The 135,698-nt window shown below is 58.4% G+C and overlaps 7 protein-coding genes and 1 pseudogene across 16 annotated transcripts in view; 2 read left to right on the forward strand and 6 right to left on the reverse strand.

Moving 5' to 3' along the window:
* TEX33 (testis expressed 33) overlaps positions 1 to 3,945 on the reverse strand; it is an 8,222-nt gene extending 4,277 nt beyond the window's left edge. The window contains exons 1-3 of the mRNA XM_036297046.1: positions 3,924 to 3,945; positions 2,022 to 2,467; positions 129 to 273 (exon numbers count right to left, since the gene is read on the reverse strand). Coding sequence (XP_036152939.1) covers positions 129 to 273; positions 2,022 to 2,467; positions 3,924 to 3,945 — 613 coding nt within the window. The remainder of the gene's footprint in view (positions 1 to 128; positions 274 to 2,021; positions 2,468 to 3,923) is intronic.
* Positions 3,946 to 11,192: 7,247 nt separating this feature from the next.
* On the reverse strand, positions 11,193 to 18,592 carry TST (thiosulfate sulfurtransferase). Of its 4 annotated transcripts, none has more exons than XM_036299776.1 (3): positions 18,498 to 18,592; positions 16,354 to 16,969; positions 11,193 to 11,636 (listed from the first exon to the last, which is right to left on the reverse strand). In XM_036299776.1, exons 2-3 carry the CDS (start codon positions 16,946 to 16,948, stop codon positions 11,338 to 11,340), a joined length of 894 nt encoding a protein of 297 aa, XP_036155669.1. In that variant the 5' UTR covers positions 16,949 to 16,969; positions 18,498 to 18,592; the 3' UTR covers positions 11,193 to 11,337. The 4 variants fall into 4 exon arrangements, with proteins under 4 accessions (XP_036155669.1, XP_036155665.1, XP_036155668.1 ...); XM_036299772.1 differs by lacking the exon at positions 18,498 to 18,592 and adding an exon at positions 17,621 to 17,733; XM_036299775.1 differs by lacking the exon at positions 18,498 to 18,592 and adding an exon at positions 17,608 to 17,636.
* Positions 17,865 to 27,352, forward strand: MPST (mercaptopyruvate sulfurtransferase). 2 transcript variants are annotated; one of them, XM_036299778.1, is made up of 3 exons: positions 17,865 to 17,989; positions 22,352 to 22,994; positions 26,755 to 27,352. In XM_036299778.1, exons 2-3 carry the CDS (start codon positions 22,385 to 22,387, stop codon positions 27,051 to 27,053), a joined length of 909 nt encoding a protein of 302 aa, XP_036155671.1. In that variant the 5' UTR covers positions 17,865 to 17,989; positions 22,352 to 22,384; the 3' UTR covers positions 27,054 to 27,352. The 2 variants fall into 2 exon arrangements, with proteins under 2 accessions (XP_036155671.1, XP_036155670.1); XM_036299777.1 differs by lacking the exon at positions 17,865 to 17,989 and adding an exon at positions 17,992 to 18,087.
* On the reverse strand, positions 25,818 to 26,260 carry LOC118651047 (annotated as a pseudogene).
* An 8,259-nt stretch (positions 27,353 to 35,611) lies between the features above and the next one.
* KCTD17 (potassium channel tetramerization domain containing 17) lies at positions 35,612 to 46,343 on the forward strand. 3 transcript variants are annotated; one of them, XM_036299976.1, is made up of 7 exons: positions 35,612 to 35,845; positions 36,979 to 37,087; positions 39,146 to 39,237; positions 40,397 to 40,492; positions 42,621 to 42,746; positions 43,964 to 44,057; positions 44,243 to 45,723. In XM_036299976.1, exons 1-7 carry the CDS (start codon positions 35,636 to 35,638, stop codon positions 44,602 to 44,604), a joined length of 1,089 nt encoding a protein of 362 aa, XP_036155869.1. In that variant the 5' UTR covers positions 35,612 to 35,635; the 3' UTR covers positions 44,605 to 45,723. The 3 variants fall into 3 exon arrangements, with proteins under 3 accessions (XP_036155869.1, XP_036155870.1, XP_036155871.1); XM_036299977.1 differs by having other exon boundaries at positions 35,614 to 35,845; positions 45,580 to 46,343; XM_036299978.1 differs by lacking the exon at positions 43,964 to 44,057 and having other exon boundaries at positions 35,616 to 35,845; positions 45,580 to 45,747.
* Positions 46,344 to 46,533: 190 nt separating this feature from the next.
* On the reverse strand, positions 46,534 to 81,248 carry TMPRSS6 (transmembrane serine protease 6). Of its 3 annotated transcripts, none has more exons than XM_036299973.1 (18): positions 81,034 to 81,248; positions 77,388 to 77,584; positions 73,178 to 73,311; positions 71,993 to 72,060; positions 71,250 to 71,434; positions 70,994 to 71,035; positions 66,714 to 66,918; positions 63,869 to 64,005; positions 62,976 to 63,088; positions 62,553 to 62,662; positions 55,301 to 55,446; positions 54,833 to 54,931; positions 53,820 to 53,933; positions 52,494 to 52,610; positions 52,034 to 52,202; positions 50,037 to 50,308; positions 48,244 to 48,380; positions 46,534 to 47,735 (listed from the first exon to the last, which is right to left on the reverse strand). In XM_036299973.1, the coding sequence occupies exons 2-18, from the start codon at positions 77,581 to 77,583 to the stop codon at positions 47,574 to 47,576; spliced, it is 2,406 nt and encodes an 801-aa protein (XP_036155866.1). In that variant the 5' UTR covers position 77,584; positions 81,034 to 81,248; the 3' UTR covers positions 46,534 to 47,573. The 3 variants fall into 3 exon arrangements, with proteins under 3 accessions (XP_036155866.1, XP_036155867.1, XP_036155868.1); XM_036299974.1 differs by lacking the exon at positions 81,034 to 81,248 and adding an exon at positions 80,881 to 81,019; XM_036299975.1 differs by lacking the exon at positions 70,994 to 71,035.
* Positions 81,249 to 92,991: 11,743 nt separating this feature from the next.
* IL2RB (interleukin 2 receptor subunit beta) lies at positions 92,992 to 110,328 on the reverse strand. 2 transcript variants are annotated; one of them, XM_036301517.1, is made up of 10 exons: positions 110,171 to 110,328; positions 107,402 to 107,522; positions 106,865 to 106,979; positions 106,043 to 106,121; positions 103,270 to 103,375; positions 101,793 to 101,941; positions 100,655 to 100,850; positions 100,018 to 100,114; positions 98,586 to 98,670; positions 92,992 to 95,327 (listed from the first exon to the last, which is right to left on the reverse strand). In XM_036301517.1, the coding sequence occupies exons 2-10, from the start codon at positions 107,487 to 107,489 to the stop codon at positions 94,566 to 94,568; spliced, it is 1,677 nt and encodes a 558-aa protein (XP_036157410.1). In that variant the 5' UTR covers positions 107,490 to 107,522; positions 110,171 to 110,328; the 3' UTR covers positions 92,992 to 94,565. The 2 variants fall into 2 exon arrangements, with proteins under 2 accessions (XP_036157410.1, XP_036157409.1); XM_036301516.1 differs by having other exon boundaries at positions 100,018 to 100,117.
* Positions 110,329 to 134,040: 23,712 nt separating this feature from the next.
* C1QTNF6 (C1q and TNF related 6) overlaps positions 134,041 to 135,698 on the reverse strand; it is a 6,103-nt gene continuing 4,445 nt past the window's right edge. Inside the window, exon 3 of the mRNA XM_036301678.1 lies at positions 134,041 to 135,698. This exon is cut by the window's right edge and continues 435 nt beyond it. Coding sequence (XP_036157571.1) covers positions 135,586 to 135,698 — 113 coding nt within the window. The 3' untranslated portion in view covers positions 134,041 to 135,585.

The raw sequence follows: 135,698 nt of genomic DNA on the forward strand, positions 1-135,698 counted from the left end.
TTCCCCCCGGGATGTATCCTAGGGTCGGGTCCATGGAGGCCCAGGAAGGGGTAGACATCCCAGAGGCCTTCCCTGCCCCTTGGGGACCGTGGGTGTTCACGGCCCCCACCCTTGCCCTTTGACCTGACCTTGAAACAAGTTTGACCGCATGTTATAGCCCAGATCGTAGTAGTCGGAGAAGATGGAGGCGATTTCCGCGGGACTCTGGCGCCTGCTGGGCCATGAGCTTGCCCTCTTCTGGCCCTCGACGGCCTCACCAATGGCATTTCGAGCCTGAGCAGGGAGGGACGGAGAGGAGACACGGGATGGAGAAGCAGGTCCAGCTTCTCTATTTCCCCTTTAACTCCCCTGACCCTGCCCTCACCACGCCTGCTCCCCCCTTAGCCTGCAGCCCTCAACCAACCCGCAGGGCTGGGGAGCTGATGCCGAAGGCCCCTCCTCCCTCTCATCCACCCCACCTCCCACCCGGGGGGGGCGGGGGGGACATCAGAGATGACGGTGGCCATAAACCTCTTCCTGCGCTGAGCACCGACTGTGTACCTCGTCGGGAGAGGTCCCTATAAGGTGACATTTCTCCTGCCGTTTTAGAAATGAGGAAACGGGGGCTCAGGATGGGGACTCGCCGCCCACACTGCTGGGGACAGAGCCTGGCTGGCCTCCTGGGACCGAGGCATCACCGTAGGCAGCTCTAGGAGGCTCCTCTGATTGCATGGAAACCAACCCTGCCTTGTACCAAAGTGGAAACTGAGGCCCAGAATGGTCGAGCCCGGGCCTAGGAGCCAGGAAGCCTGGATTTGAGTCCCAATTCAGCCACAGGGTAGGCCCCCTGCTCCGTAAGATGACAAATGGAAGGGGCCCGGCCCACAGCCTGGTGAGGCTGGATCTTCCATTAGCTCAGTACGGCCCTGGGCAGATCATAGCACTTTTTGAGCCTTGGTTTTACCATCTGTTAAAAAGGAAGCAATCGCCAGGCCGGTATGGCTTAATGCTTGAGTGTCAACCCATCAACCAGGAGGTCATGGTTCGAATCCTGACCAGGGCACTTGCCCAGGTTGTGAGCTTGATCCCCAGTAGGGGGCGTGCAGGAGGCAGCCGATCAAGGATTCTCTCTCATCATTAATGTTTCTCTCTCCCTCTTCCTTCCTCTCTTAGAAATCAATAAAAATTTATTAAATTTAAAACAAGCAGCAACAGCTCCTGCTCAGCCTACCGCACGATGTAGTTGCTAGGAGTGTTGAGAAGGTGGCTTTGAAAATGTCTCAGAATGCCAAAGCAGGAAAAGCCCTTAGTGTCTGGCTGGAAAATGGCAGATGAATTTTATCTCAACTTTCAATGGGTCAGTAATAACTCCCCAAAACGGTGTGTGTGTGTGGGGGGGGGGGGGCGCGGAGAGAAGAGGTGCCAGCATTGATTAATGATGTCTGCCATGCACCAGACCAGCAGTGCTGTGGGATGCACGCCAGGTATTTGCCAGCGGGATCCAGTCCAACTGCTTCACTTTACAGATGTAGCGACTAAAGCCCAGAGAGGGGAAGGAACTTATTCAAAGCCACCCAGCACTCCTGGCAGAGCCGGGACTCAAACCCAAGTCTCCTGATTCCCCATCAGAGCTGTCTAGTCAATGCTGTCCCCTTTGGATCCATATGAGTTAAAAGTCTCTAATTCAAACCTAAGACTTATTACTGCAGCGTCTTTGAGGACTTGGGCTCCAGAATCTGCTGGCCCATTTCGGGTGCTCATCCTACACAGCTGGGTACGTTTGATGGTCTTTCCTAGCCCTGCCCGAGCCTGGGGCCCCTTCCCCTTAAGATGGGGATAATGGGAGCTTTCTGAGTTGTTATATGTGAAGCGTTTACACAGTGCACAGGGCCTGGCACATAGTAAGTGCTCAGTAAACACTGCTTCCTGGTGACATCATTACAGGAACTCTGTTCTCAAAGTAGGCTCCTTTGGGGTTTCGTTATAAGTCTCCCTGAACCACCCTCCTGCCGCCCTGGGCCTCCTGGGCCCCGTGCTGGCACCTGCTCCTCGGAGACCAGCTGGTCCACCACGTCACTCCCAAACTTGTGGCGAATGTTGTCAGGGATGACGCTGCTCGTCTGGCCCTCGGCCCCGGAGTTGGGGCCTTCCTTCAGCCCCTCGCATGGCTGAGCCCCCTCTTGGAAAGTGACCCTGCTCTCCCTTGGGGAGACTCTGTTGTCCCCCTTCTTCATGGACCCAGGCCGTGAGTCCATCCCAGGGGAGTCCTTGCTGACGGCTGAGCATGGAGACCGTTTCCCCTCCGGGTAGGCCTGCCCCTGGGGGCTGTCTCGGGGGCTCCCTTCTTGGTTCAGGGAGGCCTGCGGGGAGACTGGGGTCTGGCCCTTGAACTTGGAGGTCTCCACGGGGCTGTGGGAAGTTCTCCTGGGGTCCGTGTCCTGCTGGCCTTCCTTGCTATTCAGATGGGCCCTGGTCAAAGTGGTTGTACCTGAAAAGAGGGAAGAGGGAGGGAGGGTGGGGGAGAGAGAAGGAGACAGCAGACAAATGCAGAGTGGGAGGCAGGACGGGAGACAGCAGTGGGGCCGGGGAGGGGGCATGGACAGCCCCAGAGGCCCCAGAGCCGCAGAGCAGAAAAAGGGGCGGGAACAGAGAGGTCAGGGAGCCAGGAGCATGGGTGAGAAACGTGGAAAGAGACAAAGAGAGAAGGTCGTTCAGCTGCCAGCCTCCCGCGGGACAGGGTCGTCCCACGTGGATTTTGACCATGGGAGCCGCAGCCCTGGCAGCTGGCACAGGGCATTACTTGGCTTGGCCAAGTCCCACGGCTGGCGGCTGGCATGGACCAGAGCTGGGTCTGGGCCCCGGTCTTTTTCCCCATTCTGAGCTGCTCCCCAACCCGCACTTCCCTCCTCTGTTCTCTGGGCTAATTTGGTGCTCTCAGCCCTACCTACTCTCACCCCCGCTCACACTGCACCTCTCACCTCCCTCCTCTCCTCCCCATTCCTGCTCTGACTCCCAGTCCCAGGGGTCTCCTGCTCCCAGCCTGTGATGTCTCCTCTTCATCCTCTTCTCCCATCTCCACGACAACCTGGGATGTCCCACCTCCCAGCATTTGCCCAGCCCGGTTCTGCCACCTAGAAGCCCCCCTCCTCCTCCCTCAGAATTCTGCCATTCCTTTCGCTGCAGCCGCAGCCACCCCAAGCTGCCAACCTGCGGGACCAGCTCCCTCCTCTCAACTTCACAACTCTGTCCCCAGCATGCTCCGCCAATCTCCACCCCCCACTCCGCCCCCCATTTCTCATCCCTGGGTTTCCCTTTCTTCATCCCTGTGAGCTCCAAACCCTCTTGTTTCTCCTCCTGGTGGGCGGGGGGAGGGGGCAGTCTGAAGGTGGGGTCCACAGTGAGTCAGTCCTGGATGCCCCCCAGCACCCACCAGAGAGCCCTGTGCGTCAGAAGTAGGTGGAGTCCCTCGTGAGTGAGGGGATGAGTAGGTGGCTGTGGGGGCCTCAGACCCTGAGTAATACTGCACTCAAGTCTAAGAGGAGGCCAGGCGCCTCCCCTCCCTTTGTCCTGGGTCTGTCCCAAGGAGCAGGCAGCTCAGCCAGGGGCACCTCCGGGGAAACCAAGGCTTCCAGGATGGGGATGGGGACCCTTCTGGAAAGGAGTGGAGGCAGAAAGCACTCAGCATCCACCCGTCAACCGTGGCCCCTCCTCCTGCTCACGGGGAGATTGAGGCCTGGTGCAGGGGTATCCCTTCCCTTCTTTTTTCCTTCTGTCTTCAAGGAATGCCCAAGGAGGCCGGGCCCCACAGAGGGTCTGGAGGCCAGAGCAAGACCGAGGGAGAGAAGGGGTGGTCCCTGCTGCCCCTGGGGAGTTCCTCTCAAAGCCCTGGCTTTGCACTGAGTGTCTCCGGTCCGGTCCGTGCGTCCCTGCTCGGCCCGTCCTACCTGCTCGATGGCTCAGCTCCATGGTGTCTTATTCCAAACTTAATCCTGTAGACAAAGAAACAACCTGTCAGTCGTCTCAGATCTCACAGAGGCTTCGTGAGAGCGGAACAGGGAGACCGTGACCATGTGCCCAGCCCCCAACCAGAGGCTCCTCCAGGCCGCTGCTTCCAGTGCTCCCTGGCACTCGGGGGGTCCCCTGCCCCATCCACCCACCGCCCCTGGCACTGGGCCTGCCCTCTGGACCCCTGCGGGCTCTGCTCTTTCTAGAAGCCCTGATGCCCCCCTACCAGCGAGTGCCCAAGGCCTTCCTCGGGCAGCCTGAGACCTAGGCTCCTCCTCCTCCTCCTCCCCCATCTGCACCACCAGCACTCCCCTGGCTGTGGGTGCTGCCTCAGGTTCCCCATGCTGGCGACTATTTGCCTCCCTGCAAATAGGATTTTGTCCATTTGCCCTGGCTGGTTTGGCTCAGTGGATAGTGTGTCAGCCTGCAGACTGAAGGGTCCTGGGTTCGATTCCAGTCAAGGGCACATGCCTGGGTTGTGGGCTTAGTCCCCAGCAGGGGGCATGCAGGAGGCAGCCTATTAATGATTCTCTCTCATCATTGATGTTTCTCCCTCTATCCTTCTCCCTTCCTCTCTGAAATCAATAAAAATATCTTTAAAAAAAGATGTTGTCCATTTTTCCAGCTGGTCATTCAAGCTCACACGAAGGGAACCAACTTGGCCGACATGGAGGGGAGCCGAGAGCAGGACCCCACTCCAGTATCTTTCCTCCCAAGACAGGCCTCCGGGCTGAATTGGGGGGTCAGCTCTGGCATCTTCAAACGCTTCTGCACCTTTTAGGTTTGTGTTCCGTTTTCCAAGGTGACCATTTTCTAATTCACATTCTCTTATATATTTTTTAAATATATTTTATTGATTTTTTACAGAGAGGAAAGGAGAGAGAGAGAGTTAGAAACATCGATGAGAGAGAAACATCCATCAGCTGCCTCCTGCACACCCCCCACTGGGGACGAGCCCGCAACCAAGGTACATGCCCTTGACTGGAATCGAACCTGGGACCCTTCAGTCCGCAGGCCGACGCTCTATCCACTGAGCCAAACTGGTCCCGGCAATATTCTCTTATTTTATCACAGGTTTTTTTTTTAGAGGTTTTCATGAATTTTTAAATAAAGCAATTTATTATATAACAGATGTTTAGTCCAGCTGGAAGGGATCTTTGAGATACGCTAATTTAGCTGCTTCATTTTATCAATAAAGACACTGCAGCCCAGAGGAGGAGAGAGACTTGTCTTAGGTCACCCAGCAAGTTGTTCTGCTGGCAAGCTCAGAGCAGTTTAAGAACTGGATTAATTTTATCATCTTGAAAAACCACTAAGCAAAATGCCTTATTAATTTTTTACTTAATTGCTTGGTGATTGTGCAGGTTCTGAGGTAACTGCCAATGATCCCAACACCCCCCTTCTCTCCCCCCGCCCCGTATTCACACACTGTGCAAAATGCCCCCCTTAAATGTGGACTGGACCCAGCAACTCGCTTCAGATCAAAAGAATATGACGGAAGTGAGGGAATGTCGCTTCCAAATTGGACCAGCGGCTTTTGTCTTGTTCGCACTCTTTCTTCGGCTCTTCTTGGCTTGCCCGCTCTGATGGAAGCAGCTGCCGTGTTTTGAGCTGCCCTATGGAGAGGCTCAGGTGTAAGGAACAGAGGGAGGAAGGAATGGAGACCTGTAGTCCAGCAGGATTCAATAAGTAACTCATCGAATCCTGCCACCTGAACGTCCTTCCCCAGTTGAGCCTTGATATGAGGACACAGCCCAGCTGACACATTAATTACAGCCTGTGGGAGACGCTGAGCCAGGGGACCCAGCCACGCCACACCCAGAATCCTGCCCCTGAGAAACTGTGAGGTTAATAATCTGTCTGTCTGGGGTTTTTTTTTAAACACATGGTTTTATGCTGCTGAGCTTTGTGGTGATTTATTATGCAACAACAGCTAACTAATATTTTGGTACCAGGGATGGGGTGCTGCTGTTACAAATACCTAAAAATGTGGGAGTGGCTTTGGAACCAAGCAGTAGGTAGAGCCTGGGAGACTTCTGAGGAACATGAGAGACAAGGCCGAGATCGTGTTAAACGGGCTAGTCGTAGAAACCTGGATGTGAGGGTGCTGCCGCTGAAGGCACAAAAGGGAGTGAGGGGCATGTTACTAGAACCTTGTTGTGTAGTGACAGAAACTCAGGGGTACCCCTCAGCAGTCCTGTGGGAGGCAGGGCCTGTGACTGATGAGCGGGGTGATCTAACAAAGGAGATTGCCAAACAAAGTGCGGGCGGGGCCTCCTGGTTTCTCCTTGCTGCGCAGAGTGGAAGGTGAGAGGAAAGAGGAGGATTGAAGAAAGAACTGTTAAGGGAAAATGAGGCCGGACTTAATAGTTTGAAAATTCTCATCCTCTCCAAATGCCCAAAGATGCTAAAATTAAGAAAGGCCTTGCGGGGGAGGGGGGGTGCCGGGGGGGGGGGGCGGGGAGGATGGGAGACATCTGTAATACTGTCAACAATAAAATAGAATTTTTTAAAAAAGAGAAAGGAAAGGCTTCAGAGTGCTGCCAGGAAAATTTAACCAAGAGGGTGACTGTACAACCTTTAGTTAAAACCTTCGAAAGATGAAAGAATCAGAGTATTATTCAGTCACACAATGGGCCCTTCACAGAGATAAAAATATGCCTCACAGACGCTCTTCATGAAAGAATAGGTCCTCTAGGAAGCGTAAGGGTGCTCTCTCTCAGCTGGAGTGCCAATGTCATAGTTTTTGGGAAAACGATATAGGCGAAAATACTGTCAGCGTGGGGTGAAAGGGACAGAGACAGGACAAAATAAGAGAAACCAGTGGACTTCCTAATTCTACTGACAGAAATGGTCTGAAAAAGCCACTCAGCGGCAAACACGCACTACCTCTTTTTTTTTTTTTTTTTTTTTTAAGGGTAACTTAGAGAGTGGAAGCAAAGGTCCATAGGGCAGAGCTGAGAGCCATGGAGAATTATTTCCATGCCTTGAAACCTAGTAAAGAGAGTCCAACATTTGCCTGACTCGATTTCAGAACTGCTATGGACCAGTGACTCCGTGTTTCCATTTTCCTCCTATTTGAAGAGGAATGTCTGCAGCTCTTATCCTCTGCCTGTCACACCATTGTATGCCAGGTGTGTTCAGGGCAGATAACTTAGTTCCACAGACCTACTGATGGAGGACTGAACTCAAGAAACAGCACCTGTCTGACTGGTGTGGCTCAGTGGTTGAGCAACGGACCCATGAACCAAGATGTCATAGTTCAATTTCCAGTCAGGGCACATGCCAGGGTTGTGGGCTTGATCCCAGGTTGGAGGGCGTGCAGGAGGCAGCTGATTGATGATTCTCTCTCATCATTGATGTTTCTATTTCTCTCCCCCTCTCCCTTCCTCTCTCTGAATAAAAGTAAAACACATGCCCCATCAAACGCATCTGTGACCTGCAGGTAGAGAGTTCGAGACCCTGAAGACTACTGTATTAGCATGTCTTGTTTTAGAAAAAGAAAAGAAACAGCACCTGAAGAGCCTCATCCACACCTGGGCCTGATTTATAGAAACAGATTCTAGACATTAAGGCGATGCTGCAATGAGATGAGATGTTTTTTGATCTTGGGAGGGGATGAACGTATATGGCATGAGGAAGGGACGTATATCATGGAGGGTGAGACGGGGCAGTTGACATGGCTCCAGTATGCCCTAGTCCTTGGTATTAATTCCACTGACCGCTCCATCTGTGGGCTGGACTTACTGACGTACTCCTACCAAATAGAATATGACAAAAGTGATGGGATGCCAGTTCCGAGATGAGATGATAAAAGACTGTGACTGTCTTGTTCACACTCTCTCTGGCTCTTCTTGGCTCTCTCATTCTGACGAAAGCAGCTTCTGTGTGATGAGCTGCCTTCTGGAGAGGCCCGCAGGGCAGGAAACGGAGGGTGGCCAACAGCGCATGAGGAACTGAGGCTCTCAGTTCAACCTCCTATCATGAGAGGGGCTTTGGAAAGGGGTCCTTCTTTAGTTGAGCCTTGCGATGAGCCTGAAGCCCCAGCCAACAGCTTAATCACAGCCTCTGAGAGACCCTGAGACCGAGGACCCATTGAAGCTGCACCTGTACTCCTGGCCCACAGACACTGGGAGAATATTGTGGTCTTAAGCCACTAAGTGTTGGACGATTTGTTATGCAGTCTAGTAGGTTGAACTCGGTGAGGTGTTCAGAGGAAGTATTAACTCACCTTCTGTCACAGATGGAGAAACTGGGGCCCAGGAAAGAAATAGGACCTCACCCAGTGGTGTTGAAAACAAGCCCACATCTTCTATGTCCTTCAAGGGAGTTTTCTGCCCTTGTCCTCACTCCCCATCCCCAGCCACCCAGCGGAGTGCCCACAGCAGCGTCCCATCTGCCCCAGTGGCACCCCCAGTCCACAGATGTGTGGACTCACTGCAGGTTCTGACCTGAAGAGAAGGTCCCAAGAGATGTTGGTGAAGAAGGGAGGGAGAGAAGGTCCAGTTGCAGGCTGGGCAGTCTTCACTCACAAGCAACTCTGAATGGGAGAAGGGAGATGAAATCTGGGTCATGACAGACCCCCAGCCCCCCTGGCAGGTGCCTGTCTGACCTTTCCACTCTCTGTTATAACGTCAGAAAACACGTGAACCGCTCTGGTGTGTGCTGAAGCCCAGGAGTGAAGATCTGCACTGGGCAGCTGCTGAAGACCAATGGGTGGTTGCTAGGGAGCGGCCCTGCCCTGCTGTTCATTGGAGTCTCCATGGCGACCACTATACACAGGGCTCTGTTACCTCAGAGGGCAGATAGGCCAGCCCTAGGGGACAGAGGCCATGGAAAGCCAGCACTGAGGGATGAAATATCCCCTGAGCACCCACCATGTGCCAGGTTGGGTACCATGGAGTGGGAAGGAAGTTTGGGGATCACACAGGATTAAGCAGAGTGATTAGTTCTCTCCAGGGAAAGAAGGCTGGGCTCACAGAAGGGCCGTGTGAGCTTGATTTTGAAAGATGCAGAGGAGTTCAACAGTTTAGAAGGGACTCAAATATGAAAGGCATGGATGTGTTTATGAGCATACATGTAGGTCCAGGGGAGAGGAGAGGGGAGGGAAAGATACACTGAACTGTCTGAGCTGGATGTGAAGGGATCAGGAACCAAGGAGTAAAATTAGGGCAGGGCTGGGACAGTGGGAGTCTACTCTCTTCCTCTTGAAACATAAGGGCTTCAGAGGATTCCATGAGGCTGGGACTTGCATAGTTGGTGCCAGAGGCTCCATCCTGTCTCGCTGCTACTCAGCAGGGGTGGGGGTATAAGGGACATATCCCGCATGCCCAGCCTTTCAGGGTCTCCCCAGGAGGCAGAGAGCACTGTGGTTAAACTTGGGGTCCCAGAGTCTGGGCTTGCCACTTTTTAGAAAGAGTGGCTTTGTCCATGTTCTTTTTAAAAATATATAAATATTGATTTCAGAGAGGAAGGGAGAGGAAGAGATAGATAGAAACATCAATGATGAGAGAGAATCATTGATTGGCTGCCTCCTGCACGCCCCACACTGGGGATCATAGGTTGACACTCAACCACTGAGCCACGCCAGCCTGGCTGTCCATGTTCTTTAGATGGACTTTCCTCACATGTGAAACATATAACCCACCTCCAAGGGTAAGAGTGAGCACTGGACGTTTTGTGAAATGCTTAGAACATTGCCTGGCAGAGAGGGATGTCACCTATAACCCTAAGCTAACCCCGTAAGCGACCCATCAGCAAGTCCTTCAGAGTGCACCAGACTCAGACCCTTTATCCACCTCCGCAGCTGCCCTGACCCTGGTCCAAACCACCACCACCTCTTGCCTGGGTTAGCACGCTTGCCTCCTCACGGGATTCCTGTTTTTGCTCTTGTCCCCTGAATTAACTGCCTATAGGTGTGTAAATGCACAGGCAAACCTCAGAGGTATTGTGGGGCTGGTTACAGACCACCATAATAAAGCGAGTATCACGATAAAGCAAGTCACACACAATTTTTGGGCTTCCCAGTGCATATAAAAGTTATGTTTATGCTACAGTCTATTACGTGTGCAATAGCGTTATGCCTAAAAAACACAATACATTATTGCTAAAAATTGCTAACCATCACCTGAGCCTTTAGCAAGTCATAATCCTTTTGCTGTGGAGGGTCTTGCCTGGATGTGGGTGGCTGACTGGGCAGGGGGGTGGCTACCGCAGGCTGGGGTGGCGGTGGCAAGTTCTCAATAGAAAACAATGGAGTCTGCCACATGGATTCACTCTTCCTTTCATGGACAATTTCTCTGCAGCATGTGATGCTGTGGGGGTAGCATTTTGCCCGCAGTAGAACTTCTTTCCAAGCTGGACAGGGGGCAGCAGGGAACCCCCAGGTGGTGGGGCCTGGAGTCACCTTATATCCCCAAAGGAGGGTTTACAGGCCTGTTGCTAGGAAACTGGAGATGCAGCCACCTGGGCCGTCTGCTTGGTGGCTTTCTTCCACCGCAGCTCCTGGTTCACCTGCCTGAGCTCCCGGCCCAGGGACAGAGGGTCTTACTCTGAGCCGGAAGGTCACCCAAGGTGAAGGCCACCTTCCCGTGGCCTGCTGCTGGGCATCACCTCTTCTGAGGCCCCAGGGCCCGTGTTGTGTGACTCCTCTTTCAACAGTCATTTGAAACAGCCCCTCCCCCGCCCCCTACCCAACACACACCCAGAGGGCTGGGCCTAGAGCAGGGGCTGGTGCCTGGCCAGCTGTGGCCTCACTTCTCTCTGGCTTCCTGGTGCCCCTTCCAGGTAGGGCCCAGCATGCCCCACCTGACGTGGGACAACAGGCGGCCTCCTTTGCCAAAACTAAGTAATAAAGTGGCTTCCCCAGCTGGCAGGTGCTACAGAGTCTTTCCTCAGTGGTTCTAAGGCAGTGATGGCGAACTTATGACACGCGAACTCATTTTTTTGGTTGATTTTTCTTTGTTAAATGGCATTTAAATATATAAAATAAATATCAAAAATATAAGTCTTTGTTTTACTATGGTTGCAATTATCAAGAAATTTCTATATGTGACACGGCACCAGAGTTAAGTTAGGGTTTTTCAAAATGCTGACACGCCGAGCTCAAAAGGTTCACCATCACTGTTCTAAGGCATCAGCCGGAGATGGAAATATGGGGCAAGGATGGAAGCCAGGCAGACATGGCACGCAGAAAAAGCCACGTTTATTCCAGTGTTGTGGGGGGCGGGGGGTGGGAGGGTGGGGGAGCTTTACCCGGGACTCTAAGATCTCCCAGGCGGGAGCTATGAACCAGCTGCAGGTCATGCCAGTCACCAACCAACTGAGCTCTGGGCGAGCGGAGAAGCTCCCTGCTCAGGCCTTCCCGTCCTTCGCCTGGGACACGCGGGTCTCGGGTGGGGCCCGGTGGAACCACTCGAACCAGGAGCCGTCGTAGATGGCCACGTCGGGCTTGCCGCAGAGGTAGGCGGCCAGGGCGATGTGGCAGGCGGTGACACCCTTGCGGCAGGTGGCGATGAGGGGCTTGGCGAGGTCCACCTGCTTGGCTTCGAACATGGCTCGGAGCATCTCTGGGCTCTTCTCGAAGCCATCCTCCGTCAGGAAGTCCATGAACGGCATGTTGGCCGAACCTCGGATGTGGCCCGAACCCAGTCCTGGGCAGGGGCAGAGGACAAAGGGCAGGGCAGGGTTAGGAAGGCGTGGGGGTGGGGGCAAGTGGGGCCTGGAGGCCAAAATCATTGAGGCTATAAGGATAGGGTGTTTCGCAAATAAACAAAGTCTTTGCCCTTCTCTGAGCTCACCTAGATTCTTCTCTGAGCATTGAATGTAGGCCCTACCTACACCCAATGCTCCTGACTTAAGGCAAAGTGCCCTTTCTCCGAAAAGCTGCCTTGAGGTAGGAATTTCCAAAATCAGACCGGCCTGAGAGGACAGGGAATGAGTCTCAGCCCTGCCACTTGTTAACCTTTACTTTGGGTAAGTCGTATCACTTTTCTGAACCTCAGTTTTCTCATCTGTAAAATGGGCTCAGCCCCGTCTCATAGGGTTGTTGAGAAGAGCAAATGAAATAATGTGAGTGCTGTGTGCTGTGTCAACTGCTGAGAACACAGAGGTGAAAGGGACTCAGCTCCGCTCTCTGGGAGTATGGACTAGCAAGGACGACAGATGTTGAACAGACACCCTCAGAATTCATTCATCTTCACATGACTCCATTTTACAGGTGATTGTACTGAGGTTGGCTAATAAAACGGCTTCCTCAGGGCACACAGAGAGGTAAAGGCAGACCCAGGATCGAAGTCACCGGGTTTTCCTGTTAAGCACACGGCTGTGGAAGGAGCATATGACCTGGTTTTCAACAAGTTCAAATCCCAGCTCTGACACCAGCAAGGTGACCTTAAGCAAGTGACCTCACTTCTCTGAGCCTCAGTTTGCCCATGGGTAAATGGGAATGAGTGGAGTCAGGTGTGTCAGGGCTGTTGTAAGGACAGCAGCACTGACTGCTGAGGCTGCCACCCACGCTCAGATGCTGTCGCTCCCACCACTTCACCACCCACCCTAATGTCCCCGGGCACACAGTAGGTGTGCTCATGCCAGCAGCGTCCCATTCCTCTCACCCAAAGACAAAGAGGATTCCGAAATTTGCTGGCACAACTCAAGAGTTCCTTTGATTAAATAGAGGCCCAACTTATAAAATTAGAGCAATTCTTCCTGTGCGGATTTCACCTTTTAAAAAAAAATATTTCATCTATTTGTCTGGCAACTTTAATCTGAGATTGGGTGGTGCTGACCCTACCTATGAGAAATATTTCATCTGTTGGCTGGGAGGGTGCTCTTTGCCAAGAAACCAACTTTAAAATGTCCAGCATCCACGCAGTGGGCTGGATTTAGTGCATTTGAAAGCACAAGCATCTGCTGAGCTCTGAATGCTGATTTTCCCTCTGAAACAGCTTCATTGTTTTCCTCCGATTACATAAGAGGCACCCCTTGGGAGTGAAGAAGTCAGAGGAGGGGGGGGGGGGCCCTTTTCATCTCTGCCAGCAGGGGCTCGGGGTGTGTCTGAGGAACTTAAATGAGCAGGAATGGCCTGTCCTGCCCTGCCCACGCGTGCATACGTGCGTGCAGAGGGGGGAGGAGTGAACACAGCCCAGAGCCCCTTGGAGAACAGTGAACTGTGATGGCCCAGAAGCTCCTGCTGCTCTCATCCAGGTCCAACTCCAGCTGCAGGCTTGGCTTTCCCAACCTCCATGCTCACAACCTCTGGCCTCAAGCCCCCAAACAAGGGGCTACCTCAAGAACCTTATCCTCTTGGCCCTAATGGGGAGCCCAGGCTCAGAGAGGTGAGGGAACTTACCCCAGGACACACAGCACAGGTGTGTGAAATCAGGTCCGTGTTCTTTGACCACCTGAGCCTTCCTGGAAGAGGGGGCTGAGGTGGGGGAATGGATGAGATGGCCCCTCCTTATCCTCAACTGCTCAGAGGTCTGGGACCTCGTGTTCCAGCTTTGGCCAAGAAGATGCCAGTCAAGCTGGCGAGGCTACTGGTAGGTGTGGGTTTTCAAGGCAAGGAAAACCTGTTTGCCTCTTTCTTGCTTTCTTCCTAAAGGCACTAAGGAATTCAGTGCAAGGAGCGCCAGTGGGGAGCCTCCAACCCAGGCCACTGGGAGGCATCTTAGCACCCCCTGGCCTGCCCGCCCGCCCCCCACCCCCCCTGCCCTAGACTTTCAAGGGAGAAAGAGAGAGGGGGGGGGGCAGAGGGACCACAGGATCCTGTAGCCACAGCGCAGAGCTGGGCTTTGCCTCCCCTCCCGTCTGTGTTTGCTGACACGCAGTGGTCCGGGAAACAGCCCCACTGCGATGCCTGCAGACTGGGGTCATTCCGCCTCCTTAGGGAGGTCTCTGCTCCCACCTGCAAAGTGGGACCAATTCCACCCCCCACCCGCCTCCCTGTGCAGGCTCTGCAAATACAGTGCTCACTAGGTCAATATCCTCCCTCTTCAGCCTTACCCCACCCCGGGAGGAGGGGAAGGAAAGAGAATGGGTTTATAAAGACAGAGCTGGCTCAGTTCCCACCTGATTCCCCCTCCCCCTATAAGGTGAGCAGTGTCCCTTTCATTAGGGTTCAAAGGCGAAGGGACTGGCTCAGGGCCACATGCAAGGGCCACACCCCACAGGAACTTGGGTGTCTGCCTCTCACTTTTCTCCCCTTACAAACAGAACCAAAGGTATTGGGGCACAAAACCTAGGCCAGAGGGCGCGTTGCTTGCCTAGGTTTTGCAAGAGGTGGCTGTCGGGTTTCTGAGGCCTGGGGACACGCCTTCCAGGGGTGCCCAGGGCCCACCACCCACATCCCCCTGGGTGTTACATCCGGACTGCCGAGCCCACGTGCTGCCTCCCTGACCCACCCCAAGTTGGCGACCACGAATTCAGCAGAGCCTCATGTGCCTTTGTGTCCCCAAAATGCCTTGTCCGGGAGGAAGGCCAACATCCTCCATGCCTCTCTAAACGGCCTTGGCCTGCAGTTCCTCACCCTTCTCAAAACACCCTCCCAGCCACTGCTGCTTTCCAACGAATACACCCCCAGGTGGGCAGGGCTGGCATTACTCTTCTTGTTTTATAATAAAGGAACCCAGAGAAGCTGCGCGATTAGATTGAGGCTCCTCCACATTCCTGACCTCAACTAAGACCCACGCTCCCCAGGGTCCAGTTGGGAACTCTAGGAGGTGGGAGTAGGGCCACAGGGCAGGGGGCAGGGCTTGAAAAGTCCAGACTTCCAAGAGGCGTCACATGCAGCAGGCGGTTTCCGCTCTCTGTGCCTCAGTCTCCTCCTCTCTAAAATGGGAGTGAGGACACTGGGTCTGGCATCTCTAAACTCTCCCTTCGCTTATTCTCACAGTGCTTCGGGGCAAGCTGGGAAGCAGCTGGGGAACAACTCCACAAGCTACCCCACCCCCAACCCACCCCTGGGGCAGCTTAAGTCCAAAGGAGAGAAGGCATCTTGAACCAAAGCCATGAGGGGGCTGCAGAAGCTCTCTGTGCCAGGAGTTTCTAGAAGGTGCCAAATGAACTTGAATCTTCAACTCCGGACCTTCAGAGAGCAAGCTGGGCAAGGAAAACACAGGTCTGGAAAAAACCCACGATAGGGACGCGGAACACTGCGTTCTCCTGGCTCATCCACTAACCAGCCTTGTGGCCTTGACCCCTCCCCTCCCTCCGGGTACCTCAGTCTCCCTTCTGCCTGATGTGACCTTTCAGGCCCTCCAGCTCAGAGAGTGTTGGAAACAGCTTTCCAGTTCTCTCCCTCCAGGCACAGAAAGGAAGAGACACTTTTCAACAAGTTGGGCAACATGTTGCGCAGGAGTTAGATTTTGCAGAGGCACCCTGACCAAGGGCAGAGCCACTGCCCCAGGAGCTGCCAGCCACCCTGAAGGCTCAGGCCACCTGGGCCATGAGAGGCCCAAGACCACTGAGGTCCAGGACGCCAGCGGGGGTGATGGCAAGACCTCTGAGGTCTGTTAGGGGGATCTAGAACTCTGCATTTCCTCTCCTGAGACTCCCCTCACCCCCTGCAGTATAGAACCTCCCACAGCAGAGGGAGCACGCATGTGCCATCTCCCTGCTGATGCCTAGGGAGGGGGCGCCCTCCTGACCCTGCAAGGTGGGGGTGGGCAAAACAGCCATGCATGCTGGTTTTGATGGCTGGTTTGAAGTGAGGCAGCACTGGATTCAGATCTTGACTCTGCCACGTAACTGAGCGAGTAACTTCATATCCTGGCATCTCCGTTTTCTCCCCTCTCAGATGGGGACATGACGCCTTGTGGGATGAGATAATGCGATGTCGAGTGCTCAGCGTGAAATGCAGATGCTGCTGTAGCTCTGCGGACAGGCTGCAGCTGTCTGGAAAGGTCAGGGGGCCTGGGAGAGCTGGAGGGGGTAGTGCGGGGGAAGGACATTGCTGATGTCTACAAGGGTTTCTGAGGAACAGAGAGGCCCTGAGACCTAGGTGTCCTTGTGAGGCCTCTGTACAGTGATTCATGTGTTGGCTCACGGACACGCCTTCGGGCATGTGGGGAGCTAGTGCCTGGTGCGGACGTGGGTGGATATGTCACCTGTCACCTCTGCTGATGCCACCCTATGCAGATGCTAGGTGCCTGTCAGCACAGGACTATGGGACCACCTCTGGAGGTCCTCATGCATCGGAGCGGAAAAAGCCTTTAGGTTTGGCTCCGTCCTCTCATTTTACAGATGGAAAAACTGAGGCCTACACAGGAGGTCCCGAGGGCGAAACCTGCAGAGGGTCCCAGACATCCTTATTCCCCACCCTTCCATCCGGCACTGTTCTCCAGGGACCATCCCACCCACTGGGACACCTACCTACGGCATCTGGCTCTGGCTCGGTGCCCAGGTACCGCCCTTGGGCCCGTGAATCCACCAGCTGGAACCTCTTAGATTCAAGGTTCTCCAGCACCTGCTCGTAGGTCTTGAGCAGGGAGCGGTCAAGTGTGGCTTTGAAGACTGCGGGCTCTGGGCGGGAGGGCTCGGATGTCACCGGGTGGCCCTCCTTCAGCCAGTTCCGGAAGCCACCATTGAGCACCGACACCGTGCGGTGGCCAAACACACGGAACATCCACCAAACCCGAGGCGCATAGTAGCTGCCCAGGTGGTCACCGTCGTAGACCACCACGTGTGTGTCATTGCTGATGCCCAGGTGGCCCACGTAGTCGGCGAAGCCCGCCTCGCTGGGCAGCATCATCTCGTAGGGTGACGACTTGTCCTTGCACTCCTCTATGTCAAAGAAGGAGGCGCCGGGCACATGGCACTCCAGGTACTCCTTGCGGGCGTCCCGGGTGCCAGGCGAGTACCAGGACCCGTCCAGCACCCTCAGGCTAGGCCCCAGCTTTCCAGCCCGGATGGACTCTGCCAGCCACCTGGTGGAGACCAGCGCCCGGTAGAGCACCTGCTGAACCATGGTTTCCGCTCTGCGCTTCACCTGGCGCGGGTGGGAACCGGGAAAGAGACGGGCGTGAGGACCCTGTGTTCAGCGCGGTGGGGCCTGGGAGGAGCTTTTTCCCCTCCGAACCCTCCAGGGTGGGGTGTTTACAGCCACCCGGGGGCTGGGGCGTGCAGTGGGACCGGTCGGCAGATTCCCCAAGGAGAGCCTCCCCGCCCCGGGGTCCCCTTTACGAAAGGGGGTAGGGCAAGAGCTTCGGAGGGCTGGGGGTTGCGGGGGTGGGGTGGGGGGAGCTGGCCCTAGAAGCTACAATACTTGCCCTCAGGACGCTGCCGAGAAGAAGGGTGAGAAGATGCCCAGGATGGGGGAAGATGGCATCGTGGGCTGAGAGCCCCCTTTCCAGTGAGGGCAGGGGCGTGCGCTCGTGGGGGAGGGTTCGCCGGAGCCCCGCACTCTCCCCGCCCCCCTAACCCGCCGCGCCTCGGGTCTCAAAACCCTTCCTGCGGTTTCTGGGCAGCCGGGGCTAGCCCGCCCCCAGGATGCCCGAGTCCAGCCCCGGTCCGGTGCCCTCTGCCCCGTTGGGTTAGGGGTTCCGGGGGCATCGCGCCCGCCCCCGCCACGAGGACCTAACCGGCGGCTCGATCCCGAGCGGCCCGAGCGCAGGTCGCCGCCCTCACCCGCCGCACTTACGCGCCCTCGCCGCCGCCCTGGCTCCCGCCCCAGCCCGGGGAGAAGTTCGCGGCTCAAACCCCGGGCCGGCACCTCCCAGCCGGCCTGCGCCATCGCGCCGCCGCGCACGGGGGGGACGCGCGCCACTCGCTCCGGCCCCGCGAGGCCTGCCGCCCAGCGGCGCCCGCCCTGCCCGCCACCCCGCGCGCAGCGGCTCTCAGATCCCCCCGAAACCCGCTGGGCACGCCGGGTGGCATCGGGGTGACGCGGGGTGAGACTCGGCGGCGCGGGCGTCCCCCGGGCCCAGGCGATGGAAGGCGCGGGCATAGGCGGCTCCGAGTGGCCAGGGCGGTGGGCAGTGCCCAGTCTCCTCCCTCTGGCTGGCTGCAGGTTGGTGTCGGGAGGAGGGGACAGCTGCGGGCGCGGGGAGGGGGCACCCTGCGGCGGGGGCTATGGCCGAGCCGGGAACCCAAGAGCCCGAAACCCGGGTAACTTCTGCGATGTCGCGTCTGATTTCTAGGGGGAGGCCGATCTTTGGGGTGCACCCGGCGGGGGTCCCTGCGGGGCCTGAGCGGAGGAGGGGCTGCAGTCTGGGAGGGAAGGCGCGCTCGTGGGTTTGCCCTAATAATGGTTGGCTGTCCGCAGCAGCTTGGGGCGCCCTGCAGGGTGGGGACGGAGTGAGTGGCCCTGGGGGCGGGGGACACCTGGTGCCACGAAGCGACCGGAGGGAGGGAGGAGGGACTAATAAAGCCTGACAGATAAGCTAGGGAGAGGCCAACCGACCCGGAGGCGGCAGGAGGAGAAACTAGCCAGGAACTTGAGGGCGTGAAATGAAAGTAACTTCCATCAGGGCCCGTGTAGTGAGGAACTTTGGGGAGGGGGGGGAGGGGTTACTTACTTAGTTCCCACAACAGCCCTGCTGCGAAGGCCAGAACTTATTTAAAGAGCCCGGAGAGAAGCTGGGCTGGCTGCCCCGGGGCACAGCGTTGAGGCCAGGCTGTGTCAGATCCGGAGCCCACGTGGCACCGGCTGCCTTTGCTTACCTGGCCAATCCCCAGGCCTTATACTTTCAAATGTACCAGTAATTGCCTTCGTTTTTCCATTTAATTGTAAGCTTATATACTTTAATTTTTAACAACCAGTTGGCATAATTTCTGAAAACCTAACACTGGTGGGGCCTCGCTGCCCTACTCAGCTTTTGCATATGCGGTTACATATACCTGGAATGCTTTTCTCATCCCATTTAAAAAGTTGGTTTTATTCTGAAATAACTATACTCTCTCAGGAAGTTGCAAAAGCCGTACTTTCATGAGCATTTGCCCAGTGGATCCTCTGAACTTTGTGCTTTGAGTTGGGGTCCCAGGAAGGACAAGGCTGGAGAAGTCCTTGAATGCCAGTCTGATGGGAGCCCTGCTCTTCCAGGGCCCACCCAATGGCGGCCTGGGGCTCACACTCCCCCTAGTGCGGTTGTTTATGCTCCTGCGATGGGCCTGGGGCTGAACTGTACGTCCTGGAGCCCTGCACTCCCAGAGCACCCCCAACTACAAGCTCGAAGGAACCTGATCCCGCCCTTCAGTGACACAGGCAGCCTGCTCTCCCAGACCTACCTCCCAGTTTGTTTTTTAAGAACTGCCAAGCCAGCAAGCAGGGTGGGGCGGGCCTGAAGTCCCACCCAATCCTGAAATTCTGATTCTAGATTTGTGGCTGTCTGTTCAAAGGCCACCTATGAGCCCAGCCTGCACGGCTCCGTGGTTGAGCATCGCCCTATGAACCAGGACGTCAGGATTCGATTCCCCGTCAGGGCACATTTTCAGGTTTCGGGCTCAATCCCCAGTCGGAGGCATGCAGAAGGCAGTTAATCAGTGATTCTCTGTCATCATTGATGTTTCCATCTCTCTCTCCTCTCCCTTCCTCTCTGAAATTAATAAAAATATATATTCTTAAAAAGGCCACCTATGAGAGTAACTTTGAAAAAAGAAATGGTATTTTTATTAAGCTGTTTTGAATAATTATTAATGCCAGCCATATACAGTGCATTGACACTGCCTTCTACGTTCATTATTTATTCTTTGCTAAAAGAGGTGAGGTTTGGAAAGCCCTTATAGGACATGGCAACAGGCCAGGGAGCCTAACAAGCCCACCTTCACATCCAGCCATGGGCAAACTACGGCCCGCAGGCCGGATCCGGCCCCTTTGAAATGAATAAAACTAAAAAAAAAAAAAAAAAGACCGTACCCTTTTATGTAATGATGTGTACTTTGAATTTATTAGTTCACACAAACACTCCATCCATGCTTTTGTTCCGGCCCTCCGGTCCAGTTTAAGAACCCATTGTGGCCCTCGAGTCAAAAAGTTTGCCCACCCCTGAATAACCTGTTAAGCTGCAGAGTGAACTTTACACTGGCTTTCAGGTGAGAGTGGGGGATCTGACTCCCAACCCATGGTTCTTTTCTTTCTAAATGTGTCCTTGAAGCAAAGAGCCCCAAGAATGGTGGGGGCAGGGGCTGTTGTGGTTCAAGAAGAAGGGGCCCAAAGCAAACCTCAACATCATCTAGCTGTGTAAACCCCCGATTCTGGGATGACCCCTTAACCAAAGCCCTCTGAAAAGGTCAAATCAGTTTGGATTTCCCCCTCCTCCAGGAAGCCTTCCCACCCCTTCTACTCCAACTGCAGGCGGAGCCAGTGGCCCCTCTGTGCTCCCACTGAACTTCATTCAGCCTTTCCTTAATTATACTGCATCTCAAGCAGGCCTATGGCCTGCCTTCACCTCCAGGCTCTGGCAAAGTCAAGAGTTTCTTTGTATCCAGCTCAGGGCCTGTGGGCAAAGTGGTGCCTAAAAGTCAGCCTGCAGCGAGGCTGTGGGTGGGGGGGCTGGGTATATGGTAGCACACTGTATGCTCATTAGGCCTGGGCGTCATTGGCCTACGACTGGGGAAGAAGTCCAGCCGCAGGAGTTAAAATCTGGCTTCACCTCCTGAGGCTGCCCCTGACCTGCTGCAGTGCTTAGGCTGTAGCCTGGCCCAAAGCGCCCTCCTGCGAACTCTTTTTCTCTACCCGTCCTCTTCCCTGTGGTGGCAGGGCTGCCTGGTGTGGGTGTAAAGCTTGCGCCCTGCACAGGGAGTGCATGGCTGAGGGGCTTGACCTGGAGGCCTTGCAGAAGGGCCGCCTTTCTCTGAGCTGCACAAAGGCCTCTGGTGAGCTAGGGGCTGCGTGCACAGGGGCTGCACACAGTGGGGGCATCTCGGCTTTGGAAGACTGTGGGCTGCTATGACAGTGGGCCGCTGCTGGCTCCCAGGGAAGTGGAGGGGAGAGGGAGGGAGGTGCTAAGTCGCTGTTGCTGCTACAAGAAGACCCAGAGAGAAAGCTCAGGCTCACGGGGCAAAATCTGACTGTGCTGGACTCGGGGAGCCTGCTCCGTACGTGTCAGTGAGGCCTGGATTCCGGGGTCAGACTGCCCAGTGCACAGCCTGGTCACTGCTTCTCAAGTTAGTGCCCTTCTCGGACCTGAGTGGCCCCCGCTGTGATACAGTGAGAATAATACCAAGCCTCTTGCGGGCGCTCACAGCCAATCATCTAGAGCAGGGTGGGGAACACCGCCCTGCGGGCCCTTATAAGGCCCGATTTCGGTCTGGCCCTGCCAAGGCGTTAGGGGCGAGTTACTTAAATGTTTGGCCACTATAGTAGGCTGATCTTTAAGGTGATAACTTTGTATGGCCCTCGAATGATGTTATAAATATCCAAATGGGTCTTGGCAGAAAAAAAGGTTCCCCACCCCTGATCTAGAGAGCCTACCGGTGACCTGCCTTGTTCTAAGGCAGTGGTTCTCAACCTCCTGGCCCTTTAAATACAGTTCCTCATGTTGTGATCAACCATAAAATTATTTTCGTTGCTACTTCATCACTGTCATGTTGCTCCTGTGATGAATCGTCATGTAAATATCTGATATGCAGGATGGTCTTAGGCGACCCCTGGGAAAGGGTCGTTCAACCGCCAAAGGGGTCGCGACCCACAGGTTGTTTCTCAACCTTGGCTGCACATTAGAATCACCTGGGAATCTTTTCAAAATCCTGATTTCTGGGCCTCATCCTCCGGAAATTCTGTTTCTTTGTTACTCATGTTGTGGCCCCACCCCATAACAAAGAAACAGAATTTCTGCAGGATGAGGCCCAGAAATCAGGATTTTAAAAAGATTCCCAGGTGATTCTAATGTGCAGCCAAGGCTGAGAACCACTGCTCCAAGGTGTTGTGAGGGTGAAATGGTCCACACAGCCGGACCCGTGGGTTCCAACTACTCTTCCTATTAGGCTGCTTGTGTAAATGCTGAATGAATGAGTTTCACCGGGGACCTTCCTTGCTGGGTGCATCTTCGGGAGGGCCTAAGGCTTTTGCCCCTGCCTGGGCCCTCTCCCAATGGGCCCTCCCGCCAACCCCCCACCCCACCCCACGCAGCAAGCAGCAGTGAGGGGCCCTCCTGGCCCTTTCTAGGGGTCGTGGTCGTCACTGTGCTGGTTATACAGTATATCCTGGCTGGGGAGGGGAAGGAAAGCCGCGGTGACCCGAGTCTGCACCTGGGTTCACCGCAGACGGTTTTCTGAGGTCCCTGGACTCTGCCCTCCGCCGGCTCCACCTCCCCTCCTGGCCCAGCCCCAGCTCCAGCCCCTGCCCCAGGCCCAGCCTCAGAGGCACGGGGCGTTTCCTGCCCTGGGGCCGGCCCTTCCTAGATTCCCTCCTGACTTCCTCTGTGTTTCCCAGGCCCGCAGCCCTAGTGTCTCAGCCGCCGCCGCCATGGCCTCACAGCAGCTCTTCCGCGCGCTGGTGTCGGCGCAGTGGGTGGCGGAGGCGCTGCGGGCCGTGCGCGCCGGGCAGCCCCCGCAGGTGCAGCCGCTGCAGCTGCTCGACGCCTCCTGGTACCTGCCCAAGCTGGGCCGCGACGCGCGCCGCGAGTTCGAGGAGCGGCACATCCCGGGGGCGGCCTTTTTTGACATCGACCAGTGCAGCGACCGCACCTCGCCCTACGACCACATGCTGCCCAGCGCCGCACACTTCGCGGAGTACGTGGGCCACCTGGGCGTGGGCGCCGACACCCACGTGGTGGTTTACGACGCCAGCGACCAGGGCCTGTACTCGGCGCCGCGCGTCTGGTGGATGTTCCGCGCGTTTGGCCACCGCACCGTGTCTCTGCTGGACGGCGGGCTCCGCAACTGGCTGCGCCAGGGCCTCCCGCTGAGCTCGGGCAAGAGCCGCCCCGCGTCCGCCGAGTTCCGGGCCACACTGGACCCCACCTTTGTCAAGACCTACGAGGACATCAAGGAGAACCTGGAGTCCCGGCGCTTCCAGGTGGTGGACGCCCGAGCCGCCGGCCGCTTCCAGGGCACTGAGCCGGAGCCCCGAGACGGTAACGGGGCTGACCGCAGGGGCTGGGCAGGCCCCCGGGGAGAGTGATCAGGGGCCCCCTGGGCACTGCCCTTGCCTTTAAAGGGCCCGCATGGGGTGGGGGCCCAAGATTTGGTTTCTAGTCACTCACTCTGGGAGCCCCACTGACTTTATTCCTTAACTGGGGACAGTGATGCTTGGGGCAGGGACTCCCCCAGGTTTGTTGGGAACCCAGGGTGTATATATGTGAGAACCCAAACAGCTTCCTCAATTCTATGGATGTAGGGGTCACTGCAGAATAGGGGGGGCGGTGGGCAGGCTCAGTTTGGGAAAAGTCCCAAAGAAATGGGGCGTAGTCAGGTCTAGGCCATCTCTGAGGGTGATGGAGTTGGGGAAGAGGAGGCTGAGCTCCCTGCGCCCCCCCCCCCCCCACACACACACACACAGAGCTGGCAGAGGGCAGGAGAGGGGCCACTAAATAGAGGTTGCTGCCCAGTTTGGGGCAGAAACTGAATAGTTGGTGGCTGCTGGCCTGGGTTGGATCAGGGTCTTCTGGGTGGGGCTCCATTCTCCAGGCAAGGAGCCTGCAGGGGAGCCCATATGAAGCAGGGATGGGGTCTCCACAAAGCAGGTGAGTCAGCGGCCCCTTGGTGTGAGCTTGTTCATGACCCCTCAAGATGTCGGCTGTCACTGTAGAGCAGAGGAAATAGAGCCGGAGTTGGCGACCTGGCTGCAGGTGTCAGGAAGTGAACTCCTGGAGCCTGTAATTTAATGTCCGTGAGCGGCCAGTAACTCCCCAGCCATCTCTCTTGTGCCTGTGCCAGGGAGGGGGTGAGAAACTTGCCACTTGTTCTGGGGCGCTCTCCTAAATGGCACCCCCAGGCCCTCGGATGGGGAGGGGGGGCTTCCCTGAGCCGGCAGGCAGAGCAGCTTGGGCTCACCCTGTCCCAGTAGAGTTTGGGATGGCCCGAGCGCAAGGACATCCTTGTCCCCGGTGCAGCCTGGAGCTCACCCAGTACCTGGCACAGAGTCAAGGTCTGAGAGTATTAAATTCAGAAGGTCCCTGCCACGTACAGCCCTGCAGAGTAGCGTTGACAATAGGTCAAACCATATAAACTGCTGATATCCAACCACTGACAAGCCCATATAGGTTCAGCCTAAAAAGAATGCCATCGTGACACTGCTGGGTCCTTCAGCTCAGCCCCTGGGGAGTGGAGGTGGGGATCGGGGAGTGAAGCAACGTAGGACAGCGAGCCAGGGTCAGACCTGGCCGTGTGACAGAGCCCGGCCCCGGATTGCACTGGCAAGTCACCTCATCTCTGACCTGTAGTTTCTGCCTGTGTAAAGTGGTAGCAGAATGCGGAACTTCAAGGATGGGGTCAGGGTCAAATGTCACATGGCAGCTCCGTGTTGGCAGACAGGGATGCACGCAGGACATGGGAAGTGATATAGTTAACGTGCTTATCCGGTTGTGGCTCTTTACCGGGGTGCTTCGCACTCACCTCAGTCATGCTTGCTCGTCCGTGAAACGGGAGATGAGGTACACCTGGCAGGCCTGTTGTCAAGGGTGACCCCGGCTGATAGGTGCTGAAGGTGTCAGGAAGCAGCCCAGCCAGGAGCCTGTACCTTTAATGTCAGTGAGCAGCGCAGCGCTAAATCCGTGCAGAATTTCCCTGTCCCCATCATTCCCGTTCCACGGCCCGAGACCCTGGCCAAGTGCGCCCAGAATTGGCCACATGATCCCGCAGGGAGGGGAAGCCTACTTTGTTTGGTGGGGTTCAAGGCGCGAGGACAGCACTGCTCTGACAGGAGCCAACGGGGGTCGGCAGCTTGCTGTGCTTCTCTGGGTCCGAGTTCATCTCTACGTCATGTCTCTGACTGAGCCCAGTTTCTGAATCTGTTAGTGGAGATGCCTGGCCTGCTCCAACCTCACTAGGGGCCGCAGTGCCGGCTATCCATGTGGTCCTGAGAAGAGATAGTGGCTTGGGTCAGCAGCTCCCTGGAGCAGTGTCACTGCACTGCAGGGGGTAAACTGAGGCAGAAGCCACCCTAGAGTCCAAGTGGCTGAGATTCGAGCCAGTGCCCGTTACGGTTTATTTTGTTGCAAATCTCGGTGCTTGGTGTGAAAATGGGAATATTAGTAATACCTGCCTCACAGCGAGTGGGGAGAACAAAATGACCAGTGGTGACAGTGAGCCGTGTGTTGGGTGCCCTGGGGAAGTTTTTGGAGATGTGGGTGCAGGAATGACTCCCTAAAGTAATGGTCCTCTAGCCTTGCCCCTGTTCTTCCTGCTACAACCATGATCTTTTGGAAATGGGAGTCTGATCTCCCTCTGGCCGTCATGTCAGAGCTCGAAGACTTCAGCCAGGCCTGCTCAGATGTTCCCACCCGCCTCAGTTTCCCCTTGGGCCTCAGCCTCCCCACTGTCTGGGCTTTTGCCATGATGACCTTTAACCCCTCTAAGCACCATGCTATTCCCTGTCCCCTAGGAGCGCTTCTCCGTGGAATTCCTTCCGTCCCCACAGCCCAGACTCCTCTACCTGGCTGAATCCTAACCACCCTTCAGGGACTTCTCAGAGAAGCTTCTCTGACCACCCTCCCAGGCAGTGCTGCCTGATGGTTAGTGCACAAGCTCTGGGCCTCTGCCCCTACTAACTTGGGCAAGTTAGTCTGTGTGCTTCAGTCTCCTCCTCTACAAAAAGAGAGGGCAGTAATTTCTTTCCCACAGAGTTTGGGGGGGGATTAAAGGAGCTGAGGGGCTCAGAACAGTCCTAGGCACAAAGTGAGCGTTCAGTGATGCCAGCTGTTATCATCTTTTTTTTTTTTTTTAATTAATCCTCTCATGAAAAACCTGCACAACCACCACAGATAAAGTCACCGAAGAATCTTTACTCCTTCCTTTTGCCAGCGCCAACATTGGCCTTGGCAGTCCCCCTGACTTTCTTCATTCTGTTCTTGCCTTCCTTTCTCTGTTTTCTTGAGGTCTTCCTCCTCTCATAGAGGCCGTGTCTTGCAAGTCTGTGTTTGGGTTCGTTTTTCTCTGCGTCATCCAAGGTGTCATAAATCATGCTGAAGCCAGTGCTCTTGCCACCACCCAAGTGGGTTCTGAATCCAAACACAAAGATGACATCAGGTGTGGTCTATTATATTGTGGCTAGTTTTCCCCGGATTTCTGTCTTGGGTGCTGTTGCCTCCCCAGGGTGAAGGGCATCAATGACCACTTGCTTCCGCTGAAGTTGCCTGTTGGTCATGAACTTCCTGGTCCAGATAGTTACTGTGTCATTCATGATAACGGTTTATCGTCAAGCGCCCAGGGAGGAAAGAGCTGTTACCATCTTACCTGGTGTGCCCCACGCAGGAGGGCCTTTTGGCAACATTCATCATCCTTGTAGTTATTCAGCTATTGCTTGTCTGCTCTGCTGGATCAAAACTCCTTGGCTGCAGGTGCTCCCTGTCCTAGAGGCAGAGGTCTTGTTTAGCTCCATCGCCTCAGGGCACATAGTTGCCCCAGGGCGCACAGTCAGTCATCAGGAAACCTGGCGAGTGTGGCTCTGGAGGGCTCTGAGTCTTGGGTTCAGATTCCCGCCAGAAGTTTGCTGGAGGCACGACCTTGGGCAACACTGAGCCTCAGCATCTCCACCTGTGAAATGGGAATGCCCGTCAGTCGCACCTGGGTCTCCAGTTGTGTGGGCCACGCGAGGCGATGCCCATTGGGGAGTTAGCGCCATGGCTGCGTGGGGGCCATTCACACCGCCCTTGTATCTGTTCCCTCCTGCTGCAGGCATCGAGCCTGGCCACATCCCCGGCACCGTGAACATCCCCTTCACAGACTTCATGACCAAGGAGGGCCTGGAGAAGACGCCCGAGGAGATCCGCCGCATGTTCCAGGACAAGAAGGTGGACCTGTCCCAGCCTCTGGTGGCCACGTGTGGCTCCGGCGTCACAGCCTGCCATGTGGCATTGGGGGCCTACCTCTGCGGCAAGCCCGACGTGGCCATCTACGACGGCTCCTGGGTGGAGTGGTACATGCGGGCCCAGCCCGAGGAGGTCATCTCCGAGGGCCGGGGGAAGACCCGCTGAGATGGGCGGGATGTGACACAGGAAGCTCCGGTGACGCCGGCCACCAGCTGTGCCCAGCCTGCTTGTTCTCAAGCTGTTTTCACCAGAAGAGCATTTCTTCTTCCAACTCAGGCGGCACAGGGGGTGACATCCCAGAGGCCAGGAGTTCTTTTGACTTGTGGGCTCCCAGGAGAGACGGTGGAGGAGGTGGTGGTGGGCACGGGGGAAGGGGAGCCACCCACATGGTACTGAGCTGGGCCCCACCTCCCTTCTGTTTCACTTTTAAGGAAATAAAACAGCCAAGTGCTAAGTGCTTCTAACTCCGGGGCTGCCTCAGTTTCCCAAGGAGCAAGGTTGCCAGCACACCCAGCAGAGGGAGCTCCATGGAGCCCGAGGGTCTTGTGAACCTGTCCCTGCCCCTGAGAGGTGCTGGGGCCAAGAGTCCTTTCACCCCTGTAGCCAAATGCCCCCAACAAACCGTTCTCCACCCCCTAATGCTGGGGCCCTCCCTTCTGGCTCCTGCGCTATTTAAGGTGAATCCCACCGTGAGATGTCTGAGGTCTCACTCAGAGCCCCAAGGCTGAGCAGTGCCTCTCATTTCCTGATAGAGAGGGGTCCAGAGGTGGCCAGGAGGCTGCACCGGCTCAGGAGGCCCGCCCCGGCCCCTCGGGATGCACTGGAGAATGGCTGAGTTTGACTAAATTGGAGGAGAATCCAATTTTAGACTCTGGGGGTCCACACTTGGAGGCTAGTCTCTGGAGCTGCCAGGGGGTGGGCAGACCTGGGGTCCATCCTTTCTGCCCACGGTGAACCTCGTCCCCAAAGCTTCCCCAGGGGAGCCACTCTGTCCTCCTCCCTCTGTCTGTCTTCTGTGCCCAGGAGGACAGAGGGGTTTGAGAAAGTCCCAGAACCTGGGTCACCCTCCCCACCTACAAGCCCCCGAGGCACGTCAGTAGCAAAGGGCCAGTGTCAGCCAGGATCGGGGGGAACCCTAGAAGGAGGGAAAAAAACACCAATGGGCAGTGACTTTCCCAAGGAGTCCCAACCTCGCTGAGCCTCAGCTTCTGTGAGATGGGAATACGTGCTTCAGAAGAAGGGATTTCAGACAAGGAGTCCCATCCTTCCAGCTCAGGCTGCTCAGCCTCCGCTCTTATGACATTTGGACAAGGTTTGTCTGCAAACACATGTGAGGCTCTGATCTGGCTTCTGTCTCCGCTACCCCATGCAGAACTGCCCGACTGTGGACACATTTCTGAGCCTTGATTTCTTCATCTTTAAAATGGGAGTAATAGAACCTTCTTAGAGCAACATGGGAATTGAATGAAAGAGCCATAAAACTGGTTCCAGGCACAGAGTAAACATGAACAGTTCTTAGTTTTTAAAAGACGTTTACTTATTCAGCATGTTGAGTGCCTCCTAGACTCTGGCACTGGGGGAGAGGAAGAGCAAGGAATGCAAGAACTGTGTTCCTGCCTGGAACAGCTTCCCAGCCAGGGAGGAAAACAGGCCCATCTTGTCATATTTCCAGAGAGAAGGGGGAATGACCTCTTTCACAAGTCAGAAGGCAAGCTCAGAGAGGCTGAGTGATTTGCCTAAGGGCACACAGCTTGCTCAAGAGAGGAATTTCACTGGTTAAAATTCTCAGGTAGGAGCCTCTCCAATGGGCCTTGCCTGCAGTGGTTTTCCAGATCTCAAGATCAGGGAGGAACGGAGTGTAACTCGGGGTTTGGAAACACGCGTGACACGCTCATGTATGATGGCCAAGGGTCTCCCCAGCTCCACGGGGAGACACCTTGAGATCTGGGATACAAGCAAGGGAGTTTGGTTAGGTCCTTCCTACCCCCCCCCCCCCCCACACACACACACACACACAAGGTGCCCAGGCTGAGCCAGGGCATTTTCCTCCTGGAAGGTCCTCAATAGGTGTGGACAGGTTCAGAGGAGCAAAGCCCAGGAGGTACGAGAAAGGAGGTGGAGCCGTGCCTTCCAGGCCTCTCAGAACTTGGGTTTAACTTGACGGAGCCGGGGCCCTGAGCTCCCCCTGCCCCTGGCAAGCCTGAACTACCGGAATAATGAGCCACTCACTGCGGAGGCCCGGCCTCCCATCTACCCAGTGCACCCCGTCTACCCAGTGCACCCCGTCTACCCAGTGCACCCCGCTACCCAGTGCACCCCGTCTACCCAGTGCACCCCGCTACCCAGTGCACCCCGTCTACCCAGTGCACCCCGCTACCCAGTGCACCCCGTCTACCCAGTGCACCCCGTCTACTCAGTGCACCCCGCTACCCAGTGTACCCTGCTACCCAGTGCACCCCATCTACCCAGTGCACCCCGCTACCCAGTGCACCGCAGGCAGGAACTTGCAACACCAGATAACAGGAATGATGAAATTTTTGTCCACCGGGCAAATATTTGCTGAGCACCCGCTCTGTGTCGGACCGTTGGAAGTTTCCCAACCTCGTCTAACCAGGTGTGCTGGAATACGGCCATTCCCTGGAGCGTTCCCTTGAGGGGTCACGGCCTGAGGAAGCCCCCCGACACACACACACTGGCATCCACTCTGCACAAGGCCCCAAGTCTGCCTCCTAGACCCTTCCGGTGGGGGCCTCGGTCGTCTCCTCTGAAACACGGGAGCACACTCAGCCCTGCCGGGCACAGGGTGGGTCTGATGTCACAGAGGGTCAAGCTGAAAACGATGTGAGGGGCCACTCCTACTGGGCTCCCCCAGCTATGGAAGCAGCGCGAGCTTCATCCTTACCTCCTGGCGAGGGGGTCATCGGGAGGAGAGGAAGTTTTCAGGGTAACTGACACTTTATCATTTTAGGCACTGGAATCTGTAACGTGTTAATGAGGCTGTGAGGGCGCGGAACACGGTACCCAGAAGCCGCCGGACTCCACGACTTTGTCTCACCACTTTATGCACAGTGATGCCTTCGGGGACTGTTCGCCCTGAACCAAATGGCTCCGACTCATGTGCCTTCCCAGGGCTCGCGTCCTTGCAACTGTCTCAGCTCAGCCCCGCTGACGCCCCCGGAGTCTCCACCTGCTCCTAGGTGGGCCCACCCTCTCTGGACAATGCCACCCATCCCAGTGGCTTAACCACTGTCTTGAGCTGGGGACTGGAGTCTGGGCCTGCAGCCTCTGGCTGGACTCAGATCCCTGTGTCCACTGCCTGCTCCTCAGCCCACGTTCCCTGGCTGCGTGCACGGCCACCACTCAGGGTCACCTGTGCCCAGACCTGGCAGCTCCCTAAGACTCCCTCCTCCCTCGCCCCCTCCCTACCCGACCCCTCCACCCCAGCCTTGTCCACAGCCAGTCAGCACTAACATCTCTGGATTTCCACCTCTGTTCCCACTGCCTTGGTCCGGGTCCCCTGCCCATCCTGCCCAAGACACTGACAGACACAGCCTGTCCCACCCCTTAATTTCAGTCCACCCTGAAGGACAGGCCTCGAGCCAGGATCTGTGGCAATGGAGGATGAAGGCAGACCCTTGGGGAATCGGCCTGGTGAGGAGTGGCTGACAGACTGTGACAGGCGCAGTGAGGAGTGTCTGAGACACACCGCACAGAACAGGAGAGGGGGAGCCGGTGGCTCTGGGTCTCAGAGGCCCCTCTGCCCAGGGCTGACAGCCCCTTGAGGAATTCCTGGACTGTGACGCCTCGCTCCATGCGAAGACACAGAAGGGGGATAGGGTTCAAAGCACAGCCCCTGGAGACATCGGGCCCTCCTGCTCCCCGGCTCTAGGTCTGTGCAGGTGCCTCGACTTCCTCATCTGTGACATGGGGACAATCCAGTACCTGCCTCCTAGAATCAGATTCACACAAAGCACTGAGTACAGAGCCCGGCACGGTAACAATGAATTGTTACTGTGACGAATGTCCTGTCCTCCCACTCCTGTCCCCTGTGCCGGCCCAAATGCCCTCGTGGGTAACGTCTTATTCATGGTTCTCCTCCTGGCCTCAGCTGAGGGACATATTAATAGTAACAGATTATAACCCACAGAATCCAATAGTCCATTCTGATATAAATGAATGAATGAATGAATGAATAAGAAGGAAATATCTCCCTTAGAATAGAACGCCACCTAATAAATGCAGATGTTGGATGTTGGAAATAGAAAAATCACAATTTGGCAATCTGCATAGTCATAATTTTTATAGCAAGAATCATCAACGAATACTAAAATTATTGAGATAAATAAGTCTGATGGAAAACAGGATGTTTTTGCAACTTTTCTCTAAGCCTGAAATTACTTCAAAACAAAAACGCTATTTTTCAACACAGGTTTTTCTGACTCAGTTTCAGCCAGGGCTGCAAACTGCACCCACGTTCTAAAACAAGGTGCCGGGCCATTGGAAGTAGTTCTTTCAGCCACGGTGGTGAAGATCTAGTTTAGAAACTTAGACCACACACCTCCTGCCCACGGCAGAGACGTGAGCGAGGCCAGCAGGAGCAGCTGGGTGGCGGACTAGGCTTTCCTAGAAGCAGGGTTGGGTGCTGTGGCACTTTACCTCCCCTGCCTTGTGGGGGGCGGGGGGGGGAGGGGATGCCTCCCTCCTCTGCAGACTGAGTGAGAGTGTTAGGGGCAAAAATAGAATATTGGGGACTAGCTATGGTTATGGGAAATATTAAAGAAAGGACATTCTGACCTGGCTGGGAGTTGTACACCCCCGGGACCTGGGAGTCAGCCTTGGAATGTGGTCCATTCTCATCCAAAAACTGCCTATTATCATGGAAGGATGAACAACCTTGTTTCCCAAACAATGGAGTCCACCAGCCTCCTATTTCCCCATGCCTGCAATCCCTACTTCTCCATGTAATCCTTGTCCTACCCAATCTCAGTAGCTGGTTTATGGGGGGCCGCAGAGCAGATGTTTGTGGGTGACCTGCTGCTCTCCCATGCTGCCAGCAGTATTGGGATAAATGTTCATATCTGATTCAACCCTGTCTCTGCTTAACTGGCAGCACGGACCCAGCGATTGTCCGGTTATAAGAGGGGTTTCAAGCAGGCCGTTTGCGGAGCTAGACCTGTGTGTCCTGGATTCTGGGGCCCCATGGGCTGGGAAAGAGATCATCCACAAAAATGCTTGGTGCAGACTCTCTGGCAGCAGGGTGGGGGTTCAAGAGGCCCAGGGGGACGGGTAGTAGAATCCTGGTTCTGTGTGATTCCTGTTTCAAGCTGTGGGATGACAGCGGCGGAGCCAGAGGGACGCTTGCATGGAATAGTGGGGTCCCTGGAGGAGGCTGGTTAGAGCTATTATCATTCCCAACTTAGAAATGAAGTTCAGAGAGGTGAAGTGACGCTCCCAAGCCGCCCAGATAGCAAGCCACAAAGTCTGGGCTGGCATCCTTTGTCCCGTAAGCACCTCTCTCTTGGCTTACTTTCAAGCCGAATTCAGAGCCATATTAAAGAGCATCTGCTCTTCCCAGAAGGGGACAGCAGGGGGCAGTGTAACCAGCGGAAGCTTGGCTCTCCTCCAGGATAGCCATTACCCCAGAAAGCATCTAAGGAATGTTTGCCTTTATCCTCTAAATGGGGAAGAACAGCGAACAGCTCTGAAGAATGTCCCTGTGTGGTTACAAACAGGACTGTCTGGGATTCTGAGTTTTGTCCAAGCCTCCTGCACCCACCGCCCCAAACAGAGCCCCCCCCCCCCCCCCCCAGACCAGGGGCCACCTGACGACTTTCTTCATCTCTGTGTCTCAGTGTCTGGCACGTAGCTGTTGCTCAACAAATATGATGGCACTGCACGATGGCTGCTGGGAGAAAGGGCTCAGGAGTCCTTTTCCAGCAGTGAGTGTACCCCACCCCCCAATCCCTGCCACCTAAACATGGCTTCCTCCAGACAAAACCCAGACACAGGCAAGGATGAGGTGGCATCTGTCAGCTCTACTTACGGGCCTTGGGTCCTGCCGCCTGGTTCTTAGCCAAGACCCTCATCGGTGGGGTTGCTGCTTCGGGTGGGAATATTTTAGATACTTGCCGAGGAGACACTGGTGTCCAGGAATTGGGGGGGGGGGGGGGAGCTCTGAGAAAGGAGGGGGTGAGACTGGCTCAGTAAAGCTCCCCCCTCTACTTTGAAACCAAAGGTGCTGGCTCAGCCTCCACGGACACCTCCTGGGCCACTGTCCACAGGGCAGCTCCTGTGTCGATGGCAATGAGCCCTGGCACTGGGCTCCGCCCCAGGATGATCTAAGTTGCAAATCTGACCAGGTCACTCCCTGCCGACAACACTTTAAGTTGATTTTAAAAAGCATTTCCTGCTCTAGCTCTGTTGCAGCTGAGAGCGGTGGGGGGCTCACAGAGCACCGGGAGCGCTGCTGGTCTTTCGAGACCCCTTTGTACCCCGCTTCACTCATTCATTCGTTGGTCCATCCATTCAATGGACTAAAACCAGGGACTGTGCCAGGTGCTTTACAGGCACTTAACACTTTAATCTTCACAACCTTGCTCTGGGACTACCATGATGCCCAATTTCCAGAAGGGAAAGCGGAGGCTCAGAGAGGACCTGCTCTAGAGCACGCTGGTGAGTCCTTGGGAAACAGCCCAGCAGCGGTGACCTCGTCCCTGCCAAGAGGAGAAAGGCTCTAAGGCAGTGGTTCTCAACCTTGGCTGCACATTAGAATCACCTGGGAATCTTTTTAAAATCCTGCTTCCTGGGCCTCATCCTCCAGGAATTCTGTGTCTTTGTTACTCATGTTGTGGCCCCACCCCATAACAAAGAAACAGAATGTCCGGAGGATGGGGCCCAGGAATCAGGATTTTAAAAAGATTCCCAGGTGATTCTAATGTGCAGCCAAGGTTGAGAACCACTGGTCTAAGGAGAAAATAGAGCCTTGGGTGGTGACACAGAGCCTTTCCCCAGCACAGGGCCAGGCTGCCCCGTGTGCGGGGGCCTGTGTGTGTGACACTGGGATCCATGAGGGAGCCTCCGTGCCCTCTGCCTTCGCCTAAGACCAGCTTGCATCATGGAAAAGGACAGGAAGTTAAGGAGGACCGCTTCTGTGAATGTTCCCCCACCTCCCGCGTGGTTCAGGGTTCAGGATCTGGAGGAGGGGCCGCACGCAAATGAAAGAGACGAGACAAGAAATAATTTGGAAATATTGGGGGCCAGGCGGGCAAGCCCAACGCAAGGGAAAGGACTTCCACTGGTGCCCAGGTCTCGCCAACCTTTTATTCAATTTTGGATACACATCTAGCCCTTAGTCAGGCAGGTAATTGCAGTAACAGACAGGCTATCTTAAAGGTCAGTAAATATTAGAAGGATTTACTCTGAGACTATTTGGTCAGGAAACAGCTTGAGCCCCCATTGTCAGGATTAGACAGTCAGTGCATAGCTCTGGTCCTTGCCGTGGGTTCAAGGTTCACCAGCTTTCCAGGATCCTTGTTTGCACTTCTCTGCTAGTAAAGACAATGGGCAGCTTCCTGCACACTTCCTCTTCAGCCCTTGTTCCTCCCTGGTCCCAGGTGGCATGAGGAGCTGCCCCTCTGCCCCCATCCTGCTGCACCACAATGTCAGTCCCACCGCTGAGCTAGCTGGCTCAGAAGGGGATCCACACAACCAACCCCTCCCCTTCCCTCTCCTCATACCTCATCCTACCAAAGTCAGGATGAAACCCAGCTCTCCAGGCTTTGATCCGGTGCCCTATCCACTTTTCCTCCCTAGACATCTTGCCCAGGGAGCGCCGACAATCCCTGGCAGGGAAGCAGGAGAGGGGCCTTGCTGGTGGAAATGCACTTGGAAACCACGCGGGTTTGTGCCAGCCTACCAGTCACCAGCAGTGAGTCAGGGAGGTCACCTCACTGGAACCCTCATCTGTATAATGGGCACAGTAATGACAGCCTCACAGGGCTGCTGAGAGCTTCAGTGAATAACATGAAGCACCTGGAATACAGTGGGAGCTCAATCAACTTTAAGCAGCGATCTATGAACCAGGAGGTCCCGGTTCAATTCTTGGTCAGGGCACATGCCCGGGGTTGTGGGATGGATCCCCAGTAGGGGGCGTGCAGGAGGCAACGGATCAATGATTCTCTCTCATCATTGATGTTTCTATCTCTCTTCCTTCCTCTCTGAAATCAATAAAAATATGTTTTAAAAAAACCCATGGGGATAGAACCAGCTCCCCTCCCTTCCCCAATACGCCCCCTCCACCCCACCCCCCACCCCCCGCTCCCCGCTCCTCAACACACACACTCAAAGGCAAAATGAAAGAAAATTAGAAAACCGATACAGGAAATAGAATGGGGATTCTGGGAGGAACACATTTCTTCCCATATTTATCAGCTGTTTGATACCCACTGCGGACAAAGGGGGATCAATAATGCGGAGAACAAATGGGAGGATTGCTGATTTGGGGTTATCACTCGTGACCCCTAACTTGACCTTTCCCCAAACACAGTCATTTGGCCAATGGCTTCTTAAAGAGACCCGGTTTGTGGGTCTCCCAGGAAGGGCAAAGTAGAGCAGGGCTGGGGGAGGGCAGATTGCTGGTATCGGGGACCCTCACCCCCGGCGCCCCAGCTCCGGGAGGCGCGGACTACAGCTCCCGGCATGCCCCGCGCGCAGTACCTACCCGCCTCCAGCCCTCGGGAGCCGGGAGGATGCAGAAGCCGCTGCCAGAAATGAGGATGGAGGCCGGGGAGGCTGCGCCGCCGGCGGGGGCGGGCGGCCGCGCCGCGGGCGGCTGGAGCAAGTGGGTGCGGCTCAACGTGGGGGGCACCGTGTTCCTGACCACCCGGCAGACGCTGTGCCGGGAGCAGAAGTCCTTCCTCAGCCGCCTGTGCCAGGGGGAAGAGCTGCAGTCGGACCGGGTGAGGCCCTCGGTGGGCGGAGTGGGCCGGGGAGGCGGGGGAGGGGGGGGGGGAAGGGGGGGGTGTCAGTTTGCTGGGATCGGGGCTGTCCGGCCTGGCACGGCCGCCGGGCTGGGAAGCCGCAGTTATTTCCTAAGAGCCGGAGGCGGGAAGAACTGGCTAGAGGCGGGAGGAGGAAGTGAGGAGTGTTCCCATTGCCTTGGAAACGCACAACGCCAGGCACCGGCCATTTGGAGCTCCTGAGAGCTGCCCTGGGCTCCCACCCCAGGAGGCGGTGGGTCCGAGCCGGCTTTCCCCGCTCCTTGGAGCTTTGGGGACAGGCAGACACGCAGGGCCTTCCGTCCTCCCCAAGCGGGACTTTCTCCCAGGGGAAGGCGTGCCGGCGGCTGCCTCTCCCTGCCTTTTGGGGAATGGGAGGCCTGGTGTGCGGGGACCTGGGCTTCGTCGGGGAGCGGAGCTTGCCCGGCAGGCACCAGGTCTGGGGGTCCGTTTGCTCTGCTGTAAATTGCTTGCATGACCCGAATCGGACCCCTCCTGCGCCAGGCTCAGCCTCCTGTCTGGGGCCGGGGACGCTGCTTGGAGACGACCTCTAAGGCCCCTTCCCCCCCACCCCCCCATCTCCTGGCCATCTGATGCTGTGACCCTGGGCAAGCCCCTCACCTCTGGATGCCCTTTTGTCTCTGTAGAGTCGTGCTGCTGCCCGCCTGCCTCCTGCAGGCTGAGGGTGTGCAGTGAGATAGTGGCGCCCCAGGAACGTGCGAACCCCCGGAATGACTGGAGACAATGTAGGGCTGGCTTCAGGGCACCAGCCTCCAAGAGGGACAATCACTGAGCCCTCCTTAGGGTTGGCTGCCACTGAGACCTCACTGGGTGCTCACAGTGACCCCTCGCTATGGGGGAGAGGAGTGAGGCTCAGAGAGGCCAAATCACTGGCCTAAGGCCACACAGCCAGGAAAAGGCAGAGGCGGGATCGGAACCTCTGGGCTCCATCACGCTATCTCATTCCAGGGAAGAGCAGACTCTCCGCTCTCACTCCTTCCCTCCCCGCAACCCTTTACTGGGCCTGAGTGAGGGGTGGGCAGGGGGAGGCCTTACTCTTCTCCTGCCATAGCCTGTGCCCCTCACCTCTCTAGGATGAGACCGGGGCCTACCTCATTGACCGTGACCCCACCTACTTCGGGCCCATCCTGAACTTCCTCCGCCATGGCAAGCTGGTGCTGGACAAGGACATGGCTGAGGAGGGTGAGTTGGTCCAGGGGGCCGGCCGGGCCTGCTAGCCCTGCCCTCTGCAGCCGGCCAGGCCTTCTGTGGAGGTCAAAAGCCATGCCTCCCCATCAGGAGCGACATCTGCTTTCCTCCGTGCTCTGCCTCTTCCCATTCGTGCCCGGCTGAGTCCCAGGGGCTCTGCCGGGCTGACCAGCCTGAGCTCCCACTGGGTGCCACTGGGGAGGTGACAGGAATGCACAGGCAGAGGTCAGAGGGAGCCGGCGAGGCTGGCAGCCTTCACTGTGGGCAGGGATGCCCTTTCTCCCGGTCGTCTGGGTGTGAACGGGCTGGAGCTGGACACGGTGATCCAGTATCTCCGATGCCTGGTGAGGGCTTGCAGTCAGCAGGTGGGTGGAGCGGGAAGCTCTGCCCCAAATTCGGCAACATCTGCAACACAGCGTTGGCGGTGGGTGGAGGTGGGGAAGCCGTGCCTGGGGGGTGGCCTCTTGGCACAGTCAGTGCCACGTCAGCTCTTTGTTGGGGCACAGGGTGTGGCCCTGGGTCAGCTGACCCGGCCAGGCCAGCTTGGACATGTCACTTCTCCTTTCTGAGCCTCCACGTGTATATGAAGTGTACCTGGTGATCTGCACTGGAGAAAGCATGTTTTGCAAGAGCTAATGCCATGCATCCCGGTGCGCGTCTAGCACAGTCCACCCTCCTCCCTAGTGCGTCCCCAGTGGGCCAGGACTTCAAAATCAGAACCACCCCCACCCCCACCCCCTAGACACCGGCTCAGCAGGGCCCACAGCTTCCAGGCAGCCCCTCCTGGAGCAGGTACCGTGGGCGTGTCTTGGGCCCAGGAGCCACTCCACGGGGGAGGGGAATAAACACTCCAGCTGCCACAGCCAACACCTGCTTACAGGTTCCGGTTTTCTCCCTGTTCGGCCACTCCCAGCGCCTTCAGACAGGGCGCGGGCCCCATGTGGGCGGCGGGGAATCTGGGAGGAGACTTCTAGCCATGTGACACCGGCAAAGTCACTTATCCTTTTGTGCCTTCATGCCGCATCTGTGACCTGGGGTGACAGCAGCACCCCACCTGGCTGAGCTGCTGCGAGGATGAAAGGAGCTAAAACAAGTGCATCCCGCAGAGCAGCATCTGGCACCAGAGGACCAGTGACGCAATGTTAGCCGTCCGTCCTCCGCAGGGCTCCACGCGGGCACGGATGCAGCGCCACTCACTGACCGCCTCCTCTGTGTTCCGTGCTGTGTGGGCACCGGGGACAGCAGGGAGCCCAGAGGCCGGTCATGGACACAGTCGGAGGGGTCCCTGCCCTGAGGGGCTTAGGGGAGTCCAGAGGCCGGGGGCCATTCCACTCCACTGGAGAGGTGACCACTTCGTCTCTAAGACTCAGTTCCCTTAACGGTATGGGGACGATAGTGACGGCTTCCCTGTGTCCCCAGGGCCGTGGTGAGCACAGGAGGGGCTTTGCAGACTGGGAAGTGGGGACGGGGACGCACGCATGCGCCGTGACCATGCACTTACAGTGGGCCCTGACGTCCGGAGCTTGAGTGTGAATCTCGGCTCTGCCGCTTAGGGGCTCTGGGTCTTAGACAAGCTGCCTCTCTTCCTGGCTCTCAGATTCCCCATTGCTTCTGTGGGGCGATAGAAGTGCCTACTCCTAGTTCTGAGAACTAACCACAATAAAGCGTGGAAAATGCCGAGCCTAGCGCCTGGCACTGGGCATCATGGAACGGGGTCAGCTAGGGCCCCTCTCACTGTGGCATGCTAGGGCCCAGTCCCAGTCAGCCTGCTGCCTCTTGACAGCCCAGAGCGGCCCCCGGATCAGGGGACTGGTAGGCACCCCTCGGTCACCAGGCTCGGCCCCGCAGAGACGCCGGCTGCTGAGCAGCAGTATCTCGCCCCTTCCACAGAGCGTGGGATGCAAGGAAGGAGATGTTCCCTCTTGCTTGGCCCCTGAACTCAGGAGATGCTCGTCACCCTCGTGTGACTGGAGCAGGAGGTAGGTGTGGAGGAGGAGGGGACACGGGAAGAATGGGAGCAGCGGAGTGACCAGACGGCTTTGTCTGTGCCAGGGGTCCTGGAGGAAGCCGAGTTCTACAACATCGGCCCGCTGATTCGCATCATCAAGGACCGGATGGAGGAGAAGGACTACCCTGTCACACAGGTCAGGGAGCCGGGGGGCAGCACCCATGGCCAGAGCAGCTGGTGATGGGGACAGGGAGGCGGGAGAAAGGTTGGGGGAGGCGGGACAGTGTTTGCCTTGGGGAGTCCCAGCGGGCCTGTCAGGGAGGGTAGTTGTCCAGCTCCCAGACTCCCCAGCAAAGCCCAGACTGGGAGATAAACACTGGTCCTTCTCTGCCCGGAGCTGGTCGCTGTGTGACCTTGGGCCATGCACGCCCCTCTCTAGACCTGGATTCCTCTGGTGGGATACAGAGATGCTGAGAATTGCCCGCCCCTTCCCTTCCTCAGGCAAAACGGGGTCAGTGTGGAGGGACAGGGGGCCCTTTGGGGGGCAGGGCAGGGTTAGTCAATTGTCTGTTCCGTGAGATCAGGCGGTTCCCTGGCGGGCACGGCATAGCACAACTGTGGAGCTGGCATTTCTGAGCACGGACCCTGGGCCTCAGTGGCCGATCCGTAGGGGGAGCTGTGAGATGCTCGGCCCGCCCGGGTGGAGAGGCAGAGGCGGGGAACAGGCAGCGAGGCACCCTTTCCTAGGCCCAGATTGAAGGGGGAGGCTCCGTGTCTCCTGGAGGGGCTGCCTCAATTAGGGACCCCGAATGTCTCCCAGGCCCGGCCCCTCCCTCTTGTATCACAGTTCTGGCTCTGCCACTCTTTAGCTGGGTGACCTTGGGCAAGTAACTGACCCTCTCTGAGCCTTCATGAAAATTCCTAACTCCTAGAGTGTCTGGAAGGATCGAGAGCACGAATGCTGAGTGCCCGGCATATAGTCAGCACTCGGAACGTGGCTCCCAACTTCCCATCCTGCCACTCCCTCCTTCTCTCCTGCTAGGGCAGCGGTTCTCAACCTGTGGGTCGTGACCCCTTTGGCGGTCGAACGACCCTTTCACAGGGGTCGCCTAAGACCATCCTGCATGTCAGATGCTTACATTACGGTTCATAACAGTTGCAACATTACAGTTATGAAGTAGCAACGGAAATAATTTTATGGTTGGGTAACAACATGAGGAACTATATTTAAAGGGCCAGAAGGTTGAGAACCACTGTTCTAGGGTATGTGGTGTGGGAGGGCAGAAGAGACAGGGGAAGGCAGGTGCTCACCCCCCTCCTGGGTGCCCTCCACCTTGCCCTTCTTCTGCCTGCAGGTCCCGCCCAAGCACGTGTACCGCGTGCTGCAGTGCCAGGAGGAGGAGCTCACGCAGATGGTCTCCACCATGTCTGACGGCTGGCGCTTTGAGCAGGTGTGCTGGGGGGCGGGGACCATGCCCAGGGCCTCCCAGTCTCCAGGCAGAGTAGGCCCCTCCCTTCCTGTAGCCCCAGCCTTGGGTCTCATGCTGCTGCCCCACCCAAGGGGGTCCTCTTAAGTTACAGTAAACAAGATCAGCCTGGCCGGCGTGGCTCAGTGGTTGAGAGCCAACCCATGAACCATAGTTTGATTCCCGGTCAGGGCACTGGGGTTGCTGGCTCCATCCCCAGTGGGGGGCGTGTGGGAGGCAGCCGATCCATGATTCTCTCTCATCGTTGATGTTTCTCTCTCTCCCTCTCCCTCCTCTGTCCGAAATCAATAAAAACATATTTAAAGTAAACACAACCAAGAAAGGCCACCGTTGGCCGCAGATGGACCAGGACGAGAGAGGGTAGAAGCCCCACCTGCTGCAGGGCGGTTCTGGGCACCCTCGGTGCTCACAGCAACCGGGGACGAGTCTCCACAGCAGTGTGAGCGAGCAGTGTGCCTCTGGCCCCCAAGTGACAGCTCGGGCGCAGGAGTTGCGGTCCCCGTAGTGAGCAGAGCCCACCTGGGGCTAACACCTCCGGGAGCAATTCCATACGCACGGCTGCAGGGTCCCGGCCAGCGACATGCCCAGCCATGGTCACCTGCGCGTTAAGAGAAGCCCACAGCAGTGGCTCCGCCGGAGGAATTCATAGTGACCCCTCGTTCCTCCCAGGCCAGAGGCAGGCTTCCCGGCAGGGACTTCTCATCCATCCTAAGTGGTGTTGGCCTAGTCACAAAGCAGACGTCCCGCCTGTCTCAGGTTCCAGAGGGACAGAGCCAGTGCTAGCCCGAGGTCAGGTTGACCCGTAGAGGAGAGGGTCTGGCTAGCCCTGTATCCACACCCACACGCGCGCTCCCTGGTGGAGGTTGGAGAAGGGAGAAGGCTGGGCTTCCTGGGGGGCCGGGCCGTGTGGAGGAAGGAGCCCCCTCCAGGAGCCAGAGGCCTGAATCACATCTAGGCCTCACCAGGGACATGCAGTGTGCCGGAGCAAGTCGCCTGTCCACCCTGCGCCTCAGTTTCCTACCCTGTGCTGTAGCGCTGTCGTGAGATGAGGAGGACCACTGACCAAGTCCCTCATGCGGGGGGCACTCTAGCCATTGGAAGGAGCTGGCGTCATGCAAATCGTTAGACGTAGTTAAGTCTGTAAGACCCCAGAGAGGCCTTGGGGTCTCAGGTTCTGTCTCCTGTTCACTCGTCCTGGCTGTGGGCCTTCCAGCAGGGCACCCCCTCCCCAAGCCTCGTCTGTGGATCGGCTGGCACTTCCTCTGTTCCTGGGGCTGAGGGAGGCCTGCCAGGTGCAGGGCCTTTGTCAGCCAGAGGGGCCGGTGGGTGTAGGGCTGCCCTTGAGCGCCCACGGGAGTCTGTGCCCATTGCATGTGTTCTCAGAGGCCGAGCCAGCAGGTCGGGGGCGACTGCTTCCAAGAGTGAACCGAAGATTCTGTGGGGCCCCCTCCTGCCTGCCTGGTCCCAGAGGGCAGCCTGCCCATGACAGGCCTGCTTTTAGGAAGCGGCCTGCTAGGGCTGGGCCGGGCCGGGTTGGGACTGTGGGAGGAGCAGCAGTGCTGCCATGGCCTTCCTCCAGGGACAGGCCCAGCCCGGCCAGGGAGGCTGGTCTGAAAGCTCACCAGAGGCGCAGTGGGGGGAGGGCTGAGACTGGACTTGCAGCCCAGAGCTGCTCTCTCAAATCCTGGAAACCAAGCATGCATCTAAGCAGAACAGCCAGATCAGGACACAAGTTGGTTTTTGTTTTTTTAATCCTCACCTGAGGGTATTTTTTCCATTGATTGTTAGAGAGTGTTTAAGGGAGGAAGAGGGGACAGGGGAAAAGAGAAACATTGATGTGAGAGAGACACATCCGTTGGTTGCTTTCCGCATGCGCCCCAACCAGGGGCTGGGGGTTGAACCTGCCCCCGAAGTACTTGCCCTTGACTTGGAATCGAACCCGGCACCCTTTGGTCCGCTGGCTGATGCGCTAACCGCTGGGCACACTGGCCAGGGTACACGTTGGTATCTTGACAAGTGCCGATGCCCACCTCCTCCCTCCGCACTGCCCCCAGCTGGACTGATCATCTCTCTCCCCGTGGCCACCCTGTAGCTGGTGAACATCGGCTCCTCCTATAACTACAGCGGAGAGGACCAGGCGGAGTTCCTGTGCGTGGTGTCCAAGGAGCTCCACAGCTCCCCCCACGGGCTGAGCTCCGAGTCCAGCCGCAAAACCAAGGTGAGCCCAGCCTCCCCGCTTCCTCCCTGCCCCCCTGCCTCCACGTAGCCATCCCTGCTTCTTCTTCCTCCCTCCCGCTGCACACGCATAACCCCCTCATGGTCCACGCCATCCATCCCATGCCACCCACGGTCCTGTCTGCTCATCTGGCCACCCAGGCCCAGGCTGGGGGAGCAGTGAGATGGGACCATCCCAAGGCCGAGGCAGGAGTGACGTAGATGCCACTTGAATGGTGGCCACAAGGGGGAGGGAGTGCCCTGGGCCGGGCATCTGGCCTGATGTGCCTCGCTCTGTGCGATCTTGGCCAACTCCCCTCCCCTCGGCACCTTCTTTGTGTTGTCTGAGAACTGAGGGGGGTCGGTCACATCCTCTCTGTGGTGCCGTCGAGCTTAGAACTTCTGGGATCCTAATGGCCCATTTATTCCCAGGGGCAGGTCAGTGTCCCCAGCTGGCCTGGGCCGGGGTGGGGAAGCCCAGTCTCTTAGCCGCGCCCCTTTCCCAGGCGCCTGTGTTTCCACCCTGGCCTCTGAGGCAGCCTCAGCTGCCGCCCTGGACCCCCGGCTGGTCACAAGCCTCAGGCGCCTTCCTTAGGGCCCGTGGGACAGGCAGCAAGCCGGGCGGGGAGCAAGGGAGGCCGTTCCTCCCGGGGTCTGTCCCTGTGCCTTGGAGACGTATGAACCCTGGCTTCCTGTCTGTCTGTCTGCCTTCCCTGGCCTGGGGCTTCCCTGGCCCACCACCCCGCTCCGGCCAGTGGCTGGTGCTGCCTTGCAGGGGCGCACAGTGAGCCTTCCGCTCCTGCCCCTGGGCCAGCGCCTGATGCTGGCCTCCCAGAACTGGGTGGTGTCCGCCCCGGGTCTTCCCCGGCCTCATTTCAACTCGGGCCGCCCTCCTGAAATGAAGCCTTCCCAGGCGTCCCTCAAGGACACCCTGCCACACTCCCATCCAGGCGCACATCCTCTCCAGCTCCCTTTTCCCCCTGCCCAGCCTGCGCCCTGTGCCAGCAGCCAGACCGGCCCTTCCTGTGCTGGTTTCTCCCGTCCCTTCCCAGGCTTCCCAGGGGACTGGCCAGATGCCCAGCTTCTTGGCTGTAGCCCTCCCCTCTCCTGGCCCGTCTAGCCCACTGCCTGCCCTGTGCCGGGGCCCGTGGGGACAGCCACCCGCAGGCCCCTCGCTAGTTCTCCACTCTTTCTTCCCTGGGTCCGCCGGCTGGTCCACAGAGCGCGGAGGAGCAGCTGGAGGAGGAGCAGCAGCAGGAGGAGGAGGAGGTGGAGGTGGAACAGGTGCAGGTGGAGGCAGATACACAGGAGAAAGGTGCAGCCAACCCCTGAGGAGAATGATTGCTCACACAAGCCGGAGCCTCCCGCCCGCTCCCTGCTGGAGCCAGCGCAGAACTGGGGGGCCGAGGGCTGCTGGGGGGCGGGCCGCCAGGGTTAGCTCAGCCGCCTGCCTGGCACCTCACCTGCATAACCATCCCTTCTCTCACTTTCTCTTTGCAGCCCAGTCATCTCAGGATCTCGCTAACCTTTTCTCCCTCCCACCACCGCCTCCTCCTCCTCAGCTTCCCGCTGGAGGTCCTGCCTCATCTTCATCCACCTCTTCTTCCTCCTGGATCTCTGCACCCTGCCTCTTCCCTCTCTGCCCCTGCCCGGGTTTCCTCTCTGCCTGCTCACGCCTCCATCCCGGGGCCACCCTGGTCCCAGCCTCCCGCGCCCTCCACCCAGGCGCCCCAGCCTTGCATCTCAGAGCATCCTGCCTGCCGCCTCCTGCATCCCTCTTGGCAGCTCCTACCTCCTGGCCTGGGGAGGAGGGGTGCAGCTGCACCTCCTCTGGCCCTGCCAACACCACTGGGCACCTCTGAGGCTGGGCCACCCGGCCCCAGCGCCTCGCCTCCTCGCCTCCTGCTCACATTTCCTCCTTGCAGGTTCCCATCTGCACCCCTCAGGCCTGAGGCTGCGCGTGCAGGGAGGGCCTCAGCCCCTCGCCCACCCCCAGAGCGCCACCCCCGGTTTGTAGCTTGGCGGAGCTGAGGGAGGGCAGAAGCCAGGAGGGCGCTCAGGTCTTGTTCCTTGGACTTGGGCCAAACGTCTGGCTGATTTCTCTCCCCTCACCAAAGTTTCTCAGCTGATCTTGGCCTTGGATGTGAGGCTGAGAGAGAAGAAGGAAGCTAGGGGTGGACCCTGTGCCATCTGCCCGTCAGCGCCCGAGCAGGCTGGGCAGGAGGGGGGGATGCAAGCCAGATGCCCCGGCCTCCCCCTGCACACGAGCTCCTGCCTCACCGCCTCGCGGCCTGGGTCCCGTCTCTGCAGGGAGGGAAGGACAGGCCACACTTGGGTTCCCTCGGCCTCTGAGGAGTCAGCCAGAGCCGGTACGGGGATGGGCGTGCGGCACAAAAAGCCCTGGTCCCGCACTCAGAGCCCCCGCTCAGTCTTGTCTGCCTGCTCGGTGACTCAGGGCGATGACTGCTTTCTGACCTGCCTCTCTCGGCCTTGACCGCCTGGCCAGAGTCTTGGCAGAAACTGGCCTCCTAGGCAGCCACCAGCCCGGAATGGGGTGTGGAGCTCCCAGACGGGGGAGCTGGGCCCCCTCCTACTCCCCTCTTCCTGGGCTCTGTCTGAATCCACCTTCTCTGGGCCTCAGCCCCCTCCCTCCTCCCAGAAGGGACCCTGTGACTCACCTACCTCTTTCTCTCTCCCTCTCTCCCCATCCCCCCCTCCATTTCAATCTCCTTTCTGTCCTCCTGGCCCCCCATCACCCTCCTCACCGGCCCCCCATCCCTTTCCCGATGTTCTGACCGCCCCGCCCCCGCCCCCTGCCTTTCCCTCTTATTTTCTAGCTGTTACAAGCCAGAGGCACCCGGATGTGAGGCCCCAGATCACCTCCAGGCACTTGGGGTTCCGATCCGAAGTCCTTTATTTTTGTACCACGGGGTGGGCCCCCAGTTCAAGGGGGAGGAAGTGCTCTTCCCGCTGCCACCTCTGCCTACACCTGTGGGGCTGTGGCCTTCCCCTGCCTCCCTGGCGGGCCCTGGCACCCCTGGGCAGAGCCGCCTGCCTGTGGCCAAAGTGTGGCGCTGTCCAGCCGTGTCTCCCAGGCCCCTACGTCCCTTCCCCCGAGACCCCCAGCTGCATGGCGGATACAATCCCTCCTGGCCCGGTCACGTCACCTCCTTGAGCCTTAGCCTCCCTGTCTGTCAAATGGGCTCACTCTCCCCCACCTACCTCACAGGGTTGTTGTGAGGTGCAGGGTCTCAGAAAGCCCTCCCTCAGGGAGTGAGTGCCCCCCCCAGGGCGGCCCCCTCCCCCCTTCCCTGGGGGGGGGGGGAAGGACAGTGTAGCTCCAGATGAGGTTCGGTATTGGTGGGGGAGGGAGGAGTGGGGCAGCCCTCGGCCTTCCCCCAGACCGCTCCGCCCTCTGTACTGCTGTGCACAGAGCTGAGGCCAGGAGCGGGCGGGCAGGGGCTCAGCAGGGGCAGTGAGGCCACTTGGGACCTGGGGAGACGGGAAAGGGGCCACTCCCTCCGTTAGGGCCTCTGACTCCCCGCGGGGCACCTCTCAGCTGTGTCTGCATCACCATGTAATAAAATCTGAAGAAACAGCGGCCGGGCTGCCTCCCTCTTTCTCTGGGTCCCTTTTGGGGGCTGGGGCTAAACTCAAGGTGGGATGATGACCCAAAGGTAATGGGCTTTTTCCTAAAACCCGGGACCCAGAGGGTAGGGGACTCATGGCAGGATCCTCTGCCCAGACATCGAGGGCATCAGTCTTGCCTTGCTGGTGCCCACCCCTCTCTGGGCCCCCTTCTCCTCGTCTGAAACGGGTTGGACCAGGCGACTACCAGGCCAGGCCAGCAGGTTGCTGAGGGGCAGGGAGCTGGGCGCCAGGAGACCTGGTGCTCCCTGCCCCGCTCCTTGCCTCCCATTTCCCAGCTCAGCCCACTGTCCAGATGACCCTCTGCTGGCTGGCTTCATGCTGCTGCTCGAGGCCACCCCTGCTCCATCCCAACCCCCTAGGACACCCCCACTCCCTGCTATGACAGCTCTTGGTTGCCTCCACCCCTCCCTGTTGCTCTATCCTCTGCCCCAAGTCCCAGGAAACAAACACCTAGCACCTGTCCCGCCTTCTCTTAGAGCCTCTGGCTTCTTTTTCCTGCCCTGCTAGGACCGTCCCCACCCCAGCTGGCCAGCTCCTTCCCCTGCTAGTCCTGCTGAGGTCGGTGCCTAGGGCCCCATTCAATCTCAGAACAGGGCCTTGGGTCAGAGATTTTATTCCAGGCAGCTGAGCTCACCGCCAGGCCAGCCGAGTGGGCAATGGAGGCCCAGGGGCAGGGAGAGTGTGACCCAGGCTCCACCCCCGTTTGGCTCAGTGGCAGCTGGCCTGCTTGGCGGTCTCCGCTCTGAGGGCCCCTCCTTGGGGGCACCTCCCACCCCCACCTCTCAAGTTAGGTCAGGGGTGTCACAGCCTAGAATCTGCTCTCTGGAGTGGATGCTCCCAAGCAGCTGCTGCACTGGAGGTGGGGGTGGGGTGAGGGGCTCAGACACTCCTTCTGGGACCTGGAAGCCAGATCCTCACTGTGGAGCAGTCCCCCTACCTCCCCCCGAGTTAGCAGGGGGGCCAGGGCAGGGAGAGAGAATCGGGAGCCTGGTGACCATGCCAGGCTCACTGGGAAAGTATCGACCACCTGCGGGCCCTCCTCCCTGTGTGTGCCCCCTGGGGGGATGCCAGGGAGCAGGCTGGGGGACAAGATGCCACTCTGGCTCCCACAGGGCCCCGCTGCCCCAGAATACTTGTTCCCCGCCTGATGGGTGCCCTGAGCTCTGCAGGGGGCTGCTCCTCAGGTCAGCAGCACCTGCTGGATCCAGCCAATCACACCTGTGATGCGGGTGTAGACGCCAAAGTAGTTGGGCCGGCCGCAGCCCAGGCCCCAGCTGACCAGCCCCGCCAGGAACCAGCGGCCACTGGGCTCCCTGCACACCAGTGGGCCGCCCGAGTCGCCCTGAAAGGGGAGAGGAGAGACAGGGCTACATCAGGGCAGGGCGCCCGCTTCTAGGGCAGGTGCTGGCTGCTGGCGGTTTCTGAGTGACAACAAGAAGGCCGCATTCCCTCTTGAAGCCTTGGCTTCCCTGGGCCCTTGGCCTGGCCTCCAGCGTGTCCTGACTGGCCTGGAACTGGGGGGTGTGTGTCCATACACCCCGTCCACCCCTGCCTCCTCCTGGGGGCTCCTAGTCCTCTCTCCTGTGTCACCTCGGGCAAATTGCCTTGCGGTGGGCGAGGAGGAGAACTGGGTTCGAGCCTCAGACCTGCCTGCCCACCACAGCCTCTTCTGACCTGTGGCCTACAACCCGGGGCAAGTCCCTCAACCTCCTTGAGCCTCGGTTTTGTCATCTGTAAAATGGGGACAGCCATCACCACCTTGCTGGGGGCAAGCTGATGTGAGCAGAGGGCCAGACCCTGGGTGATGGGCACGTCACCCTCCCCCCGTGTCCCCCAGCCCCGGGAGTCACCTGGCAGGCGTCCTTCTTGCCCTTGTGGTAGCCGGCACACAGCATGCGGGGCGTCACCTGGTAGCGGTAGGCCTCACTGCACAGGTCCTGCGTGATCAGCTGCACGTCCACCTTCTGCAGGCCGTTGCTGATGGGGCCTGCCCGGTGTGCGGGGTCAAGGCCAGAGGGTAGAGGTGAGAAGATCCAAGGCGCTCCGGAGTCCCCTTCCTTCCTTCCACTGTTCCCTTGGCATCCCAGGAGCCCCTCTCCTGCCCTGCCCACCCCTGCACCTCTGCCTCATGGCCACTCTGTTCGGGCTTCTCCCCGGTGTGGCCCACGGGCACAGAGCCCCTGCCCAGAGCCTGTCCGGACGGGTGTCTTCTCCAGCTGCTCCTCCCCTTCCGCCTCCTGCTTGAACCCATGCCGCCTCCCCTCTGGTCTGGGACAGCCCCGGGGATTCTCCAGAGCACACGTTTGACCCCAACGCGCCCTCAAAAACTCTCAGCACCAGCCCCTGTCCAACCCAGCGCTTCTCCGCGGGGCTCGAGGGCTGCGTGCGGAACCCAGGAGGCTCCAGCGTGCACTGGCCTGGTCTCGCTCAGACACCTGTTCGGCCGGGGAGGGCCGGCCACCAGTGCTTCTCTCCATGCCCTCGGCGGGTCTAACGCACAGGGCAAGGTCCTGCCCGCAGGTCCTCACCCAGCTCCCCTGCCTGCTCCCCGCGGGCGCTCGGCGTGCTGCCTTCCTGGGGTGCCTTTCCCGCCGGGCACTGCCAGCTCACGCTCCTCCCTCAGCCTAGGCCTCCCCTGGCCGCCTGCTCGGGGCTGCCTGCACCTGCCCCCCCAGGTCAGCTCTTAGCACTGTCTCCCCAGCGGATGCTCTCTCTCCACCTTCATACCCCTCAGCCCAACTCCATGTGTGGCATGTCGTGGCTGCTCCTCACTGTGTCGTGGGATGCAGACGGATGAATGGATGAGCAAGGGAGCCAGCCCTGCCTTACCACTGCCCTTCCTCATCCTCTGGGGAGGTCCCCGTTCACCGAGCCTGTTTCCTCATTTATGAATGATTCCGACAGAGCTGCCTCCACATTGTAAGTCACTGCACACCTTCTAAAAGCCACCACCATGGAGGGCACAGGGCCTGGCTGGAGCTCTGCCAGCCCAGGCCCGGTTCACAGACGGAGAGGTGGCCTCTAGGAGAGCCGCCGGGTCAGGTTAGGCAGGAAGGGGAGGAGCCCCCTGTGCTGAGAGGCCATAGCAGGAACAGCATGGGCTCTGGGGCCAGGCAGTCCTGGGATCCAGTCTCTGCTCCAGCCCTCTCTGCCTATGTGTCTCTGGCAACAGCTAAATGACTCTGAGCCTCGGTTTCCCCATCCATAAAATGGGGTCATACTACTCACCCTAGGGTTATTGCGTGGATTAAATTAAATCATGTTCCCCTAAAATCAAACCTTATTTAAAAGCCTCTCCTGCCTTGCCCCCCAACACACACACACACCTCCACCTTCCCACCCCGACTCCAAGGAGCAGAGGGTTGAGCTTGCCTGTGGGCTGTGGGCCCCTGGCCTGCCCCTTTACCCCACACAGAACCAAGATAACATCCCATGACATCGGTTCTCCACAAATGCCCTTCCAGGAGGAAGGCAAGGGCCAGGAGGGCAGGAGCCCACCGGTAGTAAAAGATTGTTTTGTTCTGTGAAATCCAACCGGACTTACTCCTGGGACTTGCAGGTCTCAGGGGTGGAGCCCTGGGCCCCTTGCCCCGCCCCCTCTAGGCTAGACATTGGGGGAGGCCCACCCCGAAGGCCTGCTCACCCCCCTCTCGTAGGGCGCCCCAGCCCGTGATCCAGCAGTGCAGGCCCGGCTCAAAGAAGTGGGAGCGCGCCGGCAGGCAGACGGGGCGGACGGCGGAGGAGCGCACCACGGGGTGGTCCAGCTGCAGCAGGGCCACGTCGTAGTCGTGGCTGTCCTCCTCGTGGTACGGGTGCAGGAGCAGGCGGCTCACCTTGAAGGACACCTCGCCCGGCCAGCGTGAGCTCTGCCACACCTTGCCCAGGAACACCGTCCACAGCGCCGGGGAGGCCATGCTGGGGGCGGGAGGGTGTCCGCTCAGCAGTGGCCTTTCCTGTGCCAGTTCCTTAGAGTAGCCGGCCTCACCCCCCCCCACCCCCACCCCGGCCCCCGGACATGGTCCCCACACCCATCCCCTCCTGCTCTGTGAGGCCAGGTAGCTGGAGGCTGGCACAGTGTTCACTGTCCACTCTGGAGCCCGCCTGCCTGGGTTCCAGCCCCAGCTCCATCCGTTCATAGATGTGTGTGTGTGCCTCTCTAAGCCTCAGTCTCCTTATCTGTGAAATGGGAATAGCATCTTCTACTCAGGTTTTCGGGGGGAATGTCCTAAGACTGTAGGTAAAAATATTAATACAGTGTTGGGGCCTGGCCGACGTGACTGAGTGGTTGAGCGTCAACCTATGAACCAGGAGGTCATGGTTTGATTCCCGGTCAGGGCACATGCCCAGGTTATGGGCTCCATCCCCAGTGGGGGGGCGTGCAGAAGGCAGCCGATCAATGATTCTCTCTCATCATTGATGTTTCTATCTCTCTCTTCCTCTCCGAAATCAATAAAGCAAAACAAAACACAGTGCCGGGCACCTGACAAGGGCCTCCCCTTTCACCTGTGTGCTTTATGGGCAGGGCTGCTGGGAGCCGCGAGGCTGCTCAGTCCTCCCTGGGGGACGGGTGGGGAGGGAGTGGGTGTGGAGGGATCGCAGACTGGGCCTTGCAGACCCCTGGAGGCCAGGTCAGCAGCCAGGCCAGCCTTTACCTTTCAGGCAGAGGGGAGCCAGGGGTGGAGTGAAAAAGGGAGGTGGCCGGACTGCACTCAGAAAGGGTCCCCAGGGAACCTGGGCCAAGGAGGCAGACGGGAGCAGGCTGGGCTGCGGGGGCCCAGTGTGGACGGGCAGTGGTGAGGGTTCGCCCGGAACACGGAGAGACTTCTGTCTGGCGCTGATGTGAGGAAGAGGGACGCCCTGTGCTGCCAAGTCCTTGGTTGGGGACTGCGTAGCCCCAGGGCGGAAGAGGGGGTTGTGGGGAGAGGAGTCCGGGGCTGGCCCTGCAGGGGAGGGGCCTGGGGACCTGGAAGATAGGCCCGGGGTGAAAGGGGGACATGGTAAGCCAGCACCATGCACGCGGGGAAGATGTCTGTGAGGCGGGGTGAGATGTCCCCTTGGGGACGCGTCTGGAGGAGAGGGGTCTGCTCTCTGCTGTACCCCAGTGTCAGCCACCGCCCCTGGCACATGCAGGAGCACAACACACGTGGCTGAGTGGATGCATGAGCGAGTGAATGCCTGAAAGTTAAAACAAGATGCCAGCCCGACCAGTGTGACTCAGAGGTCGAGCATCGACCTTTGCACCAGAAGGTCACGGGGATATTCCCGGTCAGGGCACATGCCTGGGTTGCAGGTTCGATCCCGGGTAGGGGGTGTGCAGGAGGCAGCCGATCAATGATTCTCTCTCATCACTGATGTTTCTATCTCTCTCTCCCTCTCCCTTCCTCTCTGAAATCAATAAAAATATATTTTAAAAAACAAAACCAGATACCGAAAGGACAGCACAGAGAGGTTGAGCCACCTGTCCAGGGCCACAGAACATGTTTGCGGCGGAGCCAAGACTGAACCCAAGTGTGGAAACAGCCATTTTGGGGGCTCCTCACCAGCCTTTGCTCTGTGTGCTTAGAGCGTAGGGACACCGGGCCTCCTTGCATGGCCTTCCCTGCCCCCCTCTCATGGTCTCGTCCCCACGCCCCCCCTCACCTGTCCTCCTGGAAGCAGTGGGCAGCTGTTATCACCCAGCGGTCAGCGATGAGGGCCCCCCCACAGATGTGTCGGCCCCGGACCTGGAGGCTGGCTTGCCACGGCCACTCACCCTCTGAGGACACGGCCCCGCCCACAATGCGGCCAGAGGGACCCTGGAGGCCACAGTCTGGGGGTGGGGAGGGGGACAGGCAGGGGCAGAAGGGAGGCCAGTGGGCACAGAGACAGAGAGAGACAGAGAAGGGAGAGGGAGAGCGAAGGGAGACACAGAGAAAGAATGAAGGACGAGTGAGGGGGCAGAGGTGGGAGAGAGAGACAGGTGGACACGTGGTGAGCTTTCCTCCTGCTTCGGGTGTGGGCACTTCCCTCCCTCCTTCCCACACTCTAGGGCCCAGTGGGTGGAGAGGGCCTCTGCCCACTCCACCGTCCGTGCCCGCGGGCCGCAGGGCGGGGCTCTCACCACAGTGCTGCTCATCCGAGCCGTCGCTGCAGTCCGGCCGCCCGTCACACTGCGGGTTGGGCTTCTTCACGCAGCTGCGGTCCTCACACTGGAAGGTGAACGTCCCGCAGGGCACCCCTGGGATAGAGGGGGTGGGGGCAGGGCACAGAGGATGGGTCCCCGAGCCCAAGCGAGCCTCCAATCGAGGCCCAGGGAGACGAAGCCTGGAAGAGCCAGGAGGTGACTGCTGAAGGGTCTCGTGAGCCAAGGAAGGTTCCCTGAGGCTCCCTCCGCATCTGCTAAAGGCAGGCTGTGGCCCTCCTCCCCGCCGCCCGACTGTCCTGTTGAGAGCAGGGCTCTGTCTCCCCTCTCAGACGGCGGCCCCTGACCTAGGGCCATGCCCCCCACTTCAGTGTGGTGCCCAAAGGTAGAACTGCGCCTCCACTTTCAGATTGGGCTCTGCACTCAGCCTGGCAGACCTCCCGGCCTTGGCCCCACCCAGCCGCTCACCTGCCCCTCACTGCTCCACCTCCTGGCCTCCTTGCCTCTTGTTTGAATGTCACATCTCAAAGCCCAGTTCCAAGCCTGCCTCCTCTAGGAAGCCTCCCCCGCCTGTGCTCCCTTCCCTCCACTCTCCCCATGCTACTGGACATAGTGTCCAGAGGGCTTTGGGCAGGGACAGCCACCCATCATGTCTTCCTACCAACAGATGGTCCCCGGAGGGCAGGGGTCATATCTCTGGTGTCTTTTACTCCCACTGCCTCCCTCTGCCTCGCCTATCACTGGGCGCCTATCACAGTTGGGACCCCCAACCTGGTCCCTGCAAGTGTTGGTTGGCCAGTTGGATGGATGGATGGATGAATGGATGGATGAACAAATAGACACAGAGAGATGATTGGGAGACCAACAAATGGGTGGATTGATGGTCCAGTGGGGAGAGTGACAAACAGCTAGAAGGAGGGATAACTGAGTGGATGTAAAGACCACGGCATAGACAGGTAGTTGGACAGATCAGTGGATGGGTGCACGGATGGAGGACGGGACAATGGACATACAGATAGTTGGGTTAACAAATAAATGGGTAGAATGGTGGTTCAATGGATAGGGAGGTGGTTGGGCAGGCCAGTGACAGATAAATGAATGGGTATACACTCAAGTTCTAGCTGGAGAGATCAGAAGATGGATGGACAGATGGATGGACAGGTAGGCATACACACAGATGGGTTGGGAAGTATTTGGACAAGAGAGCAGAAACCGTTGCCAGAGAAGCGTGCAGCAGGGCTGGGCTGTCTGGCTGAGACCCACTCTTTGGTTTCCCTCCAGACGCCTGGTCACACCCCACCCTACCTTCCTGGCACTGCTCTTCATCGCTTCCGTTGAGACAGTCCAGCTGCCCATCGCAGACCCTGGACAGGGGGATGCACGTGCTGTCCTCTTGGCACTGGAATGTGGCTCTGCAAACTGTGGGGACACGGGGGGCCGATAGGGGGAGCCAGAGGGACAGGCTGGGCTTTGCCTTGCCTGGAGAACATGGATTGCCCCTCACAATGGCAAATCTCTCTCCAGCTCCTTTATGCTAGAGTTTCACAGCAGCCTGGTGAGAGACCCTATTTCATGGATGAAAACAGGGATGAAGTGACCTGTCCAAGGTCAGCTGGCTCAGCCACAAGTGGAAGCCAGATGTTCTGGTTATAAATGAGGCGGCTTTCAGAGCACGCAGGCAGGGTCACCCCAGAGAAAGGTACACGCCCTTCCCTCCGCGTCTCTCCCTTTGATGGGACAGAGAGGAGGGAGGTCTGGGGGGTCAGACCAGAACAGGTTGCCCTGATGGTGAGGATCGGAACTCAGGGTCAGAGGAAGAGGTGTTATTCCAAGAGGCTTGGAGACCACCAGGCCCCTGAGTGCTTCCGCAGGGCTGGGCAACTCCAACTAGACTTGGCAATTCCAGTCTGAATCCCTGGAGTGGAGGGTGAGAACCCATTCCAGGGAGGGAGACGGCGGCTCCCCGCTGGGCACCCAGGATCTGCCTGCCCCCCGCGTAACAGCCTCTCCTCCCGGCCCACCCCGGTTCCTTCCCGGCCGGCTGGCTGGGACAGAGGCTGGGGGTGATGGCCAGGCGGGGAGAAGCCCCAAGCTGGGAGTCAGGAGACCTGGTCCCAGTTTGTCCCCACCACTGCCCCATGGGGAGGCGGCTTGCCCACTCTGTGCCCCCATCTTCCATCTCAGCACAGAGAGGGCACCCCACTTCCGGGATGCTGATATCGGGAACTGCACGTGGGGGTCTCTACTCAGAAGGGTGAGCTCAGCCCAGTGCAGAGAAGGCGAGGGGAGAGGAGGGGTGCCACAGGCCGACTGCTCACCGCAATTTCTCTCGTCCAGGCCGTTGGGGCAGTCCTTGACCCCGTCGCAGGCGGGCACGCAGAGTCCGTTCACAGAGCAGAGGAACTCTCCAGGGCACGCTGGGGGGAGGGTGCCATTAGGGTATGCCATCGTGAAAACACGCGCAGATGCAGCCCCTGTGAGCCTCACTGCACCCCATGTACACATGCTGTGGACACGGTCCGTGTGGAATCCATGTCCAGTCTCACACATGCAGCACACATGCAGGTATGTATGAGTGTGTATACCTTGTGAACACACGCGACTGCTTTGCTTGCACACACAAAGCTGCATATGCGTATATACACACATACGGGTTCACATGCACACATGCACACATGCACACACACACTCCCTTTGCCTAGCCCTAGGCACTCCCAGGGGTGGCAGAGGCTGGAGGAGGCTGGGGGGCTGCAGGGGGCTGCCTCGCCCCAGCGGCTCATACTCACGATCCGACTGGTTGTACAGGCCGTAGTGCACCTGCACGCCGGGCCCGGTGAGGGAGATCTGGGAGGTGAAGTTGATGGTGATGCCGGTGCTGGCCACCACGGGGATCCTCTCGGCGTAGGGCTGCAGCGTGCGCAGGCCACACAGCCTGGGGCAACAGGAGACACACTCAGGGCCCCTTGGGTCTGTCCAAAGGAAGGGGCGGCCTGGGCCCCGTGCGGACAGGACAAGGACAGGGCAGCCAGAGAGGACGGGGGAGCTGCACCCCCTCCTCTGTCTTGATTTTCCCCTTGGGTGGCCTCTCACTCCCAGAACCATCTTCAGAAAGCAGCCTGGCTAGGCCACTCCCCTGCTCACACCCGGCACCGGCTCCCACTGCCTGCAGGATGCAGCTCAAGTCTGGCTCCAGTCCCCGTGACCAGCAAGTTAGGGTCCCTCTCGGAGCCTCACTTTCCTCCCGTATGAAATAAGGGCCATTTGGTCTCTGTTGACCTGAAATCTACCAAAAGGGCTCCAGCGGGTCGGTAAAAGAAGCGCTGACTATTCCCCTCTGTGGACAGGAGAGGGCAGCCGCCTTGTGCTGGGGGGGAGAAGGGACGGGGTGCGGGGGGGGGGGGGGAGGGCCACTCCCAGTCAGGCACTGTCCCTCCCACAGAGACACCTGCATAGCCCTCTGGTCCCCGTGACCCTCTGGGCACGAGGGAGGGACCGTCCTGCTCCGGGGCCACTAGCGCAGTGCTGATGGGGTGCTCCTTCTCTGTGCCTGGTCACACCCGGGGGACCATCCTCCAGCCATGGAGCACCCCCACAGCCCTCCCTGTCAAGGGGTCACTGCTGACCCCTCCCTGCCAAGAAGATGCTCTTGTTTCCCCGGAACCTCCCTGGAGAGGCAGCGTTCTCCCCAGAGAAGAGGTAGGAACCCTGGCATCGCACAGGGGGGCACAGGGAGCTCACCCACAGGGAGCCGGGTGGCCCTCGCCTCACAGAGCAAGTGGGTGCACTTTCATGGAGTGGACGGAACCACACCCCGGAGCAGCGTGAGGCTCCCTGCCTTCCCAGGTGGGACACCCTCACGGAACAGACGGGATGCTCCTGGGAGCGCCCCACAGGGAAGGGGGTCCCCTCGCAGAGCAAGTAGGAACGCCTTCACAGGTGAGGGGAGCACAGCCAGACCCGGTGGAAAGAGTACGGAGAGGGCAAAAGTGCCCTAGCAGAGAAGGTGGGAGGAAGTCAAGAGAGCAGGTGGGAAGGCCCCAAAGCATGCTGGGAATATCCCACTGAGCAGGTCACTTCCCAGGCACCGGGCACTTCCTCCGAACTTCCAGAATACGCTACGCACTTCAGTGCATCACCCAGTGAGTTCACCCAGGAGCCAGGGAGGACGCGCTGGGGCTGGGGCTGGGGCTGGGGCTGGGGCTGGGGCTGGGGCTGGGGCTGGGGCTGGAACTGGGGCTGCAGCTGCGCACAGTTGGGCCTATCCCACCCCTCCCTCGGCGGCTGCACAGCGGCAAGGCCTCACTGTACAGGGATCTGAGGGTCTTGAAGCAACGCCAGCTTCAGGGGCTGAGCCCTCACGTTCCCCATGGCCCCCCCCAGTCCTGGCCAAAGGTGCAGCCTGCCTACATACATGGCCACAGTGACCGTATTCTTGTCCCCACCCCAACAAATAGTTCTCAAAGTGAGGCCTGGGGACCCCTGCGGGTCCAGAGAAAAACCGATTTCCATAGCAATGCTCCGGTGCCATTTGCCGCTCTAACTCCCTCTCACGGGAACACAGTGGAATTTTCCAGAGGCGGCATGGTGTGTCACGCGGTGACCGATTAGAGGCAGAGGCCAGTGTGGGGCCCAGGGTGGCTTAGTCATCCAGTGATTAAAGGAACTTGCAAAAGTGTGAGTGGTGCTATTTTTCTCACCAGATGCTATTGGTTTGGAAAAGGTAATTTTTCAATAAGGGAAGTTAACATGTAATGGGTTTATCATGACTTTAAATCAATTGGTAAATGTGCTGATTCCTCCCGGTTGTAATTTGTAATACTGTGAACACCGATTATGTGACGTGTGTGCAAACTCTCCCAGGTGCTCAATAACTTTACAAAGTGTCAAAGCGTCCTGAGGTGGCAAAGTCTGAGAACCTCTTCTCTGCCTCTGGCTGCCACAGCCCAGCGGGCGGGCAGGCTGGCGTCAGGCACCACCAGGGGGCACCCCCGAGCAAGCCTGGCCCTCCTTGTCCTTTTAAAACGAAGGAATCCAAGGGATTTTGTCGTTTTTAAAGGAGGATAAACAAATGTTTCACAGATGGCTATCCACAGGGAACTGCCCCGGGAGCGGACAGGGGCCAGGGCTGGGAAACACTGGGCAGGGAAGGGTGAGGAGTCAAGGGCATCCCTAACCCTCTCAGGGTTCAAGGACACGGGCCGCTGTCTGCACCCAGTTCAGGAGACTGTGGGGCCCGGAGGCACCGGAGCGGGTGAGGGGAGTGGAAACAGTTCAGTCTAGATCAGTGATGGCGAACCTAGGACACGCGTGTCAGAGGTGACATGCGAACTCATTTTTTTGGTTGATTTTTCTTTGTTAAATGGCATTTAAATATATAAAATAAATATCAAAAATAGAAGTCTTTGTTTTACTATGGTTGCAAATATCAAAAAATTTCTATATGTGACCTGGCACCAGAGTTAAGTTAGGGTTTTTCCAAATGCTGACACGCCGAGCTCGAAAGGTTCGCCATCACTGGGCTAGATGCTGCACGGTCTCTCCAGGTGCCAGCATCTGCGGACAGGACGTGTCCCCCACGAGAGCCCAAGAGAGAACTCCAGAATCCGCTCGTGGCTCAGCTGGTACCCCAGGAACCTGCCCAACCTGGGCAGCATTTGGCTCCCACGCTGGAGACCCAGGGCATGGGGGCAGGGAGAGGGAGGGAATTCCTGAACAGCCTCTTGGTTCCTAGGTGGCCAGACAGGCTGCAACCAATTACTCAGTCTGAGTCATTCAACTTAGAGATGAGCAGTTTAGTCTATGCAGCGCTAGTTTGTTGGTTTTTTCAAATTTAGTCGCTAGATAACTTCACATCATAATCTAGATTCTTGTTTCTCCGTAAAAGTAAGCCCCAGAAACACTGGCTGGCCTTTGAGGCCACCGAATTAGGCAGGGCACGTGTGGCCCTGCTGCCCGTCCCACTCCCCCCAAGCGGCCTGCCTCAGGGGCCCACGCACCCACCGGGCCCTTTGCACCTCTAGCTCTCGATTCCTCCCCACCCACCAGGTGCCACCTCCCGCCTCACAAGGGTACCCTCTCCAAGAGCCCAGACGTGTGAAGGCTGGGGAGCCCCCCTCTCATCTCAGTCACACAGTTGGAAGGCCCATGTTTGCACTGGGGGCTGTCTGGGTTTGAGGGCTTTTCCTTCTTGTCTCAGATGGTAAGCAGGCACCCTGTCAATCATCTTACACATCAGCAACTCCACACAGGGAGGAATTCAAGAAAGATTGGATGGGCAGATAGAATGGTGGGTGGATGGATGATGAGCGGATGGAAAGGATGGATGGATGGATGGATGGATGGATGGATGGTGGATGGATGGATAGATGCCAGGGCGGTAGAAGGAAGGAAAAAAATGGATAGATAGATGAATGACTGAGCAGGTGGAAGAAAGTAAGGGTGGAGTGGATGGATGGATAGGTGGGTGAAAGGGGGGTAGAGGAAGGAAGGAAGGAAGGAAGGAAGGAAGGAAGGAAGGAAGGAAGGAAGGAAGGGAGGGAGGGAGGGAGGGAGGAGGGAAGGAGGGAGGGAGGGAGGGAGGGAGGGAGGGAGCATTCCCTTCCCTGAGCGCAGGTCAGCCGGGAAGGAGGGTGGGGAAGGCAAGCAGGACGAAGGAGGCAGCAGCATCTGAGGGACCAGAGCCTGGACCTGGAGCTGCAGAGCCGTTTCAGGCCCAGCTTTGCCACAGGAAGCGGCTGTGACCTGGCACACGGCTCAACCTCAGCAGCTTCAGTTTTCGTCTGTAAAAGGGGGACACTGTCTCCCGTGTAGGGGGCGCTAAGGAATAATGAGAAAATGGCTTCTTTGAAAGCCGGCTGCTGGCGCTGTCAGGCTGTGAGTTCATTTGGGGACCAGCTGGGGCTCTGCCAGCACCAGCGCAGGCGCTGACTTGGCAGTGTGTGTGTGTGTGGGGGGGGGGGGGGGCGGCGGCGAGGGGGCATCAGTGGCCACGGCCAGTGCTGGCTGCCAGGGCCTCGGGGGAGCAGAAGGGCCCTCCACAGCCAGTGCAGGCCAGCGGGGCCCCAGCAGGCCTGAGCCGGTGGCTGCCTGTCCCGTCGGGAGGAGAGAGGTAGACGTGGTTGGACAGATCGCAGGAGCAGTGACATCACAGGGAGGAAGCTGGGGAGGCAGGTTCCCAGAAAGGGGGAAGCCTCCTGCCGTGACGCCCAGCCAGAGGGGTTCTGCGAAACAAGCAGCTGGCGGATCTCAGAAGGCCCCTCCCTGCCTTGCCTCCAGGCCCCTCCAAGGGCATGAGGCCTCAGCCAGAGTCAGGGGGGCACCGGGACCAGCTGGGTAGAAAGCGGGGGTGGGGGGAAGGTTGATAGAAAGTGCTCAGGGGAGTGAGGTGACAGGGCCCAAGGACACCCAGACAGTGGAGAGCCCGGGTGCTCCTCACGACGCTGGCACCTGAGGGATAAGAAGATACCTCTCTCTTGCCCTAACCAGTTTGGCTCAGTGGATACAGCATCAGCCTGTGGACTCAAGGGTCCCAGGTTCGATTCCGGTCAAGGGCATGTACCTTGGTTGCGGGCACATCCCCAGTGGGGAGTGTGCAGGAGGCAGCTGATCGATGTTTCTAACTCTCTATCCCTCTCCTTTCTTCTCTGTAAAAAAATCAATAAAATATATATATTTTTTTAAAAAAGAAGAAGACACCTCTCCTCGCCCCACCCTCTGTCGCTCCCCGTCTGTGGTCACTCTGGGCCCAGGACTGTGCCTCCCCTTCCTACAAACCCGGCCTGGAAATCTACACCCGTCCCCAGGCCGCTCACGTCTCCACCACCCACGCAAGCAGATTTTCCAACAAATGCTCATTCAAATAATTTCCCAGCATCTGCATAGGGTGATCATTATCAGAAAGATCACAGTGAGAGGAAATGGCCTGTCCGCGCTCACAGCTGGGAGGTACGCCTCTGCCTGCCTGTCCACACTCACGCATGGACAGAAGCCCGGGGGCAGGGGGACACGAGTCTCCACCTGGGGACCCTGGGCCCTAACGAAGGTCTGAGAAGGCGGAGATGGGACTTTGCAGGCTGCTCTTAGAACAGGCTAGAGCCACGTGAACTGCCCTTCCTCTCATCAGGATGCCCATGGACGGGTCTGAAATGCCTGGGCCAGGAGAGTGAACAGCTGGCACGGCTGCTCAGAGGCTCTGCGGAAGGAGCCTGCACAAGCATGAGCGCTTACGTGTGCACATATACACACATGGATGCATGGACACGGGCACACGTATGCACACCCACACACAGGTCTGAGCAGGCCACCTGGCTCCACTCAGGTTGCTCCAATCACAGGCTGGGTGACTTTGTGGAGATGGCTCCGCCTCTCTGGGCCTCAGGGTCCTCAGTGGCCCATGAAGGCAGCACAGGGACCTGCTTCCTCACCAGGTTGTGGAGGACGAAGGACATGGCTCCTAAACCCCTTCGTGAGGGGCCTGCCTGGCACAGTCAACAACCAGTTATTAACTCAGGGTCGGTGCCTTCTGGAGCTTTCTCTGAGCCTGCAGGAGCCAGTGGCCTCCGTCCATGATCTCATTTAGTCTCCCTGGGTGGAGATGTGTGCATGCCCATTTCCCAGATGGGTTACCTGAGGCTGGGAGAGGCCACTCCTTGCTGAGTAGGGAGGAGAGGAGCTGGGATTTGAACCCTGTGCTGCCTGGTGTTCACACCTAAGCTCTTTTCACAGCAACATTCCACTAAGAACTAATAAACACAACATACAGGGTGCGTCTCTCGGGCCCTGGGCTGGTCTAACCCCTAGTTTTACAGACAAGAAATGCCGGGAGCCGGTCCATGCTTGCTGTTTCAAGGGACCTGGCATATATGGCATACTGTTCTTAATATGTTTGCTCACCTTCTTGGCACTATGTGTTCTAACCAAGGTCACCTCTCTGAGAAAGGTTGTTTCCCCAGGTAGGGATTTCCCCCTGAAGTTAGGAAGGGAATAAAACCCCTTAACAAAGTGCCAGGCGGGTAATTAATCACTTTAACTACGAACAATCATGCTTAAGCTACATAATCTTTACTCCCTGGAATGGAGATAAGAAACGCCCTATCCTTTGGAATAGAGATTGATAGGATTGGAATCAACTGGTATAAATACAGATGTAACAAGACAATAGGACACAGAACCCAGACACAGAACCTACACAGAACCTAGAGACAGAAGAACTTCGCTGGAGAGAACATGGCAAAAGATCCTGGACAGAAACTGGCCACAGAACCTAGAGACAGAACCTAGCGAGAGAACCTGGCTGAAGAACCTAGAGACAGAACCTGGCTACAGAACCTGGATAGAACATGGCAAGAGAACCTGACTAGAACCTGGTGACTGAACCTGGCTGGAGAACCTGGCTACAGAACCTGGCTGGAGAACCTACAGAACCTGGCAATAGAACCAGGCAAGAGAACTCAACCATGCTGATCAATTGAACGCTGCCTCTGTGTCATTCCTTCTTCGCTGACTCTGTCCACACCTTTGGGGACCCCTGGACCTGCTGGGGTTGGACCCCAGCAGAGAAAGGGGGCGTCCTCAGAGTTCCAGGCAGAAACCAGGCGACCTCCATGAGCAGGGGAGAGGTTTAGGAAGAGAGCGGAAACGGATGGGGGTGCGGAGCCCTGTCAGGCCTCCCCCTCCGCACTTCCCCCCCCCACCCCTTTCACCCCACCACCTGGCTGCACCCTGAAGTCCCTCCCCACCACTTCAAGGCAAAAAGACAAGGACAAGAGGCAGGACAGTGGAGCCCTCCCAGCAGGGGCGACAGCACCCAAGGAAATGAAACCACTTCACCCAAACCAGGGTCAGCACCCCGGGTGTCTGATGGCAAATGTGTTAGACCTTTGGCAGGCTGGAGGGGAGGCCGGGCAGGGGCTGGGTCAAGGGGTGGGCCACAGGCCTGAGCAGCCGCCTCGACTGTTTTCCCAGGCTGTTCCTCTGAGGTCTGGGACTTGGGCTCCCAGGGGAGTACCCGTGGGGAGAGGCAGGGTGCCAGGGGGGTACCTCCGGTTCTGGATCATCCACTGGCCCTGGGTGCACGGCAGGTCGTATTTCTGCCTCCGCAGTGCATAGGCATCAAACCAGAGGGCCAGGCCGTAGTCGAGGGAGGGCACCTGCGACAGAGGAGCTGGTCACCAGGAGGCCCGCGGGCTGTGGCTGGTCTGGTGACCCCACCTTCTAGGATGACAGAGAGAGAAAGAGGCTGCCACACAGAGTGCCGACCAGGGCTGACGTCCGCCAGTCACTCAACAAACAGGCGTTGCTGGGGCCACACCCGCCAGCCCCCTCCCAGGGGGATCTGGACCCAGACTTGGCCTGGGGGTGCTTCAGCCAAGGCAGGACAGTGGGGCCCTCCAAGCAGGGGCTCCAGTGGTCCTCAGGGGGCTCTGGGCAGACAGCAGGTGGGCGGGCAGGGCCAGGGCTCACCATGAGGTGCCAGGAGCAGTGGGTGCTGGGCGAGTAGTAGCTGGGGAAGTACGGTGTGCTGAGGACGCCCCGGGCCTCCAGCTGGCTCTCCAGGGTCAAGTTCACCTCGCAGTCTGGCCCGGAGAACAGTGGTTACACGGGGTCCCTCGGCCCCGTCCCACCGCACCTCCCCGCTGCCACTAAACGGTAAAGCCCAGTGTTGAGCGTGACCGTGTGATCTTGGGCCTCAGCTACCTTATCTGTAAAATGGGGACAATAACAGGCCATACCTCCTGGGGTAGTTGAGAGGATTACAAGGCAGAAAACACTCAGACCACCCTGGTATGTGATACGTGCTCAACAGACGTTAGCCACTGACACTCGCTGTGCAGCATTGGGCCGTTTACTCGCAAGCATGTCAAACTCACGGCTGGTGGGCCGCATGCCTCCTTTAAAGGCCTGACAGGGCTCCACACCCCCATCCGTTTCCTCTCTCTTCCTAAAGGAGGCATGCGGCCCGCAGACCCCACTCTCCAGGTGGGTGCCATGGCAAGAGGGCTCGGGAGGGGCCAAGGAGAGGAGACAGAGCCAGGATGAGAGAAGGAGAGGAGGGAGAGAGACGATGAGCTTAGGAAAGAACATCAGAAGGCAGGAGAGAGAGGAGGGAGGAATGAGAGGGGAGCCGGCGTCTCCGGGGAGAGTGACGGAGAGGATGAGGGGCATGGATTGCGGCGAATAGAGGAGCGAAGAGGGGTGGGCTGTGAGCGGGAAGGCGGGGTGGAGAGCAGAGACTCTTTCAGAACCTTCCCTCTCCCTCAGCCCTCACCAGCTAGAGCCAAGAGGGCGAAGGGCACGCCCAGGGGGGCTCAGTGTCTGCCACCTTACCCCCACCCTCCAGGGCCCCAAGCCCTCACCCTGGAAGGCCACGGACTGCACAGAGAGCACGAAGGGGTCGTAGTAGCTGTGCAGGCCCTTCTTCCAGACCACCGCCATGACAGCGCCCGACGCCAGCACCTCCACCACCGGCTCCTGGCGGCTGCAGCCGTAGACCCTGGGGGACGGAGAAAGGTGGACTCGGTGAGCCAGGAAGGGCACCCGGCTGTGCAGCCAGCCTGCTGTGGGTTCACGGACAAGTCGCTGACCCTCTCTGGCCCTGGGGCTGCTTGGGGACCCTGAAGGGTCAGGCCAGCCTCTCAGGTGAGAAAGGCCAGGAGGATGCTCCGACTTCTAGAGTTTTGCATCAACGATGCCACAGAATCCTTTCTATCCCCTCCGAGTGCCCACGACCTCTGAGTGTCCAGCCTATGCCCGCAGGAAGACCAGACGGGCACCTGTGGGAACCACAACCTCCAGCTGGCCACACCCTGCTCTGGGCTGGGACAGAGAGGAGGCAGGAGTATGGCCCCCAGGCACCCCAGATGCCACCCAGCGTTTGGTGCCCGGGTGCACATAATACAGGATGGGATCGTAGAATTCTAGGCTCTCCGGGGTCAGTATGTCAGCCCTGCCAAAGCTCTCGGAGGTTTTTCAAGTCAGCTGCTCGGTCTGCAGGTGGGCCAGCCGTTGGCAAGGTGCGCTGGGCACTGCCTGGGACAGTGCCTGGGCCCCCTCCTAGTCGGTGTGCCCTGGTCTGCCATCTTACCAACCTCGTCAAACTACCCCTCGCCTCCGACAGAACCCTCCGAGCCATTGCTAATTCATAGACCAATTGCCAGGCAGCCGCTAACCATCCTTCCAGCGTGGGCCTGCCCCCACCCAGCCGCAAGGCACTGCCTGTGCATGATGTGCGGCCGTGGACTTGACCAGCGGGAGGGGCACCGATGGGGAACCGCAGACATCCCCGCAAGTGCGTGTGTGAGAGCCAAACACAGCCTCAAACCCAGAGAGGAGCAAGGGGTCCCACGGCAGGACCCCAGGAGGGTCCTGGGGCCGGAGGATCCTGGGGAGGGGCTCTCGCCAGGGAGGGAGGTGGCACAGCCGCCCAGGTCCTCGTCCCTCCTGCTTCTACCACCTGGTTTGCTCTCACTGCTGGGTGCCCCCACCCTCCACACACCACGCCCTTCTCGCCCTCTCCCGCTCATTTCCCCCAGAAAGTGGGAGATAAGAGTGTAGTCAAGAGGGACCTGGAGGCCACCCTTAAGGGGGCTTCAGCTTTCAGTGTTGGGGTGTCTTCTCTTGCCTTTGGTTGACTTAGCAGCAGAGCCTTGTTGTAAGGAAAATGCCTCCAGCCTCCCGGGTGTGGGACCCAAGAAATGGAGCCAGGAGGCCCAGAATGGCGAGGGTCTGCTTTGTCTTCCATCACCACTAACGTTCCCATGCATGCTCCGGGGCGCACGTGTGGGGACCCCCAAACTCGTCTGTCACTGTAGACCTTCTCCTTGGGCCTGAGGTGGAGTGAGCCACCTGCCCAGGAGCCACAGTGAGTAGGGACAGAGCTAGCTCAGCAGCCGGGGGGCGGGGCACACGGAGAAGCCCCAGGGGAAGTCCTGAAAGTCAGATGTGGCCTGGCCTCCCTGCCCTGCCCAGAGCCCTCCCGGAACCAGCCCACACATGCCCAGACTGAGGTCACGGCAGCCCGCCAGCAGGGGCGCTGCAGTGGGAGTCCGCCGCCTGGGAGCCTGGAGACTCAGAGAGGCCTGGGGAACTGGGAGGAAGCCGCACCCAGCTCACCCTCCAGGGCTGCCCAGATCTGAACAGCAAGCCCCCCCGCCACTCCCCACCCCCCGGCCTACCTGGAAGCAGGACAGAGAAGGCAGAAGCCTGGCACCCCAGGGTCTTCCCCACCTGCCCTGAGCCTTGTAGGCCAACACCCACCTCCATCCTGTGGGGAGGTGACCAGGCGCCCCGAGACCAAGGCCATTTCCAGCCCTTTTCTGGCCTTCCCATCCCCCACTACCTGACTTCTGCCCTCATCACTTCTGTATTTTTTAAAAATATATTTTTATTAATTTCAGAGAGGAAGGGAGAAGGAGAAACATTAATGATGAGAGAGAATAATTCATCGGCTGCCTCCTGGACTCCCCTTACTGGGGACCCAGCCCACAACCTGGGCATGTGTCTCAACCCAGGACCCTACAGTCCATAGGCCGACGCTCTATCCACTGAGCCAAACCGGCTAGGGCTGCCCTGGTCACCTCTGCACTCCACATCATGCGTGTGCCCCACAGCCCCACTCCTCGGCTCAGGGACGCACAGTTAGTGCCCCGCTTCCCACGGGCTGAAGTTGAACTTGCTCCTGGCACCCAGTACCCCTTGTGCCTTTGCCCCACTGGACAGCATCACTGTGTGTGAGGATCTTGGCCCATATGGGCTGATTTAAATCCTCACAATAGCCCTGCAAGGTAAGCACGACTGTGCACCCATTTCACAGGTGAGGAAACTGAGGCTCAGAGAGGCAAAGTGACTTGCCTTAGGGCACACAGCAAGGAAGCAACAGCATGGGAGTTGGGAGACTCAGAAGCATTCTTCTAACAAGCCGCATGGCCTCCCAGAACTGACCTGAGGGGTCATCTAGTCCAACTGTTTTGCTACAAATGGGGAAACTGGCAGGGGAAGGGGACCCACAGACCACAGCCATTTCCAAATTCCCCTCCCGTCTCCCTCTGGGCAGGCCTCAGCTGTCTCCCTGATAATGATCTTGATGTCACACAGCCCCTGGTCTCAGAACACTTGGTGTGACTTCTGACGTTACAACACCACTTCCTTCCTCAATCCCCGCCCCTATCTCCGTCCCCACCCCCCACCTCCCCAGGAACTCACGAGGTAATGAGCCTCCTTTCCAGGGGCCCCGCCGCGTCGTACATGGCCAGCCGGTCCCGGCAGTCGGCCAGCGTCCACTCGAGCCTGAGCTTGAGCATGAGGTCCTCAGGGCCCTGCAGGTGCCACAGGCAGCTGGAGGCCAGGTAGTCGGGCCCCTTCAGTGGGAGGGTCTGGCCCCGGCCCACGTAGCTGTAGCGGTAGCAGCCTAGAGGGGGGAAAGGCACAGGCCCTCTGACCTCTAGTGGCCCGGGGAGAGACCTGGGGAGCCAGCCCCCGGCAGGTCCCCATGGGGCAGGGGTGGGGCAGGAAGGGCAGCTGGATGGGGGTCAGCCCAGAGGTGCTGTGTCCCATCTTTCTGTTCCCTGTGCCTTGATTTCTGTCTCCTCATGCACGCGTTCATCCCTAGGTTCGTTCATTCATTCATTCATTCATTCATTCGTTTAGCACTCACCGAGCTCCCTCTCCGTGCTGGGCGAGTGCTGGAGGAAGGCCCAGTTTCTGCTGGGAGCACCAGGAAGTGTGGACAGAAACAAAGACCAGCGGTAACAGCTTAGGACCGTGGTCGGCAAACTGCGGCTCGCGAGCCACATGCGGCTCTTTGGCCCCTTGAGTGTGGCTCTTCCTAAGCCTTAGGAGTACCCTAATTAAGTTAATAACAATGTACCTACCTATATAGTTTAAGTTTAAAAAATTTGGCTCTCAAAAGAAATTTCAATCGTTGTGCTGTTGGTATTTGGCTCTGTTGACTAATGAGTTTGCCGACCACTGGCTTAGGAGGTGGGGGCTCCGGCCTGGCCTCTGGGAAGGGAGTCCTGGGGGGCACAGTGTGAGGCCCAGGCGGGCAGGGGCAGAGCCAGGCTTGGGTCACAGACTCTCCGGCCGCTGGCCGCGGGGAGCCACGCCGAGGAGGCTGGAGACCAGCGAGATGGCTGTATATGGAGAACCGGGTGAGGTTTCATTTCAGGGGGAGAGGAGGGAGTGTGTGCCAGGGGGGCTGGCAGCCCCGGGGAGAGGAAGCGGGCTCCCGCTAACGATAACGAACAAGGAGAACAAGAGCCATTGCACTGGGCACGGGTTTGATAAATGCTGGAACTGAGCTAAGGCTGTGCACACACCTCATTCGAAGCCTCCACGAAATAGCTTCTGTCATTGTCCCCATTTTACAGAGCCGGACGGACACACCTGGGTTCCCCCGACCTCTACCCAGTCTTCTCTGGGCCTTGGTTTTCTTCTCGGTAGAATAAGGACAATGACACCATCTTGCAGGATGGTCACAGAGCTTAGGAGGGATGCACGCAGAGTGCTCAGCAGAGTCCCTTGCACACAGTAGGTGCTCAATACATGCAGTGGCTGTTCTTTGGGTGGGTGTGGGGCAGAGGGCGAAGGTGAAGCTGCAGCAAAAGTCCTGTGACTTTCCACCCTTCAGCTGGCTCCCCTGGAGGCTCAGACGTAGCCTGTCGCATTGGCTTCCCTCCCTTCACACCTCCTCCATCACACGGACACACCCAACTGCACCGCAGCCCGAGGCTGCGTAGTCCCTGAGTTTTGTATGCGGTGCTAGGGCTTGCTTGGCAGAACCACCTACACCAAGCATGTCAAACTCACAGCCCACGAGCCGCATGCCTCGTTTATTTGGCCCACGTTAGCCTTTGAGTTTGACATGCTTGACCTGCACCGTTCAGTCATTCAATGGGAACCTCCTCTGGGTTTGATCGAGGCACCAGGGAGCTGCAGGGAGCAAACCAATCTCGCCCACGGAGCATACGTATCGCGTTTAACCCTCACCGGGAGCCTGTGAAGCAGGGAGGCTGTGTGACCTGCCGGGAAGCAGAAGGGATGTGGGCTCGAGGCCCAGCTGCGGGAGGGGAGGCAGCCTGGTGTGCAGGGAGTCCTCTCCACGCCCAGCCCCAGCACCACCTCCCCTAGGCGGTGTGACCCTGGGCCAGTCGCTTAGCCACTCTGAGCTCTGTCAACGGACACAGCATAGTCCCTGGCCCACCTCCTTCTCTGAGTGGGTCCGGCAGACAAGAAGGCAGTGCGGTGAATGCTTTGCTCGGCTATGCTGCCTGCTGCCCGGCTCCCGGTCCTGACTCCCATCCTGCCCCAGTGGGGAGCTGACCTCCCCCCGGGAGAGACTCCTGACATTTGCCAGGGAAGGGACAGGCCTGGACACCTGCTCAGCCAGCAGCTGGGAAGGGGCGCCTGGCTGCTCCTCAGTGTGTCTTCCTTAAATCCGCTCCAGGCTGATGCTTTGCTCTTGCCATTGTTTTGAGGCGAATTACATGGAGGGGCAAGTGCTGGTCTCTGATGATAAGCAAACACCCTGAGGGAGCCTGGTACCTCTGGTCGCTGGGAGAGTCAACGAGCCTGCCTTACGCTTCTCCTCACCCAGCCATGCTCACACGGCTCCCTCTGCCCAGCTGCCCTTGCCCCTTCCCAGCCTGACAGGTTCCTCCCGGGCCTGCCGCCCCCTCCTCCATGAAGGCTTCCAGGATCCCTCCCTCCCCCCCCCCCCCCCCGGTCAGGAGCAGCTCCCCCCTCCTTCCAGAGGCTTGTTCTGTCCTCTGTTTGGATGGTGGCCCTATCCCCAGGGCAGAGCGATGCCCTCTGTCCACTGCCCGGGGCCTCTGCTCGGGCACTGGCACCTTCAGTGGTGTGACTCTGTGAGTCTGTCTCCCTCCTGGGGCTCTGAGCTCCGCCGAGGGCAGGGGTGAGGACATGTCCACCTGGGGTCCCCAGCTCAGGCGTGGGGCCTGCATGGAAGAAGTGCTCAGAAAGCCTGTTGAAAGGATTCCAGTGGTCATCTCCATCCCGTTAGACTGTTCCCAGAGGGCTGGGGCTCCAGGCCTTCATGGAACCAAATAAGGGAAACTGCAAAGAGACTGCCAGAAACCTGGGGCATGTGGACAGCTGGCACGGGCAAGGGCAACAGGAGGGCCCATCCCAGACCAAGGGGCTGAGCTACGAAAGTCCCAATGCAGTGTAAGATACATAGATGGATGGATGGATGGATGGATAGAATAGACAGATCCTAGATAGTAGATAGGTAGATAGATAGGGTAAAAGGGTGACAGCTAATAGGTTATAGATATATGATAGACAAATAACAGATGATAGAGAGGTAGAGATAGGTGATAGGTGATAGATAGATCGATCAATAGATAGATAGATAGATAGATAGATAGATAGATAGATAGACATAGATAAGATAGATAGACGATAGATGATAGACAAGTAATAGATAATAGAGAGGTACAGATAGGTGATAGACAGGTAATGGATAGATAGACAGACATAGATAAGATAGATGATAGATAATAGACGATAGATAGATGATAGACAAGTAATCGATGATAGAGAGGTAGAGAGATACAGATGATAGACAATAGATAGATGATAAATGATAGATCAGCTAAATGAATCTCTGGCCTGTCTCACTCTATCTGTGGAGGGGAACCATGACTTTAACACTCTGAAACCTGTACTGTGACCCCATTACCCCAATCCACCAAGGAAGTAAGCATTTGACCGGCCGGATGGGAGGAGCGGAAGGTCAGCGAAGGTATAGCCAGGATTTAGACTCTGCCTCCCTCTGCCCGGCTGAAGGCCTCAGCTCTCGGGGGAAACGCTGGGGAGAGTGGGTTGGGGCCCGGGCTCAGGACCGGGGGGCCCAGTGCGCAGATGGGGCGCTGCACCTCCGAGACCTGCGGGTCCCATGGACCACATGGAGTGCGCCCCTGGCCTGGGCAGCTCGCTGGCCCCGCCGCTGCCTTGCCTCCCAGGGCTCAGCAGGAGGACGGTGGAGCCTCTGGGGAAAAGCGAGGTGAGAGCAATATGGCACCAGGAGGGCGGAGCCGAGGGAGAGCAGCCGGCTGCCGGAGGGAAGGAGAGGGTGGAGGGAGAGTCCCTGAATGCGGCAGAAATGTCTCCAGGAGACCAAGTGTTAAGCCCCGAGTGACTGACATACCTTGAGTTGGCAAGATTATTTCTACCATCAGTGCAAGCAGTGGCTTGTGGGCAAACGGAACTCAGTGAGAGAAAAGTGGAGTCACAGTCTCACCCCACACACATGCACTTATGTACAAGACACACACACGTGTGTTCACACATGCTCCTCCTCCTCCTCTTCCCCCACCGGCCCCAGGACCCAGCCCGCCAGGCATCCCCGGGGTGACCCTAAGCCAGCCCCCCTGCACCCGCCATAGAGCCACGCGGTCCCCTGACACTCGACCACGCCAAGAAACACAGCAACTCAAAAGTGGAAAAGCGAAGTCGCATACCCAGCGTGGCATTCAGCATAAGTATGTCTTTTACACTGGCTTCTGTTAAAGGGAAACGAACACACAAATAAATGAAGACAAATAATAAGTCAATCAAACGAAAATAAAAATAGAGGAGACCGTCAGAGGCAGCCTGGCTGAGGTTCCCCTGCCTGCCGACCCTCCCTGGGCCCGGCCCAGTCCTGCCTCCCGGGGCCCTCACGGCAGCCTCCCCGGACCTCATCTGACCGCCCCGCGTCCCCTCCCCAGTACTGACCTAGGATCACCAGGCCCTCGGGGTCCACCTCGTACTCTGCCCTGTAGGGAGCGGGGGCTGAGCCGTTGGCCGTGGACAGCAGCTCCTCCACCAGCAGTGCCCGCACCGTGTCGGGGCTCAGCATCGGCTGGCGGTGCTCAGGGATTTGGAGGATGAACCAGAAGAAGCAGGTGAGAGGTCCCTCCCTAAGGCGGGCAGAAGTGAGAGGCGCTGGGGCCGGGGCCTGCGGTCTCCCCTGGCCAGCCCCCTGCCCTGGACGGGGAACACCAGCCGGGGCTCGTGCGTGCTGAGCGCTTACTACCCCCCAGACACTGCTCTCCACCTTCACAGCGCAGCCCCCTAACCACAGGTGCTCCTCTCATCCCCATTCTGCAGATGGGGAAACTGAGGCCACAGACCATGTTGAAGGCGGCAGAACCAGACATGAGTGGAAGAGCTGGGCCACCCCCACTGACACCCCCCCCCCCCCCCACTTCCCCACCGTGGCCTCATCCAGTACTGCCAGGCCCTTGGTGAACACATCGTAGCCACAGTCGAGGTAACCCCTGCCCCCCCCCCGGCCTGTGCCCATTTTACAGATGAGGAAACCAAGGCAGTGAAGGAAGGTCACACACAGGAAGCCGAGCTGCCCTCCTCGCCTTCGTTTCCCATTTAAGAAAGTGAGGGCATGGCATCAGGAGTCAACTCCTCTCCCCTTGAGTTCTAGGTTCTAGTAGGGGCGGGGTGGGGGGCCAGGCACTCACCCAAAGGAGTAGACGGAGCTGGAGTTGTAGTAAGCGCCCAGGCGGGTGCTGGTGATGAGGGCCTTGAGCTAAAAGGAGGGGAAACGATAGGCGCTGGTGAACCTCTGCAGAAGCCCCTCCAACCTTGAGATGCCCTTTCCCCTCCAGGCAGCCCGGCTTGACAGGGAGCCTGCAGGGTACAGTCTTGCCTGCGGTCACATAGAGGCCACATCAGGAAACCTCACACCCCTTCCACTCTTCCCTCCCCTGCCCTCAGGCACTGCCCCTCCCCCTTCCACCAGCTCTGGCCTCCATCAGGCCACCAATGGCCTCTGGCCCCCTCGTCAAATGTCACTCAACTCTGAGAAGCCCACGTGGCCCCTGAGTCCTTTCCTCACCGCCCCCCCCTCCCCCCAACCCCCCAGCAGCCACGGAGCCCAGCTGGCTGGTTTCCACACGTGTTCCACTACAGTGCGGCTGCAGGAACCCCACAGCCACCCTGCAGACAGGCAGTGTCATCACCCCCTTCACAGAGGAGGAAAGGGAGCCTCACTGGGTCCCCAGAAGCAGGTCGAGTCAAGGACATGAGGCAAGTGATTTATGTGGAAGTGATTCTGGGGGACAGCAGTGGGGGTGGGGAAGAGAGACTAGAAGTGGGGGGCGGGGGCAGCCCACAGAGCTGGGAAGGAGCAGGGGAGAGCTGTGGGCCACGGAGGCTCAGTCCACGGGGAGCTCTGGGGGACAGAGGGCATCCTCAGAGCTGCCCCCACCAGCGCCAGGGTTGCTGGGCTGCCTGTCCGCCCGCTCTGCTTCCCATGGCTGAGCGCTGCTCCTGGGAACAGCCCCTCCACGCTCTGGCCTGCCTGCTGGGCAGGGTGCGGTCCTGCAGTCCTGCAGCTGAGCAGAGGTACTGGCAGCGGGAGACCCCCCAGTGCAGGAAGCCAGTGCCCTAGAGGGGGGGTGCCGGTGGGCCCTGACCGCCCTTGCACTGCCCTGACTTTCCCAAGGCCACGCTCCTTTAGTGCCACAGCCAGGATTTAATCCAAGTGCATTTGATGCCAGAGCCCACTGACTCGCCCACCACCCTGTACCGCCCCCCCCCCCATCATGCCTAGAACAGGCCTCTGCTCCCCAGATGGACTGACCAGTGGGCTTGACGTGATCAGGCCCCTCCTTCTCCCTCTGGCCCCCACGTTCCTTCCCTACCATCTCCTGGGCTTTGGCGGTTTCGCTGCGGAAGGCGCTGGACTCCCGGTGGGCAAGGTCCTGGGAGAAGTGGCGGTTGAGCACACGGAGGCTGCCTGAGTACACCTGGCTGACAGTCGCCTCTGCTTGGTACCCTGCCCAGGAGAAACCAGAGGTTAACCACACGCAGCAGGGACGGCTCTGCCTCCCCCAGGCCTCCTCCTCCCCCGGAACCCTCAGCTCGGCCTCCACCATCTTGGACCTCCTCATCAAGGCCCCGTCCTCATGCTCATCTTTGCCATTGTCATCATCGCCATCCAAAGTTCGTTTAGGGACAAACTGGTCCCAAGGTGCCATAGAGGAGAGAGGCCCACAGGTGGATGGATGGTGTCCCAAAGGCTGATGCAGTGAGGACATGATGACATAAAGGCCAGGAAACCCCGTTAGCCCAGGTCAAGTTCATGGGTTACAACCTCTCTTCATCCTCCCACTCACCAGGTTGTCTAGGTTGCACCTACTATGTGGGGGACACTAGTGAACAAAGACATGTCTCCCCATGAGGTTAGTTAAGGGCCTTCAAGAAGAGGCACGAGGTGCTATTGAGGGGACATGACCAAGAAACCAGGCCTGGGTCAGAGCGACCCTCCAGTGAGATGGGAGGCCTGGAGTGTAAATGGGGAAGAGGAGAGAGAAGGAAGTAGAGTGTGTGCAAAGGCCCTGGGGCAGAGGGATCATGGGAAGAAGAGGGCTAAGACCTGTTTGGCTGGAACAGTCAGATTGGGGCAGCAAGAGGCTGTGACATCAGCTTGGCAGGATTCTGTCTTTACCAGATGAACAAGGGACCCCACAAAAGGTTTAAAATCAGGGATGACACCATCAGAGTTCCATTTTGCAAAGACGTTTTGGTTGATGTGAAAAGAATAGATACAATGTCCTGGGTTTATATCTCTATCTATTCATTTACTCATTCACTCAACTAATATTTGTGGAGGACCTACTATGTGCCAAGACTGGCCTGGAGCACCTGGGAATAGACTAGTATAACAATAAAGAAAATAAACCCCTGTCCTAAAGAGCTTGTAGCCCAGCAACAAACAAACTATACAACATGATAGACGTGTAAGTGGAAACCAGGAGGGGAGGGGCGGGCAGCAAAACGAGGCCAGAGAAGAAGGTGTTGGTGTCAGCTTGTGGATGTTAATCTGTAGAAAGAGCCTTCCAGGCGCCTAGGCCAGCATGTGCAAAGGCCCTGAGGCAGGAGCTCATCTGTGTGTTTGAGGAATGGCAGAGTGAGTGAAGGAAACGCAGCAGGAGATGAGGCGGGTGAGGATTTGGTTGTACTGAGTAAGACAGGAGTAGTGGAGGATTTTGAGCAGAGAACTTAGATGATTTGATTTGCTGTTGTGTTGGAGGCTCTAAGGAGGCAATTGCAGAAGCAGGGACAGCTGAAGGAAGTGGTCCAGGTGAGAGAGGTCCAGGTGAGAGCCGTCTGGGTAAGAGGCGACGGAGCCTGGACCAGGCTGCGGGCGGAGAGGGTGAGGTGGGAGGAGCCAGCTGTATTCTGGAGTTAGAGATGGCCAGGTATGCTGGCAAGTTGAGAAGGAGCATTGCTGGGGTCCAGCCACTGCGGGGGAGCCAGGAGGGATGGCTCTCCCTCCTTAGAACAGGCAGGGATGGTTCACCTTGGGGACGGGCAGGAGGGCAGAGCACATGGTTGCTGCTGGGAGGGCATCTAGGGGGCTTCTCTTCTGACTCCTTCCACTTTGTCATTGAAACAGGTGGCAAAGTGGGTGGAGGTGCAAGAGGTTTGAGAAGAAAGCACAGAACCATCACCCAGGATAGCAGGAGAGGGAAGGACCAGGGAGACACAGTTAGGCCGCCTCAGGGCCCGGGCCCATCCGCCTTGGGAAGCCAGATCCCTGCCCTCTCCCCTCCTGGGCCACTTTCTGGGCCAGCACGCCACTCACTTTGGGCTTATCCTACTCCCGTGCCACGCTCCAGCTCCCCTTCCAGACAGGGCAGGACGCAGCTCTGATTCATCTCCTCACCTCCTGCCCAGTTCTTGGAGCACTGCTGGCCGGGGCGGGAGGAACGGCTCAAACTTCTCCTCAGTGCCTCCCCCCGCCCCCAATCCCTTTGCCGAGCAGGAATTGGCTTCCCCCAGCTGAAACGTGGGGGCACTCAGCCCCATGGAGCACACTCTCTGGGAGGGGGGTGCTTTACTCCTGGAGCGTAACCCCGAGAAAGTAGACTCATCTGCGAAGGAAGACAACTGACAGGTGAGCTCCCGGCCCTCGCCTGATGCTCTGTGGTTTACCCTGAAGACCAATTATCCCGCAGCCTGCGGAGGCCCCGGCAGCCGTGCTGGCTTCCTGCCCGCGGCGGCATCACACAGCATCCACTCCCTGCTGGCGCTGCTCGGCTCTGAGCAGAACCGCCCTCCACCCTGAGCCATGGCAGGCAGATTCACATCGGACCTGGGTTCCTAACGGTGTCTGCCCGAGGCTGGTTCCAGGCTCCCACCACCTCGTCCCCCTTTGGGGCTGGGCCCAGGCTGATCTCCCCATGACTGCTCCAAAGTGGGTCCCTGTTCCTTTCCTTTATTTTCTTGTTAACCCTCACCTGAGGATATCTTTGCATTGATCCTTTAGGCAGTGGTTCTCAACCTTCCTAATGCTGCGACCCTTTAATACAGTTCCTCATGTTGTGGTGACCCCCCAATTTCATTGTTACAAGTTGAACATAATTAAAGCATATTGATTAATCACAAAAACAATATGTAATTATATATGTGCTTTCCGATGGTCTTAGGCGACCCCCGTGAAAGGGTTGTTCGACCCCCAAAGGGGTTGCAACCCACAGGTTGAGAACCGCTGCTTTAGAGAGAGTGGAAGAGAGAGGGAAAGACAGAGAAATGTCGAAGTGAGAGAAACACGATTGGTTGCCTCCTGCACCCGCCCTGACCAGGGCCCAGGCAGGGAAGGAGCCTGCAACTGAGGTATGTGCCCTTGACTGGAATCGAACCCGGGGTCTTTTGGTCCACAGGCTGCTGCTCTATCTACTGAGCCAACTGGCTAGGGCGGGTCCTCGTTCCTTTCAATGGGCCTGAAATTCCACCATGAGAGTGAGCCAGTAAGAATACGATCTAACTTTTGCAGAGCATTTAATGGGAAGTCTCTGATCATTTGTCCCTGCTATGGCTCCCCACCCCCTCAGCTTCCTCTGTCCTGGCACATGCCATGCGTTATGGTGAGGCAGGACCATCTTCAGAGCCTGGCACAGAGCCGGTGTATAGGAGGTGCTCAGACATGAAAGAAAGAATGAATGAAAGCAAGAATGAATGAGTGAATGAATGAGGTCTTCTACAGTATGTCTGGAGCATTTTCACAGGCGCCATCATTTCCCATAGCCACGCCAAGAGTGGGAAGAATGAGGTACAGCCTTCATCAGTTTTAGGGAAAGACATAGTAGGTGCTCAAGAGTGTTTACTGAATGAATGAGTGAATGAATGAATGAATGAATGAGTGAATGAAAAGGTGGACACATGGGCCAACTGCTTCCAGGGGACTGATTAAGGGCTGTGATACCAGAGAGGGAGGCCAAAATTCAGAACCTGGGCGAGGCTCTGAGCCACCTGCTCTGTGTGTTGAAATCCCCGTGTGCCCGAGCTGGGGTATGAAAGCCCTCTGTGTGTGCACAGCCCCCCGGATGCCTGAGTCCTGTGTCCCTCCTCCCTTCATCCCATTCATGACGGGCCCTAGGGACTCAGAGGTGACAGAGCTGGGGTCCCTACCCTAGAGGAGCTCCAGACGGGGCTCAAGTGAGCAGAGGCATTACTTGGTGCCAGGAGCCATTGGCACCTCTTGGCCTTCTCCCACAGAGCCAGCTGGCTCCGAGCCCCAGGGGCAACCCCGGAGGGCTGCAGGCAGGGGAGGCAATGTTCATACTCCTTTGGTTTGTTGGTTTGCAAGAGCTGGGTGCTGGGAGAGCACCCCTTCTCCAGCTGCTGAGAACGGGGGCACTTGGCCTGAGTCCCAGGACCTAGAACATCACTCGTAGGTGCAGCCACACTCCATCCCCCTGGGCAGGAAGGCAGACAGAGAGGAAGTGCTGGCAGGCAGGGAGTGCCTAGGTATTGCTGACTTAGAATCCTGGTCTGTCCTGCTGTGCCCCCCACAACCACCCCCAAGTTCTTCCCAGGTGCCTCTCCCAGGCAGGCCCATGCCTTTACCTAGAAAATACCAGAGCAGGAACCCCCCTGAAGCCAGCACGACCAGGGCCAGCCACAGCGGCGCCAGGCGGAGGTAGCCCCGGACTTTTCTCTTGGCGTTCTCGGAGGCCTTGAACATCCCCTCCGGCTCTGCCTCCTCGCCATCTCCTCCGTCGCCCTGCCCACCAGCCGCCTGGGGGGCCTCAGCCACGGGCATCCTGGCAGGGAAACAGACCCGGGTTGAGAATGGCCTGGCATTCGCAAGGGAGCCTCTGCTGGCTGCCAACGATGCACAGAGGAAGGCAGCCTGCCCTTTGGAGGAGGAGGATCAGATCACCAGGCAGTCAGCACCGAAAGGGGCACTGAGCAGCTCACCCAGAGGGTGCGAGGCCGAGCTGGACCGGTCCGGCCCTGGAACCCTCGCCTTTGCACCGCACCAGCCTCTCTGTGGTCAGAGGACAGGTGGAGGTTTCAGTCCCTGAACCCAGTCCCCCAGAGCCTGTACCCACAGATGGAGCTGAGTAACATGGGATACAAACCTGGGGTACAAAAAGCTCACCCGCATACCTTCATGCAGGGGGATGCTTTTCTTTCCTCCTGGTTTTCCATAGCAGGGCTCCCCAAAATACCAACACAGTCATTCACCGAGCCCTCCCCCAGAAGCCCGTGGGCCAGTGCTGTGCTGAGCCAGCAACCTACTATTCAGAGTGCTGTCCCTTTTGTCTCCCCACCAGCACCAAATTCTCCTAGGGGTGGAAGAAGGAGATGCAAACTAATATTCCCTTAGTATCTACAAAAGACATTTCACAGGCATCACCTCATTTAAGCCTCTGGTCACCCAGGGATGGGGGGACCATTGTCTCCAGGCATTCTTCTTCCTCAGGTCCACTCTGTGTGGACGCTTTACCTGGATTATGCCACTTACACGTCCAACCACCTTTCAAGGTTCTGCACCCATTGGACAGATGAGGAAACTGAGACCTGTAGTGTTCTAGCAATAACTCAGTCCGGGGTTTTCCTGGCCCGGCCTCGTTTCTCCAATGTGGTTTGAATATCTAGCACTGACTACGAACCCCATTTTACAGATGAAAACACTGAAGCCCCCAGAGGCTAAGCCATTCACCCAAAGTCACACAGTCACACCGCGGGTACGTGGGGGGCGCGTCCAGGTGTCTGACTCCCTGCTCCTGCCACTACTCCTGGTGCTTCCCGCAGATGAGCTGTTAACAAGCCATGACTCAGTGACCGAGGCACCCCATTTTTACCAGCACATCTGCTTGAGGCCAGGCTCTGTGCTGGCCCCCCGTTCTCCCCCTCTTGTGCCTGAAGCCCAGCAGCAGAGGGGCAACGGCGACAACTTCCAGCTGAGAGGAGGATGCCGCTCCCGGCTTTCCCTATGACACCACGCCTTCCCGATGGTTTCAAGGCCGGGTCCGTCAGAAAAGCCGTGGCTCTACCTTCCAAGTGCTCCCAGAGCCCAACCCTGTCTTGGTACCTCCACGGCTCCCACCATCACCCAGGTCCACATCACCTGTCACCTGGACTCCTGCAATCGCCCGTCGTCTGGCCACCCTCAGTAGCAAACTGCCACACAACGGCCAGCGTGGCCTTTTCCCCACGTGCCCTGCTCACAAGGCCCGCATGGCTCCTGTCTACCTAGAACAAGGCCCAAAGCCGTATCGCAGCCCCGGGGGCCTAGTGACTTGGCCCTCGCTCATCTTCCTGTTCTCCCTCACCCTCTGCTGCTGCCCCACCCGGCTCCTTGCCAGACCATCAACATACCAAGCACACACCACTTCGGGGCCTTTGCACGTGCTGTTCCCACCACCACGAACACTATTCTTTGGTTTGCCTCACAGCCTGCTCCTTCACCTCCTTCAGGTCTTTGCTCAAATGTTACCTCATCCGTGAGGCCTTCCCGACCACCCCCTCTCCCTGCGGCACCTTTCTTTGGACCTAAATTGCATGAGATGCTTCTGTGTCCTTTGTCTCCTCCCTGGCCGTGAGCTGCAGGGAGCAGGGGCTTTGTTCTGCCCGCCGCTGTGTGCCTGCTCCAAGAGCAGAACTCGGCACTCCGTAAGTGTTGAATGAACACTAAGATCTCACTTCCTTCCCACACAGCTCCAAGGTGCTGTGTGTCCCTGGGGCCGGGCCAACTTCTCCCGCCTCCTTTCTCCCCACTTCTTTTTCCTGTTGCACCTCAGTGACATTGGACTTCGCGGTTATCAATTCTAATAATAAATATGGTAAAAAACCTTACAGGTCGAGGGCTCTCTCCAGCTCTGGGCGAAGAGCAGAGCGCGGATTGGTTCTTGAACACAGAGAGCTTTCCCACACACCCTTCCTTCTGCAGGGCTGCCCACATCCTGGCCTGGCCAGCCAGCTCTTACACGGCCCCTCACACCTCAGCTCAGCGCTCACCTCCTCCTGGAAGCTCTCCCAGAGTGCCCAGGAGAGGCAGGTGCCCCTCTGCAGTGTCCTGGGCCACCCCCATCCATGACTAGTTCAGCTTGGGGGGGCATTCTCTCTGTCCCACTGATAGTGAGCTCAGGAAGGAGGGACCAGGTATACCCCAATTGCCACAGGGGCCTGAGGCTTCTCCCCGACCTGAGTTCCTGGACCCCACCTTGGACAACCTGCTCCTCTCCCTCCTGCCCTTCTGATCATTGAGGGTCCTCAGTCTGCCCACCGGAGACTGAGCTCACGGGAGCCATCCACACCTCCTCCTGCGTGCCAGCCCCGTACCAAGCAACACCGCAAGCCACAGTCCACCTCAGCCTCCAGCAGCCAGGGATGCTTGCCTTGCTGTTTCTATTTAATGGGTGGGGAAACTGAGGCATAGAGAGGCAAAATTGCTCCCTCCAGGTCACTTAGCCAGGGCAGAGCAGAGCAGGGCAGAGCTGGGATTCTGATCTACGACCTTCCAGGGAGGCCCTTTGGGCCTAGAGTAACTCCCTGCTCTGAGCTGCTGTGACCGCGTGTTCCCAAATGTGGGGTGTGGGTGAGCGTCCCTTCCACACACACAAACAACTTACACACAGATGTACACAGATGGAAACACACAGACGTACACACACACACACTCCTTACTGTGACACAGATTCACAGATGCACACTTCCCGTTCATAAACACTTGTACACACACACACACACACACACACACACACACACACACTGCCAGCTCCATTCAAAGCTGAGCCTGGGCACTAAGGGTCCTTGTTTAGTGGTGTGGGCTCTGGGCCTGTCTTTCACACCGTACAGCCAGGTGGGTACCTGGGTACGGAGAAGGCAACGTGTCCAGTCCAGCAGAGTAGAGATGGGGTGCTCAACTGGCAAATCAGGCCTCTCCCCTGCCTTGTCCCTATCCCAGAGTCCAGCAGCCCCGCCTAAACCCAGACCTCCCGGCACGGGGAACGGGCAGCTCCTCCACTGCCCCGTGGTGTCCCCACGCCTGGCCTTGCTCCGCCCGGTCCTGCCCCAGCCCCAGCCCATGGACCCCTCGCCGTCCGCTCACCTGGTCACTCCCTGGCCGATGAGGCCCTGCAGACCTGACCTCAGAGCAGGGCCCACGGCTCAAATTCCAGGAAGCCAGGCCCAGCTCTCAGAGTGGACACTGTCCCCAGGTCACTCATAGAGCTGGTCCCCTGTCCTGGAGGCCCCCACTTACCTTTGAGATTGGCAAGTGGGCGCTGGGCCTGCACGCAGACCTCACAGCCTCTGTTTGTCCAGGCCAAGGCCTCCCCACCCCCACCTGGCCAGCTAGCGCTGGATCAATGGCCCAGAGCCATGGCCGGGGTGTCTGGCCCTTGTCCTCTGTGGCCTGTGGCCCCAGGCTCCATGGGCCTACCGCTAGGTTCAGGACAGCACTGTGACTGCGCTCAGGTAAACAGTCCGGAGGCAGGAGACAGGCAGTGCCCGCCCCGGCCCGCCCCGCCCCGCCCATGGGCACCCTGGAGGCTGGCGGGCAGGTGCAGGAGACCTGAGCTGTCTCCCGAGGCTTGTTGCCTGGTGACATTCCTGCCTGGTTACAGTCCCTGGTCCCCTAGAGCATGAAGAGGGTGGCGAGGACTGGGGGCTCTGACGAGGGGCCTGTGTGGTGCGCTCAGGGGCTCCCACGGGTCTCCATACCTGGACAGGTGAGACCAGAAGAGCCAGTGGCCCGAGAGAGAGAAAGGGAGGCGGGGTCCTCGTGCTCCCGGGACAGGAGAGAAGAGTGTGGAGTGCAGGGTGGGGTTTGGTGCCATTTTCTGCTCAGTGAGAAACTGTGTGAATTTCTACCTCGTTCTATAGAGCTGTGCTGCCCGTTTGGGTGGCCACTGGCCCCACGTGGCTCTCGAGCACCCGGGACGGGCCGGGCTGACCTGAGATGGAGACGCACACCAGGCTCGAAGATGTGGTACGAACGCCAAATGCAAAATACCCCAGACAGGAGCTTTTTACATTGATTACATGTTGAAATGGTCTCCTACTGACAATGCTGGGTTAAATAAAATATATCATTAAACTTCGTTTCCCCTGCTGGGCTTCCTATTCTTTAGTGTGACGACTAGAACATGGAAACCCCAAGTGTGGCAACAGGCAGAACACTGACATTCACAAGTGTGAGCTGCAGCGCCAGCGAGCAAAGCTGCGGAAGGCGGTGGGCCTGACCCCCGTGCTCCCTAGCACAGGACGGGCGCCAGGGTTTTCTGGGTGTGGACGGGCCGATCGGTGTTTGTCCCAAAGGGGAAGTTGCACACCCGAGACCCCGTGTGCCGTGACACGTGGGTCCCAGTGTGTGTGAGGGGGGGTAGGGGGGTGCGGGGTGAGGTGTGCATGTGCCCAGTGTGTCTGGCTAGTCGGCATGTGCAAGGAGTTTCAGGTGAGGCTAAGGAAGGCTGCCTGTGCGACACCTACTGTGTGCTGCCTCACACGTGTCCCAACCCATGCGCATGCTCCTGCGTGTGCTCTGTAAGGAGCCTGCTGTGTGCAAATGTCAGGGGCATTTGGGGTCCACACGTGTCCCGGGGCGTGTCCGTCAGGGGGGAGAGTCGTGCACAGAGGGGTCTGGGCATAAGCTCTGGAGAGCTGGATGGTCTGAAACGCAGACCTTGCGCAATCAGCGTCCTCTGTACTTGTCACCTACCCAGCCATCGATCCACCAGCCACAGCGCGGGGGAGGGGCTGCACTGGAAAGCATGAGCGAGGGGCCGCCTCCCAAGAGGTCAGAGAGCCCTGGGCAGGGGGCCGCCTGGCACTGAGAGAGGGCTGCTGTCAGCAGGGCAGCTGGGTGCCTGGGTGCCCTTATCGCCACAGCAGGGGCCACGTTCCCACACAGACAGAGGAGGGCCACACTGTCCTCTGGGAGCCTGCCTTTCACACTAACGCCAGGCCCCCTGGTCTCCAGAAAAGACCCTGGAGGCTCGGCCGGTGAGGCTGGGAGGCCAGCCGCAGCGTGCCCGCCACACGCGGGTGACAGGGTCCAGCCAGCGGTGGGAGAGTGAGAGGAGGTGGCCAGCATCCCAGCCCCTCCACCTGTTGGTGACCTGGCAAGACCTCCCCAGGCGGCCATCTCATCATCTGTGGACGGGGGTGCTGGGGAGTTGAAGGCAGAAAGATGGAACTGGCTCCACATTACAGGTGCTCGGCCCAATATATGGAGGCCTCACGAAAGGTCGGCTGCCTTTAAGGTCTGGGGGGAGTCGGGCTGGGGCAGCAGCCGTGACCCTCACACTCACAGCAGCCTTATGATAACGGCCATCCCAGTCCTGGCTGACGCTGTGAGGACCACTGGCTATGGGCCAGGTGCTGCGTCCAGCGCCCCAGGGGTTATTCCATTCACTGACCACAACAGCCCTTTCGTCAATGCCTTGGAGAAATGTGAACGCACAACGCCTCCTTTCTTAATTACACAAACCTGTCAAGTGTCTGCAAGGCGTGGGGCCTGTGCTGGGCCCTGGGGACAGGGGCGTGAGGGAGACACGCCTACCTTCTGCCAGCAGAGCGGGACGTTGTACAAAGCCCTTGGTTTGGAAAGAAAGCGGCTGGCATCCAGCATCCCCCTTCCCAGGACATTCTGGAGACAAGCTGGCACTCAGAGGGAGGCCAGACCTCAGCCCTGTGCCTCCCATCGGGACGGGGACCGCCTGCCTCCCTGGAGGCACAAAAACATGCTTGTGAGGTATTGAACTGTGTCCCCCAAATTCGTATGTGGAAGTCCCAACCCCCTCGTCCCTTTGGATGTGACCTTATTTGGAAATGGGGTTGCTGCAACCGGAGTGGGATGGGCCCCTCACCCGGTGACTGGTGTCCTTATAAAAAAGGAAAATGCGGAGATGGATGTAGACCCAGGGAGAAGGCCACGTGATGAAGGCAGAGGCCAGGGTGATGTATCTACCAGCCAAGGGCCGCCAAAGACGGCCAACAAACCACCAGGAAGTAGGAAAGAGGCAGGGCACAGCCTCTCCCTCACAGCCCTCAGAAAGAACCATCCCTGCCGACACCTTGACCTTGGGCTGCTCTAGACTGTGAGACAATACACTTCTGTTGTCGAAGCCACTCTGTCTGTGGTACTGTTTATGGAGCCCCAGCAAACGAACATAATGCTGAATAAACCCTCAGTAAATGCCATGTCAAGGCCCTGCACACAGTAGGCGCTCCCAGCTGTCCACCAGAGGCTAACGCGCCAGGACAGCCGAGTTTTCATCGCCTTCAGGCAGCGCCAGGTCTAAGCCGTTTCCCCGTCCTCTCTCCCTCCCTAGCCCTAGACTGTGAGCCATGAAGACAAAGTCCCGCCTGTCTTGTCCCTGCTGGATCCCAGCCTAGAACAGTACCTGGCACACGGGACAAGCAAACACTGGCCGAGTGAACAGATAACAGTCACTGTCCGCTCCTTCGGTGAGAGCACGGGGAGGCTTTGAGCTCGGGGCCCATGCTGGACTCTTCACGGTGATGCCTCACGTCCAGGCTTGGACTTACATGTCCCCCTCAGCCGCAGAGGAGACCCAGGTTCTCAGCGGGGAGGGGGCCTGCCCCAGGTCCCACCGCCCATTGCAGGTGGAAGGGCCTCTGTTCTGTTCTCTTTGCTGAGAGATGTATCCGTTTCCTGAGCTGCGGTAACGAATTAACACGATGGGGCGGCTTCAGACAGTGGATCCTCTCAGTTCTCGAGGCCAAAACCAGCTGCTGGGCGTCCATTCTCGGCTCTAGGAAGGAACCCTCCTCGCCTCCGCCTAGCCCTGGTTGCTGCCAGCAATCCTCAGGGTCCCTGGCCTGTAAAAACCTCACTGAGACCTCTGCCTCTGTCTTCCCGTGTGTCTGGGCCCAATTTCCCTCTTCTTATAAGGATGCCGATCCGATTGGATTTAGGTCCCACCCTCTCCCATAGGACCGCACCTTAACTCGCTTATATATGCAAAGAACCTATGTCCAAATACGGTCAGAGTCACAGGTTCCGGTTTTGGGGGACCCTGTTCAATTCAGTAGAGGGAGTGATGGCACCACTCGGGGAGATCAGGGTGGGAGGCCCCAGAGAGCTGCCCTCCCAGCCAGCCTGTCCTGTGGCTCAGCCAAGCCTCAGCGCCAGAGGGCCATTGTTGGGGGCGAGGGGTGGAGACTCCAGCCCACCCCAGAGAAGGTTCTGCTGGCCCAGCCTCCCTCTGAAACCCTCAGGGGGACCACAGGGCTTGCAGGAGCAGGAGCTGTGGGGAGGCGGAGGTGCTGGCTCCGTGGGCCCTTGCACCCCAGCGGACATCGTCCAGGCAGGTGGGCTCTGGGAGGACTGAGCTCCTCGCGGGCCAAGGCAGTGCATTGGTTCCTGGGACGGCCCTTACCAAGTGCCGCCCGCAGGGTGGCTTAATGCGCAGAACTGCATGGTCTCCCAGCTCTGGCGGCTGGAAGTCCAAGGTCAAGGTGTGAGCAGGACCCGGGACTGCCAGTAGCCAGCTGCTGCCGCCCCTCTCGCCCGCCTGTGATGGGATGAGCTGTGCTCTCTCCGAAGGCACCAGGGAAGGGTCCTCCTCCCCTCCTGGTTGTGGTGTCGCTGTTGCTGGCAATCCTTGGCGTCCGTGGGTTAACTTGCGGCAGCTTAACTTCAATCCATCTCTGCTGTCACATGGCGTTGCCCTGTGTCTTTCCCAGTGTCTCTTCCCTTCTTACAAAGACACTGGTCATAGGTCCTATCGGATTATGACCTCATCATATTTACATCCACAAAGACCCCTATTTCCATATAAGGCCACATTCCTAGGTGGCGGGGGGGGGGGGGGGGGGAGTTAGGACTTCACCATGTCTTTGGGGGGACACAATTCACCCCATTACAGGTGGGGCAAGAGGGACAGGAGCAGGCTGGCTATTGACAATGCCTTGGGCTGCTCTTCCAAAGGGCAGGTCACCCTGGGTTCACAAGCCATAACTCCTGGAATCCCCTCCACAGAGAGTCATGGGTGTCTAGATGCCTTTAGGGCAGTGGTCGGCAAACTGTGGCCTGCGAGCCACAAGCAGCTCTTTGGCCCCTTGAGTGTGGCTCTTCCACAAAATAACACGTGCGGGCGCGCGCGTACAGTGCGATTGAAACTTCGTGGCCCATGCGCAGAAGTCGGTATTTTGTGGAAGAGCCACACTCAAGGGGCCAAAGAGCCGCATGTGGCTCGCGAGCCGCAGTTTGCCGACCACTGCGAGAGTCACGCCTTAAACTATAAACCCTGAGACTTACCCAGGTGCTTGGGGAAGGCAGACAGTGAGGAGCAAGAGGGTGGGAAGGGAAGGGGGTGGGGGAAGGGCGATAGAACCCCCGCCTGCCGTGGTTCCAGGTCAGCCCCGCCCTGACAGCATCACCAAGACAGCGGAGCACATCCCTGAGACAAGCCAGAGAACCAGCTGCCTCCACACCTCACCCTGGGCTTCCCCTGGTCTCAGCCCTGTCTCTGCCTGTCTCACCTCTTTCAAGTACTTTACATACACTCGCGTCTTTAATCCTCACCACCATCCTGGGACTTCCCCTCTCACAGCTGAGAAAACTGAGGCACAGGGAGATTTAGGCACACGCCCAAGGTCACAGATGGGGGTCAGCAGAACTAGGATGGCATCCAGGTTCAGAGCACATCCCTGAGGCAAGCCAGCACACCAGCCTCCCCACGGGGACCACGGGGCCTCCGGCCCAGGCAGAGGGCATTGTGCCCACCACTGGCTCCCTAGCACCCAGCCCCGTGACCCGCACCGAACAGTCCCGCAGTAAATGCATGTTGGGTGAACGCAGGAGCCATCCTCAAGCAACTATATCCCAAACCCGCTGAGCTGTGCGGGGCCCTCTGGCTATAGAGTCCCATACAGCAACCCACGCCCCTCCCAAAGCGAGGCGCCTTCCCCAGAGCCTTCCCAAGCCGGGCATTCCCTTAAAGGCTCAGGTCAACTTTCCTCCAAGAGGCAGGGTGTGACTCAGTTTCCTGACTGCGCGTCCACCAGGGTCAGTCCCTCCCCCATGGAGCTGGGGACTCTGCAGACAGGGAAGTCATCAGACTCCGTGAGGCACTGCACAGAGGAATGGAAGACCAGGTCCCGCCAGCTCCCCCTCCCCTCTGCATCCTGGCTTCCTGGAATTGCACACGGGGTACCCCCCTGCTTCTCCCCCCACTCAGCACTTCCTGCCCTGCTTTCCCACAGCCCTGAGCACCACCCCCTCCCCGGCGCTGTGATGGAGCGTGCGTGTGTCATACCTGTGGTGATGGAAAATGACTCTGAGCAGCCAGCAAGGGGATGTCCCAGGCTGTCTCAGGGCCAGGCTGCGGCTACTGGTGCTGAGCTCCAGTGCAATCAACAACCTGCCCCTCGTCCCCAGTGGCAGTGGCCATGGATAGTAGGATGTAGGGTGAGAGCTCAGGGTTCCAGTCCTCCCCTCTGGCCCCTAGTCTCACTGTGTGGCCTGGGACACGGCGCCATCCCCTTGGGCCGCCTGTCTCCATCGGGGACGCAGGACTCAGAATCTCCGTCATTCTTGTCTTGCGAGGGCGCCGAGAGGTTTTGTGAACTTGCCGAGTGAGTGCTGAAGATGCCCGGGTTCAAATCCTTGCGCTACTGTGTTCTAGCCGTGTGCCTTGCACGAGCCATCAACCGCTCTGTGCCTTAGCCTTCTCGTGTATGTAATGGAGTAAGGATGGTTTCTCTCTCCTCCTCTCTGACATCATTGCCAGTGATTAGAAACCATGCTTGGACCAGAGCCTGGTGCTCACTGAGTGCTCAGTAAATACAGTTCCTGAGGCCTGAGAACGTGCCACTGGGACGCTCACAGGTCCTTGTCCGCACAGCTGTGCCTCCCCCATTGCTCGGTGATAAGATTCAAATTGCCACACTGGCTGCTAATCTGCAAGTACAACCCCCCCTCACCCCCCTCCAAGGACCACCCTCAACCAACTATTTCCAAAACGAGCTGAACTCTGGCCAGCCCCTCTGACTAACGCCCCGATCAGCATTCCACCTCTTTCTCCAGGTCCGAGGGCTCCTCCAGAGTCTTCTCACGCCTGGGCGTTCTGAATAAAGGCTGCTGCTCATGGGTCTGATTGACCTTCTGCTATGACTGTTATTATCTCTCCTGTAGCCCCAGGATCTAGCACAGGGTTTTAAGAGAGGGAATGCAGGCCGAAACCGGTTTGGCTCAGTGGATAGAGCGTCGGCCGGCGGACTGAAGGGTCCCGGGTTCGATGCCGGTCAAGGGCATGTACCTGGGTTGCGGGCATATCCCCAGTTGGAGATGTGCAGGAGGCGGCTGATCGATGTTTCTCTCTCATCGATGTTTCTAACTTTCTATCTCTCTCCCTTCCTCTCTGTAAAAAATCAATAAAATATATTAAAAAAAAAAAAAAAAAAAAGAGAGGGAATGCAGAAGGTGACAGCAGGAGGCAGTGACCAACCCCTACTTGGGACGAATCAGAGGGCCTCCCAGAAGTGGAGATGCTGGGGTGGGGCCCTGAGGGATGTGTAGGAGTGTGGGAGCAGATTGTTTGGGTGTGAAGATTACTAAATGAGTCAACTGTGGCCCTGGCCCTCACTCCTCGCCTTCCACTCTGGAAGTGAAATACATGTAGTCCCGGCCACAAGCCACATTCCATGTGGCATCTGAAACCACAGAATAGCAGGGCTAAAAGAGCACTTAGAAACCGTCCAATTTAAGCAAAGAGAAAAGAAAAGAAACAACAACAACAAAAGAAATCATCCAATTTGACTACCCCATTCACAGATGGGGAGACTGAGGCATGAGAGCAGATGGGGCCCATCAAGTCATGGACTATGACAATGAGGAGCGCAAGCATTGTCCCGAAGATATCAGAGAGTCCGTAGGGGCTTAAGCAGGTGTGGCATGGCCAGACGCGAGCCAGAGCAAGACCACCCTGGCAGGGCTCAGGGGTAGAGGGTTAGAGGGGCAGGCGGCGAGGAGGAGGCCTAGCAGGGCTCCCACGGAGAGTGGATGCTGCCAGGTCACAGGTGGGGATGGCTTCAGCCACAGTCGCCATCCATGGAATGTGTGGAATGCGGGCTGTTGTTTTTTAATTGGTTGCCAAGTAAGATTAGAATGGAATTTTGCTTGTTATGTTTTGTTTGGCTTTTTTTCATTAATGTAATTGCTGCCCATGCAGCCTTGTAGATGCAAAGGACCAAGAGTTCTGGCGCCCCAGCTACCCAGTTTGAACCTTGGCTGCACCAGCTGCGCTTCGTAACCTCCCGGAGCCTCGGTTTCCTAATCTGCAAGCTGTGGAACCCCACACCTGCCTCACGGGGGCCCTTCCCGGGGATGAGAGATGAGCTTGGGAAGCGCCTGGCGCCGTGTCTGAAACATAAATATTAGTTTCTCATTCCTTTTGAAAGTGCTTCTTGACTGTTGTTGGCGTTATCTGGAATGCCAATAATTAGAGGGCGGTGCGAGGTTTGTCATCCTAGCCTCGGTCTGTTTCCACAAACAGTTTTCTTGGTAACCGTGGGCCCTGGAAGTTGCTTGAAGTGGGAGCCGGGAGGTGTGGTGGAGTTGGTGGTGGTGGAGGTGGGGGGGAGGGGGCTTGGGGAGTTGAGGGAACACATACAGCTCAAGAAATAGGAGACCTGAGAGGCTGAAAGGCCCTCCCATCTCTCCTCCCTTTTCTCTTATCCCTCCATCTGCCCTGGCTGCCTCCTGCTTCCCGCTCTGCACCTGACGGATCCCAGATCCCGGGCCTTCGGCTGCCTGGTCCCCAGCTGGTGCCACTTCTCTGCCCTGCAATCTGACCCGGGCAGGCCTGTCTCCTTTACTTCCTCCGCCCGCCCCTGCCAGTTGCTCCGCCCTTGTTCCAGCTCCCGAGGCTGCTGGGAGCCGGTCCATCCTTGCTGTTTCAAGGGACCTGGCATATATGGCATACTGTTCTTAATATGTTTGCTCACCTTCTTGGCACTATGTGTTTTAACCAAGGTCTCTGAGAAAGGTTGTTTCCCCAGGTAGGGATTTTCCCCTGAAGTTAGGGAGGGAATAAAACCTCTTAACTAAGTGCCAGGCAGGTAATTAATCACTTTAACTAGGAACAATCATGCTTAAGCTACATAATCTTTACTCCCTGGAATGGAGATAAGAAACACCCTAACCTTTGGAATAGAGATTGATAGGATTGGAATCAACTAGTATAAATACAGATGTAAGAAGTCAGAACTTAGAATACAGAGCTTAGAACACAGAACTAAGAAGACAGAACCTACAGACAGAAGACCTTCGCTGGAGAGAACATGGCAAAAGATCCTGGACTGAACCTGACTACAGAAATTGGCAAGAGAAGCTAACTAGAACCTGATGACTGAACCTGGCTGGAGAACCTAGTGAGGGAACATGGCTACAGAACCTGCCTGGAGAACCTAGCAAGAGAACATGGACACAGAACCTGGCTGGAGGTCCGAACCAGAACCTCTCTGGAGATCCAGACCAGAACTTGGCTGGAGATCCGGGCTAGAGATCCTGCCAGGCTGCTGATCAACTGAACACTGCCTCCATGTCATTCCTTCTTTGCCGACTCCGTCCACACCTTTGGGGACCCCTGGACCCGCTGGGGTTGGACCCCAGCACGAGGCCACAGGCGAATCCACTCTGGACCATCAGACCACCTCCACCTGCTGTCAGGGGGCCCCTCTCTCTGCTCACTGCCAGCTCGGGTCTCTTGTGGGAAACGGCAGGGACAGCTGGGTCCCCTGCGCCCACCTGCTCACAGGACCCTCCCAGCTTTCCACTGCCATCCTCTCAGCCTGTCCTCCTGCCTGGAAAATCCGAGTCTGGACAAAAACAAGAGCTTCTGTTGTGGAAGGAACCTGAGGGACGACCTACCTGGTCCAGAGATGCCACCAGGTGCAGCTGTGATCAGCCGGGACCTGCCTACAGAAGATGAAGGGGCACCCAGGCTCCGGAGGACGAGGATCTATGAGCAAGATCTGCCACATGCGGGTGCGATCCATTCTCCATGTCTGCCATGGGTGCAGTTAATGGATGCCAGACATTACATCCATGATCTGGCCCAATCTTTCAGTCAAGGGCACAAAAAATAAATAAAAATTTTGTACATACTTGCCAGCATCATCTCTCCTCTCCTGGAAAGGACCCGGTGAGGCAGGTGTCATGTTCCGCAGTTTGCAGATTAGGGAACGGAGGCTCAGGGAGGTTACGAAGTGCAGCTGGCGGTGGTACAGCCAAGATTCATAAAAGTCATGAGACCATGTCAGGGGATGCCTGGACCCCTGCAGGATAAGATAAACCTGACTCCTGTTAGTGAAAAAGACGTTTCCTCTACAATCCTTTTGCTTTTCCTCATGAAGGAAGGTTATTTGGTGCCAGGATGTCTCCAAAGGCTTACCCACACCTAGTAATCTCCCCTTTATTATTTTTAATTTTTATTTATTGATCTAAGAGAGAGAGAAAGCAAGAGAGAGATCAATTGGTGGTTCTACTTACTTATGCATTCATTGGCTGCTTCTTGCATGTGCCCTGACTGGGGATCGAACCCTCAACCTTGCCAACTGAGCAGATTTCCAGCAGGCAATGGATTAAAACATTTTTATTGCATTTAATTTTTACGGTTACCTTTCATTTATAGTGAATATCAGCTTCCCATTTCCAGAAGCAACTTTTATTCCCTTTAAATAAAAGTATTTAACCCAAACTGTGAATTGACTTAAAGAAAAATATTAAGTAAACAGAAACAAAGATGGTGCACACAGATCATTAAAAATATATCTAGCCCTGGCTGGTTTGGCTCGGTGGATAGAGCGTCAGCCTGCAGACTGAAGGGTCCCAGGTTTGATTCCGGTCAAGGGCACATGCCTGGATTGCAGGCTCGGTCTCCAGTGGGGGGGCGTGCGGGAGGCGGCCAATCAGTGATTCCCTGTCATCATTGATGTTTCTGTCTCTCTTCCTTTCCCTTCCTCTCTGAAATCAATATCTCTCTCTCTCTCTCTCTCTCTCTCTCTCTCTCTCTCTCTCTCTCTCTCTCTCTCTCTCTATATATATATATATATATATATATATATATATATATATAATCACAAGGCCTGGGCATGTAACCTCCCCAGAACTCTGCAAAGTGGAAACGGACTTGCAGAGCGGTTCCCCAGTTTGCCCCTGGACACCGCAAAGGTCCAGGCAGGAGCGGGGCTCTGACGCCCAGCACCCAGGGTGTCCCACGCAGGAGGTGGGAAGGAGACGGCAGGGTAATTGAGCTGTTCCATGGTAAGAATTCAAGACTCAGGCGACTTCAGGAAAGGGGTTTATTTTGGGCGCACAGGAAACAGGAATCCTGAGTGAGGCCCGTAGCGCCTCAGCAGCGGGCATCTTTGTGTCAGGAGCGGGCTCGTCTCCTCTCCGGCCTTTTCCAGTGCTTTCTCTCCCTGTGCCTTGTTCCAGGAGCCTCCCTCCCTCCCTGAGTTCAAATGCCCAAGGCTGAGAGAAATCTGATCGGTCAGCGCAGGTCCGGCCTCTATGATTGGACAGAGCTTCTGTCCTAAAGTACATCATGTTGCCAGTCGCCCAAGGGGTGGGCTTGTGTCAAATGTCAAATCAGCTTGTAGCAGAACCTATAAATACAGGCACTCCGCTCTCCCTGCTCTTGTAAAGAACAAGGTCCATGCCTTTGCAAGACTCCAAGTCAAGGAAGAAGGTTGTGACAAACATCACAGATGTGATTGGCGCCTGGTGTTAGGCTAGTGTGCAGGAAACAGAGAGAGTCGAGTCAACAAGAAAGAAAGAAAGAAAGAAAGAAAGAAAGAAAGAAAGAAAGAAAGAAAGAAAGAAAGAAAGAAAGAAAGGGAGGGAGGGAGGGAGGAGGGAGGGAGGGGGGAGGGAGGGAGGGGAGGGGGGAGGGAGGAGGGGAGGAGGAGAAGGAGGAGGGAAGGAAGGAGAAGAAGAGGAAGAAGAGGAAAAGAGGAGAGGAAGGAAGGAAGGAAGAAGAAAGGAAGAAGGAAGGAAGGAGGAAGGAGGAAGGAGGAAGGAAGGATGGAGGAAGAAGAGGGAGGGGAGGGGAGGAAGGGAAGGAGGAGGGAAGGAGAGGCATGGCGGAGAAGGAGGAAGGAAGGAAGGAAGGAAGAGGAAGGAAGGAAGGAAGGACAGGACGGAAGGAAGGAAGAAGTGAGGAGGAAGGGAGGGGGGAGAGGGGGGAGGAGGAAGGAAGAAAGGTTTAATCTGCGTCCCTGGGCGACCCACGAACCCCAAAGGCATTGCCAGTGGATTCGCGCCAACAGGGAAGGGGAATTTCTTTTTATTCAAGTGTTTAATGAGGGCGGGGGCATGAGGGGGTCGCCACAGTTTTCAGGAAGGAGTTCGTGTCTGTGTGGGGCTCCTTGTGGATTCCAGGGAGGGTCCATTATCTCGTCACCATCTGCCTTGCAGTGGCAGCACCGGACCCTGGGGTCCCTCCCACCTAACACCAGGGACAGAGGGAGAGGAAGTGAAGGTGTGGTGGGGAGCCCTGAGAAGAAGGTAGAAGGGGGAGGACTGCCACGGGAGGGGATGGGCAGTCCTGGAGCGGGCATGCTGGACCCAGTGGGCAGGGGGCTTCGCCTCTCTGAGTCCTGACCTCAGAAGGGTCAGGTGCCCAGGGTGTGAGGTGGATGGCACCCCCTGCGAGAAGGCAGCTGGGTGCAGGAAGCCCAGGCAAAGTGATACCTGACAGTTCATCCATTCATCCGGAGAACACGGTGGGGTGCCAAGTACACCGAGTCAAGTGCAATGAATGGAGCGGCCCTTTTGGAGGTGTGCCAGCCCCTGGGCTGCGGAAGAGAGCCCTGCAGCGGAGGGCGGAGGAGGCGGGACCCAGGAGTGGGCTACTGCCACCAGGAGGGGTCTCTTTCCAGCAGCCTGCCTTATGGCTCTGTGGAAGGACCCAGCCGGTGTCCACGTCACTGGGGGATTTCTGTCCATACTTGGGCCACAGCCTTAAAGCTGCAGTAGCCAAGCTTTCTGAGGTCACAGCGATCCCAATGGGAGATGGCAAGGCCTCTTTAGCCAGCTGCCCTGAGACCCTGACAACGCCAGCGCCGAATCTCAAGGCTCGTGAAGGGAGGCGGCGTTTCCCTCCGGGGAAGCTGAACCCACGCTTGAAGGGTAAGAGGAGTCTGTCACTTCGATGAGATAGGAGAGGGCACCCCAGGCACAGAGAATGGCACGTGCAAAGGTGCGGGGGCATGAGGGAGCTCCGAGGCTCAGGAGGACTGCTGAGAGGCTTCCAGAAGGGAACGACCAACGTGATGCTGGAGGGCCAGGGCCAGGCCCGGATATGGGCTGAGGACAGAGGGGTCCCAGGGACGGCATGGCCTTGTTTGTGCTTTGGAGGGAGCGCTCTGGCTGCCCCGTGGAGGGTGAGTGAAAGGGGGTGAGATGGGTTGAGACGGGGCAGGAAGCCCCGAAAGGAGGTCGTGCAGACCCCCAGACACAGGAGCACTCGCCTTGAGGAGCAGCTGTCGGCTGGGGAGGAGCGATGTCTCAGAGGTAAAGTCCAGGGCACCCCGTGACCGATGGGGGAGCCAGTGTCCCCTGCAGTTCCTGGCTGGGACAGTGAGTAGGATCAGGGAGCAGCAGCTGAGGTTTGGAACTGAAGGCTGAGTGTGCAGGGCCTGGTCGGGGCTATCTGAGCGAAGGCGTCCAAGGGGCAGCTGGATACTGAGGAGCTCAGCAGTGGACAAGCCTTGAAGACAGAGAGTCCCCACGGGGCCTGGTGCGCCCCAGCCGTCTGTCTACACCAAGTAGGCCGGGTCCTGGTCCTGGAGCTCTTGGAGGGACAGGTATACATCAGTGTTCAGGGGCAGACAGGATGTGGGGGCCCTGACCTGGCATTGCCCAGGAGGGCTGGCACAGGGAAGGCCGGACCCCTCCCCAGGGCCAGGGCCAGAGCCAGGGCTCTCCTCTCCTGCTTCTCCCAGCGCATTCTCCTGGGGCGACTGGAAACCCACCAGGCTGGTGGCTCCTGGGGTGGGAGGGCCCAGGGGCTGGGGGGCCCAGTCTTTGGGGACTCCCTCCTGCAGGGAGGGCGGCAGCCTCTCTTCACCAGCCCCAGTGCCCCCCAGGGCAGTGTTTGGGGTGCTCGGGCCACTGAGGAGACTGGGGGAGAAGAGCAGCAGGTCATCCCTGGGGGGGAAGGTGCAGTAGGCATCATCCTCCCCTGGCGGAAGCGGCAGGGATGGGAGGAGAGACCCCTCGGGTGCTCCGGGCCCATCCTCGTCCAGCTCCTCGGCGCAGGGGTCATAGGTGAAGTACACCTGGCAGGCCTCAATCTCCAGCGCGTCCGGCAGGTGGAAGAAGAAGTAGCCTTGGTTGGTGAAGCAGCTGGTCAGTGAGTGGCCGCTGGTCTCAAGAGGGGGCGAGGGCCCCTTGTCCTGCCGCAGCAGGAGCAGCTGTGTGGCCTTGGCGTCCCTGTCCAGCACCTCCAGCGGGGAGATCTCGGGGGCCGGGCCGCTGGGGCTGAAGGAGGACGAGGGGAAGGGCGAGGAGAGCCACTTCTGCCAGGAGACAGACCAGAGGGGGTGAGTGGGATGCCTCCTCCCACAAGCCAGCCAAGGCTGCCCCTCGGGGAAGCCCTTCTGGGCTGCCCCCTACCCCACCTGCCTGCCCACTGGCTTGCTCCCCAGCCCGTCAGGCCTTCCTGGCTCCCTGCAGGCGCCCGGGGCAGTGCTGGCTCCATGAGTGACTGCTTACTGAGCACCTACAATAAGCCTAGCGGCACCTAGGTACCGAGGACACAGCGAAGGGTGGAGCATCAGCGTCGGGTGGGGACTAGCGTGAGTGTGAATCGACCAGCCAATGCTGAGGCAGAAGGGGCCCAAGAGCACATCCTGTTCACCATACAGACTCGCCTGGCTCTGATCACACAGGGAGTCTCTCTGGTGCGGGGCTAATCGTCCCCCAGTTTGCTTCCCCTCCCAGCGCCCGGGCCTCCCACCTGCCCCACCTCCGCAGAGAGGAGCGTGCCCGGCAGAGCACTTCTCAGCTGCTGCAGAGTCCAGAGCCCTGGCCAGGTGCAGGGAGACTGGTCCAGCCCCGGCTCTCACCAGCTGTGTGACCTGGGCAGGCCCCTGCCTGCCTCTCGGAGCCCCAATTACACAGCAGTTTGCTGAGTCTTCCCTGCTGCCTCACTGGGGACCTGCAGGGAGCTGTCAGGTAAGGAAATGAAGGCGGGGCCTGGCCGGCCTAGCTCAGTGGCTGAGGGTGGACCTGAGAACCAGGAGGTCACAGTTCAATTCCCAGTCAGGCCATATGCCTGGGTTGCAGGCTTGACCCCCAGGGCGGGGTGTGCAGGAAGCAGCCAGTCAATGATTTTTTCTCATCATTGATGTTTCTATCTCTCTCTCCCTCTCCCTTGCTCTCTGAAACCAATAAAAAATATTTTTTAAAAAAGGAAAATGAAGGTGGAAACAGCGGGCGCAGGGTACAATCACACTACACAGTGGGGGGCAGGGGGCCCCTCAGGGTGGTGTGAGGGGGGCCCCAGGTGCATTTGAGAACCGGCAGCTCTGTCCTGGGACCCTCCAGGTGGGCCATGGTCCCAGAGCCCAGGCCTGATAGGCCCCTCCCTGCACGCCTGTGCCCCCAGCACACGGCCCGGGGCAGGGGGTGGGGACAAGCAATATATTTCAGATGAAGTAATGGACCAGGAGAGAAATGTCCTGCTTCTCCCTCCCAAAAGCAAGTTTCTGGAGCTAAGTGGGCTGTTATACAGACACGCACACACACATACTACATGCACACACGCACACGCACATACATGCACAAAGCACATACACACTTCACACACGCGCACATATACACACATCCACACTTCACACACACATATACACACATCCACACTTCATACACTCACACGCATGCACACACATACACACTTCACACACACATACTTCGCACACATAGGCACACACATACACACTTCACGCACACATATACACACTTCACACACGCACACACACACATACACACACACACACACCACTCTACAAAATCTACCCCCTCCCCCAAGCCAGGAGTTTGTGTTACGGAGGAAGATGTAAGAGAGAGAGACATTAGGGCCAACTGAGGGTGGCCAGGAAGGGTAGCCAACGAGGAGAGTGGGAAAGGGCGCAGGTTGGGCTGGGTGCACAGAGGCAGCCGGGAGAGGCCAGGCCGTGGCCAGGGCTGGCGTGCCAGGCTCCCGGGGCCCCTCAGAGGTGCGTGTGGTCAGCCACTTCCTGGGCCGGGGTCTCCATCCACAATGCCCCGAAGCGCATTAGGGGGGACACAGGGGAACCCCGTCCTCCTTCATGCCCATGCACACACACACATGCACGCCCAGGTCCCGTGTCTGGGCAGGGCAGTGGGCCTGTGGCCTTGCAGCTGGGGGTCCTGCGATAGAGAGAAAGAGGGGCAGGCCCCCCACTCGCGGACAGAGGGTGGGGTCCCTCTTGGCCTCCCGACCCCCAGCCACATTGTGCGTCCCCAGGGCCTCCTCCACACACTAGGCCTGGGGCAGGCACTGTAACTGGGGGTGGTCTCACGGGGGCATGGAGGGGTTTGCAGCTCTCTAGGAGTGACCCCACTTTACCTCAAAATGCCTAGGCCATTGAATCAGGGAGACTTCAAGCTGGAGGAGGACTGAGCGTGCACCGAGTCCAGCCTCCAAGCAGGCCCAATGTAGGAATCCCTTCAGCCATATTTTGCTACAGAGACAAGGCTTGCTGGCATACCTTTGCTGATGGGGAGCTCACTACCTTTAGGACTAAAGGAGGAATTTCCAGTTGCTGCATTCCCCCACACTGAGAGAACTGTAGGTAAGCTATCCCAGTCCTCGGGACTTTTCCAAAGAATTCCGGAAGGGGCCCGGACCAGCCTGAGAGAGCACTCCAAGGCCAGCTCATGATAGCTGGTCCGGGATGGCTTTCCAGCCCCTGATGACCTCCCTCCACCCCCACCTCAGCCCCTCCCCCCAACCTAGGGTGCCTGAAGTAGGGGGTGGGTAGGGTGGTAGAAGCAGCCCACCCCCTCCCCCTCCCCCCTGAAGCTTCCTTCCTGAAGTGGGTGTGGACTGGGGGAGGGAGGGGGGGAGACCACAACTTTGAATGGAGTTCAGAGTATGACTCTGTGGGCCAGCACTTTCCAGATGAATCTGTTTTGTGGCTAGAGGTGACTGCAGGACTTGTGAGCATCTGTGAGAAGCCAGGGAGCCCACCCAGGGACTCTTTGCGGCGCAGAGGGCGTGTTATCTGCACAGAGCAGGCGTGCGCTCCGTGGTGCGGGGAGAACTTGTACCCACAGAGCAGAGTGAACCAGGAGGGCGTTAGGACAGATGCAGGTGGTGGGCCTCCTGGTCAGGGCTGCCATGGATGGGGGTTCAGGTTTACACTGCCCAAGGGCATCTGGTTTGGGGTGTGGTGGGGTGGGACTGAATTCCAACCCACGCTCTGCTTGCCAAGACCTGCTCAGTCAACAGGCTGGTGACAGTAAGTCTAGCTGTGGGCCAGGCAATGCTCTCAGGGCCGTACACACAGTAACACTATATTCCTCCCCATTTTACAGATGGGGAAACTGAGGCACAGGGATGTTCTATCACTTGCCCAGGGTCACACAGCCAGGAAGTGGTGGAGCCAGGATTAGAACCAGGCAGTCTGGCTCCAACAGGAGGTGCCATTCCGCGTGAGAAACACCTCCCCGCCCTTGGGCACCACTGCCCACGCGTTGGCTGGCACACGTCAGCTGCCCGCTTCTGCCCGCTACCTCCGAACTCCTACCTGGAAATCTCCTCCGTGCTCTGAGCTCAGCTGGGAAAAGAACTCTGAGGGGTCTGGGATGTGACACTTCAGAACCTTCTTGAACCTGAACAGGGGAGAAGGGGGGGAAGGTGAGAAGGGAAGGGGCCCCCTGTCCTGCCATCAGCCCGCAGCTCTGAGGGCAGAGCCCCGAGCCACTCTACATGCAATCGTTCATTCAGTCAATGTCGATCGCATGTCCAGTAAGGGGCGTGGTGCTGGGTGCGGGGACACACGCCTGGCCGACAGAGAAGGTCCCTGCTCTCCAGGAGCTGAGATTCTAACGAGACAAAAACAAACCAAGTGCGGCAACACGACCCTGCAAACACATCCCTGCACACTGTGGAGGCCGAGAGCAGCGGGCCCGGGAGAGGAGGAGGCGGGGGGGAAACAGAGCCAGAACCGTCAAGGCCACAGGTGGCCGGAGCGGAGTGGGCCAGGAGGAGGGGGTCAGGCCAGAGGCCAGATCGGGGGCCTCCTCGTCGGGGCTGTCGGGGCTGGTGGCCCGGGTTGTGCCTTGCCCAGGGCCGCCTGGTGTGGGGAGAGGTGAGTGTGGGCCGAATTCCAGTCTGAGTGCCCTGTGTCTGCAGGCATCTGTGTGGAAGTGGATGCCACAGCCTCGAGACCCCAGAGAGCCCGGCTGCTGCCCACATGCCCAGCCCTCTCCCCCACCCTTTCTGGTCTCTGGTGGCAACTGCCTCTCTGCGCCCTGTTTCTGAAACGTTCCTGCCTCCTCCCCACCCAGGGCCTTTGCACATGCTGTTTGCTCTCCTCTCCCCATTGCCCGTCCCCACCCCCTTGGCTCTTCCTTCAGATTTCAAGGGAGTCATCGCTTCCTCAGGGAAGTGTCCCCTCCCAGCTGACATTCCTGCTTCCAGTACCTTCCTTCCCATCCTCACCACAGGGTGCCGTTATACATGTGTGTGCGTGCCTGACAGGTTTCTGCCTTCCTTCCAGGAAGATGGGACCGCGTGCACGTGGCTAGCCCTTGTGTCTCAGCTCTCAGCGCCCTGCCCGGCCCTGAGCTGGACTCAGTAAATGAAGGAATAAATGAATGAATGCCCAGACCCAGACAGAGCCATGAGGACCTACACACACAAGAGCTGGCGTGCACACACACACACACACACACACACGTATGACTCCTGAGAGTATTGCTCGGGGCCGTCCCCCTCCCCGCCCCCTGGGGACTCTCCCTGCCCCCCAATTCCCATCAGGCTGGTTCTGTCTTTGGGGATGGACCACAGGGAAAGGCCTGGTGTTCGGTAGTGCAGACTCCTGGCAAGGCAGAGGGAGCTCTGGGGCATCTGAGCAGGGGCTCAGCCCAGAGTGTGACCTAGCAAGGGGGCGGCAGGTGGGGGGGCGGGTGTCACACAGGAGCACGCAGGACAGACGGGGAAGCCAGCGCTCTTACCATGGCCCGAGGTACTGGCAGTTGACCAGCAGGTAGACTACGATGATGAAGCCCAAGGCACCGCAGAGGCCCACGAGGATGTGGCCCAGTGAAGAGGCTGCTGGCGGGCGGGAGGGGAAGCAGGGAGAGGGATTAGAGAAGTGCCCCAACTCACCCAGATCACTCCCGCATCTCCCCACCCTCAACTTGTGCTGAGGGACAGGCCAATGTCTGCCCCCTGGGCCTTCACAGCCTCCGGCTGCCCAGCCAGGCCCACAATGGGCACCGTGTGCCTTCATCACAGCAGCCCTGCCTCGGTGTCACAGTACCCACTTTACAGATGAGGAAACTGAGGCTGAGAGGTGAAAGCAGCCCACCCCAAGCCTGGAAAACACCAGGAGCCTGAGGTTTCAGGATGGAAAAAGCAAAAAGAGCCTCTCTGGCCTCCCCACTAACTCACAGGGCTCTGAGCAACCCCGTGCCCTCCCTGAGTCCCTGTTCCCATCTGTAAAATGGGCACAATTATGCCCCCGCTGCTCACACTGCAGGGTCACATCAAGTGAGCTAATGATGGCAGCTGAGCTTTGTAGCCTCAGCCCCAGGCCTCCCTCAACATCCGTCCAAGACCCACACCCCTTCCTGTCCAACTCCATCGTACCGGCAGGCCTCCTCCCGGCCAGGAGCTGGTCTTCGGGCCGCGTCCTGAAGGCCAGGGGCTGGCTCCAGGGGCTCCAGGTCAGGAGGCTGCCTCGCTGGGCCCTGACCCGCACCTGAAGCTCATAGGCGGTGTCTGGAGCGAGTGTCTCCAGGAAGATCCATTGCTGGTTCTGCTTAAGGGTCAGCAGGGAGGCCTCCTGGGGCAGAGTCAGGACGGTCAGCACAAAGGGGCCCCCACTGTCCACCCCCCCTCCCGTGGCAGGGCTGACCAGGAGGCGGAGCAAAGCAGAGAAAGCCTTCCTTTCTCCCCCCGCCACCCTCCCTCCTCCACTCCCACCCCATCCTCCTCAAAGACTCCCTGACTACCCAGTTGCTGGGGTCATCCTAAACCCACAGACCTCTCCCACCTCTGCATCCTCTTTTTGGTTTTCCCCGGCCCCTCCTCCCCACCCCCACCCACCCCCACTCCTCCCCAGGCAGTGTTTGCCTTTGCAGCGGCTGCTTCCTCTGTTTGGAAAACCCTCCCCAGGTCTCTGCAGGGTCAGCTCCTCTGGACCCTCAGATCTCAGAGCAGCCTCTCCTGGTCCCAGGCCCTCTTAGAAGTGTTATTGCATGTCATTTTCTTGATAATTTTTACCAATATTCCACAGTCTCCTGTTTCCGTGTTTGCCTGCCTCCCCACTCCCCCCCCCCCCCACACACACACACATACATGTGAGTTTCCTGAGAGCGGGAAGCTTGCCAGTCTGGCCCCCACTCTCTCCCCAGCATCCAACACATAGTAGGCATTCAGGAGATGTTTGCTGAGTGACTGAGTGAGTGAATAAAGGAGTGAGTGAGTGAATGAGCACAGACCCCTGTGGATTTGAAGAGCGGAGAGGTGGCGTCCCAGGGCCTCTGACACCTCACAGAGGGAAGGCGCCTGCCTCTTGGCTTGTAAATCCTCCCTAGTGCAGCCTGGAATCTGCCACCCGCTGGGGCCCTGGGTTGTCGGGGTCACAGGGAGGGAGGGAGGGAGGAAGGGCCGGAGCAGGCAGTACAGAGGAACAGCAGGGGCTGCCACGCTTTTGCGGAGATGGAGGAGGGACAAGGTGAACAGCATAGGAATCAGGGCAGGTCGGGCTGGGCCCTGTACTCACCTCCCAACTGTGGTCCAGGGACCTTGTCCGGACCTCAAACTCCAGGTGTCTTTCAATGTAGTGGGAGGACTGGGGGACGGTCCAGGTTATGTTGCATGTGTGGCTCCCCTCCTGGGTGACTTGGAGGGAGTCAGGGGCCATCAGGCGAACTGGAGGGGGAGGGAGGAGGGGAGAGCCGGCTTGGGGGATGCTGGATCATGACGCTGAGATGGTAAAGCCGACACGTGCTCCCCCCTCCACCTCTGCACCTGCTGTTCCTCCCTCCTGGGGTGCCACCCGCCTCTCTACCCCCCTCACCTGCTTCATTTTCTTCCGAGCACTATCGCCACCTGACATATGAAATCCCTATTTTGGGTTCTTCATTTTCTGTCTCCCTTACCAGGCTGTGAGCCTGCTGAGGGCAGGGGCTTGTTCTCTCATGTGTCTTTGGTGCCTGGAACTTTACCTGGCACACAGTAGGCGCTTAATTGTCCTCTGAATGGATGAATCAGGGCAGCCTTTCTCTGCACTCAGAAATGATCTAAGCGGTTTAAATGGATCATCTCATTCATGTAATTTAATTATCTTGTTAATCTGCTATGATTATAAGATTTTATGATTCTGAAGTTAAATTGATTTAAGTTCTATAATTCTGAGACTTTGTAGAACTCCACGAACAACAATAAGCGAATGTTTATTGAGCGTGTGCCAAGCAGTTTGAGTCTTGACTCATAGACTCCTTACAATGACCATGTGCGGCAGGAAACTGTCCCCATTTTACAGATGAGGAAACTGAGCCAAACATGTTAAAGGACCTGCCAGTCAGACCACACTCAGCCACGGCAGGGCTGCATTTAGAATGCTGCCTGGATCTCTCCCTCTGCTCACCTCTTCCCTGGAGATGGCCTGCAAGGTCTGGAGGGAGGCAGGAAGGGCTGGGGGTGGGGCCAGGCACTCAGTCATTCAACAAACACTTCCCGGAGCACCACCCAGATTGGACCTGTGCTGAGTACTCAGACTGCAGACGGGGATGGGATAGCTCTGCCCTCAGGGAGCTCACAGCTGAGTGGGGAGACAGACCCATAGTCAGACAGTGGTGACCCAGGATATAAACACCCTGAAAGGGGAGGTACAAAGGGCTGGGCAAGTCTGGGAAGGCCTTCAGGAGGAGGTGACTTCTCACTGAGCCTTGAAGGGTGAGTGGGAATTTTCCAGGTGGGAAGAGCCTTCCAGACTCTGTGACCAGCACATGCAAGGGCTCAGAGGCAGGGATGGGTGTGGCCTATCCACAGAGAAGGGTGCTGGAGGGGAAGCCAGGCGATTCCCCAGTGGCCTTGAGTGCCGGGGTAAGGAGCTGGGACTTCATCCCGGGGCAGCGGGCAGTGAACTTGTCGGATGTGGGTGTGGAAGTTAATAGAGAGACTGGAACAGTGAGATCCCAGAGAGAAGACAGGGAAGGAGGGGCCCACCCCCACCGGCCCCTGGACTCCTGACTCACGGTTGTCAAAGGGCTTGAAGTCCTGGGTCGTCACCCTCCTCCACCGCTCCCCCTCCAGGCACATCACCCTCATGCTGACGACGTCTGCTGCGGTCAGTTTCTGGGACTGCAAGGCAAGGGGGCAGAGGTGTTGCTGGGGCAGCTGGCGTGGGGGGAGGCCATCAGGATGAGGGCATGGAGGGGAGCAGGAGGGGAGACCAAGACGGCAATGCAGGTGGAGCCCCACCCCACACACGCACTGTCTACGGTCGAGGTCGGCAAACCTTCTCTCAAGGGTCAGGTAGTGAGTACTTTGGGCTCGGCAGGTCATATGGACTCTGTTATAACTACTCAACTCTCATACACAACATGTAAGAGAATGGGTATGGCTATGTGCCAATAAAACTTTATTTCCAAAAACAGACAGCGGGCCGGTTGTGGCCCAGGGGCCACAGTGGTGTGTCAACCCCTGCTCTAAAGCGAAGGAGCTGCCTTGGGAGGGAGGGAGTTCAGGTCACCAGAGGTGGGCAAGCAGGATGGGTCCCCAGGAAGGTGCAGGGCTTTGAGTGTGAAAGTCTCCCCTCCCCCGGCTCCTCCCACCCTCGCCCTGACTTTTCTGGAAGGAAATGGCCAGGCATTAAGCACGGGTGGGCAGGCGCTGCTCAGGTGCATTAGCCACTTCTCTGGCCCATTCTCAGGCATCCACCCCCTCCTGCAGGTGAGAAACTGAGGCTCAGGTAGGTTACGGGACTTCCCAATGTCACACGTCGGGTCTGGTCTGGTCTGGTCTGGTCTGGTCCGCCAGGGAACCCAGACTCAAACCCAGGCTCTGTGTCCACAGCCGCACAGGCCGAGCCCTGGCCCGCCGCGCCTGACTGAGGGCTGCCGAGTGAGCAGCGATGGCGGCCTCCTCCCTCCCTGTGCGGGGGCAGCCCCGCAGCCCTGCAGAAGGGAGCCGGCTGCAGGCACCCTTAGGGCCTGCGCTCTGGGGCCCGGGGGGCTGGGTTTAGGCCCAGGACCCAGGCACAGTCCCTCTGACCTGCTCAGGGCCACTATGAGCAAACCTTGAACCTGATCATCAGAGTTCCCAGAGCTGGGAACTCCTCCCTCTGCCCTAGCCTTCTTCCAGCTTCTATGGGGGCCAGATTGTCCCAGATAACATTAGCATTAGCATTATACTAGAAGCCCGGTGCACAGGATTCATGCATGGGGGGCGGAGGGGTGGCCTGCGGGGATTGCCCCTGAGCGGCTGCTCCTGGTGCGAGAGCAGCCGCTCATCCCTGTCAGCTGAGCGGCGCTCCCACTGTGGTAGCGCACTGGCCACCAGGGGGCAGCTCCTGTGTTGAGCATCTGCACCCTGGTGGTCAGTGTGCGTCATAGTGACTGGTCAACCGGTCATTCTGGCTGTTCCGCCATTGGGTCGCTGGGCTTTTATTATATAGGATTACTACTAGAGGCCCAGTGCATGAATTTGTGCACATTGAAAGGAAATTAATTAGGAGAAATATTTTAGAGGCCGGGGAAGGACCATGGGAGGTTGGCTCCAGGGCATGTCTGGCCCTTCTCACCCAGTCCCAATCCGGGCAATCGGGGCTGACCGGGGCTAGCCGGGCAGGGGAGAGACTGCAGGAGATTCGCCTCCAGGTGGAGGGACTGTGGGAGGGCTCCAGGGTGTGTCCAGCCCGTCTCGCCCACTCCCCAGTTGGTGGACCCCAGCAGCAAGCTAACCTACTGGTCAGAGCATCTGCCCCCTGGTGATCAGTGCACATCATAGCAACTGGTCGAGCGGTCAACCGAATAAAAGGTCGACCAATCAGCCAGACACTTAGCATATTAGGCTTTTATATATATAGGTTATTGTTGTTGTTGTGGAGATGCCAATCATGCATTCTGAGTACTCAGTCTGTGGCAGGCACTCTCCTAAGCATTTGCGTGTGTTGTCTCATTTGATTTTCTCAGCATCCAGGAGACAGGCACTGTTACTATCCTCGTCCTGCAGCTGAGGAGACTGAAGCGCAGAGAGGCCTAGGGACTTGCCTGAGGCCACACAGTTCGGAAAGTCACACAGCGGGGGGGGGGGGGGGGGGGGGGGGGCAGGACCTGAGGCCAGGCCACCGGCAGAGCTTGTGGAGACAGGCCCAGCAGTCTGGGTCCAGAGCCGCGCCTTTATCCGCTACACTGCAAGCCCGTCTCCGCCCTCTCCTGCCCCCGGGAGTGCATATGCCTTGGCGGTGGTTGGGAAATGTGGTCTGGGTGTCCCTGGTGCCCGCCACTGCCAAGGAGGCTTTGCCAGGCAATTATTTGATGCGTACCCTTCCAGAGGCAGCCTAGTGCCACGGTGAGAGGTCCGGGCTGGGGTCTGACAGGCCTGGGTGCAACCCCAGCTCTGCCACTCGCTCAGGATCCACGGACGATCAAGAGCGTGCTCTACTCGGCGTTCCAAGTGCTTTACGCTCAGGTCAGCCCTGTCATTCCCATGATCATTCCCGTTTTACGGAAGGGGAAACTGGGACGTGGCAGCCACCCGATGTCCCCCAGCTGGTGTACAGCAGAGCCAGGGCCGGAGTCCAGATCGTCTGGCTCCGGAACCCATACTCCTGACCCCACACCCCCCTGCAATGGGGGAGACATCGGGAAGAGCCAGGTGTGTGTATCACCATTTCTGAGGTGCTCCCCCCACTTGAGGAGGAGTGCGGGAGTGCAGAGGACCCGCCAGCACGGGGAAGACAGCGGGAAGGACACCCCTTGGCACCCACCCTCCCCCTGGTCCTGTCCCTCAGCGACAGATACTCACATCCGGGGATCCCAGGATCAGGTTGCAGGACCAGGATGCCGGGCCTGCTGGGAGCAGCTCACAGGATTTGTTCCAGGGCCTTTCAAGGCAAAGGAGCTGCTTAGAAGAAAGGGAGGGGCCCTGGCGCCAGCCCGGGGGGTGGCCCCCATGCAGCCAGGCTGGTCTGCGCGGGTGCTCTATGCCAACCTCACAGGGTGCCAATTCCTGCATCTGCTCTCCCTCCCCCCATGAGCACCGCTGCGGCCGGCCCACAGCAGCCAGCATGATCTAGATCAGCCTGTCCGGGACACCTGGCGTCCGCACCGAAGCCCTGCAGTCTTCCCCTGGGGCCTGGCGGGGCCTTGGCAGCCTCACGGACCCCACCCACAGGGGCCTCTGCTGCTGTCAGCAGGCGGTGTGCACCCTGCAATCCCTTCACAGCTCCCCCCCAAGCTCCCCACCACTCCCAAGTCCCGTCCCCACAGCTGCCATAGGGCTCTCCCCAAACCCCCGGTTCCTCCCGAAGCTTGGGGAGCCCCCTCTCCTTCCCCCTCTCCTCCAAAGTCAAGTCCAGCCTCAGGATAGAAGTCCGAGTCTACCCTGTCCAGCTCATCACCAGCCTGGACCCCCCCCCCTCCCACCCAGGTTCCAGGAGTCTAAATATCAGACTCCTGAATTTCCCAGACTCCTGTGGTAGCAAGAGTCTGTGGGGCCCATTCGTCCAAGGTTCTCAAGGCGCAGATATTTGGGAGTCTGACAGTGAGGATTCCGGAGTGTAAGCGTCAGTGATTGTAAGATCCCGCCGTCCTGGGAGTCTGCGGGTTGGCCAGCGACCCCACTCACCGACTGTCAGGCTGGGCGTGGACGTGGCAGGATGTGGCCTGCAGGTCCCCATCCCGGCTCCAGACACAGGAGATGTTGGCCCTCGAGTTGTAGAAGCAGGTGAGCGTGGAAGTGTCTGCCAGCAAGAGGAGGTGTGAGTGCTGGCTGCAGGGGCCCCGCTGCCCTGCCCTCAGGGTCCACCCACCATCCCCGCTCCGGGCCCTCAGGCTACCAGATGAGAAGCTAAACAACGCTGGAGGGCAGAGAAGGGGTTAGTGGCCCATTTCAGAGAGGACAAAACTGAGCCCGGAGGCTGCAAGGTGAGGCGGGACATGGATGAGATGCCAGTGTCTTGCTGTGGCTTGGAGAGGCATGTGGGCGCAGTGGGGGCAGGACAGAGAGGGAAGGGGGAAGGTGGCCCCATGGCTCCTGCCTTCCTTCTCCCTTCTCTTGCCCTTGATGGCGGTCCTTCTGCCAAGAAGTAGGGCCCGCCGTCTAGAAGGGCCTTGGCCTCCTTCCGAAAGGAGAGCACCGCTGTCCAGATGCCAGGATCCTCACCATTCACCGCGGTGGATGCCCAAGGGATGGCCGGGGGCAGGAGGAAGGCGAGGAGGGGCAGACACCAGGACAGAGCAGGAGCCGCCATCACATCCACAGGCGGGGGCTGGGGAAGGGAGCCCTGGAGGGAGGAAGAGGGGAGAGAGCGCCGTGAGCACCCACCCTGCCCCACGCAGGGTGTGCGGGTCCGCTCGCCACCATGCCACCCGGTCCAGCCTCACGGCCTTTGTGCCTGCAGTTCCCTCTGCCCGACACATGCGTATCCTGTCAGAGTGAGGGACCCTGAAAGGGGTCGTCATTGCTGAAAGGGCTTCTGAGGAAGCCCAGCCCTTGTTCAAAATGGGGAAACTGAGGCCCAGGAAAGGGAAAGGTGTGCTCACGTCCACCAGGGAGGCCAGCACAGCTGGGGTTAGAGCCCACCCCCTCCCTCCCCGGCTGCCCCCTTAACCACACGGACACCACTCGTCGAGGCGTTCCGACGTGCCGGGCTCTGCTGAAACTTTAAATGCAGCAACAAGAGCATCGGAAATACTCCTGTTATCCCTGTTTTCAGATGAGGAAGCCGAGGCACAGAGACGTGAAGTCACCCAAGGCCCCCGGCTGATAAGGGGCAGACGTGGGCCCGAGTGAGGGCGGGCTGCCCCGAGCCCAGGCAGGGCCCCTCCTGTAACTGCCCCGAGTCTATCCTCCCACCCACTGAGCCAGTTCAGAAGATCAATAACTCATACCGTCACCTCATGACAATCCCCGTGTGTGCTGAGCACGCGTGCTCGCCAGGGGCTTGGTACACGGGCTCATCTCATCTCTGAGCCGCCAGGGGCTTGGGGGGCGCTTGTATCACCCCCTTACACAGATGAGGAAGCCAAGGCCCCACGTCATTAACCCGTCCAAGGTCACGTGCACAGAAGGGGCCGAGCTGGGATCCAATCCCCGCACCCCATCCGCAGGCCCGTTCTCTCACGCCATTCCACCCTGCCCAGCCCCTGTCCCAGACCCTGGTCCCAGAGGTAAGGCCGACAGCCCCCCTGCACGGGGCCGCACAGACCAGCTGCCGGCATCTGGCCTGATGCGGGAAGGAGCTCAGAGAGGTACCGATGGGCTCCTCCCTGCACGGCCCGCCGTCCCCCCTGAAGGGTGAGCTCCCCAGGGTGGGGTTGGTAGCTTCTTTCTTTGGAGCCCCCACATATTACAGGGCACGGGATTGGGACCCCAAAGGGTGCAGAGCCCAGCCAAAGGGCTCTCCCGGCAAGCCCCCTGTTCCCCTTAGTCGCTAGATCATGACCCGGGGCACAGGCGCCGTCAGCCCCTGGAGGGTGTCAGCAGGCAGCCGTGCCCGGGACAGGGCCTGGCACAAAGCCCCAGGTGAGAGGAGGGGGGCAAGGGCATGCGAGAGTGCAGGAAGCCAGTGCCCAACCACGGTGCCAGCAGGACAAGCCTGGCCGAGGAGAGGCACGGTCTGGAGTCCCCCGCCCTCGCCGGAGGGTGCAGCGGCATACCCAGGGGGCAAAGGGCAGGGAGGAAGGACAGAGACAGGACAGGCAGGAGAATGTGGGCGCCAGGGCAGGGGGTCTGCGGGGGGCTCCTAGCCGGCTCTGAGGCCGCGCCCTCCTGCAGAAGAGGAAACCAAGACTCAGCTCAAGAACCTGCTCAAGGTCACAGAGCGAGGAAGAGTCCCAGCCTCAGGGAGGACGAGGCAAATGCTGAGCCCGGGCTGCTCTGTCCAGGTTCTCACACATCCGCCCGCGCCCTTCACCGGCTCGAGACTGACTCATGGGGCCACCAGCACCCTGCGAGTTGGGCGCCAGGTCGCCTGCTGGTAGATGCCAAGGCTGACGCAGAGCTGCCCAAGGGGCTGACCCCCGCCCAACTCATCTGATTCAAGTCAGAAGATGCTGATAATGATGGCAGTGACGACAGGAGGATGAGGAAGAGGATGAGGAGGGTGACTAATACTCAGCCCCTCTGTGCCCGGCACTGCCGTGAGCACTTTGCAGATATGACCTCATTTACCCTCGTGGCAACGCTCTGAGCCGCTACGATTATGACTCCTTTTCTCAGATGAGGAGACGGAGGCACAAGTCAGAAGCCTCTTGCCCAGGATGGAACCCAGTCGGGGGCAGTAGAGGCTCCAAGGGGCAGAGACTGTGGGATGTGGGGGCCCATGGGGGCTGGGAGAGGGCGAAGCAGGAGCTCAGTAGCCAGAGATGAATCCCATTGACCTCGTACCCTCTGACCCCGCGCCCCACCACACACACACACACACACACACACACACACACACACACACGGGGCTCACCTTGCTGTTTCCCTCTGGGGGGCATCTCCCCAGGAGGCGTGGGATCCTGGTTGTGGGGGTAGGAAGGGCACCCCAGGGAAGGCTCTGTCCCCCAGCAGCCCCATCCCCACCGTACTCCACACACAGTTAAGGGCAGGAGGCTTCAGCCCAGGGAGAAGGGAGAGAGAGAGCATGCCCTCCAGGCCGCCCCATCTCCCCAACATTGCCTGGGGACACCACCCACCTGCCGGTTACACAGCCAAGTAAGGCACCAATGCGGACCCGAACCCGAGACCTCCCAGCACCCCCACTTCACAGACAGACTCTCACCCCACAAGCCTCCTCAGCAGGACTCTATAGGGTGGGCTTTGCCAGTATGAGCCCCTTCCCCGTGACCTTTCCTTCGAGCCCCCGCGGTCGGTGGCAGGGACCCCAAGGGCGCTACCGGTACCTGGGGACCGCCCCGGCAGAGTGAGGGCGAGGCGGCACCTCACCTGGCTGCGACATGGGGCTGCGGCGAGCTCTCTCCGCTGCTCTCGGCGGCTGAGACCACAGCCATCTCCCCAGGGCCGGGCTCCGGCTCTGGCGACTCAGACAGCAGGCTGATGGGGGCAGCTGACTGAAATCCCAGGGCCAGCCCACTTCCTGCCAGAGGCTGGAGGGGCAAGGCCTGGGGGCCGGGGGGAGGGGGAGATCTGGCTGCTGAGAAAGCCTGAAACTCCTGAAGCACCTAAGGCGATAAGATCTTCCTCCTCCGCGGGGGCGGGGCTGGCAGGCGGGGTGCTGTGGCGGGCAGCACCCTCGCGCATAGACACACACCGTGCCACACACAGGAGCCCCTGCTTCCCCGCCTCCACCACCCCCACCCCATCCCACACAGCCCACCTCAAGCCTTTGACGCCCTCATCCGGTCACACACACCCCCGCCAACACCCAGGCCGCACACAAACACGTCCCTTAGGCGTCCCCTGCAATTCGCACTCTCATCAAGCCCATCTCTCGGACACCCCCCTTTCCACTCGGCCTCCCGGCCCCTCACCCACGTTAGCATCCAGAGGTCCCTGTGTTGGGGGGCTTTGCGGACCATTTGATGGCCACTTATTGAACATTCTAGAACCTTCCTTTCCCTCTCAAGTCATGGTTCTTCAACCTTTTTCCCCCCTCTATTTTTTTGGGGGGGGATATGGACCCCTCTTTAGAAAAGTGCGCGTTGACTTCTGTGGGGTGTCACAGGCCCAGGGACCCTGGGAAGCTGTGTCCAGTGTCCTAAAGAGGCAGCTCAGGCCCCGGCCAGCTGGGCAGCTCAGTTGGTTGGAGCATCGTCCCAATTTGCTAAGGTTACGGGTTCGATCCCCAGTCATGGCGCATACAAGACTCGACCAACGAAAGCACAAATAGCTGGGACAACACGCTGAGGCCCTCACTCTCTCTCAAATTAATAAATACAATAAAAATACATGTAAAGAGGCAGCTCTACTCTCTCCCTTGCTCCTGAGTGTAATGGCCTGCTCCTAAGCAGATGTCTCTTTCAAAGAAGGGACTAAGGGGAGCAGAAGAGGGGCGGGAGGGCAGGCCAGCAGAACACCTGTCTGCACAGACATAAGAAAGCGAATGAAAGAGCTGGAGAGAGTGAGGCCCGACTCCCTCGGGCAGTGTGGCCAGGGAGACTGATTCACGCTGCTGGGAGCTCAGCGGCCCTGCCCTCCTGGGTGAAAGGAAGGGCTCACAGGTCCTGCGGGTGTGTCCGGAGGGCTAGCAATGCCTGACCTCCGGGAGCAGGCTGCAAAACAGGCCAGGTCCTCCCCCAGCCCCTCAGCAAGGCCTTCTGGCTGCCAGAGAGGGCGATAACACAGCCACCACACAGATGAGAAAACCGGCCAGCATGTATTTCTGGAAGCTTCTCAGGAGTCCAGGAACCCCAGTTCTCCTGGGGAAGAAAGCCAGGTGAGGGCGGGGTAGAAGGGCTGTTTTCCACTCTAGACCAGTGGTTCTCAACCTTCCTGATGCCGCGCGCGACCCTTTAATACAGTTCCTCATGTTGTGGTGACCCCCAATTTCATTGTTACAAATTGAACATAATTGAAGCATAGTGATGAATCACAAAAACGATATGTAACTATATAGGTGTTTTCCGATGGTCTTAGGCGACCCCTGTGAAAGGGTCGTTCAACCCCCAAAGGGGTTGCTACCCCACAGGTTGAGAACCGCCGCTCTAGACCCTTTTATACCGCATAACGCATTTCCTGCCCCAAAGTACATGAATTCGGTTAAAACTTACAAACAGCCCTAGCCGATTTGGCTCAGTGGTTAGAGGGTCGGCCCGCAGACTGAAAGGTCACGGGCTTGATTCTTGGTCAAGAGCAGGTACTGGGTTGCAGGCTCAGTCCCCGGCCCGGGTCAGGGCATGTGTGGGAGGCAACGATGGATGGTGTCCCTCTCACATCGATGTTTCTCTCTCTCTCTCTCTCTCCCCTTCCTCCCTCCCTTCCACTCTCTCTAAAAACTAATGGGAAAATATCCTCAGGTGAGGATTTAAAAAAACCCAGAAACTTAAAAACACGAATAAAGAAAAAAAATCATCCCCAGGCGAAGCCAAAAATCATAAACCCAGCGTGTAACGAGCTCCCCTGCCAACAGGGTGTCCACGGGAGGGGCTGGCCTGTCCACGTGTGCTGCCTGAGGCTCTTCCCCTCCTCTGTCCCTTTCCTTCTTTCCTCCTTTCCTTCATTCAGCCAACGTTTGCTGCGCAACCAGATGATCACCGGCCCAGCCAGGCGCAGAGGAGCCTCAGGTGACGGGCACAGCCCCGCCTCGGGGAGCAGCACACAGCCCACAGTAGAACCAGGGGCGGGAAGGGAACAGCCAGAGGCCCTGATGGGGGCGGGGGGTGGGGGTGTCACATGAGGCTGTTTGCACTAAAGCCGGGAAGGGGACAGCCCCACACTCATCTTCCCCCACTCAGCCCAGTGGGTCTTGCTTTTGCCAGGGGCTCAGGCCAGGACATCTCACAGGGGCTACACGGAGCCACGCGAACCTCGACACGGCACCGTCCTCCCATCCCCCATCAGGACCTCGGCCGTGGGGCCACGTAGGAGGGGGCACGTCGGAGAGAAGGTATGTGTCCCGCTCCCTGCTGGCCATCTGCTAGACTCCATCTCCCAGCCTCCCTTGCAGTTGATGGGGCCATGAACGGAGTCTGGCCGGTGGGATGGGGTGGAAGTGATTTAGTTTCCTTCCAGGCCTGCACCCTCACCTTTGATCCCCCCCGACCCCCCATCTCCCAATCTCTCCGCCCCCGCCTCCCTACCCTTCTCTTAGTCTCCCGCTTCCACCTCCCTGTCGAGAATCCACTGGAGCAACATGAAGTGGACAGTCCACACGGGCTGTGACATGATGAAAAATAGACGCCTATTGTGTGGGGCCTCTGAGGTGTGGAGGCGCAGCAGCTGGTGGCGTCAACTGCCTGGGACAGAGGTGCCCAGCTGAGGGGTGAGAGGGCTGCCAGGCTCCGGCCTGGCCCGGTGCTGAGCAGGTGCACAGAGAAAAGCAAGTGCTCCCACCCCTGTGGCAGCTGCCACCATCCCCTCCCCCCTCCTCCAGGTCCTCAGTGGCCCCCTGAGAGAGAAACATCTATGATGAGAGAATCACTGATTGGCTGCCTCCTGCACACCCCCTACTTGGGGATCAAACCTGCAACCCAGGCACATGCCCTTGACCTGAATTGAACCCATGACGCTCCAGTTAGAGGGCCAACCCCCTAACCCCTGAGCCAAACTGGCTAGGGAACCTTTATTCCTTTATCTGCCTCTCCCACCTCTCCCACCTCCTCGCCATCTGCACCAGCCACCCTGCCTGCGTCCTTACAGCCCCTTTGTGCACCAACTTCCCTGCACCCCAGCTTCTGTGGACACAGCCCCAACCGCTCCACCGTCCCTGAACCCAGCCCCACCAGGGACCCCACTTTCATCGGTGCCACAGGGACTTCTGGCTCCATGTCCCACCCTGACCATGACTTTTCCACTTGCCCATCACAGGGCTGCCTCTTTTGGGGGTCAAGCCAGGCCACCAGACCCCCGTGCCCTCCTCAGCCCTGCACCTCCCTCCCCACCCCTTCCTCACACTGCAACTCCTGGGAGACGTCAGGGTCCACGCCTCAGCCTCCAGATTCCTGCACCATCGTCTCCCAGGGACCCTCCGTCTGACTCCACAGCAGTGCCCCGGCCCAGCCCAAACCGGAACCTTGTCATCAGTCTGACTTGTGCCAACCCAGACCCCTCAAACTGCCACCTCGCCCTCCTCCTGCCGCCACCCTCTTCCACCTACAGCAGGATGGATGTCCAGGTAGGATGAGGTCCAGCTGCGGTGTCAAGAGAGATGGTAACAGTGGCCTAAAATCAGAGAGGACTTTCTTCCTCTCGTACATAAGAGAAGCCCAGAGGCAGGCAGTCCAGGGCTGGAGGGCCTGTATGCTGTCATGGGGATGCTGAGCTAAATCTGTCTCGTGGTGAAAGCATCATCAATCAACCTCCGCTCCTTCTTCCTGACCAGGAGGCTGCTCAAGCCCCATCCCTCACGCTTGCATTTGTGCAGCTGGAAGGCAGAGGAAGGAGCAGAGAGAGGCGTGCCTCAGCCTCTGAAGGCCCCTTCCCCGAAGTCCCCCCGACCCTTCTTACCTCCCGTTAGCTACCTGGGCTACATGAGCGCCCAGCTACAAGGGAGGCTGGGAAGTGGGCCTAGCCAGGAGTCGAGTGCACAGCCAGGGAGACAGGCTCAGAGGGACCGCTGTCCTCTGCCATCGCAAAGACCCCCAGCGTCTCCCGGGCCACCACCCCTCCCCCTGCTCAGCCTGGATGGCAGCGTCTCACCCAGCAGATGCTCTCGCATGCACCCTCCCACCTTAGCACCCCACCCCTCCCAGGCGATGACCTGCCTCCTCGAAAGCCAGCAGGTGGCTGAGTCCTCAGCTGAAGAACCCCCCTGCACAGAGACAGGCTTCGCTGCACCAGATACAGCTCCCGCCCCTGGTCAGGTGGCCACACCACACGGGATTTGGCATCCAACCTGATTCATAGGTCAAAGCTCAACCACTGAGCAACACCATCCGGGCGCCATCCAGTCTTCATTGGACACCCCACCCCCAGTCCCCAAGCCAGACGGTGGCCGTCTTCTGTGGCCCTTCCTCTCCCTCATCCCCAACCCCAGGCCATCACCCTCACCATCTCCACTTTGCGGAGGAGCCACCTCCACGCCAGCCTCCCAGGCTGCAGCCCTGAATACCCGTGTTCTTCCATGTTCTTCCGTGTTCCTTCCTGAGCGCCTGGTTCATCGGCCTCTCTCACATCAGCACCCTGAGCAGCTCGTGTGTCATGCAAACCATGCTGCTCGCGTAGAAAGCCAGTTCCCTGCCAGGACGGTTCCAGACCAGCTGTCTACTCTCCCAGGGTCCAACCGGGTTTCGGGGACACAGGACTTCCAGCGCTAAAACCGGAACAAAGTTGGTCACCCCCTTCCCACCCCACTCTTCCCAGGCTAACTCAGCCCCCCGACTTTAAACCAGTCCTTCCTCCCTAGCTGGTTTGGATAAGTGGATAGAGCACCGGCCTGTGGACGGAAGGGTTCAGGGTTCGATTCTGGTCAAGGGCAGGTACTTACGTTGCAGGACGGGGCCCTCGTTGGGGCACATACGGGGGGCAACCAATAGGTGTGTCTCTCTCACACTAATGCTTCTCTCTCTGTCTCCCTCTCCCTCTCCTTCCCACTCTCTCTACAAATCAATGGCAAGAAAATCCTCTGGTGAGAATTAACAAGAAGCAGTCCTTCCCCGATCTGCCCCCCAGACAGGGGGACTCACGCACACACCTGGTATAGCATCTCCCCATGACCTGCTGTGCATGTGTCTACGCTAGTTCCTGAGAGCAGGACATGCGCGATGCTTCCGGTGCCAAGATGCAGGGATGGAAGGAATAGAGGAAAAGAGGAAGAATCGAAGGCCCCAAAGCTCTTATACTCAAAAGCAGCGGTTTTCAACCCTTTTCATCTCGTGGCACACGTAAACCAGCTACTAAAATTCCGCAGCACGCAAGAAGTATCTTTTTTGTTTATCTAACGAAGAAATAGGTATAATTTGGATTCATTCACACCAGACGGTATTGTTATGGTGGCTGCTGTCATTTTTCTGTTTGACAATGTAAGAGAAAAGAGGTCAGTGTCCCTGACTAAGATAGTCGGGTACTGCAGGTTTTAAAAACACCAATCGCTGCCTTCTAAGGTTTCCAGAAAAAGTTGAAACAGCACTGGGAATAATGTACTTAAGTGTGGGTTGGTTTGCCACCAGAAGTGACCTGAGTGGGTTTGCCACCTTGCTGCAGTGCGCTCGGTGGTGCCACCGCTCGGCGAGGCAGTTTGACAGCCTCGATAGACATCTCAGCCCTCAGGTCCTGTACCACGACGCAGACCCACCTGTGAGAAACGCATGCCGGTGCAGGGAGTGCGTGTGCAGGAATTCACCCAGCGGCAAGACTGGAGGCGGCGAAATGTGCATCCCTGGCCTGGCCGGTGTGGCTCAGTGGACAGAGCATCCGCCCATGGACTGAAGGAGGCCCGGGTTCAATTCCAGTCAAGGGCATGTACCGGTTGCAGCTTGATCCCCAGCCTTGGCTGGGGTGTCTGTGGGAGGCAACCAATCAGTGTGTCTCTCTCACATCGATGCTTCTCTCTGTCTCTCCCCTCCTTTCCACTCTCTCTAAAAATCAAGAGAAAAATATCTTTGGGTGAGGATTAACTAAAAAATAAAAAAATAAAAGTCTAGAACAGGGGTGGGCAAACTTTTTGACTCGAGGGCCACAATGGGTTCTTAAACTGGACCGGAGGGCCGGAACAAAAGCATGGATGGAGTGTTTGTGTGAACTAATACATGTTAACACTGCTGCTGGTGAAGGAGCGGAGGGGAGAGCAAGAGAACCCTCCGCTCTTTCGGCTCCGCAGGCCGGATAGAACAGCCGAACGGGCCGGATCCGGCCTGTGGGCCGTAGTTTGCCCACGGCTGGTCTAGACCTTAAAAAATAAGTAAGTAAATGAATAAATGTGCATCCATGGCGGACAGCTGGTAAGCAGATTAAATTAGGGATCATCCACATGGTGATGAAAAAACAAACAAATGGAGGGGCAGCTCTCCATTCCTGACATGGAACAACCCGGCATGGATGGCGGAGTGACAAAAGCCAAGTTCAGAACAGAGTGTGTGGCGCACCACCACCACTGCCCCTGCAGGAGTAAAGGGGGCAGGTGTGAGTGAGGGTGTGAATGTGAGGGTGTGTGAGTGAGGGTGTGAATGTGAGGTGTGTGAGTGAGGGTGTGAATGTGAGGGTGTGAATGTGAGGGTGTGTGAGTGAGGGTGTGAATGTGAGGGTGTGTGAGTGAGGGTGTGAATGTGAGGGTGTGTGAGTGAGGGTGTGAATGTGAGGGTATGTGAGTGAGGGTGTGAATGTGAGGGTGTGTGAGTGAGGGTGTGAATGTGAAGGGTTGTGAGTGAGAGTGTGAATGTGAGGGTGTGTGTGAGTGAGGGTATGAATGTGAGGGTGTGTGGTGTGGGGTGTGAATGGAATGTGAGGGTGTGTGAGTGAGGGTGTGAATGTGAGGGTATGTGAGTGAGGGTGTGAATGTGAGGGTGTGTGAGAGTGAGGGTGTGAATGTGAGGGTGTGTGAGTGAGGGTGTGAATGTGAGGGTGTGTGAGTGAGGGTGTGAATGTGAGGGTGTGTGAGTGAGGGTGTGAATGTGAGGGTGTGTGAGTGAGGGTGTGAATGTGAGGGTATGTGAGTGAGGGTGTGAATGTGAGGGTGTGTGAGAGTGAGGGTGTGAATGTGAGGGTGTGTGAGTGAGGGTGTGAATGTGAAGAGCTGTGAGTGAGGGTGTGAATGTGAGGGTGTGTGAGTGAGGGTGTGAATGTGAGGGTGTAAATGTGAGGGGCTGTGCAGTCGGGGGTGTTTGTGAGGGTGTGTGCATGAGTGAGACTGACTGTGTGTGTGGATGTGCCCGGTGCATTTGTACGATATGTGTAAGGGTGAGTAGGTCTGAGTATGCAGGTGTGAGCATGAGGGGTGTGAAGGTGAGCCTCTTGTGTGTGAGGGTGTATGCATGTGTGAGGGAGGGTCTAGGTATGTGAGTCTGCAAAGGTGTGGGTGCATGTGTGCTGTATGTGCGTGTGGGGGGTGAACATGCATGTGTGAGTGTGTGTATGGGAGCATGTCCATGAACTAGCATGTTTGTGCCCTGAGTAGCCCTGGAAAAACTCCCTCGAGAGAGGTTTTCCTCCAGGGAGGGGAGCTGGAGGCGGGGGCAGCGCGAGTGGATGCTCCTGAACCAGCTCTGTTCTCTGTGAGCTTTGCCTCATGGAACACAGTGCCTCAGGGGAATACACACAGTGAGAACCAAAATCAAAATTAAAAATGCGGGACCCTTTGTAGGAGTCGGAGGGCCCTCGGGGATCCCCAAACACCAGGCTTCCGAGCACCCCTGCTCATCTGCAGCCTCTCCAAGGAACCTGAAAACGTCCCGGAGTCACTGGGCCAGGGCCCGGGCAGCCTGGGGAGGGAAGCATTTTGACCACAGTCACACGGATACCTAACCCCGACCCCGTGTCCTCACGGCCCAGCCAGGGTCCTCTGGGGGCCGGTCAGAGCGGTTTCCCAGGCCCTCCACAGCACCTGCCACATTTCCTCCGTCCTGTGGGAGCAGGTAGAAAAGAATCTTTTTACTTTTTTATTCTTCAGCAGGTTTCACCAAGACCTGTGATGTTTCTCAGAAACAGTCGAGGTGTCACAGCGAGCAGAGACGTGTGATGTTTGCCAAGTGTCTGTGAGCAGTTCCTCTCTACCCAGCACTTAGACGTGCTTGCTGTTTTTCTCTTCGTATTTTTATTTAAAAATCAGACAGCATTTAAATGTCCCTCTGTGGGGGTTGTCTGGCTGTCACACGGCCTACCTCCAGTGTTCTGTTGGAGGAAAGAGGTAAATGGCATCAGAAACCCACACCCCCTCTACAATGACACCCCCAGTGAAGCCTGAATTCAGTGCCAGGGACCACGGACTCCCAGAGAACAGGGGCCCTGAGCCCCCTTATCAGTGACGATGCCAGCTTCAGGCAGTGGGTAGGTGCCAGGCGAGCCCGATCTGGGTACCGCCTGGCCCTGCGTCATAGAATGAGACCATAGAACCTCCCCTTGGGCCCTGACTCTTGGCATCTGGGCAGGTCAGTCCCATCACCACTCAAGGGTCTCAGTCGGTGGGCCTGAGAGGAGGTGCAGCTGTATTTTGGCAGATCCTGAAACAGGCCACCAAGACCACATCTCCTCCCTGGGATGAAGGGGCCAAAGCGAGCCAGAGGGAGGGGAGTTGAGCATGAGTGGGAAGCTTGGCAATGTGCCGGCCAGCGGCAGGGACGGGCGTGAAGAGCCCCTTTGGCCGCACTCGAGGAAGCCTGGCGGCCTGGGCCCCGTCACTATTCCCCTGGCGCCTGCATTTGCAGCCCAAAGCCGTGGCCCTGTGAGCTCACACGGATGCCCCACCACCTTTAAAGCAGGATTCCCTTGCCATTGTTCCTATGCGTTCACCAAGACCCGTGATGCTTGTGGGCACCCCTCAAGGGCCACCCCAACTGCCCTGTGAAGACATCGCGGGCCAATGGCATCGGGGGACAATCAGCGGTTACTACACGTACCTGACTCTCGTGGCCTCCCAACAGCAGCGGCTGTCAGGGTTTGGGTGGGTTTGGGCAGGAATCGGAGTGTGGGTGGGCGGAGGGGGGCAGGGAGGGGGGACCGGGCACACCGGAGACTCCATCTACTGGAGAAGTGGCTCGAGACTCCCAGAAAACCCTGGATTTTCAAGAAAAGCAGAAAGCCGAGATTTTTAAAAAGTGTGTCATTCTCTCACTGAAAATACTGTTAAATTTTCATGTAAACACAGAGCAAACCACCACCGTTAGGCCCGTGGCCCCCAGTAGCAAGGAGGGAGCCCTCTCGGAGGGAGGGGCGCGCTGAGGGCCAGGGCGGAGGCAGGACGCTGGTCAGGGTGTTTCTTCTCCAGCGCTGGCCTGATAGCTCTCTGTGGTCGCACGGCAGCTTCGCAAACCTTTCCTGTGTGTGTGGTGTTTACTTCTTTAAAGGCTGTGTGTCCCGAGCAACAAGCAAAGCCTTGACTTTCCCAGCCTCCCTGGGAGCACGTGGCCAGGCTCACCCAATCAGAAGCCTCTGCTGCGGACCTGGGAATGAGGGCGCTGCAGACAAGGAGGCAAGGAATTCCAGGAGCCTGGGGAGGGTTGGGGCAGGGGGGTGGGCAGAACAGCCCATCTCAGGCCCTCACCCTGGGAGCCTGGTGTGCCAGGCCTGCCAGAGCTTCCCGACTTCAGAGGATCCTGGGTACATTCCTTCCCTCATGAAAGCAGCCAGGCCGGGTGCTACGGTTTGCAGTTGAAATTCCCACCAGACACGGGCGCCTTTGCCCAGCGTGGAGCAACAGTCACCGAGCACCCAGCTTAAAGCCTGAGGTCATCTTTAGTTGCCAGCCCCCAGCCTACCCTTCAGCTCTGGGGCCCGGCCTGGGTGATGGGGAGGTGGGAACGGTGGAGAGGGGGGCCGGAGAGTGTGCCTGCCCCACCGCCTTCTCCCTGTGGGGGCCCTGGGAATAGGACAAGGTGGTCACGTGGGCCCTGTCGCTGGTGTGAGCATCGGATCTCAGGCAATACAGGAGGGTCTGAGACGACGCCTTTTGCTGCCGGGCGTGCTCGGTAAAGGGGGTCACGGCCGAGTGTCGTCCTGGCTGGCGACGAGGCTGAATGGCTGACTCCCCAGGTCTGGAGGCCCAGGCACGGGCTGACTGATCTGGAATAGACTGAGGGCTGGCTTTCACTTTGATGCTGGTTCATCAAGAGACAAGCTGCCAGAGCTCAGCCCTCGCCGAGGCCCTCGTGTCGGTGGGTGGCTGGTTTCGCTTTCAGAGTGAGTTAGGCACGGCCCAGGCATGTCCTCCCGCTGCACAGCCGCACACCCACCGGGGCTCGTCTGAACCGGGTCAGCTTGCACTCTGCTTACCGAACCCTGGCTCCTTGGGAGGGAAGGGCAGATCCCTCCCCCCTGCCTGGTGCAGAGTTCCCACCACAGGCCAGGGGTCCCGGGCAGGGGCAGGGCCTGTGTGAACCTGCATGGAGCCTGGCTGGTGATCCCTTCCCACCCACCCCCTGCCCAGCCCTAGGTGCTCCGTGACCCTCTGCCCAACAGTCAAACCACCAACACCCCCACCCAACACCTGGCCAGAGAGGGGAACACTCATTTCTTCTCCTCAGTTCTTCTTTGTTTCAGTCCCACTGGTCCTCCCGGGCCAGAGGCTCCTCCCAGGGGACGTGAGCCGGCTAGGAGCCTGGAGACCTGGGTTTCGGTCCCAGTGGTGTCCCCCCCCTCCCCAGCTCACTGGCCACATGCCCCTCCCTTCAGTGATTAATCTGTCCTGGGGCTCCCGGAACAGGCTATGGCTAACTTGAGCCAAACGGAAGTAGCTAGAAGGACCTGGCCTGGTTCACAGGTTCTGGAGGCAGATGGAGACCAGACCTCAGGGCACAGGCTCCAGAGCGGCTGCCAGGGCCTGGCTGCCAGGATACCTCCCAGGCACCAGTCTCCAGCTGCTGCTTGCTGTCTTCCTCCAGAATTCAGTCTCACTGGCCGAGATGGGGTCCGGCGCCCACCTGCTGGCTGGAGAAGGTGGGGTGCTTTGACCAAAGCTTGACCAAGATCACCCCTCTTACGGGATCTCCAAAGGGAAATGGGTGCTACTACTAGAAACACAGGCCAGAGGGGGCCGGGCAAGCCCCAGCCCCAGGTGCCAGGCCGCCCTGTGCACCCGGCCCCCCAGCCCTGCAGGATGGGGTTGGGTCCGTGATGCTGAAAGTTCTCCAGGAAAAGCATCCCCTGATTAGAAGAATCCAAACTGGGCACCTCGCCTTCCTCAAGGAGGGGGGCTGTCCTCAGCCCTCGGAGGGGCTCCTGGCACGGGGAGGCCTGGCCCTCCCGCTCCCCGCTCCGTTCAGGAGAGAACCAGGCAGGGAGGGCTGCCACCTGAGTGGGAAGGAGGGAAGTCCACCTCCACCCCAACGTGGCCCTGACCCAGTGACCTTGATTTCCCGGGCCTCCTGGAGCTCATGAGCCAACCTGAAAGCAGCAGAGGGGAAGCGTCCCAGGGGCGCTGTGTCACCGCCGCGGGGCCAAGCCGGGGGACACTGAGACTGCTGACTCCTCAGGGCCCAGCTGCTCCAGGAAATGACCTCCAACTGGAGCTGGGGTGCACCCGGTGCCCCTGCCTGAGGCCCCGGCCACTCCTGACTGAGGGGGCGATGTGTGCTCCCAGACCATTCCCATAGTCGCCATGTGGGGCCCCTCAAACAGGCCTGGAAGGTGGAAGACAGACCGTGGCACGGTATGCAGAGGGGGTGTGTGCAGGGGATGTATGCAGGGGGTGTGTGCAGGGGGGGCGTGCAGGGGGTGTGTGCAGGGGAGGTGTGCAGGGGGTGTGTGTAGGGGGGTATGCAGGGGGTGTGTGCAGGGAGGGCGTGCAGGGTGTGTGTGTAGGGGGGTGTGCAGGGTGTGTGTGTGCAGGGGGTGTGTGTAGGGGAGGTGTGAAGGGGTGTGTGCAGGGGGGGTGTGTAGGGGAGGTGTGCAGGGTGTGTGTGTAGGAGGGTGTGCAGGGTGTGTGTGTGCAGGGGGGGGTGTAGGGGAGGTGTGCAGGGGGTGTGTGTAGGGGGGTGTGCAGGGTGTGTGTGTGCAGGGGGGGTGTGTAGGGGAGGTGTGAAGGGGTGTGTGCAGGGGGGCGTGCAGGGGGTGTGTGCAGGGGAGGTGTGCAGGGGGTGAGTGTGCAGGGGGTGTGTGTAGGGGGGTACGCAGGGGGTGAGTGTGCAGGGGGGGTGTGTAGGGGGGTATGCAGGGGGTGTGTGCAGGGGGGGTGTGTAGGGGGGTATGCAGGGGGTGTGTGTGCAGGAGGTGTGTGTAGGGGAGGTGTGCAGGGAGGGCGTGCAGGGGGTGTGTGCAGGGGGGCATGCAGCGGGGTGTGCAGGAGGAGGGAGCTCGCAAGGGCCGAGCTGAGGTGCAGGCCTGGCCAGTGCACGGCGGCTGGAGGGGGACAGGGCATTTCGACCGGAGGATGTGGTTCAGGCCTGTGGTTCCAGCCCAGAAGCCCGCCGGCACCCTGGCTGAAGTCACCTGTGCCTCCTGCAGGAAGCAGGGGGCGGCGAGAGCAGAGGGGGCGGGGGAGCTGTGAGGTGTGTGGTTTAGGCTGTGAAGCTCACACCATAGCAAGTCCGGACACTTGCTATGAGGGGGCTTGTGAGCCACCCATTGCCACCAGCCCTCTTCCTGTTTCCTTCTCAGCTCCCCCCGAATCGCCCTCCACCTGCCTTCCACGGGGCCCAGAGCACAGACCCCCGAAGAGGTGCCGACAGCCCACCTCCCAGACATCAGACGCTGCAGCATCACCGAGCCTCCAGATAAAGGACGGGAAGGCAGGAAGTTCTAGAAGCCATAGTCTTCCCCAAGAGATGGCAGCTAGCAACACTTCCCCAGCCCTCGCTGCGCACCAGGCCCACCGCAGACGCGTTAGCTCCCGATGTGCCACGCGAAGGCCCAGCAGCAGTGGCGGCGGCCCTGGGAGCTGGGCAGGCGGGCGGTATCTCAGCTGCGGAACCCGCATCTTAACGCGATCAGCAGGTGATCTGTGCGCACGAGGACGTCTGAGAAGCCTCGTGTTTGCTCACTTCGTCCCGGCAGCAATGCTTTTGAGCAGGTGCTCCTAGTGCCCGTTTTACAGATGAAGAAACTGAACGACAGAGCACTGAGGCATCCTGCCTGAGGCCGCCCAGGTGTAGGTGCCAGGGCTGGGACTCGAACCCAGACCGCCGGGCTCCAGGAGACATGCTCCTAACTGCTGGGCTGCTGCTGAGTTTGGAAGGATGGGAGGCACTGCTGGCTATGCGGCTCTGGCCTTCCAGAACCTTCTCTGTCCTCCCGCCATGGCTCTGAGCCCCGCCTCTCCAGGGAGAGTGAATCACGCTTCCCCAGGCATAGCTAGCGGTCAGCATGGAGCTTTGGTCAAGTATCTGTGTCATCTCAGCTCTGGGCTGAGAGTTATGGCGGCTAAAAAACGGCTCAAGACTCACACCAGCCTCAGGGGCCCGGGCCTGGTGGAGGAGACGGGGAGTAGGGTGCGTGTGAGTGCAGCAACAAGACCTAGAGCTTGCGTCAGGTGTCCAGACACCCCCGGGCAGCTGCCTATTCAGAGTGGGCTTCGTGAAGGAGGAGGCTTTGAGTCAGGCCTTGAATCACACAGAACAGCTAACACAGGCCAAGGGTCAGACACCAGCTTGCGCCAGGGGGTGAAGGCAGCAGTGGACACAGACGTAAAAGGCCCGTGTGGCTTAAGCAGATGCCTGGAGCTTTAAACACCCTGAGTCCAACCCTCATCCGATGCCCACTCCCCACCACAGCATCTCGCTCCCAGGGCCCAGACTCCCTAACATTCCCTCCCAGGGGAGGAGCCGTCCCAGCTCTGGCGTCCACGCGGTGCGTTTGTCCCAGCACACCTGGCCCCGTGGCTCCTTCCGGCAAACCCAAGCCACGGGGCTACAGCAGCCCAGCTGCTACCCGAGGAGTGAGAGACACCTCGCACGCCCAAGGGCGAGCCCCCACAGCCCTGGGCATTCGCAGCCCTGCTCCTGGAAATGCCGCCAGGGCCTCCCCACCTGGAGGACCCCCCACGGCTCTGCAGGGACAGCACTGGAAGGGCCCCTCCGCACCCGGCCCCTTCCTGCCTGGAGGAACCCCAAGGCTGGTGCGTCCACACACACAGCAGTGTGCCCCTCCGATGGCCACTCCTCTGAAGGCGTTGAGCACGTGTGTGTTATAAATGGAGTCTGGGCCGGGAGCAAGGCTGACACTCCAGGTGCAATGCGCGCGATCCCCACTCTACCCTGATTCCACGGTAGAGATGAGGACACCGGGACACGGACAAGTTTGGCTGATTCGGTGGAGCTCTGAGCACCACATACGGGATTCCTTTCCCCCTTCACACAGCTCACCTCCTTCAAGCCCACCTCTGGAAATTACACACAAAAGATGCTCCATAATTGCTTTAAGAATACTTGAGCTCAATAAAACGCCGCAAGGCACAATGACATGTGGGTCCAGAAGCTGCCACCAGAGGGCGATGCTTGCTTCTCCGCTGCCTCTACACAGAGCCTGTTCTGTGGGAGGGATGAGGCCAAGGCAAGGAGAGCCGCCCGAACTGGACAGTAACCTTCCTCCTCCCTGGGAGTCCCAGGGGCCCGGGTGACAAGAGGGGAAAGAAGGCAGGACCCTGGGTTCCAGGAAGAAAGCATGAGGGGAGCCCAAGGAAAAAGAAAGGCAAGACCGGTGACCTGCAAGGGATCTGGGTCAAGTCCGTCCCTTCTCTGCACAGACGATGAGTCTGAGATCAGAGGGGTGTAGCTATCAGCCTCAGGTCACACAGCAGGGTGAGGCTTGAACCCTGGCCTCCAGCCTCCCAGAGCCCTTCACCCCACTTAACATCCAGACAAAGCAGGGAACTTAACACAGGTGGTTCCTCATCTTCCTTTAGCGGGTGCAGGTTTACCCCCTTCTCCTGGCCCTGACTGCTAGGGCTCTTGGGGCAGCCCCAGGCCCCAGCCCTCTGGTCCCTTAGCTCTGGTGATGGCGTCCACCCCTACCTCGAGCCTCAACTGCCCTGGAGTGCTGAGGACTCACAGTCCTGCAGCCCCAGCCCTGACCCGCATTCTCTGTCCTCCCTCCCCCTTATCCATCCATCACGCTGCCTCCCAAGTACCATTGCCATGCCCTTGGCCCAAGCCACTGGCCTCTTGAAAAGAAAATTACCTAAAAGCATGTCCCTCGCAGGGTTCTTACTGCACTTATCCTACGGCATCACCTGCCCGCCCCGAGACCCAGGCTGCCGTCCCTGCCCCTGGCTGCCTGGTAGTGTCTCGAAGGCTCAAGGCTCTAGGCTCTCCCCGGCCTGGGCCCTCTCCCATGCTGCCCCGTCGGCCTGAGGTCACTCTCTCAGAGAGGCCTTCCCCGGTCAGCCCCACCCAATCTAGAGCCCACGTGGGCCTGCTCAGTGCAAGCGCCTGCCCTTTCCCCCAGCGCCTGCTCACTGGTAATTGGCTGGGCATTGGCGGCCGATTTGCTTAGTGTCTGCCTTCCTGGCTGGACTGGGCTCCTTGAGGACACAGTCAAGTCCATGGAGTCCCATAGCATTTCTGGCACCTAAAGCCACGTGTGGCTCAGGGTAGGTGCTCAAACTGTATTTGTTGAAAGGATGATTGAATGGATGGATGGATGGATGGATGGAAGGATGGATGGACAGATGAATAGATGGATAGATGGATGGAAGGATGAAAGGATGGATGGGTGGATGGATGGATGGACAAATGGAAGGATGGATGATTGAATGGATGCAATGAAGGAGGCAGCGGATCAATGATTTTCTCTCATCATTGAGGTTTCTACCCCTCTCTCCCTCTCCCTTCCTCTCTAAAATCAATTTAAAAATATATAACTTTGAGGAATATATCCCAAGAAATCAGAAACACCAATAAGAAAGAATATATGCACCCCTATGCTCATAGCAGCACAATTTACAACAGCTAAACAGCCTAAGTGCCATCAGCAGATGAGTGGATTAAAAACCTGTGGTACATTACATAATGGAATTCTATGCTGCTGTAAAACAGAGAAAGAACTTTTACCATTTGCAACAGCACGGATGGACCTGGAGAGCATTATGTTAAGCGAAATAAGCCAGTCGGAGAAAGATAAGTATCCCATGATCTCACTCATTTGTGGAATATAATGAACAACATAAACTGATGAACAAATATAGATCCAGAGACGTAGAAGCATCAAACAGACCGTCCAACCTCAGAGGGAAGGTAGGGGAGGGTGGGAGTAAGAGATCAATCGAAGGACTTGTATGCATACATATAAGCATAACCAATGGACACAGACCATAGGGGGTGAGGGCCTGTGCTGGGGGGTGCGAGCGGGGGGGATAGGTCAATGGGAGGAAAAGGAGACATATGTAATACTTTAACAATAAAGAATTTTTTAAAAAGAATTAGATGTAATAAAATTTTAAAAATTATAAAAATATGTATTTTTAAAAAAGAGAGAGAGAGAGACGTAGAGTGGGCCCAGTTCAATGAAACACATTCAGGGGACAAAACAACAACCGAGGCCTTGCTTAGCTGGAGCATACAGGGAAGGCCTCCCACACACCCCTTAGCCTCCCCAGATTCTAGGACTCCCATTCACCCAGTCTACGGATATTGTGGTTCTGCTTCCCAAACCCCAGGAGCGGGACTCAGGCTGGCTCCCCGGAGTTGGGGCCTCCCTTGGCGCCATCAACCACCCTGGCCACCAGGGGGCAGGGTAACGTAGAGAGATGCGCCTTGGGTGGGGTGTGGGATGGTGGTTGGATAAGGGGGTGTCAGGGAAAGAGGAGGTCACTGAGCCTGGGGACCACACCCAAAGTACCTCCTTCAGGAGGCCCCGCCCCCACGTAAGCTTGCTCATCCTTCCCCGTGAGTGAGAGGCCCCGGGGTCTCCAGTCTCCTGTGACTGGTTTTCAGGATGGGGGTAAATGCACTGGGGAACATCCTTTCATCACGGGAGGGCTTACTTTTCCATGAAAACCTTGTTTTATAAAAATTAAAATTGTAACAATGGCCAATTACTATGGTGTAAATACTGCCACCGTGGCCAATTTCAAGCTAACTTCCTGTGTCCCTGAACCCAGAGTTGGGGACAGATGCATGCAGCCATCGGCTCTCACCTGCTGGTTGCCCGTGGCTCCAGCACCCCAGTGGCTGTGGGTGTCGAGGTCCAAGGGCACGAGCTCCCCATAGACACCCGTAAGAGCCCTGCCCTGTCACGAGAACAACCAGAAGAGCTTGAGGAGGTGTAGCAGCCTCCAGCTGTCCTCTGAAATGTAACAGGTCAGGTGCGGATGCTCATCAGAAAGGCCTGGGTTTGAATCCTGGGCCCACCTCTGACCCAAAGACCTGGAACTCCTTCAGGTGCTGCCCATGGGCTAGGCCCCAAATCCCAGGTCCTGCGAGCCTGGCTCCTTCCTGCCTCCTGCCCCTTCCTTCAGTTCCTGGGAAGTGCTGGGCAGGTCCCTACGTCCAGGCCTTTGCCTATGCTGACCCTCCACCCAGTACCGTTTCCCCCATTCACCTCTGGGCCTCAGCGGAACCTCCTCTTCCTCGGAGGGGCCTTCCCTGACTGCCCCCACCCCCACCTACCAAATTAGCGTCTCCCAGATGCCTGAGTGCTCTCACCTGGATCTGAAGTCCAGGTGGGATGATCTGCATAGCGTCTGTTTCCCCGCTGGACTCCAGGCCACAGGAGGGCAGGGGCCCTGTGGGCGTTTTGTCACTGCTTTGTCCCCGTGCGGAGCCTGTGACAGATGGTCAGTCCGTACTTGGTGAATGAATGAACGCATGACAGAGAAGGAAATGACCCAGTTTCTCCGCACTTCATGGTTTCTTCTCCAACATGAGTACAATTAACTGCCTGCCTTATGATAATACTTAACACGTATAGAGAGCCTGCTGTGTGCCACTCTTTTACACACACTCACTTCTTTAATTCTCACAGCAGTCCCCTTTTCCAGGTGAGGAAACTGAGGCACAGAGAGGTCAGCGACCTGCCCTTGCTCACCCAGTAAGATCTGAGCCCAGCAGCCTCAGTTGAACACGGGGAAGCTCAACTCTGCCCGGGAGGGTTGGCGAGGGCTCCGGTGGTGGTGGTGGTGCTGGTGGTGGTGGTGGTGGCGTGGGTGCTGCTATAGCCCCTGGGCCCCCAGAAGCAATGGGCAGGGCCCGGTGATTGGGTGCCAAGCTCACCCTTTAAGCTTGGGAAGGCTTCTTAGAACCAAGATAGGGTGGCTGAGTCAGACAGCCACATCTGCTAGCAGGTCAAAGGGTTCCCATGCAAACTGAGCCAGCTGCACTCTTAACCCCTCCCCGCCCTGTGACCCCTCTCACCTTGTTTGGAGGTTCAGCCCAGACCCCGGGGGTTCAAGAGTAAACCTTGCTTCCCATAACCCTGTTCTCCTTCCCAGAGGTTGGGTATGGGTGGTGTGGTCACGTGAGCGGTTCAGGCCAATGAAAAGTGAGGAGAAGCTGGTAAAAGAAGCTGATTCTTCTCTCGCTGGCCCTCCTCATGCCTGATGTGACACCTGGGCCAGGACAGAGTCTCGGGGCCACCACCCTGTGGCTGCCACCTGCGGCCCTGGGGCAGCCGGCCTGAGAGCGAGGCTGGCGCAGTTAGTGTGCCGAGTGGGATCCAGGCAGACCCGGTCCTCAGTGTCGCTGCTGAGCCACAGCGACCGGCCCGGAGCTGCCCTGCCGTGGGCTGCAGGGTCACTTTCCTACTTGCTGCTTGGGACATGTGCTTCTTGCGCCCAAAAGCATCCTAAGCAACACAGAAGGGATATGTAGCAAAAGGCTGAGGAAGGAAGGGAGTCTTCTCCAGGTTTTTAAGTTTCCAAATAAGGAAGAGAGAGCCTGGCCCAGCCAGGGTGCCTCAGTGGTTGAACGTCAACCCATGAACAGCAGGTCGCTGGTTCGATTCCCACTCAGGACACATGGCTAGGTTGTGGTTCGATCCCCAGTAGGGGGCGTGCAGGAGGCAACTGATCAATGATCCTCTGTGATCACTGATGCTTCCATCTCTCTCTCTCTCTCCCTTCCTCTCTGAAATCAATAAAAATATATTAGGAGAGAGAGAGCGCGCCTGTGCCCAGCCAAAGCTCTGGGAGAGGATGTGTTGAGTACATACACAGCCCCCTCTTCCCAGGCACTCAAGATGGCCCTGGGGGTGGTGCAGAGGGGAAGCAAGGAGTGCCACAGTAGAGCCAGAGATCCCTGCCCGTGCACCCCAAATGAGCCTGGTAAAGGGGTGCAGAGAAGACCCCCAGCAGGTTTAGGGCATCTGAGGGGCCATCCTCTCTCCCCAGGCAGAACCCCGGGAGGCAGCTGACACCCCGAGGAAGAAATGGCCACATGGTGTGTCCAGGCGGATGAGGGACAGAATCTGTAAGCGCCTGTGCAGAGAGGACCTGGATGCCCCAGAGGCCTGAGGGCCCAGGAGGCTGGCGTGTGGGCAGAGCCAGGAGCCCGGAGCAGACGGGATATGGACAAAGTCAGCAGCTGCCCTGTGAGCGTGCAGTGCCACCCCAGCTGGCCAAAGCGCGTTTCTTTGACTTCGGCAGGAAGGAAGTGCTTGATGGAAATTAAGTTCAACCGTGGAGACACAAAACAAGTTCTAGTTCGTGTGCGGCTGAGTTTGTGACGTCGATTCATTACCTCCAGTGCCGAGAGGCCGTCAGTCAGCTGAAGGTGGGCCCGCACCGCTTCCCTCACCCTGCTGCTCCACTGCAGAGGGTCCCCCGTTTCTTCCTGGACCCCAATTACTACCTCCTCCAGCCCACACCACCACCTCCAGGCTGCAACTTCACACCCTCTCCTGCCCCTGCCCCACAACCCCGGTGTTTCCTGGCCACCCAGCCTCCCGACCTGCTGAGTTTGCAGGCCAGGGGCACCCAGCCATCCGGCCTTGGCCCTGCTCACTCTTGACTCGTGTCATGGAAATCCCTTCTTCCTCTCTGGCTCGCAGGCCCCGGCTCTCCCTGCTTGGCCCCTCCCATAATGTTCTTGCCATCTGTTTCTGGTCGTGTGGCGTGTCTGCCTACGTTTTCCCATCCTCCAGATGCACACGTGGCAGCATGTGGCTACTGGGAGGAGCCCGCGGAGCTGGCAGGGGGAGGGGAGCCGAAGAGAGCGGTGCATGATGTCAACCCTGATCTTGCTTCCCGCGGCTCCTCTGCCGCCGCTGCTCAGCGCGAGCCGTTCACCCCACGCCCGCCATGTGCCGCCACCAAGCACGCACCAGACACCCCGCTCTGGACAAAACCGAGCCTTGCAGGGAGGAGGTGACAAGCCCAGGTCGCACACACGGGAAATGATGTCTGTTCTGAGCCAGGAGCTGTGTGGAGAAAACGTGAGCCCGGGATCAGAAGGCCCTGGGCTGGCTCCAGAGCCACACACTGAAATTTGAGCTTCTCTGAACATGTTTCAAGCCCCTGGCGCATGCACTTCATATTTTCCGGAACAATCCGCAGTAATTTCACGTTTTCTGCCCCAGCGTTAGTCCATAGATCTAATTTGGGGTTCTGAAAATACAGTCACGGACAGAGCCTCAAGTCCCCCAAAGGCGTCAGTGGGGCACAGGAGCACACATTTTAAGGCTGATGCAACAGATTAGGACAGTGATGGGTCCGGAGAGGCCAGACAAGTTACCCAGCACCCTCCACGCCTCCAGTCCATCCGAGCCCACCTCCTGCCCCGGGCCCGCCCCTGGTAGACCCTTTGCCAGGCGGGACCCCGCCTGCTCCCTCTTCCCACCCCTCTGCTAGGAAGCCTCCTGCCTCCTTTAAAGTCCAGTGGGGACACAGCCCTCTCCCCCGATGTCGGTCACAATTCACTCGTTTCCAGGCATTGTCCCGGGTCCTCCCCTAGACCACGGCACAGCCCCTAACTGTCCCCAGCCCCACCCTCTGCAATCCATGCTCCACCAGTGACCTGCCTCTGACGCCGGCTCTAGCCAGTGACTGCGCTGCTCAGGTCCCTGCAGCTGCTCCCCAGCACCTGGGAGCTCAAGCCCAGACTTAGCCTGGCATTTAGGGCCTTTCACACCTTGGCCCCTACCTGTCCAGCCTCCAATCCCCTCTCCTCCCCCACCCCTCCTTTCCAAACATTTCTCTAGCACAGCCGTGGGCAAACTACGGCCCGCGGGCCGGATTCGGCCCGTTTGAAATGAATAAAACTAAAAAAAAAAAGACTGTACCCTTTTATGTAATGATGTTTACTTTGAATTTATATTAGTTCACACAAACACTCCATCCATACTTTTGTTCCGGCCCTCCGGTCCAGTTTAAGAACCCATTGTGGCCCTCGAGTCAAAAAGTTTGCCCACCCCTGCTCTAGCATATGGTCTTTCCCACTGTCCGGAACATAGACGGTCCCACCTCCAGTCATTCATCCCCCCGTTTCCTGTCCCCATAACGTGTGCCTTTCAAACCCTCATTCATCCTCCAAGGCCCTTCTTTTCTTTTTTAATTTTTTAAATATATTTTTACTGATTTCAGAGAGGAAGGGAGAGGGAGAGAGAGAGATAGAAACATCAATGATGAGAGAGAATCATTGATCGGCTGCCTCCTGCACGCCCCCCACCGGGGATCGAGCCCGCAACCTGGGCATGTGCCCTTGACCGGAATCAAACCCGGGACCCTTCAGCCCGCAGGCCGACGCTCTATCCACTGAGCCAAACCAGCTAGGGCTCCAAGGCCCTGCTTAAATGTCCCCTCCACTAAGCAGCTTCCCCTGGCTAACCTCTTCAGAATTCCCCTCTCTTTCCTGTATCCCCACGTGGCAGCTCTAGCCCACCCATCCCGGCCTCAGCCACCAGGACACGACACCTGTTATCTGACCCCTCTGGCCCCCTCCATAGTTTCTGCATTTGCCCCAGGCCCCCCAACCGAGCAATGGCCAAGCCGGCTGACTCGAGGCGTGGAGGGGGCAGGGCCTCTCTGGACCCAGCACTAGCCTTATGTGTTGCCTCGGATTGAACGGTGTGCTCTTTTGCCCCATGGAAGCCGTGGGGTGTTTGAGGCTGTACTCATGGCTGTGTTTTCAGAACCCCAGTTAGGACCAATGGACTAACTCTGGGGCAGCAAGACGAGGTCCCCTGACTCCCATTCTCCTCCCGGCCCTCCTCAGCCTTCCCTTTCTTGTTGCCTAACATTTCAGAGAAAGAATGTCATTTGCGTCATTGAAGGGATGGCGCCAGGGTGGGGATGTGGTTATGCGGGCAATTCGCCAGCTCGCGGGAGTCGCAGGACTAAGCAGTGCAGCGCTCCCAGGGGACGCCGTCCCCACAGACCTGGCAGCAGGTTCGGGGCCTCCAGTTTCCCAGGGCGCTTGCCCAGGCCCCGTCCAAACCTTGCCTATGGGGGAGTCTCCATCACAAAGCTCTAGGGCAGCCGTTCTCAACCTTCTGGCCCTTTACATACAGTTCCTCATGTTGTGACCCAACCATAAAATTATTTTCGTTGCTACTTCATAACTGTAATGTTGCTACTGTTATGAATCGTCATGTAAATATCTGATATGCAGGATGGTCTTAGGCGACCCCTGTGAAAGGGTCGTTCGACCGCCAAAGGGGTCGCAACGCACAGGTTGAGAACCGCTGCTCTAGGGGCTCTGCCCACGCATGGAGGCCCTGCCACCAGGTCAGGAACCGGGATCCCGTGGGGGGGAACTGGCCCAGACAGTCCAAAGGCCACCTCTGATCCGGGGATGGAGGAAGTGCTTGCAGCGGGTCGGGTGACACAGCCCACCTCAGAGCCCTGAGCCAAGTGGCCTGGAAATGCCAGGGCCTTTGGCCCTCGTTTGCACAGGACAAACTGCAATTCCCCTGCTCGGCAAGAAGTTTCTGAAGCTTTGCTGCCTCGGCGACCGGCAAACCACCACCCGCCTGCCGGTCCTGGGCAGTTTGGCGGTTCATCCTTTATAGAATGTTCTTCCGCATGCTGCCCAGAAAACCACCACAGCGACAGCCACCCACCCAGCGCAGCGTGCCCCGCTCAGCTCGGCCAGAGGCGTCCACGTGGACGACTTTAAATACATTGTGAGGAGCCACTTTCTAGCGGAGAAAGTCAGCCTCGTGGTGTGGTTGCCTCCAGAGAACACCCAGCAGTTCTCTCGTCGACATTAAACATAAAACACGAGACCAAACCCCCAGGTGAGGGCCGGGGCTCGTTCAGCACTGACCGGAACAGACTCCATCGGTGTCCGAGGGAAGGGATGGGCGTGCTCCTCCCTGCAGCCTCGGTGCCTAGTGGGGCACCCAGCACACAGTAGGTGCTCAGTAGGAGTGGTTCAGAGGATGAGCTCGGCGCTCGCTCACCAGGCAACCTCTCTTCTAGTCCTGATGGCGCCTCATGAGGTAGCTTATCATCATCCCCATTTCACAGACAAGGAAACTGAGGCTCAGGGGAGTGGGACTTGCCGAGGCCACAGCCAGGGTGTCGCACAGCAGACTCTGAGGCGGTCCCGCTAACTCCGGAGCAGACCGGCTGCCTGAGTGAGCGAGGGGCTGGGTTCTTTGTGGGTGGGGAGCCTCAGTCTCCCTGGATATGGGTCCCCTGGGTCTCCCAAGGGCGCTGAGCAGAAAGAACCAGGCTGAACTGCCAAGAAGACACGCACCTTTAATCACGCTGGACAAGGGGGCAGGGGCAGGAGGCTGGGAGGGGCTATGCTCCGGCCTGCGCACAGTCAGGCTCTGCTGCCATCCCCAGCCACGCAGCCACCAGGTGGCCCCTTGGCTGTAAGTGAGCACCAGAGACCACCCCCAGAGTCTGCGTAAGCACCAAGACTGCAGGCCGCCTCCCGGGGGAGAGGGTCAGGCCACCTGGACGGGGGAGAGGAAGGCTGGGGGCCACCAGGCTGCCCCACCTGGGAGGGGAGAAGGGGCAGGAAGCCCGGTGTCCCTTACTTGGCCTGGGCCTCTCTCGGCATCATGGCTCAGAGGAGGGAGGGTCCCCCTGACTGACCTGAATGTTACCCGCTTCAGTTCCTCAGGCCTGCTGAGGGTCCAAAGCCTGGCGCCCCTGCCCTGGCATCTCCAAAGGCAGCACCAGGCCAGGGGAGACTGGGTCTCAGCACCTTAACGCTCAGAAAGCGGGGACACTGGGACAGCAAGAGGGGACAAGGAGGGTCAGACAGCACCTGGGGACAGACAGCAAGGTCTGACAGGCCGGGGAGCTCTGGAGAACCAAGGCCAGGTGCCTGGGTGGGGAGGGAGGGGCTGAGCCCCAGAGGAGACAGGGAGGGTGCTGTGAGGAGGAGGGGAGTCCTTGCAGGTGCCCGTAGAGCTGTATGGGGAGCTAGGGGTATGGGGCTGCTTTGATGACAGGCATGGAGCAGGAATGAGAGGAGGCCGGGAACACCCTATCTCGGGGGCCCTGTCCCACCAGCCTTGGGGACCACGGGTGATGAGGGGCCACGGTGTCTGAGTGCCCGGAGCCCAGACTTCTGTGACAAGAGCACCAGCGTTTCTCCGGGTCAGGTCTTGGAACCCTCCGTCTCCCTACAGGCTGGGCTGCGTGCCCACCGAGCGCGGGGTCTGCGTCTGACCCGCCCCAGCCTTCCGGGGGCCTGGCACCGAGTGAGCACTCGTGAGGTTGGATGATGATGGAACGGAATGAGTGAGCAGCTGCACAGGTGGGGGTGCAGGCGAGAGTGAGAGAGGGAGGGAGGAGGGGCCGCCCAGAGAAGCGAGAATGTTTAAGGATGTTGTGATGACTCTAGAATGTTCAGAGGGTTCGGAAAGTTTAGGAAGAAAGTTCTAGGGTCTGGTTACCGCAGTGTGGCCTGCCGGCCAGCAGCGCGAGCGTCACCCATGAACGGACCGGACATGCGGAGTCCTGGGCCCACTCCACGCCTGCCTGAGCGAATCTGCGTTTTAGCACGAATGGTCCCCAGGCGATTCCTGTGCAGGTTCAAGTTTGAGAAGTGCTGGTCTGAAAGGCTGGGCGGGTTGCAGACTATTTAGGTTAGAAGGCTTCTCAAAATATGTGCAAGAGAGGGGACGGCAGAAACAGCCTGGGGGGGAGGGAAGGAGGAGGAGGGCTACCCGCAGTGCCAGGCCCCGCGGGCCCACTGTGCAGAGGGGGACACTGAGGCCCCGCGGGGGACGGGCCCGCCCCGCCGGGGAGCCGCCCGCGGGAGGCCCTAGTCGTCCTCGGGCTTGATGAGGTGGCCGCTGAAGGTGATGTAGATGTCCACGTCGTCGCTGTAGATGGCGTTCTCCCGCTCGCGCTTGAAGAGCCGCGCCCAGACGCGGT

The sequence above is a fragment of the Myotis myotis genome, unplaced genomic scaffold, assembly GCF_014108235.1.
Source record: "Myotis myotis isolate mMyoMyo1 unplaced genomic scaffold, mMyoMyo1.p scaffold_m19_p_3, whole genome shotgun sequence".
In the NCBI taxonomy this organism is placed as follows: Eukaryota; Metazoa; Chordata; class Mammalia; order Chiroptera; family Vespertilionidae; genus Myotis; species Myotis myotis.

What these genes read in the sequence shown, in the direction of transcription:
- MPST (XM_036299777.1), top strand. Translation starts at nt 18,052, where the DNA reads ATGGCCGAGCCGGGAACCCAAGAGCCCGAAACCCGG. An exon ending in CCCAAGAGCCCGAAACCCGG is followed by an intron (nt 18,088 to 22,351) that starts GTAACTTCTGCG and finishes TGTGTTTCCCAG; the next exon opens with GCCCGCAGCCCTAGTGTCTC. An exon ending in TGAGCCGGAGCCCCGAGACG is followed by an intron (nt 22,995 to 26,754) that starts GTAACGGGGCTG and finishes CTCCTGCTGCAG; the next exon opens with GCATCGAGCCTGGCCACATC.
- TST (XM_036299772.1), bottom strand. Translation starts at nt 17,713, where the DNA reads ATGGCGCAGGCCGGCTGGGAGGTGCCGGCCCGGGGTTTGAGCCGCGAA. An exon ending in CAGGGCGGCGGCGAGGGCGC is followed by an intron (nt 16,970 to 17,620) that starts GTAAGTGCGGCG and finishes CACCCGCGCCAG; the next exon opens with GTGAAGCGCAGAGCGGAAAC. An exon ending in GCCAGAGCCAGATGCCGTAG is followed by an intron (nt 11,637 to 16,353) that starts GTAGGTGTCCCA and finishes GCCCCTGCCCAG; the next exon opens with GACTGGGTTCGGGCCACATC.
- KCTD17 (XM_036299976.1), top strand. Translation starts at nt 35,636, where the DNA reads ATGCAGAAGCCGCTGCCAGAAATGAGGATGGAGGCCGGGGAGGCTGCG. An exon ending in AGGACTACCCTGTCACACAG is followed by an intron (nt 39,238 to 40,396) that starts GTCAGGGAGCCG and finishes TTCTGCCTGCAG; the next exon opens with GTCCCGCCCAAGCACGTGTA. An exon ending in ACGGCTGGCGCTTTGAGCAG is followed by an intron (nt 40,493 to 42,620) that starts GTGTGCTGGGGG and finishes GCCACCCTGTAG; the next exon opens with CTGGTGAACATCGGCTCCTC.
- TMPRSS6 (XM_036299973.1), bottom strand. Translation starts at nt 77,583, where the DNA reads ATGCCCGTGGCTGAGGCCCCCCAGGCGGCTGGTGGGCAGGGCGACGGA. An exon ending in GAAAGGAGGCTCATTACCTC is followed by an intron (nt 64,006 to 66,713) that starts GTGAGTTCCTGG and finishes TCCGTCCCCCAG; the next exon opens with GGTCTACGGCTGCAGCCGCC. An exon ending in ACTGCTCCTGGCACCTCATG is followed by an intron (nt 62,663 to 62,975) that starts GTGAGCCCTGGC and finishes CCTCTGTCGCAG; the next exon opens with GTGCCCTCCCTCGACTACGG.
- IL2RB (XM_036301516.1), bottom strand. Translation starts at nt 107,489, where the DNA reads ATGGCGGCTCCTGCTCTGTCCTGGTGTCTGCCCCTCCTCGCCTTCCTC. An exon ending in TGCCAGTACCTCGGGCCATG is followed by an intron (nt 98,671 to 100,017) that starts GTAAGAGCGCTG and finishes TCCCCTGTTCAG; the next exon opens with GTTCAAGAAGGTTCTGAAGT. An exon ending in AGCACGGAGGAGATTTCCAG is followed by an intron (nt 95,328 to 98,585) that starts GTAGGAGTTCGG and finishes GTCTCCTGGCAG; the next exon opens with AAGTGGCTCTCCTCGCCCTT.